At 32.9% G+C, this 144,179-nt stretch overlaps 5 protein-coding genes and 2 long non-coding RNA genes across 7 annotated transcripts in view; 4 read left to right on the forward strand and 3 right to left on the reverse strand.

The window, feature by feature from the left end:
* The first annotated feature begins 6,087 nt into the window (after positions 1–6,087).
* Positions 6,088–24,799, forward strand: LOC136979902 (fatty-acid amide hydrolase 2-like). The gene is made up of 7 exons (XM_067275932.1): positions 6,088–6,360; positions 15,941–16,160; positions 21,015–21,224; positions 21,300–21,419; positions 22,485–22,639; positions 23,280–23,375; positions 23,980–24,799. Exons 1-7 carry the CDS (start codon positions 6,172–6,174, stop codon positions 24,565–24,567), a joined length of 1,578 nt encoding a protein of 525 aa, XP_067132033.1. The 5' UTR covers positions 6,088–6,171; the 3' UTR covers positions 24,568–24,799.
* Positions 24,800–34,307: 9,508 nt separating this feature from the next.
* On the reverse strand, positions 34,308–38,303 carry LOC136979937 (uncharacterized). Its single transcript, XR_010881463.1, has 3 exons — positions 38,241–38,303; positions 37,359–37,398; positions 34,308–34,506 (listed from the first exon to the last, which is right to left on the reverse strand). It is a non-coding gene; the product is annotated as an uncharacterized lncRNA (long non-coding RNA).
* Positions 38,304–39,404: 1,101 nt separating this feature from the next.
* LOC136979858 (fatty-acid amide hydrolase 2-like) lies at positions 39,405–94,980 on the reverse strand. The gene is made up of 13 exons (XM_067275879.1): positions 94,779–94,980; positions 94,479–94,698; positions 88,727–88,936; positions 85,068–85,187; positions 84,810–84,964; positions 84,608–84,730; positions 69,643–69,846; positions 57,419–57,638; positions 56,183–56,392; positions 55,995–56,114; positions 51,914–52,068; positions 43,919–44,017; positions 39,405–40,208 (listed from the first exon to the last, which is right to left on the reverse strand). Exons 1-13 carry the CDS (start codon positions 94,968–94,970, stop codon positions 39,621–39,623), a joined length of 2,616 nt encoding a protein of 871 aa, XP_067131980.1. The 5' UTR covers positions 94,971–94,980; the 3' UTR covers positions 39,405–39,620.
* Positions 94,981–102,733: 7,753 nt separating this feature from the next.
* On the forward strand, positions 102,734–104,500 carry LOC136979868 (dual specificity protein phosphatase 3-like). Its single transcript, XM_067275888.1, has 3 exons — positions 102,734–102,926; positions 102,995–103,224; positions 104,008–104,500. Exons 1-3 carry the CDS (start codon positions 102,793–102,795, stop codon positions 104,196–104,198), a joined length of 555 nt encoding a protein of 184 aa, XP_067131989.1. The 5' UTR covers positions 102,734–102,792; the 3' UTR covers positions 104,199–104,500.
* A 4,045-nt stretch (positions 104,501–108,545) lies between these two features.
* On the forward strand, positions 108,546–109,847 carry LOC136979859 (uncharacterized). Its single transcript, XM_067275880.1, has one exon. It carries the CDS (start codon positions 108,546–108,548, stop codon positions 109,845–109,847), a length of 1,302 nt encoding a protein of 433 aa, XP_067131981.1.
* Positions 109,848–125,173: 15,326 nt separating this feature from the next.
* LOC136979935 (uncharacterized) lies at positions 125,174–131,521 on the reverse strand. Its single transcript, XR_010881461.1, has 3 exons — positions 131,382–131,521; positions 129,790–130,097; positions 125,174–125,525 (listed from the first exon to the last, which is right to left on the reverse strand). It is a non-coding gene; the product is annotated as an uncharacterized lncRNA (long non-coding RNA).
* LOC136979917 (fatty-acid amide hydrolase 2-B-like) overlaps positions 131,229–144,179 on the forward strand; it is a 15,418-nt gene continuing 2,467 nt past the window's right edge. The window contains exons 1-7 of the mRNA XM_067275960.1: positions 131,229–131,701; positions 131,858–132,393; positions 132,464–132,683; positions 137,087–137,296; positions 143,510–143,629; positions 143,695–143,849; positions 143,929–144,027. Of these exons, the coding sequence (XP_067132061.1) occupies positions 132,202–132,393; positions 132,464–132,683; positions 137,087–137,296; positions 143,510–143,629; positions 143,695–143,849; positions 143,929–144,027 (996 nt within the window). The 5' untranslated portion in view covers positions 131,229–131,701; positions 131,858–132,201. The remainder of the gene's footprint in view (positions 131,702–131,857; positions 132,394–132,463; positions 132,684–137,086; positions 137,297–143,509; positions 143,630–143,694; positions 143,850–143,928; positions 144,028–144,179) is intronic.

The raw sequence follows: 144,179 nt of genomic DNA on the forward strand, positions 1-144,179 counted from the left end.
GAAATTCCATTTAATCGGCGCAAGATGTGTGATTACCAGAGCCCCTTCGGCCGCCAATTTAAAGTCCTTTCATCTTTAAAATTGGTGTTTCCACTTCCCGGGACGAGGACCCAGGGGTTGGATTTGTGGGAAGCGAGTGTTCGGGTTGTTTCATTGTGTCGAATTACACAGAAAGAGGCGCTTGATGTGTTAGTGCGTGAGTGCGAGAATTCGAGTAAAGGTTAGACGGTGTATATCTTCGTGTACAGTGATGTTATGTCCGTGCGTGTGTGTGCATGTGTGTGATCGAAGAACATCTTCGGCATGCCTATAAACAGAAAACAGTAAATTACGATACGAGAATAAGATGTGTTAAAAAATGAAACGAAAGCGTTCTTACCATCGGAGATTTCCGAAAATATTCACTTGTACGATAAATGACCACTTGGTCCGTTCGTGGTAAAGTTGGGGAGGGAGATTCTTCTCCCTCCCAAATGTTCCTACAAAACACAAAGGCTGTGAGAAAACGAGAAGTTTATTCATTTATTACCTAAGGTCAAGATTATTACCTTTATCAGACAGTCTTTCTTCCCGAACAGTGTTATGAGAAGAGCGAAGGACCTGACCTAGCCTAACCTAACCTACCCTAACCGGAAGCTCAATCCTCATAACAGCTGTTTGGGAAGAAAGGTCGGCCGAATGTCGCGTCCGGTGAGTAAAGGTGTCACGTCCGGGTGGTCACAATCGGGTAAAAGAGGTCACGTCAGGGAAAAGGTGTCGAATCCGGTAAGAAAGTCGCACCCGGGTGAAGAAGAGGAAATCGAAGAGGATCACCGCCTAGGCCAAGGGAACCGCAGCCGTCCGCAGCAACAAAACCACAGACAGCACGGTCCTTCAACTTCGGCGGCTCTCTCCTTCGACTCCTCCCTGTTCCGACTTCGGCAAGGCGGTGGCGTCGCCGTCGCGAACGAACGGACAGAACGCGACCAACCAGAAAATGACAGCTCAGACGAGCTGTCACTTTCAACATCCTCCACAGCAAGGTCTGTGGCCGGATGACCCCCGAAGACCTTGGCCAAGTGCACTGGACCCAGGGTGTAGCGTCGCATGATCCCGACTCCGGGAGGATGCCACGCCACGCGCACTTGGGGAAGGTCTTCTTCACCCGCTGCCTCTCGCTCGTCGAGTCCCCGCTCCTCCAACGGCACGGAACGACAGACTCGTTCCGCGTCGTCCGAGGAACCCTCTCCCTCCGGCGCCACCGCCTGCCTCCGCCGGAATCGCCTCCAAAGCCGCACCAACGTCTTCATTCTGTAAAAGGGAAAATTTGCAATTAGTCCAGTGAAAACAAAAACTTAAATTAATGCTTAAATTCTTCCGAGTAAAAGCAAAATGTTCACCGCAGCTGCCTTTTTTAAATCTAAAAGATTCGAATCCGAAGCGCAAACGGTCGACTATCGAACGATGTGCCGAGATGTCTTCTGGGACCGATTCTCCAAATAATATTAAATAAATTCTTACGTCTAGGGTCAATATGGACTAAAACTTACTGAAAAACCTTTAATCTTCTCTGCAAAAGTCCTCAAACCGCAAAAAATAGCACGCAATCCAAGAGCACAACAAAAGCGCGTCCGACCACTACCAGAAACACAATCGAACTGCGATTCGTCATGTGTGACGTATTTCGAACAAACGTTAAAAAACGCGTCAACAATGTTCGAATTTCGTAAAAATTAGAATTAAAAATTTAATTTAAAAAATTTTTTAAAATTAATTAATTAATTTATAATTTTTTTCTTTCTCTTAGAAAACCATCAATGTTCACATAATATTCAGGAAACATCAAAGCTGAGAGATTGTTAACAAGAAAGCTCCAAAGCACAGACTGCTTTAAACATCAATAATTCTTATCTAAGAACTGACTGACCTTAGGAAAGTAAATGAAAAACATTTGCTTCTCTGAAGAGTGTACAGAGTTGCATAAATCGGAATATCATAAGCATAATCTACAAGCTACTATGCACTCTGAATAATTCCACTATCATCTAGCCCAGGGGTGGCAAACTTATGGCACGCAAGCCCAAAGTGGCACGTAATTTATCATATGTTTTCTGTCCTTTTCAATCATCTTTTCTGTTTATCACCTGATCATCCTTTTTTCAATCAGATCTTTTACATTTATTCGAATTAAACGTATTTGTTTAATTTCTTTAAATATCATTATTCGAAGTCTAAGACTTTGGCATGCATTAACATCTTTAAAGCTAAGTATGCTTACAATATGGCACGCAGACTCAAAAAGGTTCGCCATCCATGATCTAGCCCAGTGGTTCTCAAAGTGGGTGCCGCGGCACCTTAGGGTGCCGCAAGTACGCCACAAGGGTGCCGCGAAATTTTTAAATAATTAAATTAAACTTACTTAAAATAATGGAATTAAAGTATTAAATTAAATAAATAATTAAAACAACTATAAAAAATGAATATTGGGTTTTTCTACTAATCTTGTTACGTCACCACTTGTCTCAGTGACTTGGTAATTGGCGACACGAAAATACTACATAAAAAATGAACTAGTTACTAGTCTGTTCTTTGTTCCTGCAGCGAGTAGAAGTGCAATATAAATGCGTTGAATTCAGTAAGTAGTTGTTTTTATTATTGTTAGACAATAATATGTTCAGACAATAATGAAAAAGCATCATATACAAATATTTTTCTTTTTTACAGCAAGAAAAATAATTATTAACTAGTAATTAAATTTTATATTAAAATGTCAAAGTTAATTATGTCGTTCAATATCATGAATAATTTTTTCATTAAAAAAGAAAACATGAAGATTCTAATGATCAAGAAGTGGTTACTGGTAGCAAAGCTAAGGAATCAATTACCACTAGTAAATCATCAAAAATTGAGAGCTCATTTTATCACCAGATACCTTTATAATAACAACTTTTGTTTGAATGTTTTTGTGTTGTTTGGAAATAAACTTACTTACTTTAAAAAACTTTTGTTTTTCAGACTTTTCATCCTTCATATCTATACTAACCGTAAAAAAGCAAAAAAATAATAATATTAATAATAATAATAGGTGGCATGCATTAACATCTTTAAAGCTAAGTATGCTTACAATATGGCACGCAGACTCAAAAAGGTTCACCATCCCTGATCTAGCCTAATACAAGAATGGATTGGTTGGATGGCCGAGGAAGTTAAAGCGTTAGCCTGTCATTCTGGAGACCTAGAATTGAATCCAAGCGATCAAAACTACAGGAATTTTTCAGTGTCATGCCACATTCCTCATCATCTGGCTAATCCATTATCAGTCTGGTCTAACGAGATCTGCTGAGGGGAGCTGGGGATTTTTCCCCAGGTGTAGAGAAAACTTAGGGAGCAATAGTGATTCTTACTCCTATAAAATTAGTCGAGGTTTTATTTTAGTGTTTTAGTCAAAAAGTATTTTGTTAGAGAGAGAGAAAAGATTGTTTAGCTCGTCCTGGGAACATTTACAAATTTAGATGATAATCGAATTGTATATAAATAAATTTGTCAGAAACTAAATGATGTATTAATAATGTAAAACGATACGATTTCAAAATATCAGGATTTCTAAGAAAAATATAACAGGTGTATTTCGATATTATTTAGATCAGTGATTCTCAAAGTGGGGGTCGCGACCCCAAGGGGGTCGTGAAAAATATTTGGGGGGTCGCTGAAAAATTGATGCCAGATCAATTTTTTCAAATATTTTATAAATTTACTATGGATTCATGTTTAGAAATAATAGAAATAAAAAATATATAAAATAATTTTTACTTAAATAAATTGCACATATAAATAATAAAAATAATATAAATATTTAAATACGAGCCTAACCCTCTCCCTCCGGGATGTTTTTTGACACATACTTATTCTTCAGGGGTCCTTTGAAATTTTTAAGTGCAGAAGGGGGTCGCGGTCCAAAAAGTTTGAGAAACACTGATTTAGATAATGCGACATTATATTTAATATTCTACTGTAAAAATATAATTTTACATCGTTATAAAAATATCATAATTCGTTATTCAAAACATACGTAAACAAATGTTTATTTTTAAAAATGTTAATATTAATAAATATACTTAAAAATAATGAAAGAACATTTTACATACGAATTACATGATTAGATTACATACGAAAAGGCTTGAGAATCGCGTTTAAGATTATACGCAAAACAAGCTAAATAATACTAATTTTTGCGCCAATTTTAAATTAATATGTTGATTTATTGTAAGATTGATTGCGTATTTTAGTAATAATAAATTAATCTATATGTATAAATGACGATGTTCGTTTGTTTGTTCGTTCGCTATACGCTTGTAGACCGTTGGACCAATTGCTATGGAACTCGGCAGGTACAGTACGTTTATATACTTCTAACTTGGGCAATGTCGTACATCCCACCCCAAAATATCGACTGAATTTCTGTAAATCAATTAATTTCTATCCACATTCGATTTGCTGATTTACATGTGGCGCCATCTGTTGGCAACATTTAAGAAAATAATAAACTAAATATAATTTTTACAAAAAAGGATATGATTTTAAAGCATTTATATTATATTTACTTAATTATTGGGAAAGTGATATAGCGCGAAATAGACGCGCTATATCATTACTGTGACAGGTAGCATACAGCACTTGCCACTCGGATTTTTTCATTTCTGAACGGTGCTTTCTTAATAAGCGCCCTCCAGTAGCCGAGCGGATAAAACTACAGAACACTGGTAGTTAGTCGGGGGTTCGGCCATGGCCAACGGGCTGGCCACGCGGAGTTTTTCCGGATTTTCTTCACGTTAGTAACACCTAAATAGGGTCCAGCTTCCCATAAAAGTCTTCCCGGGATGCATCCCCTCGGCGTGTCGCGTTGCAGTAACCAAATAAACCAAACTAATTCTAACCTGCGATTATTTATCGTGACGTCGTCACAGTGCCGGGCTTCAATTTTTCGTCACAATGTTCTCAATTCTTTTAATGGTGTCTTGCTCCTGTACATCACACTTTTCCCGTTAGCAATAGAGTCGTACCGGTTATCTAACTCCGTTCAGAGAAAAATTTTGATTCGTAGTAACGTGACTTCCGATTCAAACTGGAAGTTCGTATATAGTTAATCGGGACTACTGTCTGTAAGCTTTCAATATCTGGTCTCGATTTTCATTTATCTAACTCCATACTCGAAATTAAGGAACGACAGACAGAATGAGGACAGTGAAAATTTATAGATCTCTAATAATCAATAATTTTTCTATAAACGTGATATTTGCGAGGACGTTCTTCCCACGTAGTTTATATAATCTGTTGCAAAAATATAAACACTTATATCAAAACAATTATTCTGGCATTGTTACAATGTTGTTTTTATTTAAACAAGTTTTATATCAAGTCTTTCCGACGTTAAGGATAGCAACTTTCATCCCGTGCGAGGCGGGATTCGCATCCCATCCAACACGGATCACTTTCTAAATTTTAATATAGACCAGTACAGTATTAATTAGTAGTCGTAGACCGTCTTCTCTTCCAGGAGGTCAACTACTACTTTTAATCAAATTATTTCAACCCCCTTCCGCGACATTTCCTTCTTCCTATCGGACTCACCGGTATAGTGGCATTCGAATAATAAAATTATATAATACAAAGTTACCGGCGAACACAAAATATGTTATAAGAAGTTTTTCGAGGGAGCCGAGTTTAAATATTTGGTCCATTTTTCGCGAAATTTGATTGGTGAGCAGATTATCATTTGATATTCGGCTGTAAATGGTACAGCAACGCCGGTCTTATCTGCTCGTATTTAATAATTTAACAAGTTTATATATATAAAAAAATAACAACAGGCTATAAATTCTTTATTAATACTGTACACAGGAGGCGGTGCAATCACTGGTTTTGAATTTTACTTCCAAATGTGACAAATGAAATCGATATAATTTTATTTTCATTAAAAAAAAAAATACAATTTAAACAAAGCATGATATTAGTATAATGAATATACAGGCGAGTATTCAATAACGGTTTAAATTTATCTTGTATATGAAATAGTTCTGTAATGTTATCAGCAGTTGCCATGACTACATCAGTCTGTACCGTTCGGCGTGACACTGTACACTCCGCGTAATCGTTGTACTGTGTAGAAGTCTGGGCGAAGAGACGGGAGAGAAAATGAATTCCAGATGGAGGCGTACCGTTATTTACGTGTTATTAAGGCTCATTAGATTATCTCTCGATTTTATATCGAATATTATATTTGGAATTATAAATTATCGAAAGCCGGAGAAGATAAAACCCGTCACCGATCCGATTTTATTAGAAACCGCTCAGTCTCTAGCCGAAAAAATTAGGATGAGAAAGGTTAGTGATGTTTCTGGTATATTTTCCTATCATTTTTGTATATAAAATTGATATATTTTAACGAACTTTTAACAAGTAGAGCTTCGGATAAGTAGGCGTATCGGGCAATTTAACATGGAATAATTACATCAATTTAATAAAGTATTATTTTATTATAAAATATATAAATTAGGTATAATTATAGTTTTCCTGCTAAATTTTCTCTTTGTTTATATTTCTTTTATAAACATCACTTTGACTAGAAAGCCGCGTCATTTAATCCATGTTTTTAAATACAGTTAACCTTAATTATTTATCGTACATCTAAACAATTTTTTATATTACATACTTTCTAATGTTTAAAAAATGATTGTGTAAACTACAGTACATCCAGCAACATCTGGCACATGAAAATGGAATGCAGTATTACATTTTTTTTTATAGAAATAACGTTCCAATTTAATGTTTTAAATAGTGAAAGAAATGAAAGATCATATGATTCATTCTTTTTACATTTATGTGTGGGGAAGAATACCCGGTATATAAATTTACAATAGAAGAATAAGGAAATAAATTAAACTATTTATTACGATAAATTTTCCATTCAAAATTAGAAAGCGTGCAAAAAACTATTTTTTTCATTATCTTCATTGTTTTATGTTTATAACATTAATTAAATTTCGCAGGAAGTTAGGTAAATATCAGAATTTAAGTTTCATTCTGTAAACATGAAACTTTAACGTGTCACAGAAAAGGAAAGTATCACATTTTGTTCTCTAAAATTTTGTTACATAATAAAGTTATTTATTGATAATGATTGGCAAATAGTCTAATAAATATAGACTGATAATTTACATGAAAAGGAAATTCCTGAAAGAATTCTCTTTCAGGAAATAAGATCTCTCATTCTGTGAAAGATAGGCTCTTATAAGAAAAGACATTCTCTGATGTCTTATCAGAAAGATAACACCTTTATCAATGAATTGAAATAATTCTGTAAATAATAAAATGTTTATACCTATTACAAAATGTCGAATAAAAATGTTCTATCGACACTACGCTAGGTTTGTAAACTGTCTTTACACAAGCGGCACATCAACAAAGCTACCAAAAGTGTCGATTAATTCGCAAAAAACAATGCAAAATTTAAAGTGAAGTGTGTCCTAAAACCACGTTTACATCGAACTCTACAATGATAAACTAGTAATGTTTAGATCGTGCGAGATAAATAGGAGCACTGTACTGTATTGTATAGTAACACGAGATTTCGTTGGCACATTTAGTACGTATAAGATATAGGGTGTTTCTGCAGAGCAAAATTAACACGTTTATAATCGTTATATAAGATATATTTGGTAACTTTCCTTTCTTGCAAAGGTTTCTTTGCCTATTTCTTCTAACACAAGGACGACTTTTCAGCAAAATATAAAAAGAATGCAATGATGTCCCGGAGAGAGAAAATCTTTGTCGAAATTCATGTCTGATATCAGAAATGATAAAATTATTAATTGATGGCTTGTTTTTTCTTATAAACATTAACTTCGACTTATCTCTAGCTTTTAGAGATATTGCTATTTTTTAATTGGAGTAGTAAATATTATTTTTGTGTTGGAAAAGTTTTTTTTTATTACTATAGTAAATCCTAGATTTAACGGAAAAATAGAGGCAAACGGCTGTCCGTTAATACCATAAAATCGAATTTTATCAAGGAAAGGACACTTTTTAACTCTTTTCGAATTTAAATATTTATTTAATAAATATTCCACACTGACATAACCAGGGTGGGTCCCAGTAGACCTTGTACCCCTTCGTAATGCAAACGTAAATAAAAATTTAAATACAGGAAAAATAATTTAATTGCGGAGTATTTAATGACTTGTTTTATATTAAAATATTATAAAATACTGGTTATATTTAATGCAGAATTTTCCGTTTACAATTTCGATATTTTATTACATAGTTTAAAAATTTATTTCCAACACAGTTTTGTGAAATTAAAGTTCGCTTAACGACGACTTTCCAGTAATCTATATATATGAAAACGAATGTATGTCTGTGTGTGTGTGTGTGTGTGTGTTTGTCCTTCGTGTGTGTGTGTGTGTGTGTGTTTGTCCTTCATGCATTACCACACAATTTATCCGATTGCCATGAAACTTTGGGAAGTTGTTTAATACATTCCCGCGAAGGTTTGTGGCATATGTGAAAATCACCATTTCCCCCCTTTCAAAAATATATTTATATATGGATTAAGGCTTTTATGTCCAACAGATGGCGCTAACTTCAGACGACCTAAGTTTGCTTTTCTGTGAGGCATTATGCTTTTCTGTGAGAATGGACCTAAGCAGATCATTTTCTACCTATCTATATAAATAAAATACAACGTTTGTTTGTTCCTACAGATTCCTTTGAAATTTTGACACAACGTTGCATTCGAATACGCACGTGTTTTTATATAATATACATGTCGAAATTCTCCCTACGGGGGGAGATGGACGGGATTAAGGCTTACCGTGAAGAACTCGGCTTCTATTTATACTATTTTACATGCGGTTTTTTGCGTTTTTAATTGCGTTTTAATAGGTGACGTCAACAGAATATACACTAAAAAGAGATTTTTTGAAATTCCCCCACGGGGAAGTGTTACACATTTATAATAGATACATTTTGAGCCACAACAACGCGTGGCCGGGTCAGCTAGTCATTTATAAAGTTGATTCCTGATTTTACGATCTGTTAAAATGTTAAAATAATTATAGTAAAAGTATGTTAGAAAATTAGTTGATAATTCCAGGAAATTGTCAATTTTAAAAATTCCTATAAAATATTTAATTTGCAGTGAATTTTAAAAAGTATAGGCCCCCCTATATATTGATATTTATTTCCAAGAAACACTACAACACATTAGCACAAAGTTAAAATTGTGTGCTGTATCAACTGTTGCGATATTTCATTTAAAAATAACTTTTATATTATTAATTATTATAAAAAGTAAATAATGCTTAATTTTGCGGGAAGAGATGAGTTTTTACAAATTGTAAATGCCTATTAAGATTAAAATTTTCATTAACAACTCGTTGCTGGATTTTTTTTTTTTTTTTGTACGGAGAGAGATGTCTTACTCATCACATTAGTCGAAGGCAAGAAGTTATTTGCGTTAAAATATATTAATTTTTAAGAATATTTTCTCACAAGTCATTCATATCTATGTGGGAAGGGATGATTGCCCTTCTCTTGGGTTATCATCCCGCACCACATTTATACAATTTATATTTATTTTAGTATTAAAATGACACGAAGAAAATTGTAATAGTCAAAATATTCAAGCTCGGCTTTTCTTTCTATATTTAAATACGTTGTGCTAAATATTTAAAATTTGTATGAAAAAATACAAAAGTTAACACACTCTCTACAGATATTAAAACCTAATTTAGATAATTATTCAGAAAAACAAAACTTAAAAATTAATAAAAATATAGAAACCGATGGCATATTTCTAATTCTTTTTACCTTTGTCTTTACTTTTTACATTTCTATGTATATATTGTCTTCTTGGACTGGTGAAGTTTCTGATTAGCAATGAGAGGAAATCTTACTCAAAAGTCAAAATAAAATATAGACATTTTGTTTTGACTTTTGACTAAGATTTCCTCTCATTGCTAATCAGATACTTCACCAGTATGATAAGTCCTATTAATAAACAAAGTCCAAGTAGACAATATACACATAGAAATGGGTTATTCCTAATTTCAATTGCACCGATTCTAATAAACTTTATTATATTGGTGAAACAGGCCGATTATAATTCAGTTGTATATTTACATAGTGAAAATCACAATTGCACTACAGACAAAAACTGTTAAAATTATTGCAAAAGAAAAATTGTAGTAAATTGTTGAAAAATATTGTAAAAAATTAATGTATTTTAATTTAAATAATTTTAAGTCCTAGGCTAAAGGCTCGAGTCACGTAACAATTATCAAACTTTATCGTAACCTTGGACAACCTTGAATTTTTGCGGATAACCTCATGATTATTATCAATTAAATTCTACGAATTGGAGATACTACTGAAGATATATACGATTTAAATATCAGAATTGTATTTTGACCCGCATAAAGATTTGATACCAAATGAATACTGTAATTTTAGTTTTAAAATGTCTGAAATAGATCAGTTTTTGAGACTTGTAAACTTCTGTAATTAAAAATACCGGTAAAGTAACGCTATAATCAGAATTGATCAGGAAAGTAGACGTGACATTATTCAATATGCAAATATACACCGTATAATTTGTTTTTTGCAGTAATTTAATAAATTTGCGAGAAAATAACGCATTGGTATTGCGATTTTTTTGTTGTAAACAAAAAGATGTAAATATTATTCATTATTCTTTACACGTAAATCTAGGTGATACGGAGATATTTCAAAAAAACTATTGGCAAATTAATCTTAAAAATGTTGCATACTCAATGAATATAAAATAATACTTGTCAGTCGTGATACAGTAACAATATACTGTATATTTTTTTAAAACTTGAAGGAAATTTAGTTTGAAATATCTGTACAGGAAATCCGAACCCGTGGAAAACAAACGGATATTTATGAAAATCATTTGTGAGAAATTTAACATACTAACATTAATTTAGATAGAAAACAAACATTTAAAATCGAACAGTAATCGAAAATAAATGTTTAATTAGCCTGACTAGTTTTGGCGTTAAATAGGAACTTTATTCGATTTAAAATACAAGTATAATAGTGTGATGTGTTAAATATTTGCATGTTTTCTATTGATATGTTGGCCTATTTTCTACGGAATGAGACTAAATCAAAGTTTATAGTTGCATTCCGTATCAAGATATTGCGAATTAAGATACCGCTTCTCCCCACGGATGTTTTTCTTCGTATGATTTTTTCGAAACTTTTAGAATAAACAAAACAATTATAAATAACGAAAAACTTGAAGCATATTTTAACATTTTGGCGCGAATATCCACCAATTTAAATTTGTTATCGATTTTCAATTATCGTTTATTTCTTATCGATTTTACTAGTGTATAGTTGAGAATCCAATACGTTTACTTTGGCACAAATATTAAAATTTTACATTAAAAGGAAAAAAACTACACGTATAAGAGCTAATGGTGTAATGTGAAAAAAATCTATGGTTACAGTTATACGTTAATTTTAATTAAAAGCAAAAGAATTCAAAAAGACTTTGCTTACTCGTTAAATGTTGCACATCATTTCCCAGTTAAGTAAATGCAAAAAATAATGAAGAATCCAATAAACTATCTGTCAAGTTGCTTTGCATGGTATGAGCATAGTAGAAGGGAAAGCAAACTGTTTTATCGAAATATATTTAAATTACATTTTATAATTTCCTCACAGTATTAAAATTTTATTCCATTTTCATACCCGGATGACAAATACAGTATGTTGTTTACAATCGACAGATGACTCGCACATTTCCACAAGTCTATGCAAAGATGTGTCAGCTAACAAACGGAAGTATGCAAGTCATGCGTTGATTATGGAAATTTTGATTTAAAATTTAATTATTATTATATCGTAGTAAAAAAGAATTAGAATCTATACTTTTTATAGATTGGATATGTCACTGTATAAGATTGATTTAACCGGAAACGTTACGTATATTTTTGTTTTCATTCAGAGTTATCTAAATGAATTATTAAATATGAAATATTAAAAAACAATATGTAAGGATCCTGATTTAAATATAAGAAAGGATGTATATCAGTGTATTGATGGCGCACCCAGAGGAAGGGCCAAGGGACCCTGGCCTCCTCCAAAGAAAAGGGAAAAGTTTTTTCTAATTAAAATTCATTTGTTATTTATATTGTGTCGTGTCTTCTATTTCTACACTACTTATGAATTAGCGGTCACATGAGGTGGGAATTTTATTGAATTAGCATTAAAAGATATATTATTCGCTCAACTCGGCTTTCCCAAGATTAAATCCTGAGTGTGCTATTGCAGTGTATAGCACAGATCTACATTATAGAATCTATAATGTAGATGGTATAAATGCAGACTTTCGTATCACCATTTACGAAAGTCGAGAACAACTTTAAAAATACATAATTTAGTAAATTTTTACCATAAATACACGTCGTTTTGATAGGTATACTGAAAATGACACAGAATTTTTTATTTTCGAAGTACAAACATTTTATGCAAATTTTATACAGAACGTATGCCATTAAACGGTGTTGTTTACAGTGAGTTTATTACACGATATCATCAAAGTGATCCATATACAGAGACAGAACAACTCCTTAGAGTTGTAAAGGAGATTTGTTAAACCCATTTTATACAAATTAACTAAAATTTGCATATAATGTTCACTTCAAAATTCCTGCGTTATTTTGGGTATTTCGATGAAAACTCGTTTATTTAGAGTTCAAATTTACAAAGATATGAACTTTTAGAACTGTGCCCGACTTTTTGATTATCCAGTATATTTGTTATACAATGACGCAATTCTAGTTCCTTTCCCTTTTAGTTATTTGGTTATAATATAACCCAGGAAAGTATTGTAATCGTGTAAAATTTGACCCGCCGGGTATTATGCAAATATCGACGTTTTGACTGGTTGAACCAAAAAGTAATAAAGATCTTGCAACGAGTTGCGTGACTTTCCCGGCTTTTATGAGATTTTAAAAATAACGTTTGTATTATTAATCAAAATAAATAACCAAAATTGTATGTGGCACCATTTGTTACGAGATTTTGTTATAAAAACTTTATATATTTTTAATTATTATAAAATAACAAAATACTTAATTTTGAGGGTAGAGATGAGCTTTATAAAACACTGTAAATGCTAACAACAAGTAAAATTTTCAAGTCTGACCCCTTGCGAGATATCACATCCTAATCTCATTCCCTTGACCTTTCACAACCAAAATTTAATTATTAAATATTGGTGCAGATAATTGGTGATAAAGAATCGAATGTAATTTCATTATGCCATTTTAGTTGTGCAAAACAACTTTATTGAAAAATCATTACAAAATAATTGTATATCATCACTGTTCGCGCGTGTGTGTTGGTATCTATTTCGCTTAATATCTGAAGATAAAGAAACCAAATTTGACACGGTAGCTTGTATATAAGGGGCATTGATGGCCCCTTATATACAAGCTACCGTGCCAAATCCTTGAAACGTTTTACGATCCTGTAGACTGTCCTCTGTTAGAAACCAGTCGCGCGAACAATGTCGGCTGTCTTCATTCCCAACTTGTGCAACTCGACGATGATGATACGTTCATTTTCACGAGACATAACGTTAGCACAACTAATATATATATATATAAGAAAGTGCTCTGATCATATATATATATATATATATATGATTAGAGCACTTTCTTGATCAAAATTGCACGTACAATCCAATAAAATAATAAAAAAATAACAAAAAATGCAATGACAAATGCGAAAAACGAACAAAAATAAAATTGACAGGACTTTTCACGCACCCTGTAATACCAAAGGTATTCCTCAAAATTATTTCCTGGACATTGCTTTCTGGAGCACTTATTCTTATCATATCATATTGATGGCGAGACAGTTTAGCATCCACTAAAGCAACTAGAGCATCTTCACCTGACATTAGCTGTGATTGTTCCAATGATTTTATGTATGCTTTCATATATCTGCTCTCTCGCTTGGACTTCCTGTCGTTATCTCTATCAGAATGTTTCGGGCTTATGCTTGTCCTTTGACTCTTAAGCACATTTGTGTGGTTTATGTTAATAAAGGCATAGGAGTAGACTCTTTTAACGCTTTTGTTTTTAATTGTTTTGTTTCCTCAGAACATAATTCAAATGAAAAACATCTGGGTGACCACGTTTATTCTCTATAAGTCGAAAGAAAGAAATCGATGGTGCAGCCATTTCTTGTTGTTTTTCTGAAATTTTTTATCGATTCTGCTTGCCTTCATCCAACGAGATAATCCAGTAAAATGCGATAGTTTTCTCTTTCAATCATTAAAAGGCTTTTCACGCACATATTGAATTGTTGAAAAATTACTGCTTAAACCAACGAGCTAGAATATACTACATAGAGTGGTTGTGACCGTGGTGACAACAACAAGTACAACTATCGACCGCCATTTTTCTTTAAGTTAAAACATTGAAGTCTGTCGTGTCGGACAGAATTGTCACTTTATTTAGAATCTATTTTTTTCATTTAAATCTAGATTGTTTCATCTCGAATTTAGCTATTTTCTAGATTTTATTTAATTATTATAAAGAAGGTAAGATCAGAGTTTAACTAGTAAGTGTATTAGACTACATAACCCTCAATATAACAATATTTTAATAATCTACGTAGGAGCCAGGTCTTGAAGGTCTTTACTCTAAGCCATATGATTGTTTATTTATCGTGTACCGAAATCAGTCTGATCCGTACCATACTCGGTACGTTGTTGATTTCTTTCGAACACTGTTTTTTTTTCTTTTGAAATTTATGAGTAGTGTTTTTGTGTTTTTATTTTAGTTATAGTTTGTTTGTAAAAATGTTTACAATGAAAAACTCAGTGGAAGCGCCTCTTCCCTTGTATTTTCTAAAATATAAATACGTATTGCGCGATTATTTTCATATTTTAACATACTTTGAATTAATTAAAATTAATATTTTATTATAACCGCATTATTTATTTTTGTCATTTCCAGTATTTGTTTAAAATTTTTACGGAGAAACAGCTTCCCTATTATCGAATATCATGGCACGCCACTGGCGCGCACAATACATTCATACAGATCCACGGAATTTTTTTGCCGTTTTTTATGACTTTTTTGGGTTTAGGGTCTCAAAACATGGTGATTTATTTGCAAAACACTCGGAGGGTTAAATTTGACACGATTCCAACACTTTCCTTTGTTATGTATACCTATACCTAACAGCCGAGTAAATAAAAGGGAAATGTTTGTGTTTTGGCGTCTACTTCCTTTAATGTCTCAGGATAGGGCAATGATTAAAGAACGATATTTGGCACGGTAAGTTTTGTATAAGGAGCATTGGTGCTAATACATTTTGGAATACGGGAGTCGAGGGAATGGGGAGTGTGCAGGACTTAATGAAAATTTTACTCGTTATTGGTATTTACAATATTTTTGAAACCTTATTTCCACCGAGAAAATTGTTTTTAATAATTAATAATATAAAAATTATTCTTTAATAACATCTAGTAATGGATGGCGCACGATACTCAATTTTTCGACTTTGAGCTGGTGTCGTAGTTTTTTTTAAGCTTAAATATGTTTTTAAATGGAGATTTTTGTCACAATTCAACAAAATTACTCCTTTTAAGCTTTAATTATTATATAATTTTATGTTCTAGTATAATGAAAATTATTGGACATCCTAATGATCTCCTCAAGCTCCTGTTCCAGTGCCAGGAAAATTGAGCAAGAGCTCTTGCCAGCTTTTTTTTTTTTTTTTTTTTATGCATAATAATTCAATAAAGACCAAAATAATTTTAAAAACTTTTATATAGATCTATCAATAATCATAAAATTCATAACTTATTAACGTGTTTAATCGATAATAACTCGATGTACTTTGATTTTATTAGTTAAAGTCGGTGGATGTCATAAAAGCGTATATTACGAGGATTCGAGAAGTAAATCCTACTTTAAATATAATTTCGGACGAAAGGTTTAAGGATGCCGTACAAGATGCAGAAAAAGCGGACCAATTCATCGAATCAGGGAAAAATTCTGTGAAAGTATTAGAAGATTTCTATCCCTATTTAGGAGTTCCATTTACTACTAAGGAATCGATTTCAGTTAAAGGTATTTTCTTTTGCTTTTTAGTAAACAAATACATTTATAATTCAAAAAGTCAAACCAAATTAGACTTAAATCGTACTTAGAATATATATATAATAACATAAGAAAAACTGTTCTGCATTTTACAATCCTTCCATTTGAACTTTAAGCAGAAAACAGAGAATGTAATTAGAAATTGAGGTTCAAACGATTTCTTTTAAACGTACAGTACATATTTATATATATTATATAACCGGTATACACTGTATATTTACGTATAATTTGATCCTATTATTTAATTAAGATTAACAATAACAATATTATAGACATAAACTTGATACATTGAACTCTTCTTTGCAGACAACTTCTTATTTTTTATAAAATTCAATCAACAAAAATAATGACAATAATAAAATTTTATGTATTTTTATTTCTTAATTAAGAATATCAGAATTCCGTTTTATATCTCAATATACCTGTATATATGACTACAGGAAAGTCAATGCATGTAATGAAATAGGAAGAGTAACAAGAGTAACTGAGCAATCAGATGTAAAGAAATACGATTCCCACGTCGATGATTTCCCAATGAGGTCATCGTCCAGCAGCAATGTTTTGTAATTTAATACTGTTTAATCGATATATCATACAATATTATAATATTTATTTTGTTTACATTGAATTTAGCGACAATATTTGCCACCCCTGTATTAGTATAGGGCAGATGCAATAGTTTGTTGAGGGTAAAAAATTTGTTTAGCTCTATATTAAGTTTGTTTAATGCAGATGCAGGATAATATGTATAATATGTAATGCATAATACGTAATTTTTAGTTTAAGTAGTCATTATAATTGCAGAAAAATCAAAGTTTAAGACATAATTAGTTAACAAACACCAGACAGCAGATATTTTCCCACTATGGTTATTGTCCATTGCCGTTTAAATGAAGAAATAGGTGTTTAAGTTATTCCGATAATTTGGCATTATGACAAATTATTCGATAATTTAAGTTAATAATTCGATGTTCTAATCGGTATCATAACTGGTGGGTAATTGTGGTATCGGCATTATATTAGAAAAATAGAGATTCTTCTTTATTTCATAAACAAAAGTATTTCTATTGTTTAATTATTTTTACTGTTAAACATTAGTATTCGTGTTGTTATAAGATGAACACGAGTGAATAAGGGAAAACTTGTTCGATAACGTAGGAGAATTCAGGACAATGTTTAGTTTATAATACAAATATTGCGATTTATATTGCGAATTAACACATTAGCTGTAAACTATGTTTAAATGCCCACATAAAAAATAGAAACTCGTAAAATTCGGGATATTTGCGATATTTTAGTAAGACAACGTTCAGGAAAAAGACGTCTTAAACACCCTTGTTAGGTAAGTAATTAAAATAACAATATTTGATATCTCTCTTATTTAATACAGGCAAGACGTTCCACACAATCAACAAAATAGAAATTTTCCCATTTTGTATATTGTGATTACCAATGTTTAGAGATTATTTTTTGTAATTTATGTACAGTAGGTTTAATTTTTAGTGAAGAATTATTGATATATAAATTTAATTCTTTCCAATGTAAATTTAACTTTTAAATGGAGTTTAATATCCTGGAAGTATTAAACAAATAGTTATGCAAGCAACACTTAAACTATTAGTTGATACTTAAATATTGAATAACTGTCTGAAATCAAAACCTAGGGCCGTATTCTGGTCACCATCTCTGGTCTCGTGTCTCTCACAAGCCGGTCGCTGATTGGCTAATCCAAATGATTAGCCAATCAGCGCGAGACCAGACACGGTGGCTAGAATACGGCCCCAAAATGGCGAACAATTATTCTGTAAGGTTTTCGAAACAATACATTATAATTTAGTTGCTCTTTATCGGGTTGTTTAAATAGGTCATTTAAAGATTACCATGTCTATTTTTCTGAATGATAACAATTGGAAATCTGAATTGGTCTGAAATTATCGGCATGATAAATAGGTTTAGAGTTTGAGTATTTATCTTAATTTTTGTTCTCAATTAAGAATGTAGAATTACATTGAAACCGAGTGTAAGGATAGTAAACATTTAGAATATATAAAATAAAATAATGTATTAACTTTATGTTCCGCTAAATGCAAATGCAGAATAATTGAGATAAGACTTTCCTATTAAATGCTTATGTATCAGACGTTCTTGTGAAATCATTCCATATTGTTCTTTATCGTAAAGTGGCGTCCTACCGTTTGAGATAAATGAAAAGTATCTTCAGTTGGTGTTTCCTACGTTTGCTTAAATTTTGTAATAAGTATATGTAGCCCATATATATTTAAAATATTGCAATAATGTTCTATTCTTTGCAATGAATAGATTTGGATTCAGTTGGCAAATTTATTTGAATTTTAAGCAAATCCTTCGGATGACGATTGAAAACTCTTGATACACGATTTTTAACATTCGATGAAATACAAAAAAGTATGACGTCGTGTGACGTCGTTGTTTTTCAAATATAATCTTAAATTTATCTTCAAATAGTTGGAAATTTCGAATAGATAATAACAATTAAAACATATCTTATAATTTTTAAAATATATGTTATATTCTACTTTGTAACGAATACGTAACTGTTCTCTTTTCCATATGTAGACTAATGAACATCGGCTCCATTTTTATTCTAAAAAAGACTAAATTAATCAACGGATCCCTTTAAGAACTAAAAAGAATTATGAAGTTTTTTAGTTCCAATTTAGTTATTACATTCTAAGAAGCAATTTAGGTTTTTATAATTTTTCTTAAAGTATTTTATTATTTAAAAAGTGTCAGTATTAATCTAAAAGGTTGTAAGGTGTAACGTTTCTTATCTATGAACGTTAACTCCGTTACAGTACTTATGTGTTAAAGTGGTAAAGATAATCTAGTCTCATTTTGGGGGCATAAGGGGCTGTCCATAAATTACGTCCGCGTTTTTCTTGAAATTTTTACTTTCCCTCTCCCATTGTCCCAGTTTGTCCTGTTTCCGTAACCCCCCCCTCTTTGAACCTCCAACAAAACTCAATCCCCTCAAAACCTTTATCATTTTATGAATAATAAGATGCATAAATTGTATAAAATTTAATGAAATTAAACGGACGTCCATTGAAGTTCATTCCCTCCCTCCTCTTGTCTGACTTTGTCCGACTTGTCATAACCCTCTCCCTCCCTTTTAGTGTGGACGTTATTTATGTACAGCCCCTGAAAATGGCAAGCATTCGGATGAACGAGTTAATGACATAAACTATCATTAGCATCACGACATGCCTACCTAGACCAACTCTTTAGTCTCGTGTCTGCAAAACACTGATATTCTGTTACCTGATCATTCTATAAATGTAAGCATTCTTTTGTCGAATGAATGCTTTGCGTTTTTACGTAATATAAGTTAGTTTCATTTTACACTTGATAAAATTGTTCCGAACAAATAATCTTATTAAATACAGTATACTTACAATGGCTAAATAAATTCGGTATATATAATCCTAGGATTATAATAATTGAAAGAGGGAGTGCAAAAATTCTTAAGTGATAAGTCATGAATCATTTTATGTTATCAGCGCTAAGAATTTTATGATTATTCTAATAAGAGATTACAATTACAGTATATTTATACTTCTCTTTCAGTTTAATTTCAAGTTTTGCAATTTGGTACAATTATTAATAAGCCTTAACTTCTATATCCTTGGTTCTATCGCGAAATTCCCAAAGGAGTGATACAAAATTTCGAAAAATAATTAAAAATACTAATCGTTTCTCTACTTTTTAATGTTATTTGCATATTTTTATAAGAAAAGCTACAAATATTTAAAGATACTTATTGCTAAGAGCCTCTCTGATTCGTTGGCGTGCCACCAAAATTGTAAGTGTGCCACTCGCTCGAATAGGTCCAGAACCAGTCATCTAGGTTTAAGTAAAATTTTTGAACTTGATTAATTAATCATGTGTAGTCAGGTGTCAGATTACTTCAGAATTAATTAAAAATAAAATATTTAACAAGGACTTTAATCTGGAATGTGAATTAAAAATAACTTTTCTATCAAAAAGCTAAGAGAAAACATAAAACGTCAAATATTTACTATTTAATGACCCAGATAAGTTAACTGTTCTCTTTCACACAGGCACAATATTTGACAAATTGTCATAGTATGTAAGGAAGCGTGTTATCAAATAATTTGCAGTTTAACTGGAGCAAATTCCGATCTCAAATTTCTCTGTAACCTTCGGATCTTTGTTAGTGTTATGGGATAATGCAAAGCGGTTCAAAAGTCTGTTAATATTTCTGCTCTCGGATACATTAGTGAAAATATGAATTGTAAACTGAGGTTAGAACAACGTGTTTTTTCCTCTACAAAATTGATGGTACACGATACAGTTTACGTTATAGTTAAATTTGATTAATTACTTTGAATTTAGTTTTTCCAACGATTAACTGACTTTTCGGCTATCGTATAGGTCAGGGATGACGAACCTTTTTGTGTCTCTGATTCCAGCAAGGAACCAGCCGGACGCACGTTCTAACCTAACCTAACCCATTCTAATAATTTGGTTGCTAATAATTATGGTAATTTATTAGAATAGGTTAGGTTAGGTTAGAACGTGCGTCTCGCTGTTTCCTTGCTGGAATCAGAGACGAGCCGCCATCTTGGCTACCTAAGGTAACATTAACCGTTTTGTGTATTGGTTTATGCGCTAAACAAGCGGTTTTGTGACCAGGAGTAAACGTTTTTCGTCTTTTTATTCTGCATTATGATAATAGTTGTTTTGAAATAACGAGGTTTTTGTAATAGTTTAAAATTGACTTCAAAGAAATTATTCCTGTATTATTATTTTTTTAATTTTTAGGAATGCTGAATACTGCAGGCTTGTACAGCTCTAAGGGTAGAAGAGCATCGAAAGATGCCGACACCATAGCGCTTATGAAAAAAGCTGGAGGAATTCCGCTGGCCGTTACCAACGTGCCCGAGTTAACTATGTGGTGGGATACATTCAATAACGTGTACGGCATATCTAGAAATCCGTACGACCCTAGAAGAACTGTCGGTGGAAGCAGCGGTAAGAATATTCACCGATTTCTAATAAATTCTGTATTACATTTGTGTTAAAGTAATTCGAAACTGTTACGTTTAGGAGGAGAAGGAGCTCTTTTAGGTGCTGGTGGTTCAGTAATTGGCATTGGTTCGGATGTAGGAGGAAGTATTCGTATACCATCGTTTGTGAATGGCATATTTGGTCTTAAGCCAAGCAAAGGTAAGAATAGTTTTTATAGTTTAAAAATACGCATTAAGATTAATTTAAATTGAATTAGAGTGAAACGATCGTTACTTTTTCAGTAATTTTGTAAATAAAAGAATTGACGATATTAGATTCTGAACTGCTTTAAGTTGAAAATTCAGCGTGTTTGTAGGCCTATAAATAGCTCAGAAAGAAAATATAAATTATAAATTTTTTAAAAAAAGTTTTTACAATTGTTGTTTGATAAGAAACGATTATTAAATACTGAAAAGTATTGTGTAATATCTGTTAAGTTCGATATTCAATTTAACAAAATTGTAACACGTATGTTTATGTTACGTATGTTGATGTACAGTCCACAGCTCTGTCACACGTGTCAGGTGTGTTGTGTAACTATAGACTTGAGAATGCGGGGAGAGATCTTCCTGCCTAGAGAAGGAAAAATTGTGCTTTCCTTTTGGTGTGGCCGGACAGTGCTGACCAGAGTGTGTGGCTGTGTGGCTGTGTGGCTGGCAAAGAACCAGTGTTGTGCCTTTATTAATTAATTGTCGGGTACCTGAGTGTTACTCGTTTGTGGAGTGCCAGAGTGTTACTCACTAGTGTTGAAAATAAATTACAAATAGGTTTGTTGTTGTGTTATAAATAATTTGTGTACTGTGTTTAGAACGTGTAAACAGCAACATGTTAAAACATTTTACAATATCTTTTTATAATTCATTGAATATTACTCTAAATTTGAAATATGTGAAATATTTCAAAGCTACTTAGTTTACATATTTATTTTTTGTTATATAAGTTTACGCATGATTGATAATTTTGAAACCGTTAATGAAATAAGGAAAATCTAATGAAAATCACATTATGTTGATAATTATAACTTTCTTCATTTCAATCTGTTGATCCTTAGTAATTCGCAGGAGGATTTTTATCCATCTTCAATGCTTCAGGTTCCTTTGCTGATTAAAATTTAAAATAGCTAAATTTCACATTGTTAATTTATCTGAATTTAATACGTTTTAACCGATTTTATGTTAACAATTTAAATTATAAAATTGAGAACCTTATATTTTCTATTATTAGGTATTGTTTCTAACATAGGACAAGTACCGGACAACGGTCATCTATATGACGAGTTTCTCTCAACGGGACCAATGTGTCGTTACGCTACGGATTTGTTACCTATGTTAAAAGTATTGGCCGACAAAAATGTATCCAAACTTAGACTAGATAGAAAGGTTAGTTACGTTTTTAAAAGGCAATAATCAGATAATTTATCAATCGTAGGCCATTACACCACATACCCGTTTTTATGGTTCGGACTCACTTTTCTAGAAGCTCTTTCCTAGTACTGTAAATGAAGGTTTTACTTCTAAAACGAGTTTTAAGTATATAATACCACACATTTGAAAAAAAAGCATATAATATACTTATTATTTGTTTAAAAAAAATTTTAAAGATAAAAACAAAGTTCTTTGCCAGTAAGGATTGCCCGTTTTATATTAAATTTCGTCTTCATAAAAATCATCTTTTATACAATAGATAATTGACAATTTCGGGAATTTAGTCAGACAATATGGCGACTCAATACGTGCGGTAAACTGATGAGATGCGAGTTGATAGAAACTGTCGATTATACACGAGATATGTATAAATATTGGAGCTGGAATCGAGAAAAATGAACGAAAATTAATCTTTACGTAAGGAATTATAATTATTAAAAAAAAACAATTTTTATAGCAAAGGTTTAATCAATTTTTGTAGCTGATATAGGCCTAATAGGCCTAATTATTTAAATAGATAATTAAATATAGAATAGATAGGAAAAATTATTGAACTAGATTTATAATCCATACACATAAATTTTGTGTTTTTTAGATCGATCTTAGTAAGATAAAAATCTATTATATGGACGAAGCGGGTCACCCGTTCTGCACCCGAGTCACTTCCGAAATGAAACAGGCTCAAATGAAGGTAAAGTAAACCATTCGTATACTGTAACAAAATGTAAATATTTTCCCAAAAATTATTATTTTCTTTGAATTATGTGCCTTATTTCGTAAAAACTACTAGAATAATAATAATAAACATAATTTAACTTTCATCAGAAGTTAGGAATTTACAGTCAAATCTCGATATAGCACTGTTTTAAATAGTATCACCCTTAGGACGCCGAAGAATACGAGTGAATGGATCTTGCCCATAAATCTATAGATTATTAAATATATGATTTTGCATTGCAAACGACATTGTTATTGTGAAATCACACGACTTTCAAACTCGAACTCGCGTGTAGTCTTCATTCTCATTGCTTGAGGTACTGTACTTCAGTTTCGTTTAGTGCCACGCCCGATTCAGTGACACTGTATCGAGTTTTGACTATTTTTTAATTTATAGAAACATTAGTAATGGGTTCATTATCCTCATATAAATTCTTTGAGAATATGTTCATAATGTAGGCAACAAACTCTTAGGAAATTAGGATAAAATATACTTCTTTAAATGACTAACTTGCATAATTTTGTAGTAAATAAATTTACATTACTGTTAATTTTTAAATTTTTATTTTTTAAAATAGGTTATACATTATTTCGAAGAAACTTACAACATTAAAGCTCAAAAACTTTCTTTAAGGCAAATGTATTACTCTGCGGATATATTTTTGGCAAACATGGCGACCGTTCCCGCGAAAAAATTCACAACTCTTATGTCAGGAAACGGCAAGGACGTAAACATTTTCTTCGAACTAATCAAATGGTGCTTGAGAGTATCCAAACACACGCTGCCGTGCCTAATTTACGCCATCGTTGATAAAGTAAACTCCAGTGTGCCTAGAGAAAGGGGTAATCGATTTTTAGCCATGACCGAAGAACTTAAGAAAACATTGGAAGATCTGCTGGGCGAAGACGGGATATTTCTCTATCCTCCCCACCCGGAAGCGGCCATATATGTTCAACAATCAGTTTTCAAGAGTCATAATTTTGTCTACACGGGCATTTTCAACGCTCTCGGTCTTCCGGTAACCTCGTGCCCTTTAGGATTGAATTCTAGAGGGTTGCCATTAGGAGTACAAATTGTCGGAAGTCTCAACAACGATCTTTTGACCGTATCCGTGGCAGAAGAATTAGAAAAAGTTTTCGGTGGATGGAGAAATCCGAATTTGTAGCGTTCGAATTCAAAGAATTATCGCGAAATTTTTACAAATTAAATGAATAGAAAAATTTTCTATTTTGTGACAATTGTTGCTATAAACGAATAAGAAAGAATGAAAGCAATACTAATATTATCATTTGATTCTATTATTTTCAAAATATTTCATATAGAAATGTCAACTCTATAAATATTTTGTACTTTTGTTACATTATTTGCATAATAAAGCAGATATGTTGTATACGTTACTTTATGTTCCGTTTGTAATCTTCAGACTTAAACTTCTAATGTTAGTGAGAGAACTTTATTAAGTTTTTGAAATACATGGCATCCAAGTAGAAAATGCATGCAATTAAAACTTGCATTTGAGAAATACACCGTAATATACCGCCCTAAAAGTTTTTCAGGGATAGCAACATCTTCGTTCGATACTTTTTCATTAGTGTTCATCTTAGGAGCTTGTAATAATTATCACTTCTGTTCTCAATATTATGGTCTACTCAATCGAAAGTAATATCTATCTATATATATAAACGAAGATGTTTGTTTGTTTGCTATAAAATCCTAAGCCGTTCGACCAATTGCTACGAAATTAGGCAGTTACGTTCACTTCTAACTTAGATAATGTCGTACATCCCATCCTAAAATATCGATTGGATTTCTATAAATAAATTAATTTCTACCTACATTCATTTGTTGGCTTTACAGGTAGCGCCATCTATTTCGCAAAATTTAAGAAAATAAACTAAATATAATTTTTACAAAAAGGATATAATCTTAAAACCACATATATATATTACATACATTCACTTAATTACTGTTACAATGACGTAGCGCAAAATAGAAGCGCTATATCATTACTAGGACAGGTAGCATATAGAATTTGCCTGCGAGGAATCGAAAGTGTTAACTTGTGAAAATTCTAACAGTATTTAATTTTCCACATCTAACGACTTTTTTTTCATTTCTGAACGGTACTTTCTTAATTCCAACAAACACCCTCCGGTAACCGAGTGGATAAAACCACCGAACACCAGTAGTTAGTCTTGGATTCGGCCATGGGCCACATTTTCCGGGTTTTCTTCACGTTAGTAACACCTAAATAGGGTCCAGCTTCCCATAAAAGTCTTCCCGGGGTGCACCCCCTCGGCAGATCGCTCACGTGTCGCGCTACCTTAATCAAATAAACCAAACTAATTCTAACCAGCGATTATTTATCGTGACATCATCGCAATGCCGGGCTTCAATTTTTCGTCACAATGTTCTCAATTCTTTTAATGGTGTCTTACTCCTGTACATCATACTTTTACCGTTAGCAATAGAGTCGTATCGGTTATCTAACTCCGTTCAGGGAAATATTTTGAATCGTAGTAACGTGACTTCCGGTCCAAACTGGAAGTTCGTATATAGTTAATCGGGACTACTGTCCGTAAGCTTTCCATATCTGGTCTCGATTTTCATTTATCTAACTCAATTCTCGAGATTAAGGAACGACAGGCAGTGAGGACAGTGAAAATTTATAATAGATCTGAAATTTTTTCAAATTGCAATCCAATAATTTTTCTATAAACGTGATATTTACGAGGACGTACTTCCCACGTAGTTTATACAATCTGTTGCAAAAATATAAACACTTATATCAAAACAATTATTCTGGCATTGTTACAATGTTGTTTTTATTTAAACAAGTTTTATATCAAGTCTTTCGGACGTTAAGGACAGCAACTTTCATCCCGTGCGAGGCGGGATTCGCATCCCATCCAACACGGATCACTTTCTAAATTTTAATATAGACCAGTACAGTATTAATTAGTAGTCGTAGACCGTCTTCTCTTCCAGGAGGTCAACTACTACTTTTAATCAAATTATTTCAACCCCCTTCCGCGACATTTCCTTCTTCCTATCGGACTCACCGGCATAATGGCATTCGAATAATAAAATTATATAATACAAAGTTACCGGCGAGCACAAAATATGTTTTAAGAAGTTTTTCGAGGGAGCCGAGTTTAAATATTTGGTCCATTTTTCGCGAAATTTGATTGGTGAGCAGATTACCAATTGATATTTGCTGTGAATGGCACAGTTTCTTAGAGTTAACATTAGGAAAAATATATCTTAAAAAATTTAAATTTAAAATCAATTGATGTCTAGCTGACCAATGAAATTGTGCTATTTCGTACCATCCGAGTATCGCCATAAACATGACAATGGTAGGCAAAAATAACTATATGGTTTTCGTTTTAAAGTTCATTGTATTATAGTATTTGATTTATATAACTAAAAAGGTTAACTTACGTAAGGGTTTAACACACCAATTTAACACATTTTAAAAATTCTTTATTCTTCTACTGTACACAATTTACAGAATTTTAAAAATGTTTTAGATTGGTCACTCAATGTGATAAACCCTTATGTAAGATAACCTTTGTAAATATAAATCAAATAGTATAATATAATAGAAATTTAAGAAGTACGAAATAATCTAATAATCTTAATCTTTGCTGTTGTTATTTTTTCCGGCACATCTATTAGTTTATTTATATAATAGTGTCAAATGTGGTTCATTTAGACTCAAGGTTGGAATAAAGTTTGGTTAATTTAACGAATAACACAATTGAATATTGACACTCGCCCTTAATTACAATAAACTAGGATATTTTTGGTTTATTTGTATACGGCAACGCAACATGGCGATCTTCCAAGGAGGAAATCCCGAAAAGTCCTCCCGGAGGCCTCCCGAAATATCTTTTATGGGAAACTGGCCCCAATAGAGGGGGTGCACCTGACGTCACACGACTCCGCTCACATATACAGAGACTGTGCAAAGAAGCGTAATATTGGTTGCTTGGATTTGTTGTCGATCTCGATATCTCCATCCAACTCATATTCTTTCAAGTTTAATTTCAATTTATTATGGTTCATTGCGTAGTATTTGGTTGCTATTCCAACCGCGGAGAGCGTAAAGGTCGGTGGTTTTTCCGAATTCCGGCGGTAATTTACCATCAAGATGAAAAAAAAAACCGAAGATCTTTCACAGCAAAGGTGAACGGAATGGATTACCAGAATTAGCAGGCAAAACTTCCGATTCCTCTGTGGCGGATAATAAACGCTTTTGAAATAAATTTTAGGTTAATGTACAGGTACATAATTGGTCTTGTTTTTGGTAATGTTTTTTTTTATATAAATTGAGGTTGCATTGACTTGTATTTGGTATAGCGGAGAGTGGGAAACAGTATGACGCTTTCCTTAATTCACGCTTTAATCCTACTAAACGGTTGTTTCACGACGATTTTTTTTTAATCCTGAGAAAAATAATAGATGAAATAATGCAAATAATGGATTGTTGATAAAATTGGTGAAACAGTGAAATATTACGAACCAATATTTTTGAGATGATTTTTTCGTGGTCATAAAATCCTTTGTTCCCTTCAGAATGAATACACACAATTAACTTTTAATCTAAAATTACAAATAAAACAGGATTTTACTTAATATTTAAACAAACTGAAGTAAAAGGTGCAATAAAAAATAAACCTCTTTCCTTAATATCTTTTTCATAACTGGGCTTGATGTTATAAAGCTAAATTGCAGAGAACAAAAAATTAGTTCAATAGAACAGTAATGTTTATGAAGAAAATGATATGTATTTACATTTTCTCAGACTGTTATGGCATGAAAGAAGATATCAGAATGAATTACAAGGGCTATTGATCAGTGGCGTGCTGTGACATTTGATGATAGGAAAGCTGTGTTTCTGTGAGAAGCCGACTTCCAGGGGCAATCAGTTAATTGAGCGTCAGTGATGATCTTGGTTCCATTCGTATTGTTTGTTCGATAAGCCAGTGAAAACCGTAGATTTCTCTTCATGTATTTTTAATATCACAATCACAGTCTGAATCGCTAGCCACGATATAAGGGCTAAAATTATAAATAAAATAATAAAAACTTACTCAATGAAATAAAATGTGTGGTGGATGTGCTGTACATACTTGGTACAATATATTGTTCAATTGTATTAATATACTTTTAAAGAAAATTATAATTAAATGTAGCTTTGTAAAGAAACGTACATAAATTAACATAAAATTCTTTACTTTTTAAATTTTAAAACAATCCACTTAGTCAAATAGCTCGATACGAGTGGCTAATGATGGAATCAAACACGGTCCAGGTAGGTGTGCAATGTGTGCGTAGCCAAATCCCGAGGGTGCCGGTACCGGTCAATGTCAAATGCCTCTTGTCGCATCACTAGTGTACCTCAAAGAACGCGACAGGGTTGTTGTAAATTTTAAACGTTTCTCACCATAGCTGTAAAAATCTAAATATGTTAAACTTAAATAGTCATTTGTTTTCTAACTAATTCGTTTTAGGACCAGTGTCCACAAAAATTTTCAAAATTTACAACTTTTTAGTCACTCTCATTGAACTGGAAAAATTTCTGTCTTTATTATCTAATATTACGAAGAAATCAGTCCGCACTGTACTCGGCTAGAGATTGGTTCGGTTAAGCTTTTGTTTAAGTAAAATTCTGGCTCTTTCGGCAGGGTTTTATTTATGTCCCCAATTCCCTAATCTCTTAATTATTTAACTACTTCTTAAGTAGAAATAAGTCGAAACCGGTTACTCTGTACCTGAATATTTGTAGTCTTGGGAAAAAGTGGAAAGACAAATTTTTATGACAACGGATACATAAATCGTAAATTTAAGGAAAATAAATTCTAGAACTTTTTTGTACCTTATGCATCTTTCATTAAATTTGGTTATAAATGATGCTGCCAAAGTAATAGTTAATTTTTTTAACATTGTACAAAATTTGTACGATTTCGTATAGATGGGACATACGAAATCGTAATATCACCCGTTTAACATTGAAATCCGTAAGTAATATAAGATGGGAGAGCGGAATAAAAATATCAAATATTTTAATGGATATTTTAAAACTCCTGTCAACTATACAGAACTATCATAAAAACATCGTACCAGTAAATTCTTATCGGTTGGGTTAAGTTATAAATCTACTCGTGATTCACATAATCGGGCGAGGACGGCCAAATATCTAACAGGCAGGCGGCTAACAGCCCAGAACCGGTCCTGGATAAAATTGGAAGCATTATACGTGTGTAGCTTCCACCAGCTAAACCGGGTGAGGTTGGTGCTCTGTAAAGCGCATGCGCGAATGAGTATAATCTGGCTGTTTGGAAGCTGACAATACAGCGCTTCCATTCCGCCACTAATATTCGAATATACAATAGCAATCTTATCGTTTTTTTCACATGTAGTATAGAAATTTGTAATAAAATAAAATATTAATTTTAATTATATGAAAATAATCGCACAATATGTATTTATTTTTTAGAAAATACAAAGGAAGCGGCGTTTCCACCGCTTCCAATGACGGCACGCCACTGTTATTGATGGAAATCCTGTCTTGTAAAGTTGCTTTCTTGTTATAAATTTTGTTGTTTCACTGCTTCCCAATTTTCTCTACTTTAAACACAATAGTAAATATGTATGTGAGCGAAACTTATTATGAAAATATTTTTTATTTAAAGGAAAACCAGCAAAGCTGTATGATTTAGAATGTCCAAATTGGCTCCAACAATAAACATGAGAGAAAGTAGCAGACCAAAGGGAGCAAGACAAGAACGATATGAAACGTGCTATGTAAAGAAGAAAAAGTAGACAGTGCAAAACACTGCATTAGATAGGTTTCTTCCAATGAAGAAGTTTGTGAAGTTTCCTTTATAGAAGAAACTTCACAAACTTTCAGAAAATGTTGTAAATTTAAAAACAGCTTTAGATTTGTGCAATAATGGAGAGAGTTGTATCTATGTCACAAACAAAACTCACTTCCATTATGATACATAATTTCGAGCAGGAATGTGATGAACTACGGAGAGAACTGGCAACATTAAAAGCACAGCCACCATAAATGATTTTTATTCTCTTGAGTCATTTCAAGGAAATGATGAAAAAGCAAGATTTTTTACAGTAGTTGTATATTTCAATGTCCTGGTTGAATTTGACTTATGTTCTGCCGTTGTTCACCATTTAGAACAAAGTGAATTAACAAAGTTTCAGGAATTATTTGTGTGTTTGATGAAATTAAAAATGAACTTATGTCAAAATAATCTTGCCTATAGGTTCCACGTTTCACGATCAGCAGTTTCAATAATTCTGGAAAAATGGACAAATGTTTTGTATGTTCATTTATCTGATTTATTTTACTAACAAGGTAGAAATATTTTACAGCAAACAATGGTTAGTGTATTTAAAAACTATTCTTTATCCTTGAATTTCTTCATTTTGAAAGAATCTGTCCCCTAAATTCTTAATTTGATCGGTTAATCAATTTGATTCTTCCGTTCGACTTGATCGATAAGTGTTGATCCGACTTTGAAACTTTTGCTGGTATCTCAAGCCATGATATTTTCTTTCCTGACTAAAAACTTTCCTTTATGTCTTCATTACGCACAACGCGACAATGTTGCTTTCAAAGGAATGCCACATTTATTTCCAAATTTTGTCATGTCAGAGTCAGAGCTGTTTTTCAAATTTGACATTCTGAACTTTCCTATCCGTTAGTTGGCGTCGACCCGTGACCTGACCTGACGGGGCTGCGATTTGAAAAATTGTAGGCCTATAAATTCGCACTATCATCCGTCCGGCTGTCTTAATCTCGAGAACAGAGTTAGATGAAACCCGAGACCACATATGGAAACTTTAGGGACGAAGGCTCCAATTAACTATATACGAACAACATTATTACCTTTATCAGAAGTAACGTTTTTTTCAATTCAAAACTTCCTCCCCAAAAGCAGTTAATAGATGACCGGCACGACTCTATAGTTAAAGGAAGACTACGATGTACTGTACGTTTCGTCGTATTGATGCAACATCAAAATTGGATAAAGTTAATATTAAAAAAAACCGAGACCTTTATAATACGGCGGAACGAAAATGAAGTCCGAGACAAAAGGAAAACCGACACGGAAGATAAACAGATTGAGCCAGGGAGAAGCCACCATTCTTTCTCCTTGAATTTCTGCCTTTTTAATATACTATATAATATTCGCTTTATATTTCATAATTAGTTTTACGAAAATAACTTATATTGCGTTAATACTATAACGATGTCAATGTACTATTTTTTATAGAAGCACTTTAAATAATAACCGCCAATTAAAAACAAAATTTTAATATTTAAAAATCATAATCAAATACAAACACGGTAAAGGTCAAATGAAATTATTTAAAATTTTGTATAAAATGTCGCAGGATAATTATATAATCAGCCTTTTTGTCGAAATGCGTTTTTATCACAATTAGGCTGATAAATCATAGCCATTTTGTAATAGGGCTGGAACTTGCAGCCCTTCTGTAATAGTTACAATTGATTATGAAATGGCTAACTAACTCTAGTCGTTTTGTAAAAAGACCGACTTCGTCCAGTATTTTCACAGTCATAACTGGTAATTATCACCAAATCAAACAAATTTGTAATTGTTTTGTAAATATAAAAAGCATTTATTGTCAGAGAAATGACAACAATTACAAAACTAGTCATTACAAAGCTTTTTGACAAAAGAAAAAACTTAAATATACTTTACAGTATAATAAAAAGACATTTTTAAAGTAAAATATGGAATATAGTACAGTATATCACCGAGTTACCAACATTCAAAGTCGGGAGTATTTTGCCGGCTGACTCTATCATTTTTTTGCTGCACGTTTAATATTTCTATACGCTATACCACTTTAGACGGAAATATTAAGTTCATTTTGACAACCTACAGCACCATTGGGCTGCAATTTGATAAAATTATAGAACTATAAATTCCCACAATCGGTCGTCGGTCCGTTGCTGTCGGTCGTTCCTTAATATCGAGAACGGTATTAGAAAGATGAAAGTTGAGAACAGCATCGGAAAGCTTAAGGGCAGGAGGACCCGATTAACTTATACGAACTACTGGTTTATACCAGATGTCACGTGATTTCAATCCAAAAATTTCCCCAGAATGGAGTTGCATAGATGTCCGGTATGACTCTGTTGCTATCAGAAAAGGTATGATGTACAAAAAGGCAGTACCCTACTAATTTGAGAGCGAGAGCATATATTTTAAATTACATAAATTAAAAATTGCAGAACGGCATTGTGACGATGGGACAACAATTAGAATTGTTTTGTTTGAGTCCATTTTCATTATCTGCTGGTTGGAAGAACATTTCACCAGCACTATTCTCTGAGGGTCCGCTTATGTCAGGTAGTGAAACGTTTTCTGATGTGACTGTAGTCCCAAACCCTTGTTCTGTTTCAATAGTATCATTTTCAGTATTGCGGATACCCTCTAATTCTTCTTCAAGTTATTTTTTCAAGAACTGCCTTTAGAAGTCCTGTGTTGTTAAGTCGAATTTTGGGATTGCAACCAAAAAAGAGCTCGGATTTCCCGATAATCCGATGTGAAGAACAATTCTTTCGCCATTGTTCGAAGGAGCAGCCAATGTTCCGCTTTGTTGAAGTGTTTTCCTGCATCCAACTACGAAGCATGTTTTCAATTTCTTGGTTGCTTCTTTCTATACTTCCTTGAATCTGTGGATGACGTGGAGGCCAGGCATTCGCATTCTGGCCAGAGCGTTATCAATTCCTGAAATTCACGACCATTGTTACTTTGAAGGATGTGTGAGCTCCAAATTCAAGAAATATTTTACGGAGTTCTAAGGCTATCCCTGCTACTCTTTTAGAGCTTTAAATGAACAAACTTAGTAGCGTTATCTTGATAATTCAAAAGCCATTTGAAATGTCCATCAGCGAATGACTTCAGGTCAATCAAATCAACTCGGCCTCTTACATTAAAATCTTTTGAGACAATCGGTAGACTAACAAAACCTTTACGAAGTTGTGATCTTTAAGCAGACTCTGCACTAGAGAAGCAAATAAGGCTTTCATTCACCGGCTTTGAAATTGAATACTTATTTTTTTAGAGCATAATCATTTTATCCCAGCTTCCATAGTCACAAATCTGAATTTCTAAAAATTTTTCATAGTATTCATCGAAAGGTAGAATAATGTTAATTGGTTCATTTTGATCTTTACGCTTAATTATCAAGTTTTCTTTTCCTCCAACATCCAACGATCATATAAAAGAGGCTCCGGAGATGTACAGAATTTGTCGTGGAAACATCAAAACAAGAAAAAGTTTTATCTTTTTCTTTAATAAAAGACTTTTGTAAATTAAGAACTATAATAAGAATTAATTATAGAAGTCTTAAACAAGAAAAATATAAAATTTTGAAAAGTGCTTATTGAAAATGGCGATTGTCGAAAAAATTAAAAAATTAAGTAAGGTAACCACTTAATAAAAAATATAGCTCGTTAATTTATTAAATACTAGACAAATGACCTTGTTTCTCTTGAGGGAACCGTTAAGGGTACCTCTCTATAGTCGAAGTTGGCTAGATCGGTCAATCCGATCGCATCCACGAACAGGGTCGTCGTGGCGTTGAGTGGTATATTCTTGGGTTGAAGAAGGAGTCTAAATGCCGTTATCACGTGTTTATTTACAGCTAAATACAACTCTATATACAGAAAGTATAACAATGTCGATCATGGTGACAAAGCTCGGAGCACACGAGACGGACGTCTGAACCGAAGCACGTCGAGCCAAAAAGTGGCTAACCACGATCTTGACGTCACGCCGGTTGGGGACGGTGGTCAGGCACAGTGTTGCCGACCGCCGCAATCTCTTTTCTACAGAGAAGTTGGCACCCCTATTTATAATCGAAATTATTTTCGTTCCTGCGAATTTGCGCTTTTCCCAATTTTACTATCTTTGGGTAACTAATTGTACTGGTAATCATACCTATTGTGAGTTCAGCCATTCTCACAATGAGGGCGATTAAATGATGAGGGACAGGATCTGATATATTCGGAATGAAACTTTCTGGGATTTCTCACCTGGATTCAGTGGCGTGCCGTGACATTTGATGACAGGGAAGCTGTGTTTCTGTAAGAAGCCGACTTCCAGGGGCAATCAGTTAATTGCGCGTCAGTGATGGTCTAGGGCAGTGGTTCTTAACCTTTTTATACTCGCTGCCCACCAAATATTTCATAATTTTTTTGTGACCCCCATTTTTTAATAATAATTTATATTTGATAATTTATCTATAATAAATTGATTTTTTTATTATTGCTTTATTTTTTATATAATAAATGTAAATCATAACTTTATTATTTCATTATCTATTTAAATAACATTCAAACTTCACAATTAAACATGAAAACTCATTAATTTTTAACAAAAAATAAAATAAGAAACATGTCGATAAATTGATCCAAAGTCGATGCTAAAACTACCCCAACTTGTTGTAAAGATTTTGCATATCTTTTGCAAAAATATTTAAATTTTCAAAGCCTACTATTTTTCCTAATTATTTTTAAAATTCCAAGCATTAATAGTTTCTTAAAATTGCTTTGGAATAAAAGAAGTAAATACTGCGGTGTAAGTAGCATATTTACATTTATTTCTTCTGTACTAACAAAGTTGTATGTAGGAAGAAATACAAAATAAATAAATAAAAACTAAATAGGAAAACTTTATCTTTCTTATTTCACTTTTCAATACGATATTCGGATTATACATCAATTTTCTTTTTATTATATTCTGAAGGAAATTTTGCATAATTTGGCGGCCCCCGGCAAACTTCTTATGGACCCCAGGGGCCGCGGCCCCCTGTTAAGAATCACTGGTCTAGGGTCCATTCGTATTCATTTGTTCGATAAGCCAGTAAAAACTGTAGACTTCTCTAAATGTATTTTTAATATCACAATTACATTCTGAATCGCTAGCCACGATATAAGGGCTAAAATTAAAAATAAATTATAAAAACTTACTCGGTGAAATAAAATGTGCGATGGATATACATACCTGGTACAATGTATTGTTCGATTGTATTAATATACTTTTAAAGAAAATTATAATTAAAATATAGCTTTGTAAAGAAACGTACATAAAAATAACATAAAATAGTCTTTACTTTTTAAATCTTAAAACAATCCACTTAGTCAAATATCTTGATACGAGTAGCTAATGGATGGAACTAGTGACGGTCCAGGTAGGTGTGTAGTGAGTGTGTGCGTGCCAAATCCCGAGGGTGCCGATACCGGTCAATGTCAAATGCCTCTTTTGTCGCATCACTAGTATATCTCAAAGGACGCCACAGGGCTGTTGTAAATTTTAAACGTTTCTCACCGTAGCTGTAAAAATCTAACTATGTTAAACTTAATAGTCATTCGTTTTCTAACTAATTCGTTTTAATACCAGGTGTACACGAAAATCAGTTTCCCACTGTACTGAGCGAGTGATTGGTTCTGTTAAGCTTTTGTTGAAGCAAAATTCTGGCTCTTTCAACAGGGTTTTATTTATGTCCCCATTCCCTAATCTCTTAATTATTTAGTCACTTCTTAAGTAGAAATAAGTCGAAACCAGTTACTTTGTACCTGAATATCTGTAGTCTTGGGAAAACAGTGGAAAGACAAATTTTTATGACAACGGATATATAAATCGTAAATTTAAGGAAAATAAATTCTAGAGCTTTTTTTGTACCATTGTATGTACTGTACGTCTCATTCATTAAATTTGGTTGTAAATGATGCTGCCAAAGTAACAGTTAATTTTTAACACTGTACTAGAATTGTACACGTTTTTTCTGCATCCCCTTACAGATGGGACATACTAAATCGTAATATCACCGGTTTAACATCGAAATCCGTAAGTAATATAAGATGGGAGAGCGGAATAAACGCAGAATAAATATATCAAATATTTTAATGGAGTTTTTTTAAACTCCTGTCAACTATACAGAACTATCATAAAAACGTGCCAGTAAACTCCTATCGGTTGGGTTGTTATAAATCTAGTCTAGGGTGGGCAACCCTTTTTATAACATGGGCCAGAATAAATTTTACGTTTTTTTCCGCGCCGTAGTAGTTAATTGACGCCTTCTTGTGACTCGTAATTTTTTTAGTCTGCAAATATGAAATAAATAAATAAAAAGTTAATTACTACATTTATTTCTCTTATCGTTTTCGAAAATTACAAAGAATTGGAAAAATAACTATTAATTAGTTATTTTTCCAATTTAATAATCTATTAAAGATCTCGCGGGCCGGATAGAAACTTTTCGCCAGCCGTAGCTGGCCCGTGGGTCGCCCGCCGTTGATCTAGTCTGCTCGTGATTCACATAATCGGGCGAGGGTGGCCGAATATCTAGCAGGCGGCTAACAGCCCACAACCGCTCCGGGATATAAAGTCGCGTACTCTTTACGCGTGTGTCGCTTCTACCAGCTAAACCGTGACGTTTGTGCTATGTAAAGCGCATGCGCCAATGCCTATAATCTGGCTGCTTGGAAGTTGACAGGCAGGCGGATAACAGCCCACAACCGCTCCGGGATATAAAGCTGTACTCTTTACGAGTGTGTCGCTTCTACCAGCTAAACCGGGTGAGGTTGGTGCACTGTAAACCGCATGTGCTAATGCCTATATAATCTGGCTGATTGGAGACTGACCCGGTTTTGACATTCCTTCCGCCACCGAATTATTCGAATATACAATAGCAATCTTATCGTTTTTTTTCACATGTAGTATAGAAATTTGTAAAAGATACATAATGCAGTTATAATAAAATATTAATTTTAATTAATTCAAAGTACGTTAAAATATGAAAATTTATATTTTATAAAATTCAAGGGAAGGTCATTGGAAGGTGGAATCGGCGCTTCCATCGCTTCCAATGACGGCATGCCACTGCCTGGATTCGATCCTGGTACCTTAGAGCAGTAGGCTGACACCTGAGGCTGTACGCCATGTGTTTGTATATAGTTTATATTTTATTATTATTTTTAATTTCACTTCCTCACGCTTTTATCCCCTTTCTTTTCTTTACCTATTGTTTTTCCTCTTTGGAATGTCTCTCCGAAATTCCTTTCCTTATATGGTCATCGTATATCCCCTAAAACAAAGGGTGCGCGACCCCTGAGGAGTCGAGTACGAAACCAGAGGGCAGGAGGGTCTTGAATGAGAGAACAAAGGATTCGGACTCAAGAAAGGAGTGGAGTGAGACGAGCTTCTGGTGCGTTCTGGCAGCGTGCAGAAGAGAAAGAGTAGCGTTTCATAGACGGACTAAAGAATTCGTTGTGATCGATCCATTGATGAATTAACTGTGAATTTTGGCAAGCGAATGAACTGAAAGGAAGAATAGAATCCCCTCTACATATTTTGTGTAAGACTCTCGCCAAGGACGTTATAAAAGAGACCGATTTTTCGAAGACCTCAAAGACCAACGCTGGGTACCCCTTTCCTAATTTCTTACCTGTCCTTTATTCTCCTCCTTTAGTTTAATATTAGTTTTAATTTTCATTTTTTTATTCGTGTTTGTAATAGTATAACATTAGCGTAAGATTAGTTTTAATTATTTTCCCTTTGTCGCGAGCTATATATGAGTCGGGGAAATTTTGTGCAATATTGTTCGTTCATACGATTATTTCCATCTGTCGGGACGGAAAATATACTGGCATCCTAAAAGAACCTGTAGCTAATAATTTTTACCTAAATTAAAATTTTCCTTTTTCATTTTTATTTTGGTTTCACGTGTATTTCTTTTTAACAAAGAAAATAACTCATTTTCACACACCTTATGTGCCATAGTAATCCGGCTATCTTATCATAATCGTAATAAACGGAAGGAAAGCGACAAATGATTTATTGTGACATCGTCATAATAACAGGCTGCAATATTTCATCACAACGTTCTCATTTTTAGTAGTGTCCTGCCCCTGCATATACTGTAAATCATATTTTTCCTTTTAGCAATAGTGTCATGTCGGTCATTCTATCTTTTTTTTTTTTTTTTTTTTTTTTTTTTTTTAACTCTAGAGGGCCTCTTTTAGTAGGCCCATTATGGGTTCGGCCAGGCCCACAATGGGGCGACCGGGTGGTGAGGGACGGGGCCCGACATATCCGAACGGACCACCCCCCGAAAAATTCCTGGGGATTATTCGACCCGTTCGGATTCGATCCCGGGTCCCCCAGAGCGGTAGGCTGCCACCTTTACCGCTCGGCCATCCGGCCGTCTCGGTCATCTATCTAACTCCATTTAGAGGAATTTTTGAATTGAAACAGCCTGATTTTTGGTGCAAACCGGAAGTTCGTGTATCGGGGCCTCCTGTCCATATCTGAACCCGACTTTCATCTAACTCCCTTCTCGAGATTAAGGGCAGTCAGACAACCAAATGGACGCCAGTGAAAACTTATAGGCTTAGAATTTTTGAAAATTGCAGTCCAAAATGTTTCCAAGTTTGTACGTTTTCTTTTTGTTCAACTTTTTTTTTCAAGTTGGTAATTTTTGCACACTGTTTGGAATTGTTTATACTGAAAGTTGCAACCCTATCACTATACAAAATGAAGTACAGTAGAGCATCGATTATCCGACTTAATTGGGGACTGGGGGTATTGGTCGGATAACCGAAAAATATGAAAAAAATACATTATTAGTATAGTGTATTAGGCCTGGTTTAAATACCAGCCTCCCTTTCATGGTCGAGCCAGTGCTGCCAGCTAAAACATGCAAAAATTTAACAAAAATAATATTAAAGTAGCCAAGACATAACCAAATATTGTAGCGCCACATCACTAGCGGACATTTGAATTTACCGACTAGAACGTGGTCAATCGGGGTCGGATAATCGATGCTCTACTGTATTTAACTTTTTCATCATATGCCAGAAACTACAATCCTCTAGCCCAACAATGACTCAATTAGGTGCAGGGTGATTTTTATGAGGTTTTGAGGAAAAAAGTAAGGCATGTCATATATTGTGTTTTCATTTATTTCGTTAATTTAAATATTAATTTACATTTATTTATTAAATAATAAAAGACATAAGTTGGTAGCAATTTTTAATGTGCTAATTTATGTGTGTAATATGTGAAAACGACTTTTATATTGTTTTTTATGCTATCATCCAGTAAATAGCATTACTGATTTGGTCATCTTCAATTTAATCTTAGTCCTCTATTGCAAATTCGGATTTTTCCAACCTCCGAAAGCTTTCTCTAATTCTACAGCAACGGATATTGTTAAATGATCTTTATTAAGACCTCCGACAACTTGTATGCCTAAAGGCAAACCTTCAGAACTTAAACCCAAAGGGCATTGAGTTACTGGCAATCCCAGAATATTAAAAATAGCAGTATAACCAGGATTATGACATTTAAATATTGATTGGTTGTGAAATATTGCAGTTTCAGGTTGAGAAGGATATAAAAATATTCCGTCGTCAGCAAGAATGCTTTCGAATTCTTTTTTTAATTCGTTTGCCATACGAATACATTTATTTTCTTTTCTAACTTTGTTGCGATTTCGTTTTTCAAATATAGCAAACAATATGCATGGTAGAGTAAAATCAGACATTCCTATACACCATTTTAATAATTCTAAAATTGGATTGACTTCTCCTTTCTTCTGTACCATAATTGAAGCAAAAGATGGAGCTGGAATACTTGCCATATTCTGACTCCAAATTGCTAAGGACAATTTCATCTTTCTTATATTTACTTTGATTGGTTTAATATTGTATTTTTCTTCAAAATACTTCAAAACCTGAAATTAAAATATAATTAATAATGGATAAATTCAACGAAAATATTATATTATTAACATATTCCATTAACAGAACAGTGTTCTATAACATGGGACCTTTTTTGCAAAAACAGCATATGTCAAACAAAATACACACTGTTGGGAAAATTGAAAAAATCTATTTCTATTAAATTGCATTACACATGGACATCTTTTGCTCCCATTTACCAAAACAGTGAGATATTCTGAAGGTTTTAGTATATTGCAAAAATATTGCCTTTGACAGGATCCAAGAAAAATTAAATTTTTGATAACTGACATAATAACTGTGGGAGCAAAGTTTCTTTTTGCATGAAAAAGTTTACACTTGTCAGAGTCACTTCTGAGTCCTCACAGCCACTGCTGTTGTTGTACTCTTCAATGTCCCCATATTATTTATCACCTGCAACACTTCACAGATACGTAAGGCAGAGTAAGACGTTCTATAAAAGAACGTCTTACTCTGCCTTCTGTAGGAAAGCTGATGGCTTCAGGCAGTCCAGAAGTTTCATGTCCAGTATAGGTATTGGATCTTTGTAGGCTTGTGGCAGTCAACTCATTGATCCTGGAACTTCTAATCAGAATATTTTAGTATAACTCAGAATGTGTCACAAATTTGAACAGCCTCTTCATTTTCAGTGACTTTTAATCCTTGCTGATTTGAGATTCAACGTTTACTCAATAAGTGGGTGATGCTTACACACCTGCAATCGAGAGTCATGACACGCTTTCCTATTTCCTTCCTTTTGAGAGACTTTTCTCTCAAAAGGAAGGAAATAGGAACCTTTCTCTCCTTTCTCAAATAATGTCTTCTTTCTTTTTCTTTCTTGGCTGCAAATACCCATCAATACCTGACATCTTCAAATGATGTTGAAGTTACTGCAATCCAGGATACCTTTCAATGTAGTTGGCCATCTGTTAAGTCAACCTTTTTCATAAAAACATCAGATGTCTTTGACATCTATTGTTTTTATGAGTAAATCTTGACATTACCTGCTGACATGTGTTGTTTTTGTAAAACCTCAAAACCTTTCATGTAGAATATCTTTGTTGGCATTTGCTGTTGTTGCATATTTCATGGGCAAGTCACCCACCATTAGAGTTGTCAGATGCAATGAAAAGCCCATTTTTTCCAATTTTGACATATGTTATTTTTCAAAAACAAAGGTCCCACATATAGCCATCTCAAAGCCTGATAATTATATTAAAGTCAATTAATTGCTGAATTAAATTATTTGGCTTTAATGTAATTATAGTAGTGGTAATGAAGCCTGATTTAGTCTGGCAATTGTTTGGCTTTAACAGTGTTTTATAAGTCATACATCATGTAAGAATAATTGAATAATTGTGGATGTATTGTATGCTAAATGCAAAAAATTCTTCTGAGAGAGTAAGTTTTCACATTAAATGCTATATTTTCAATATTCTTAGTATTTATGTATCTTAAATTGTGTCCTTTCTTATTATTGCAAGAAATTGTAAATCAGAGGAATATATTTTTACTTCATAAATTTGTAATAAGTTTTAAATTTATTTTACATCAGTAAAATTAAAGCAACTGAAGAGGTGCAAAAAATGCTCAAAATGCATATCCCTATATTAAAGAATATATCTTGTTTAGTTTGGCTTCCAAAAAACAAAAAACTAACTTACTACACGTTTCATTAAATATTATTAAGACAATTGTTTATAAATAATTTTTGTATACACACACATATATATATATATTTCTACAAGAAATACAAGAGCAAAAGTTTAGCAATACAAGAAATATACAAGATCATTCACATACACAATAAACCCTCAACTTAATGAATAATTGTGGTGTCTGCTATTACCAAAAGTCCATTAAATCTAATCTGTTTTAAAGACGTATCAACAATGAACTTAAAATGTGCAACATATGTTAAAATGTTATTATGATAATATACATTTAGTAATTTATGCCCATTGTTTCAACCATTTAGTATGCTCTTCTCATGAATAAAAAAATTTTTCCTATAGGATAGAAATTTTTTGTCTTAAATCAAGAGTTTACTGAATTTGTAAACAAAAATATTATTATAGTATATTTGACAATATTTTGTCAGTTTCATTTTGAGGTCCTCTTTGTTCCAGGCACTGTGCTCATGTACCTGTTGGAAAGAGTCTGTATTGGTAAATTGCATTTTCTATTGTAATTGTTAATGGATAACTTTTTAGAAAAAAATGTTAAAATTTGCCATTGTAGTAGTTTTTAGGCTGTGAATTTTTCAAGTAACTGAAAAAAAATTACTGCAAACTATCATCAGGACCATTTTAAATAATTTTGGTGCCTGAAGCAGTTGTTGCTCTGTCTCATCTGTCCATTTGGTCCTTACAGTGCCGTATGGATAGATGAGATACATATAATTTTGTTTTTTTCATTACCTTCTCTTTTTCAAATTTCCAAAATTTTAATCTCATAATCAGTATAGATTTATAAATATCAATAGGTTCTTAATGTTTATATTTAACTGATTCATGTTTCTAATTCTTTTTATGCAAAACTTACATACATACATACATGTGAAAGAAAATGCTGTACTCAAAGGTGTAGCCTTAAAAGATAAAAAAAGATGGGTGAAGGAAGGAACAAGAGTAATTTGAAGAAAAGTTAGAAAGGTGGGTTGGTTGGAGATTTGAACAAAACTTACAGTAAAAAATTACAAAATAAAATAGAATCTGAACAAATTTTTGAAATTGTTATCAAAATGTGTCAATTTATAGGTGTTTACACTGACAGAATTTGAAACACAGATATTTATTAGATGATATATAACATTATCTTGAGAGAATTTTTATGTTTATATTTGCATATATTTCTGTTGAATTTGTAAATGTGATGAACAACAGTAAAATAAAGCTTAAGTTTCATTTTAAAAACTAATCCTTTTAGATTAATATAAATTTTTTTTAAATACTGTAATTTATTTTTGATTATATGAAAATAAACAACAGTCATATTCAGTCCCGTTTATTAAATGTAATAAGCAGAGGGGAATAAATTTTTTTTTGTGTGTGTATTTATGATAAAATTGAATATAGTTTGAGATAAATCAACCCATTTTTATTGATGATTTTTGGCCATATTAATCTTCTTTGAATCTTTAGAAAGATTTTCTAACTTCTGAATTGTAAAAATAATGTTAAATATAGAACTGATTTCTGAGAAAGAATAAATGTTTCAAGAATAATTGTTTAATGAAATGTAATTTCTTAAATAATTACAATGTGAAATCTAAGCAATATATACAATCGTTAGTAAAAGAATGGTGCAAATTACAATAAAAACCATATTTTCATATGGTTTATGAATTTACTGGTATTTAGTTTACTCATTATTTAACATTATTATCCAATTGTCAACATATAAGTTGTGAATCATAGATTATATCTCACAACTCAGTATAAAATATTATTTTAAACTTTACTTTTACCCAAAAATGTATTTATGTACCTGTACTTCACACATAAATTTGACATAAAATAGTTTTCTATAGATTTTAAAGCATTACACACACAGGTTATCAGTTTCTAAGAGTTTTAAAATTCAAAAAGTATATTTACTAGATGAGACAAATATGTGAGAATAAAATGCTATAGTACATATTATGATACTGATTATTGAATATTGTATGTAGCAAGGTACAAAATACAAATTTGGAACTTACCTGTTTTTGGGCATTTACTAATTCTGAATTAACTGGTGAGCTCAATGGATTTCCACCATCATTTTCCATATAGTAAATCTTTAACTTGCTAATATTTACCTAAAATGTATTAGATAGCTTGATTTTAATTATTTGAGAATTAATGATTTTAAATGTTTTATTTATTTAAGTTAAATACATTATGGATTATATAATTTTAAATTTATAGTGGAGTATCTTATCAAATTTTTTTCTGTTAAACTAACATTAATCCATATCAACACTTGCCTTGATATGGACTAATATTACAAACAAATTTTTAATAATTAACAACAAGTATTACACATGTTTACCTAAAGGTGCCAGTTATGGAAATAAGTTAGACTATGACAGCCTTTAGTCAGGCAAGTGGGGAGGTCTATTCTTTCATGAAATTATAAGTAGAAAGTGGTTCTGGGAAATAATAAAATATCTTTCAATATCTGGTAAACACAATCCCATTGTCTACAGATGGACAAGTTTGCCATAGCCTCTGAAATTTTGAATACATTCAGTAGTGATATTCGAAATATTTAACAAAGGGTTCGCTAGCAGAAAATTTTTCCCTGACAGTCACCGACAAACAAAATGGAAGTTTTGGCTAGAAATAAATACAATACCTTTTCTTGCAATATATCTAATAATCAGTGGCGTATTTGGAACGTAACGAGCCCTGGGCGAAGACCAGGTAACAATAGTATATTAGTGCTGTCGACCTTTTTTTTTCAGGCAGAGAAATTTTTCACCCCGAATCGCACTACTCATAGTAGACAGATGTCATCATCTCTCGTAATACAATATCCTTTTTATTTCGCTGTCCATAGCCCGACACGTCTTCCACAGCCATCTTGTATTATCTCACGTGCGTGAGATTGTGGGATCTCTCTTATGACTGGATCTAGTTTCAAGAACTCTCTTGAATTGATCGTGATTAAACCTCATTTCAGTCGAGATTGAAACGGTTGAGAGAGATCGCACCAAGGCATAGTCCCCGACTTTGCTCACAATCTAGATTGAAATGCTCGGTGCAAACGGGGTATAAGGCTCTAGTTTAGTAGTGTTACAGAGTATAATACGTATATTTTAATATATTTAAAAAAAAAAAAAAACAAAACCACTGAGAAATGTTCCGTGTGTTTAACAAGGTTCAGAAAACTGAAAATTTTAACAACAGGTTCGGCCGAACCTGTGTGAACCCGCTGAATATCACCACTGAATACATTCATAAAAAATTTCAGAACTGCTATGACCTTGGCCATATGTCACAATAGATGAACAACTTCCTTCAAAAGCAAAATGTCGCTTTATCCAATTTTTGGCTAATAAGCCTGATAAGTTTGGCCTACAGTTTTGAATGGCTTTTGAAGTGGACTCCAAATGGCTTTCCTTATCTCAGAAAGAAGCAAGACAGGCTTCTGATCAGTAACTCAGAAAATAGGTGGTGTGTCTAATGAAACCACATGGAAGCAGGAAAAAATGCAATGGTAGATAACTTTTTACAACTGCAAAATTAGCTTATATTCTCATAAAGAAGAAGACGAGCTTGGTTGGCATTGTAAATAATGCTCAAAAGAAAGTGCCATTCAAATGAGACCCTAAACAAGCTCATCTTTACAACATAACACTTCTCAGAAATGCAGATTCATTGCAAATATGACAGTCTATCAAAAAAAAGGAATAAAATCACAATTGTTTTTTCAATATTACATGCCATCAATATTACAATTGAAGACAATACTATAAAGTAAATGCCAGAGACAATCTTGTTTTATAGTAGCATGAAACATAAGTGTCACACATTGTTGACCAAATATCAAGGAAGTATACAGTAAAAGATGCATTGCAGCTGTACCTGTCCATGTTTTTTTTATAATTTATTAATTTAGCAATCATCAATTAGTCATGATTGTTTTCAAGGAGATAACTGCTTATTGAATTTTCATGGCAACTTTATTTTAGAGCTGGCAGAAAACCTTCAAGTGATACATTAGCAATGAAAGTGTTCTAGCAGCAAGAACATTGAAATCAACTTGCTGGAGTCAATTGACACAAATGCCAAGTTCAAAAGTTTACTAAATGTAATTGCACAAGTAAGACATCCAAAAATTACAAAATACAAAAACTCCATTTGTGGACAGTGTATAACCAAACATATTTAGGCCGCGACTCCACTAGCACAAAAACGGCCGTAAAAGCTTTTAATCACGTGACCTATTTGTGTTTGTGCTCGGATTGCGGTGGAGGTCTGGCTAGCAAAGCTTTTTACGGCGACAGTACTATTACGGTTGTATACGTGATATATCGATATAAAGACAATGATTATATTCTACGAGTTTTTCTGTACGATAATTACAAATGTAGTAAAAGTAATATCTTTACTTTCATATATTGACTTTTATTATTGTATTATTAAGATAATATACAGCACTTATAAGCTTAGCTTTTTTATTATATACTCCTCTAAATTGAAGGATTTTCCTTTGGCCGTTCATATCGTGTGTTTTAGGCATCCATTATTATAATCGGGATATCTCTTGTCGTAGATACATGAATACTTTTCGGATGTTTTCGATAAATCTTTCCAGATCTTCTAGAGTAGCCACGAGAGAACACACACAAAAGCTCGTTTTCCGCCATTTTCGCACCGTGTCACGGTGACCTAGATTTCAGTGACTTCTAATTGGTGGATGGTACCGTTTTATGGGCGTATTCGCTTTGAAAGTTGAACACTGCTCAACTCACTTTTACATTGGTTTTACGACCTGCTCAGGCGTAAAATATCTTGGTCACGTGATTAAAAGCTTGGTTAATGTTACCTTAGGATCCAAAATGGCGGCCAGGGAAATTTTTCCCTACTTCGGTGACTGCGACGGGGAAAAAATTTTTCCCTCCATTCAAGATGGCCGCGGTTCCGGCCACCATCTTGAATTTCTCTGCAGACTCTGCGGATTTTTTCACCGAAATAAACAATAAAAAAACAACAAAAAGAGGAGTTTTTTACTCACTTTTCGATTGTTCGATATTCTGAGTATGATCTCCTGTTTGGGGGTCAACGAAATTTTTTGAATTGTTGACAGTTCTATGTTCCACCACTACTCCTTCTATGTTGTCAATATGCATATATCCTTTCCATTCGTCCGTTATTATTGTACTGCCAGAATTCACATATTTATAAACGATCCAATTCACAGTGTTTTCTGATCTGTCGTTCACCTGACATATGAAGCAATTATCTTCATCGCAATGAATGCAAACGGACTCGGTCGGCTGTATGCCTAATTTTACAGCAAAATTCGATGCGTTATTGATACGGGGAGGCAAACCTAGCTCTGAAAAGTCGTCTTCCGTCAACTTGTAGAAATCACGGGAAGTGCATCTCGACCAAAATTCATCGTTGCAACTCAAATCGGCAAAACTAGTCATTATCGAACAATTGGCAATAAACTAAACGAGGGGAGGTAAGGATAGGGAAAAACACGCTTTTTCCTTAATTTCTGATTACTTGGTTCTCTAACTTTTAGGATTAAATTGTTATAAAGGAAATAACAGTACTTACTAATACTGGAGGAAATAATAATAATAAATATTCAACGATAGCAATTTGTGTGCAAATGAAATATCGTTACGAAAAAAAAACACAGCAATTAATCCAATACGCAATTCGTCGCAACACAGCAGTAAACAATTCAAACTGGAAACTAGTCGATTTGCATAAAATTGCCCAGAAATGAACAGAAATCACGTCACAGATCATGCATTTGCATATTCGTTCGTAACACACCTACGAATTTCCCGCCGATTTTACTCTAGCACGACGTCACGAAAAGGCTCCCTCTACCGTCGCAAGTTTACATACTACCGTCTCTGTTTCGAGGTTACAGGATACTTGGTAACGTCGAACGCAGGGTAGAAACCGAACGGGGAAAAATTTTCCACGTCGTCGACGTCGCGACTCTAGGGAAAAAATTTTTTCCCCGTCGCAGTCACTGAAGTAGGGAAAAATTTCCCTGGCCGCCATTTTGGATCCTAAGGTAACATTAACCAAAAGCTTTTACAGCGAGGGGTTTTACGGCCCTTTTTACAGCTAGTGGAGTTGCGGCCTTACTGTATTTTGTGTAATGTGTAGTTTTTAAATGGAAACTGCATGGTTACAACTATAATCTAAATAATTCTTCTTTGTTATACAAAGAAAGGATTAATAAAGCTTGTATTGTTCAATCAATTATGCTATGCCACTTACTTGAAATTAATTTGCAATGTACTGTACAACTGACACTTTTTAAAATAAATTGGCCATTTCTATACTGGTCATATTGACTGGCAATGGCACTTTTTAAGTAAAATAATTTTTTGGCATTTCTAGTATTAAAACCTTACCTTTATTTATTATTTAATTATATAATGAATAAAAATATTCTTTATACTTTTTGTTATATATTTTGAATCATTTTTAATTTTAGTATGAATAAAAACAAAAAATAGGTTTCTACTTCCACAACTATTGACCATTCAGGTAAGGACCAGCATTAGATCAAAACAAATTTGTGATTTCTCCTACATCAGACTGTCATATTGACTTTAAAATATTTTTAAAAAATGACAGGATAGTTTAAATATAAACTTTATCCTGTCACTTTTTAAAACATTTTTAAGTTAACATGAATAAAACCAGAACTATTATTTATCTGTGTTTGTCCATGTTCCAACTTATTAGATAACTAGCAGGTAGGCCCGGCGTTGCTTGGGCAAAAGTAACAGTAGCGAAGATTAAAATTATTACATTATAGTCAACCTTACCCATTTTCACAGAATGCAAGAATTGGGATCCCCTGTTTCCAGACTAATTAGAGAATTTTTAGATGGGTCTAAAAATATGTTCAATTTCCTGCAAAACCGAAAAAAACTGCATCTGCGTCTTGCACGTCAGTTTCTCTTAACAATTCCATTGTTACGTAACACTTCCATTGTTGATGGAAGTGTTAAGACTTAATCCTGTCCCTCTCCCCGTGGGGAGGACTTTTGAAAAACCCCTTCTTAGTGTGCGTTCTCGTGACGTACCCTAACTGTGTACCAAATTTCAACTTTCAACTCCTTATGGTTTGGGCTCTGCACTGATTATTATTATGTTGGGTTAAGTGAGATATACTCGGTTAACACCGGTAGCTGCGTACTATGCCGGACCAAAGTCAAGGCATAGTAACCAAAACAGAAATTAAAGAAGTGTATCAGTGTGTGTGTCTGTATTCAGGAATTTTCTCACAATATGACATGTATTCAATATAGTGGCCTTCTGTAGTGTGATGTATGTGTTTCTATTCAATTGTAATGTGTCCAGGCTTTTGTGTAGTGTGTGTGGTATGACACCTGTAGAGGAGAGAACAACAGGTACAGGTACAATAAGCACCCTATCCATCCTCCACAGATGCCTTATTTCCTGGGCGAGTTCTGTGTACTTGCTAATTTTTTCAGTGCATGCGTTTTGTATATTGTGAGTGTTTGGAATGGATATGACTATAATGTATGTGATTTTATTGTGTTTGTCAATGAGTGTGATGTCTGGTCTGTTGTTGTAAATTGTTTTATCTGTGATTATGGCTCTGTCGTAGTACATTTTGTGCATGTTGTTTTCCAATACTGTCTGTGAAATGTATTTGTAGTATGGTTCGTGGATGTCTACTAATTCGTGTTTCTTTGCAAGCTCTTGGTGTATTATATTTGCTACTTGATTATGTCTGTGTAAATAATCTGTTTGTGCCAAGAGCTTACAACCAGAGGTGATGTGTTGTATAGTTTCTGGCATGATGTGACATTTTCTACATGTGTCATTTGTGAGTGTTGCATCTTTGAGTATGTGTTTTCTGTAGTTTCTTAGTATTTATGACCTGATCCTGTATGGCGATCATGAATCCTTCCGTCTCCCCAAAGAGGCATCCCCAAGCTAACCAGCTGTTTGATGCAGTTTTGTCAACAAAATCCTGGGCCAGATCATAAGGATGCCTGCCATGGAGTGCCTTTCGAGCCCACAATTGCTTAATGGTGTCTATGCTTTTTATATGTTGCATTGTGTCCATATGATGTGAGTGTAAGTTTAATGGTGTGTTATTTGAGTCTGCTAGAGTTACTGCTTTATGTAATTGTGATGTTTCTTGTTTTTTATAGAAAAACTCTCGCAGTGACTGTATTTGTTTGTAGTGAAGGTTAACTAATGTCAATCAGGCTACGTCCGCCATCTTTATGTGGAAGGGTTAAAAAGATTTGGTTTGTTTGTATAGAAGTGTTACTAACCCTGAGATGTAGTGTTGTTCTCCAGTGCTGCATAGTGTTTTGGAAGAATGTAATGAGTGATGGATGTATTTTGTACATGTGTAGAATATGTAGCAGCCAACTGTGTTGAACACTGTCGAATGCTTTTCTGTAGTCTATATATGCCATGTGTATGTTTCTGTGTTGTTTGTGTGCTTGCCGTAGAATGACTGAATCTATGAGTAACTGTTCTTTGCATCCCCTGTGATTTCTATGGCAACCTTTTTGTTGTTCCGTTAGAATGTCATGTTCTTCAATACGTTTGTATATTTTGTTTGCGATACAGGATGTCAATAGATTTGTAGAGTGTTGGAAGACATGTAATTGGTCTGTATTGTGTGGGGTCTGTGGTGGTGTTGTTTTTAGGTTTCATGTAGGTGATGCCCTGAGTAAAAAAATTTGGCATGTCTTGTGGATTGATGATGATGTGTGTTAGGTGTTTAGCTAGTTCCTGGTGCAGTGATGTAAACTTTTTGTACCAGAAATTGTGAATGTTGTCTACACCAGGTGTCTTCCAGTTGTGTGTTCTGTTAACAGTGTATTGGAAATCATGTATGTTTATTTCGACACAGGGCATAGTTGGTATGTTGTGCAAGTTTCTGTTCTCCTCCTCGATCCAGCCTGCATCAGCATTGTGCGTGACAGCACTGGACCAAAGAGAAGACCAATTTTTCCTACTTCTTTTGATGTGTTGATTTTTGGTATTCGTGGTCGTTGTGTGGGATCTGTACCTGTATATTTAGTGAGTGTTTCCTGAAATATAAGTGAGAGCGTATTAACTAAATCCATGTCTATGTTATCAGTGATGGATGAGGAAGTGTCTATAGTATCATTAGTGGTAATTGTTGTATGTGTGTTATTATCAATGCTTGTTGCTGGATTATCCTGACAGGTTACATGAACTTCATTAATGTTAGATGTTTCTGTCTGTTGATGTATTTGATCAGCAACCTGTTGTTTGATAAGTTCAAGTGTTGTTTGTGAGATAAGGTTGTTGTGTATAATTGTTCTTTTTTGATCAACAACCCTTTGTTTGGTAACAGTGAGGTGAGGATATTGTTGTGTAAATTTATGGTGTAGTTGTTGTCTGTATGCTGTCATGTTTGTTTCGAGTTTTGTGATGGTGTAATAATTATGGATGATAAACTCGTTCATTTCTACTGTCCATTTCATCCGTTGGCGCAGTTTCCAGTCTTTGTGGTCTGTGAATGCATTGCCACAGAAACACCAAGGCTGGGTTGGTTCCTCTTATTATTATTATTATTATTATTAACTTGTCTCGATTATATATATATATATATATATATATATATATTAGCTAATTAATTAATTAGTTAGATAATTAGAAAATAGATTAGATAATTAAGTTTGAAATATTTCATCTTGTTAAAGAACCCTTAATATTCAGTATTTGATACAGTATTTTCATAAATACAGTATCAAAATCCCAATTGAGTTAAACAGTTCAATAAATTTGCATTAACCAGTTTGATTTGACATGTAAATCCCTATGCTGGACAATCAGGGAAAGAAAATAACTTTGAATAAATATGAGTTTAAGTTATCCTGGTTTGAGTTAACCAGGTTCCTCTGTATTAAATTTTATACAATTTAATTATTTAATATTTTATATTACATTCTTATCATGTATAGCATTTATAAAAAATTACAAACCTTTTCTTCTAATGTAAGTTTTGTGCTATTTTTTCCAGACAAAACTTTCAACATTGGTAATAAATCATTGGCATAGCGACACATTGGTCCAACTGAAAGGAAATCGTCAAACAAGCCATCTTTCTTAGGAATCATTCCCTCTGTGGAAATAATACCTGTTCAAAAAATTATTAGCAATTAGTTTTATCAATTTTAGAAAATAAAATGTACATTAATATTAATTTGCTAAGTATAGATTTTATATTAATAAGTTATCTGATGCAGGACTGACCTTAAGCTAGTTAAACTGACTGAGCCCAATATAGCTTTATGCTAGGTTTATAACTTCTGTGAAAGAAGGAAACTTTCATTCTAAAGAGAGTGTTGTCCTCTCTTGTAAAAATTAAACTTTAGAGTTAACATTTTGTATAGTGTTAATTAAGAAACAAACACCACTGAGAAATTTCTTAGCAGTGTTTATTTCTTAATTATTCTAATTGGGGCTTACTTTTACTAACATAGAACTGTATGATATAATTTATTTATGTTTTCAATGTAATGTTTTGAACATAAAGTAAAGAATAATTTCTAACAAAACATCATAATCTAGAAATATCTCTAAAACTATAAATGCAATATCAAGTATATTTATTTATTTTTATTTATATCAATATATATTATTCACATTAAAGACAACATTCTTAAAATATAAATAGATTATAGATAGATATGGATGGATAGATTGTTTATAATTTATGCATATATACTTTGTACATAATTATAGTTTTATTCTTATATTTATAGTTCTAATTTTTGTTGTAAATTTAACTACAAATGTTTTATTTTTCTTAATATTGAATCATTGGGCTGCAATTTAAAAAATTGTAGACCTATAAATTTCCAGTTGTCTGTCCATCGTTCCTTAATCTCAAAAATGGAGTTAAATAGATGAAACCGAAACTAGATATGGAAAGATTAGAGGTAGGAGGCTCCGATTAACTGTATATGGACTTTCAATGCAAACCAGAAGTCTCATTATTTCAAATCAAAAATTTTCCTCTGTAAGAAGTTAGACAGATGCTGGCAGGACTTTGTTGCTAACAGGAAAAGTATGATGTACAGGGGCAAGACACTACTAATTTGATATGGAGAGCATATATTTCAAATTAAATAAATTAAAAAAATGATTATAAGTGTGAGAATTCGACCAATTATGAGAGCATTTTAAGTAATAATTAAATATTTAAAGTAATATTTTAATTTTTAAAAATAAAAAGTCTAAAACGTTAATAATAGATATAATGTTAAAAATAAAAAAATAGATAATGTATTTATTAAAATTCCTGAAACAAATGTTCAGTTGTTCCACAAAAAGCTAAGCATTGTCAGGCCAAGAGTCTAACTATCGACATAACTCTTTTTACAACTCCTTTCCAATATTCAATTTCTATATCCATAATTCGTTGATATTCAGAGTCAATAGTTTTTTTTTTCCTGTTTTAATCAAATGTCCAATTCTTTCCATGCTCTAAAAGCATTTCTGTGATTTACAGACATTTCGTGCATTGTGAGGGCTCTTGGAAGATTTCCCCAGTCAGAATAGCCTTTTTTGGGCCAGTCAATAATAGCAGACAAATTATCAAATAAAATACAACAATAGTAAAAAAAATTGTACACAAATAATTGTGACAGAATAAATAAACCAACTTCTCTCAACAACTTCACCATTGCTCAGCACTTTCAAATAATGCGAGGACAAAAATCTACATCTTTCTTTATTAAATGGAAACTCAAATTCTTTAAGGATTATCTTAAATAACTCGGCTTTGCAGAAAATCAAACATATTTTCAGACCATGTAAAAATTCTCTAATCTTGGAAGAAGGAGACCTAATTCTGCACCTGGTGAAAACGGGTAAGATTGGCTATAATCTATTATAATAATCTTAATCTTCACTATTGTTTCTTTTTGTTTGAGCAATGCCAGGTTCATCTGCTAGTAAATAGATAACGAATATCTGTCAAATTGACAGCTAGCAGCCGTTTTGACTTTAACTTGTCATTGTATTGTGTCCACTTCAACGTATATGTATTTAGTAAAAATAGAGCAAAATATAACAAATGCAAAAGTAAGCAAATACAAATATTTCCTAAGCAACTCTCTCTATTACACAAAGAATGTAAAAGTAGTCCAATATTACCTAAATAACTCTTTATCTATCACAAACAAGCATACGTTCCACACCTGATATATATCCAGTCCATGAAAATGCTGCTTTTTAATTCAAGTCCCTATTGTCACAACATAATCCTTTTCAATGATAATAAAAACAATTGCTGTAAAAAAAACAATAATTCTCTCACCTGATCTACAAAAACTGAACTAGTTTAAATGCAAAAATATTATACTGATACAGATATATATCTGATTTACTGATTTAAATGCAGCACAACCACTTGCTACTTCTGGAGACAAACTAACATTAAAATCAAATATTGTCAATAATTTAAGCTCCAAGCAGAACTGTAACATGTTACATGTGCAATTGCCTTTTATGATAATTTCCGCCTCAGTTTTTAGGAGTGGTCACGTGGTATATTACAAACAAACACAATAGCTTTGTGCTGTCACGTTTAGGGATCAAATCACTAATGTTTTAAGCATCAAACATTATGACTTGCACTTGGCACTTCAAACATTATGGTTTGCACATAAATTCAACTTAAAAATACAACCACTTACAATGCCACTATCAATACAATGGTTTTTTTTTTGCAGCAGAAAATCTTGTGTTTAGAATTCATTTCTTCAATAAAACTTATTTAGAGAAAAATGGCATCTACAATGTTACAAAATTGCATGCTGCATATATGATCAAATTCAACTTAAAATTTTAATTTTAGAATGAAATAATAATTCCCAACAACTGACTATTTTATTATTTAATACTGGATTTAATACAGACTTAATAACAGCATAAAAGAGCTGACAAAATGTCACAATCAAAAGCAGTACAGAAGTACTATGAAATTTATATTGAATACAAGACTAAATTTAGCTGAGTATAAATTACGCATTGAAAGAAAAGTCTTATTACAAGAAGAAAAATGTCAAAACCTTTAATATGTCTGGACTTGTAAGGCATTTCATATTACAGCATCTGATGAAATATACTACTTACAAAGAAAAATAAAATAAAAAAAAGGAAAGCTACATCTTTACTTGTCCCCAAAGACAAAGTCTGATAAAACTCAGACATCAGTGATTAGGCTACGTTAAAAGAAAAAGGTAGGAGATATCAATGATGAGAGATCAAACATTATCCATTATAAAATCAAGGATATGATAGCTACTGATAATCAGCCTTATTATTTTGTTGGGCATGTAAACATATTAAATCATATCAGAATTTCAATCAGTGTAATCAATCTGTGTTTGAAAAGATGGAAAACAATTCCTCATATGTGGATTCTATTCAATCCAAAAATTATCAGATGTATGTAGCCCCAAATCTCAGAAGACAACACATTTAGACAAAGTGAGTATTCACAGTCTACTGAAGTCATGTCATTAAAAAGAAAGTGCAAAAGTACATTTCATATCTGATCATTCAACACACTGAAATTCAGTTGACTTAATGGTGGCAAAATAAGAAAAGGAAACATTTCCTTATCTTACCAATGAGACTTGTCATTTTTTAGCAACTCCAACGAGAAGTACAGTTTTAATGAATGTGTGAAAAAACAATATTTTAAAATTTTCTTTTCATTCTTTTTTATGTTTCATATTTCTTTCCATCCTTCTCTCTCTCTCTCTTTCTCAATTAAAATGAGATTAGTTGATCAAATAGTTTGTTTTTGAAAACATATTTGTCCAAATATCAAATACAGGTATTTAGTATTTGGCCAAAAACCAGATATTTACTTTGCAGCTAAATAATCCTGAATACAGAATAATGCAGAATATTCAGTCCAACACTACTGTTTTTATAATCAAGCATAATAAATACAAACAAATGTAAAGGTATGTTTTAATAATCAAAAAGTATCTGTTTTCAAAGAAAATATGAATGGATTTTTAGTGTAAAAATGCTCTTACTTACGCTTGCTTGTTTTATGACCAAATACACCAGTAAAGAATGCTGGAAGTCTAATACTACCACCTATATCTGATCCAATTCCAATTAATGAACCTCCACCAGCTAACAGAGCAGCTTCACCTCCTTTGTTAAAAATTTTTTATATCATTATAAATCATTTTTTAATATGAAAATGAATAATAAAATCTTACCACTACTACCCCCAACGATTCTTCTAGTATCATAAGGATTCAAAGTTCGTCCGTATATTTTATTATTAGTTTCCCACCACATACATAATTCTGGAAGATTAGTAACAGCTAATGGAATGCCTCCTGCATTTCTCATTAATGCTACTGCTTCAGCATCTTCTGAAGCTCTTGTTCCTTTACTTGAGTATAAACCAGCAGTATTTAACATATCTGTAAGAATAGACATAGTATATAAAAGTTAAATTTATGAAATAGTGTCTCTTACATAAAAATTACAATCATCATCTTTATAATTGGTTTATTACACATCTATAAAAAACCATAAATACATAGTTATAAACAAACATATGCACTATTTTATTTTTGTTGAATTATGAATAGTGAAAACCTTTTAACTAACTTCCATTTAGTTGATTTTATTAAATTAATCAATTATTTTTCACCTATAAATTCTGGAAAATATAGCTGAACAATCTGCTTAATGCTACCATATTATTTCCAAAAAATAAATTATTGCAAAATATTACATTTTATTATCCCAACAATTAAAAATTATAAACTTGTCTTGTTGCTTATGCAGCTATAGTAAAACTTCTGTATTCACATTATTGTCATTTTTAAAAAAATGACTTGCTAATTCCTTCCTCAGGAGGTCAGAATATATTAATCACAAGATTCCAAATTCAGACTGTATGGCAAATTAAAAAAAATTTGATCTGGGCATCCCAGATATTCATGATTATGTTTCTGAACTTCTCACATCATCACCCCACACCTTGCTGCAATAGACAATTGTCTGCTTACAAATCACTCATTTCTCAATAAATTTTGCTTGTATTCTTGCCAGATGCTTAAAAAAATTGAATCATACTTATGTGTTCCTCTAGCATGGAAAGTGACAGAACACCTGCCATTTTCAAATGTCTATATTTCTACCACATTTCACTAGAAAGCATTGGAAACTGCTGAGGCAACACAGAGGAACTACCCTCTCAAATATATGTTTTGAAGTTGTGATTATTTTTCAAGAAAACATGCAATTGACAAAGACTTTTTGATTTCTCTTTGTATATAAAACTTATATTTGAAATACAGTACATTAAAGGAGATGATATTTCCTTATTAATTTTTATTTTGTTAAAAATTTTTAAATATATATTAAGCATTTAAATATATCTGAATGTTGCATTTCATTCTATTTTATTGTGGAAAATATTGAAAATAAATTAGAATTACCTTTAACACCAATATTTTCCTTAATAGTAAATGGGATTCCCAAGAAAGGATATCTTTTTTCTAATTCTTCTTCTGAATATTTATGTGATGTAATAAGATTATCTACACTTTGTGCATCTTTCAGGGCATCTTCAAACCTGTCTTCTGAAACTGCATTAATAATGGTTTGGATTTCCTTGATTCTTGAAATATATGCCTGCACAACATCTATACATTTAATCTAAAAAAGAATTTTATCTTAATCATATGAGTGAAGAATGAGAAATTGTTTTAAATCAATTTTCTGAATACTGAAATAAAAAATAATCAAATGTCCATAATAGTATATTTATAAATTTTTTCTATTAATGATATCTATGATTTGCTTCATTGAACAAAATACTATAGGCTAAATGATCATTTTATCAAAAAAAAAAAAAAAAAAGTACCAGTTGTTACACTAATTTCTTTACACTTCAATATAGTAAAGTAATTTTCAGCATATAGGAAATCCTTGTTAATTTGAACTTGAATAGTTTGAAAGCCCATTAGTGTGCAACTGTACTATTTGTCCTGGTCATAAATATAGAAATTTACATGTTAAGTAATTCAGTTAGTTCAAAATAAAGCTATTTTGAAATATGAAGTAAAAATTTTGTCCGAACTGTGAAAGCATACATATGTTAACTCATTTGTTTAGATTGAGTTAATCTAATCTGGTCAATATGATTTTGCTTGTAAAGTAACACATTTTCAGGAGTCACCTTACCCATAAACTACCCTTTACTCTCTTATCTCATAAAATATAGTGTGATATTCTGGCCCCCCTTTTTTATTGTTGTTTCACTATCGTTCTCCCTGCCACACCAGTAAATCGTAAGGAAAAAGAGAGATAGTTTACAGCAACAAACGAGTCGATGAATATTACGTGGTTTTGAGTAAGCGTGCAGGTGTCTGCAGACACATGCCACGTGCAGCAAAAGGAGGTGACAAAGGGTCAGGCATTGATGTCCTTTTTGCGTCTGTTATTACGTAGTTGAAGCTATCGGAGATCGAATTTATCGTTTTTGTCTATGACATTTGACCCGAAGAGAGAATTTCGGCCGTCGATTATAGACTGTCTGTCGATTAAAACGATGTTAATGTAAACAACCGAGAGTCAGTTGGCGAAATTAAGAAATTATTGTCAAACTTTACGATAATTAATAGGAAAGAACTGTCAAATTCACAGGAATTTATGTCATAATATTTCACCTTCAAGACACCAACGTCAACAATTCGACCAAAGAATATGTCTGTAACAATCCGTGACGGCTGGATATGGACCCGGCACAGCTGACAGGTGTCCATATTAATCTTCAACTATTTGACAGTTCTTGCCCTTCGAAATTAGTATAAAAAGGGCGCACACCCAATTGCCCGGGTGGCGTCTAAGCAACTGACAAGAACTGGTCAACCCCATCTACTCCATCCAGCCATCACCCCAAGCGAAGACAAGCGACGAGGTAAATTTAGCTTTAGTTACTTAAGACCTCTCTCTCTCCCCCTCAATTGACCGCGAGTTAACTTTATATATTCGGAAATTGAAAGGGGATTCGATCTCTGGAATGTCGCGGACGCAGACACCCCTCTTCCAACGTTTTGCCTTGTATCACTCGTCTATGTCCCACTTAGTTAATGTTATTATTAAATTTATTGATTAATTATGCGAGAGTGATTACTCATGTATCGCCGACGCCTCATCGACTTATCCACGACCTCCCACTCGATTTTTGCCCTCCTAAATTGCCATCCACTGACCACGTGAGCGGGAATCACCTCCCCGTTGTCGGATAACGGGTTAGACCTCATTGTGTAACCCCCGATTCTCACAATAGCTGGGTTTTGAGACTGCAAGATTGGGCTATTGGTAGCAGATTTAGATATCTGTAGGACTCTGGGCTATTACATTTGGGTGACTTACTACTTTTTGGGCCACTTTAAAAAATAATTTCGGCTACATTTTGAGAAATTCTTCTTTACTTTTTGTAAAACCGGTTAATGTTACCCTAGGTTCCGAGATGGCGACGGGGGAAATTTTTCCCTACGTTGGAGCACAGCCTACAATAAGAAACAGCCTAGTCAAATGGGGGAAATCCCATTGAAGAGTTGTGTCCAAACGAAAATATTTTCTCCCGCTAGATGGAGCCACACAACGGACCATAACAACACACACTGATTAAGTTATCCTAGCTACATGCTGTCATATGTTCGTAAAATAAAACAGTAATTCAAACAGGATATAGCAAATTATTGATTTTTTTTAATTAAGATTTTGCCCGGATTTCTGCAGAACAATCTAAAACAATAGACATGTTATCAATAATTATCTAGACGGTTAAATGCGATAATAATTAATGGGCTAGATGTACTGTACCTATTCTGGTCATATTAAAACAATTTTCAACTTTAAAAAATATTTTTATATCCTTACAATTTTTTAAAGCAATGAAACAGTAAAAATAATGCAAAAAACATGTTCTCTTTTACTTTATTACAATAATTTTTATTAATTTTAACATTTTATAAACGAAATTTAAATTTTTTAAAATATACAAAAATCACAAGTTTTCAACAGGCCTGTACCAGTTGTGGCCACCCCATGTTTATAGAGGTGCCACTTTTATTATTTTTCTTGATAAAGCTTTATTATTTGACGTTTTGGGTCTATGATTCTCCCGAATATAAGTGTCGTTCACAGTTCTTATGTAGTTGGAAATGTAGGGTCTGATGAATTTTCTTAGAATTACATTACACAGTATATTTTGGTGTCCATCTTTACCACACATAAAAAATGGATTTTTCTCCATCCAAGGAAGAATAATCTTACATAAATTATGCATCACAGCTGGTTGCTGAATTAAAAATGGTAAGCCTGCATGAATAGCCTTCTCCAGTTGCTGCAAAAACCCAATAAATTCTACTTTTGGATATAAGAGCCCGCCTAGATCATTTAAATTTATTATGCCCATGATAGGTGCAGGGGATTTCACTGATGCAAGTATGTCCAAACAGTCGGAACATTCAATTTTCTCTTCGGTGATATGTACTAAGTATCCAGCAATGTATGCCATTGTAGCAGATTGAATGTTTGGCTTTATAATATTGGAAGGTCTAATCTCTAGCTGTTTCAGTTGTGGCTCAATATGCTTAGTAACTTCCTTGATAGTATAGTTCTTATCCATGCATGCCTTTAAAAATAATAAATTATTATTATAATGATTACTTTATTAGGTATATTAAATTAAATTAAATTAGGTCTATTAAAGTAATTTATTAATCAAAATATAATACCTGATTTACAATAATGGACATGTCTTCATTAGGAGACATCCATTCCTCACAATCTAAGCTTTCTGCATTGCTTTCAAGGGATGCACTAATTAGTCCTGTTTTAAGAATTGTATGCAGTCCTTGCATTATGCTGCAGGCGTTTGTCTGGTCATTGAATCCAGACATGGACTGCAGTCCACTAAAAAGGTTCTCTATATCATCTAAATTGAATTTTCTGGTTAATATAAAATCAAAACCATTCTCCAACAAATACCTGATACACAGAACAGTGGATCTGGTTGTGAGACAAGCAGCTTCATAAGTTTGCTTACTGATAAATTGAACATTGGGACTGTCACAGCTATCTTTCCAGGACTGTAAATATCCCAAAAACTCACCATCCAACCAATTGAGCCTTTCATCATTAGCAGAAACAAACTGCATCACTGTTGCATTTCTGGAATGAATGTGGTTTGATTTCATATGTGGCAACCTTGTATTTATTATAAGTACTAACGTATGGTGTTGAGTTTGCTGATATTGTGAATAGCAAACCATTTTTGCATCATTTCCAAATACTCAATTGTGCCCTCGGCCTCAACAAAGTTCAAGTTCCCAAACCTGTGTCCGTGCTTCTGTAAAAACTTCAGTGCAGCAATTACATTTTGGCTGCATATGTCCACTGCACGCTTAACCTTCATCTTATCAAAATTTGTTGGATAGACATGTTTAAAAGTTAAGCATCTTACTGGTTTAATAACATGATCTCTCTGTAGGTGAAACAAGTTTCGGAGAAATACACCACTAATATGTTTTCCATGATTCACCATTACCCTACTTGGAGAAAGAAGCAATGACCAGAAATTTTTTAATATATGACATGGATCATATGATAGGAATATTGAACGATTATTATCCATTGGATGTGGAATCTTTGGAATTGGAGGGTTAACAGCACTAAGTAATTCAAATAACTTAACATTTTTACTATGGCCATCAGCAACTATCCTGAGTACTTTTAGACCTGCTGTCTCCACTGAATGAATCACATCTAAAGTTAAAGTATAAAGTTCCTGACCTTTTAAATCATTGATAAAAAAATATGCAACAGGAATTCGAAAATTTTTTGATAATCCTGAAAACACAAAACACAGGAGACTATTTGCTGTGACATGTTCAAGTCCAAGTTGTTTTTCCAGGCCATTCATTTTTACTGTTCCCACTACTTCGTCTGCTTGCTTGTTATACTGTTGATTAGGTTTAATGGTCATTTCATCCAAAATAAGTGAACCTAATTTTTCCACTTGTGACAACTTTTTTGCCTCCTGAGTTAATCGTTGCTTAATTAGGGAACCCACACTAACCCCAGAAACAGAGCCTATATATCTTTTCAATGTTGATTTTGATGGTAATGATAAAAGTGGAGTTTTCCTAGCAAATGTATATGCCCTAGAAGACTTTTTGCTCCATAAGACACAGTATTTTACTGTGTTGTCACTCCAACGAGGCTTTTGTTTATTGTAAACAACCAGCTGTAACAACCATCAATATTCTCTTTTTCAATCCTGGTTTATAATCTGATTCTAGAAAGTGCTTACTGCAGACAACTGACCAGTCACTTGGCTTCCAAAGTTTGGAACTGTTTTCATCTGTAAATTTTAAAAAGAGTTAGCTTATACAGTAAATCTATTAGTTATACCATCTATAAATAATTTGTATGCATAAATAGATAAATTGTACAAAAATTTAAAATGCAATTGCAATATAGCCTAATCTCATTGAAGTTAGGGGTTGTGCAAAAACCGTACTTGTCCTCATTAAGGGGGAGTATATGTATTTAATTTTATTTGTATTTTAAAAAGCTGAAATTAAATGCTTTTCAAATACACCCATGTAGTTTTCAGCAATGTCTTTCTACCGTTTTTGAAATATCCGAGAAATTTGATAAAAGGAAGTAATATATAAATTTTCGAGGGTTGAAATTTTCCATGTGCTTTTTTAGGGAGGTTTTATAAAAGCCACAAAAGATCATAATGGGAAGGGGAAGCAAGATTTGGGAAATATGGGGACACGTGGTTTTTGCACGAACCCTTACAGCATATAATAAAATAATTGCAAAAGTGTAGCATCAATGGCAAGTAGCATAGATGTTATAAAATTATTCGTTTTTCCTACATTATTTAATTATGGAGTATTAAATAAATCTTACCTTTTCTACTGACAGCTTTTATCCATTTTAAACGTAAACTCTCTTCCGCTGGATATTCGTGAAAACTTGTTCCATCTTTTTTTGATTTATTTGATGTACAAAACGGCACAGAGCAATGAACCATTTTAAATCAAACTTTATAAAAATTTACCAATATCTTGATGTAAAATATTTTCAAAATTTTAATTTTTTAAATATATTATAACCACGTCTTTACAACAGAATTAGCATTGATCACTTGATCGAATAGTCCGGTCATCAGCGCTCCTAGTGAGGACTATGTGCAAACCGCCTCAGGAATCGACACACGTGTTCAGAGCAAATGACTAGGCTGTTTCTTATTGTAGGCTGTGATCGAACTCAGGGTTGAAACCTAACGGGGAAAAATTCTCAACGGCGTCGACGTCACGACTCTAGGGAAAAAATTTTTCCCCGCCGCAGTCGCCAAGATGGAGAAAAATTCCCAGCGCCGCCATCTCGGAACCTAAGGTAACATTAACCGTAAAACCAATCTGGTGACCTGTGAGGTTCTCACAGACACATGCTGTTTACCCACAGTTTATTTACATTGTTATTATTAATTATCAGTTACAGAGCATTTGCCATATTGTACAGAAATATGTAAATCTCTGATAATTCAAAACTTGATAATTTGAAGTTGAGATTATTTTGTCCTTTGAATTTCAAACTAATGAGGATTTCTTCTATATAAATCCAATATTTAAGAAATCTTTTCCCATAGGATCCCATAAATATCTTTTCTAAAAAGATAATTGACCCCCAAGATAATTGACACATTGATTTTGCAAGGTAGTAGAATACCTTTATTAAACCAGGCACAGATTCAGGGGGATGATGGGACAATCACCCCCAAGATTCCAATATTCCAATAACCCAAAAACTCAGCATTTAGACATTAAAACTTAAAACTGTCAAACCCATCTATAGCTTGCTTGTATTGGATGGATTAGATTGTGCCCAGTGTGCTGCTTCTTGAATTTTTCATTATCCAATACAAATAGATAAATCCGAAGCATCGGTTAATCTCCTGAGCATGCTGAGTCATGTAGGATGCATTTATATATTATATACACTTTTAGTCTATTGGGCTATTTGGATATATATGCTTTGGTTTATATTATTAAAAATGCCCCGACTGTTGGAGCACCGACCTTTTTTTTTTATCTCCCCCCATGACAGATGTCTAGATCTGCAGCTGTATTAAACTAAACTATAATTAATTAACTTAAATAATTATGAATCATCAATTATCTATAATAAGAGTCACAAATTTCTATGTGAAATAAGTTTTCAACAATAAAATTCTTAGTTGAAATTTTTTGACCACTACAAAATATGTTTATAGCATTTTTTTAATCAATGATACTATATTGGCATGCAATAAACTGTAGCAATATAAAATAGTTTATAAAAATTAACTTTAAAACTTTAGAAAAGCAACAATACTGTTTCAATATAAAAAATTATATCATTTACCTCAACACAGATTTAAAATAAGTTTAATATATTATATTGTGGCAGTATGCCATATTAATGTATATATTAGATATAAGTTTAGTTTTAAGTTTTCTTTCATCTTCCTTTTGTTTTCTCGAATTTTCTATTAACATTCCTTTCTGTGGGTGGGACAACCCTTTCTACAAATCGCATTAACAATGGGAAGTGAAGTCCCTGAGGCTACTAGAACAATAAGAAGGTTCATTCTTGGGTCGGACTCTCGGCAAAGGTAGACATGCAAAAGTTATACTCCTGCTCGTCATCTGGAAAGACAAAGGGAGACAAAGGTGGCCTACAAAAAGAGAAAGGACCTCGTTAACATAAAGAGAGAGAGACAGAATGTCTCTTGTACAAAGGAGAATCTTCAAAGAGATCCAAAAAAGATCAGTGAGAAACAATTTAGAGTGGTTCCCCACCAGAAGAGCATCAATACCAAACAGAGAACCCAGGTATTCCTTATAACCTCCTCTATCATGTTAAAACTTCTTGCTATTCTTCCTTTCCTTTTTAGTTTGTAATTTAGTGTAAGTTAGTTGTAAGATTACAAGTCTGTCTTTTCTTAATTGTCACGAGTGCATTCTTTTGTTCTGTATTCGCTTGATTCCTCACCCCAGTTTGGGATATTGTATAACATTAAGAGTTGGAATCTGAAAGAATCCTGTATATTGCTAATCACATGAGACAAAAATATATAATTGTTGTTAATTTTTTTATGTACTGCCTCTCGTGGACTATTGTACACTCACGTGACTATCACAATATATAAACTTCAATCATTAAAAATGATAAATTTAGAAATATGTTAAAATGAAACATATTAGTAATTGTATATTTCATATTTTGATTATAAATTTGATTAAATTTGTTGTAAGAAATAAATTTGAATCCTCACTGCTACTTAATAAATATTATATTCTGCTAGCTATGTAAATTAATCTTTAAAGTATAAGTGCCAATTATTTTGATAACATGTAAGTAACAGGAAATACACCTATTTTTATATTAAAAACAATATAAATAATAAAATAATTGCTGCTAACTACAAATAAATTATTATTTGAATTATATAATAACAGTTTCATTTGATAAATAAGTTAAAAAATTCAAAATTCAAATCAATTCAAACTCACAATTGACAATATTGTAATTTAAAAAAATTTATTTAAAAGACACTAACTTCATTTACTATAAATTTTGATTTTCTCAACCATCTTAAATACATAAAAAAAAACAGTTACAAATAGAAAAAACTGTTATATTCCATTCAAACTTATATTCTATGCTGATGATCATTGAAAATTAGGTTGAAAACATTCCTGATTTTTATTGACAGTTTTAATTATAGTAATGTTTTTCTCTGTTAGATATAAGTATCAAAATTTGTAATTTCAATCATCCTTTAAATAAGAAGTAAAATCCCATATGTTTGAATGTACAGGCAGTTCTCAAGTTAAAGACAGACTTATGAATGAAACTTGTTTGTAAGTTATTTTCAACTTACAAACAAGTTCAGGCAAGTCTGAATATTGGGCTGCAATTTGAAAAAATTGTAAACCTATAAATTCCGACTGTCATCCGTCTGGCTGCCTGACCTTTCTTAATCTCAAGAACAATATTAGATAGATGAAAGTCGAGAACAGCTCCGAGAAGCTTAAGGACAGAAGTCTCCGATTAACTAAATATAAACTTCTGGTATAGACTGGAAATCATGTGATTTCAATTCAAAAATTTTCTCTGGAATGGAGTTACATAGATGACTGGCATGACTGTTGTTATCAGGAAAAGTATGATGTACAGGGTCAAGACAGTACTAATTTGAGTCATATATTTTAAATTAAATAAATAAAAATTGCAACTTGGCATTGTGTCATCACAATAATTTTTGCTCATTTATATATGGTTTGTATTTATAGTTAATGAAATGTAAACCACTTCCAAATATACTAAAACATTTTAAACACAATGTGGAATTAACAGCACAGTAATCCATGACAAACTGAACAGAACTTAATTCAAAGAACCATGGTAATTATGGAATGTTTACAAGTGTCACAAAGTAGTTGCATGGTTCATTTTTGCAAATCATTGTATTTAACTCAAATTTTTTAAATTATACGCTTTAAGCAGCTCATTCTTACATAAATACACTCACAACAGCCGTAAATGAATTCTTACATTCCTCAAAAGTGAAATTGCAACACCACAAAGGATGGGCACAGCTACACAGAAATTTCAGGAAAGGTAGAGGTAACTGAGAAATGCAAATGATTAAGATTAAGATCATGTGGTACCCAGTTTTGGGCTATAAAGACCAACAGAATTTATTCAAATCAATTACAATGTGAAATTTAAAGTTTTGAAACAGTTTAAAATATTTACTGTTGAAATTCTCCAGTCTATAAAAAGTCCTAGTCAGAAGAATACTTTCAACTTGCATATGTTGAATTAGTGGAAAATTCAACAAAATTCATTTAAAATAATTTAACAGATCAGAAATAAAATATAAGCTTGAAATACTGTAAATAAGTTAGAAAATAAATCAAAACACATTAACCCTTCAGTGGGCTTGTCTTTTAAAGTTTCATAAGGAGGAGTATTGTGGCTGTTACACCACATAAATATTAAAGGATATGAAGTAGGCTAATATTATGTAACTGTTTTTTAAAATATGAATAAAATAAAGGAGAGAATTAATATCAAAACTTTTTATTGAATAAATGCAGTTATAATGCATCTAGATATATAAAAATAGGTCACTTCACTTCCATCTGTTGCTCACCTTTACACTTGGCACATATAGTCATCATATGATTGTCTTTCTTGCAGACATTTTTACCACATTCTTGACAGATAAATTTTGTTCTATTATTCTTGTCTTCTACAAAAAATTCCATCTATCTAATCAGCTGATTATTTGGAGTCACTGTCCTGATTATCTTCTATAATCTCCCACTCTTCTGATTCAGTTTCAGTGTCATAATTAATTTCTTCTGGCTCTTCTCTTTTTTCCTATCAATTTTCTCATGGCTTGTTCTAAAGTATCATCCAACTCGTTCTGGATCAATATTGTTTAAAAGCTAGAAACATCACAAAAATCTAGGCATTCCAAAAGTTGTTCAGTATATTTTCAAACTAATAGAAGCTTAAGAATTTATTGAAACCTAAGACATCATTAAATAAAGATATTTATGCAGTGAATATGCAAAAAATAAGCTTCTCTTTCAAAAACATTTCAAATAAATAAAAATTAAATGCAAAGTATATTTACATCACAAGATGCATAGCAGCAAATACCCCGTAGATACAATATCACCCATTTCAAATCTCAAAAACTACTAAATGGTTAGAAACACAATAACCATTTACCACGTAGGTGGTGACATACTATAAATAGGAAATACTGAAGTCCATTTCTGCTCCACCTATGTACAGTACAATGTCTTAAACAAAACATTATCAAAGTTATGCTGCAATTTGCTGTGGGTTACCCTCTGAAAGACTAAAATTAGTAAAAAACAAAAATACCAAAATTAGGCAATAATCCCAAATTATGCAATTTTATATACTTTGAAACAACTGCTGATCTTTTATTTGATACTTCTATGTTATACCCATCATGCTGCCCAGCCAAATAAAAATTCAGTTTAAAAAAAATCTGAATCACAATTATCAGTTACCTGAGTTAGCTTAAAAATGTAATATCAACATGATAATTACCTTCACTACATTCTTTACACATTAACTTCTAACAAGATCTCTAAGAAAAAGAATTATAGAACACAAAAAAGTTATACAATAATGAAAATGTAATATAATCTATCTTTAAATTACTCATTGGCAATAACTGCAATAGGATTCAGACAATACAAAAATATTGCATTTATCATAATGTTTATTCTTGACAGAATCCACTTTAAATTAAACTGTACGATTTCTGTAAGGCTGCAGTACCCCAATATAAAGTCTTTCATCTTTTTAGATATCTAAAGTTTATAGAAATTGCTTATAATTTGATTTTGTAAACAAACTGAATTATCTTTAAACTTTCAACTGGATTTTGTTAACAAAATAATTATTACATCTTAAAGTCTAGCAAAATTTATTGACAATACAGACTAATGTTTTTGGATATGTTCAATGTTCTTCTTCAGGTCTTTATAGATCACATTCTAGAACCCAAAGTCCTCAAATGTCCATTATCAGATCTTCAGATCCTAGAATTTGATTTATAATGACCCAAAGAACATAGAATACATCCAAAAGTACTAGTGTATTATGAATAAATTTTGCTGGATTTTAAATTAATAAGATGTAAAAATCGAATTATTTGTTAACGACTTTTAAATAAAATCATTTAATTATATTTTAAAATGCTTATTATATAATCTTTTTTATAACATATTGTTTAACAGAATTTAAATATGATCAGATTAGATCATATTTAAATTAGATCATGCTACATTTTTATATGCAATTCTTCTTTCATTCTATTTAAAGGTAACTGAAATGCTTATATAAAACATATCAATATCAAATAAAACCTATCAATATTTTGCAAACAACAACTTTAAAATCATTTATCTATAACAGTATAAGCTAAATAATTATTAATACTGACCGTAAAGCTTAATTTTATTATATGAATGCATTTTTATGCTTTTATAGATTTGATTTACACGTATAAATCATACAGCTTTAGCGTAATCTAAAATAGCCCACAAGCCAATTGGATTTTTTATTTCTAATTAATAATTATTTATTTATCATGTAAACACTCATCACAACACACATTTGTGTGTTGTGACAAATGTTTACATGATGTTGATATACAGTGGTTTGAATTGTAATTACGCAATAAACGAACAGTTTCCTCATAAAAGATTTTAGCCGAACTTATATCTTTGTACTCATAATTTTTACAACTTGAAATTTATCAAAAATAATCATTTTTACTGAAATACAATATATAATTTATATTAGAAATATTGTTAGATAATAAATAATTACAAATTTTCAATATCAGTCATGTGATCATATGTACAGTACACTACATTATGATAATTTAATATAATTTTAGCAACAAATCAATAAAAATATGTCTGAGATTAAATTTTTTTTATCTAATTCTTCAGGCCAGTTTCTAAGTATCTATGCTCTGTATCTGTATACAATTAATATCTAAAAGTAAGATGTATTTAATAGTTACCTGCTGCTTAATTATCTTCTTGACAAGTGTAGAAGCCGGTTCCAATAAAATAGGATCGGAAACGGGACGTATTCTTTCAGGTTTTCCAGAATAAATAATTGAAAATATTAAATGTGTAACGAAATCCAATATAATTCTACCCGCTTTCAATACATAATATTTAGCAGACATGATTTCCTGTAACGCAAGGAAGATTAAGTTCATTCACCTAAATAACTTCTAAGACATATTCTAGACGAGTTTTAATATTAAATTTTAAACTTAGACGAAAAAACATTAATAAGATCTCACCGATAAATCTGAATCTATGCTTACTTCGTAAAGGACAAAGTCTAGCAGACGACAGACGCCCGTCAAAAGATTTTTTGACTACAAGTCGCCCTCTAGGATCAAAGACATTTTTTTCTTTTCTTTTTTTTTAAATTTAAGGAAAATAAAAGCTAAAAATAAATATTACATTATTGTAATTATATACCTGATTATTTTAAATTGAGGAAAATGAAAATTTATGATTATGTTTTATTTTCATTTACAATATATTATCGAATAATTATTACCTTGAATTTCCTATTCGTGATCTGACTATTATAGAATTATAGGATATTTCGAAATAATTTCCGATATTAATTAATCAATAAATGTTTTACTGACATTTTAGATGTTATCTTACATTCTTTAACTGTTTAAAATATTTTTTTTTTTATTTGACATGTCCGAAATGTATTAATATTTGTAATATGTTTTTCACGAGTACAGACGTTCGGTGTTTGATTGTTGCCGGGCCGGAATTAATAAGAATTGTTCCACACCGAATGTCAAACAGTTCCGGTTAGAACTACTAATCTAAATTTGAGCTTGAACTAAATGAAGATATTCCAAGAGTTTTTAGCAATAATGAAATTAAATTTTAAATTTATAAAGATATTTTTAAAAATTTATACTGTATTAAATTAAATCAATATTATGACCATACAAATAATTTTGGGTCTTTGCATCTTTGTGATACTGTGTTCTTGGCGTCGGATCTTCAAAGAAAAGGTCGGCGTCAATTGTATTGTATGTATTTTTTAATGTCATTTGTCGATTTTAAATTGTTACCATCTGTCTCTGATTGGACAATTAAAAAGGATAATTCTGCAAAGACCCAAAATTATTTGTATGGTCATATTATTGATTTAATTTAATTAACAAAATTAATCCTTAGAACTTTGTTAATAATTTATACTGTATTTTTATTAGAGTTCGTAATTATAGTTTTTATTGGTATCTAGGTAGCCCAATAGTTCAATTAATGTTAACTGGCTTAAAATTAAAAAAGAAACTTTAAGCAGACAAATTTGTGTAACAAAAATTAAATTACTAAAACAAGTTAAATTTGATGAACTTTTGTGCGAAACAACACAAACAATTTTTATAGTTATGTCGCCGAAGAAAAAGAGTTCCGGTTATTAATAAAAATTATAATTAACGGTTTAAAAAATGCAGGCAAAATTAATGCAAAAAAAAAAAAAAAAATTATTTAAAAACTTAAAATCTAAAACTAAGGCCGAGACACTACTAGCGTAAAAGCATGCGTAATCACGTGACCATATTTTAGGACGGAGCAGGTACAGTACGTTCTCTCATGGCTACTTTTTTTTTATTATAAATAAGTGCACCACTCCTATGGGAGTATAACACTAAGGGTCGAGGTTACTAACGTAACCGTATCCGTATTCGTAAATGTTTGCTACACTGGATATCTATAGCAATAGTTATAAACTACCGTATGGCCTATTTTTTATAACTCTTAAAATTTTATATTATTTCAAAAGTAGCATTATCGTCAAAAGTTACGTTTCAATCAATTTGTTACTTTTGCTTGATCTGGCATCGTCGACTACCATTACGATTATTGTTCTGCCATTTTTTGAACGTCAAGCTGCTTTTACTACGATGGAGAATACTGGAGAGTATTTAGGTGATGCTTTATTAATTCAAGTTATTCAAGAATTTCCTTTCCTATGTAATAAAAGCGATATAGACTTTAAGGATATTCAAAACAAAAATAACTCGTGGACGACCGTGGCGGAGACTGTGCAAATGACAAGCATGTATTCACCAAAATGTATGATATATAGAGAAGATATGCACGTGCAGTTATTTGAAAATATACTATCTTTCAGTTCCTGAAGCCCGGGCTAGATGAAAGCTACTTAGAGAACGTTTTGGGAAAGAAGACACAAAATATACTCCGTCTGGGAGGGGAAAAACATCGCAGCCAGTATGGCCTTTTTTTCAATCGATGATGTTTTTAAAGAATATAGTAAAACATCGCAAGCACGCTGTAGTTGGCTATATTTTGAAGCGTTTATGACTGTTTCTCAACGTTTAGACGTCTGAAAAAGTTATATAGGCCTCAATTTTTTAAACCTGTGTAGGTATTACCAACATTTGGGACATACTGTTCCATGTCTTCTGCAGACTACGTGTTCCATCATTGCGGACTAGATGTGGTCCACAGACCACAGATTGAGAAACACTGCTTTATGATATTGCACAGTATTCTTGAATAGTTTTATTGGCTTTCAGGACTCAATGTATATACGTTACCGGCAAAACCCGATTTTACACCAAACTAGTTTGGCGTAAGCGTGTTAGGCCAAACTGGTTTAGAATTATTATTTAAGTACATTAATAGTTAAATATATTAATGGTTAATTTAAGTTCATCATAAAACAGAAATAAGTTTATTTTTAATTTTAGTTTGATTTTAAAAGTTATTTTTATTATTTCGTTTGAATTTTTGAAAATATTTTCGAAAGTTATCAATAATTACCTTTAGAAGTGCATGGCTTAATAAAAACATACAAATTGATAAGTACTGATTAGCTTATTTTTATTTTATAGTTTTGTACAAGTGTTGTGTCACTTCTAATCAATACTGTTTTTGGTTAATGTTACCCGTAGGTATCGAAGATGGCGGCTCGTCTCCGATTCCAGCGATCAGAAGACAGGGAACAGTGGGGACGCACGTTCTAACCTAACCTAACCTATTCTTATAATTTGGTTGCTAATAATTATGGTAATTTATTAGAATAGGTTAGGTTAGGTTAGAACGCGCGTCCCCACTGTTCCCTGTCTTCTGATCGCTGGAATCGGAGACGAGCCGCCACCTTCGATATCTAGGGTAACATCAACCCCGTTTTTTATAATTAAATAGACTATGTTTGAATAAATATTGTTCATCTAATTGATTGCCTTTTAATTTTATTTTAACTATTAATATATTTAACCATTAATATACTTGAATAATAATTCTAAACTAGTTCGGCCTGACACGCTTACGCCAAACTAGTTTTTTCTAGGCCAAACTAGTTTGGCGTAAAATCGGGTTTTGCCGGTAACATATATAAGTATATAATCGTAAATAAATAAAAAATAAAAATTTTATTATGATAAAATTGTCTTTGTGAAGTTTTGTGTATTGTTTAAGTTAATGCACACGTAACTAAAATCTGAAAAAAATACCCATAGTAAAATTTTTTGCGCTTATTCAACATATAGAGTGATTCGGGGTAAGATGATAAGCGGGGGATGATGCCTAACTTTTGTTATTTTCAAACGATGACGTCAGATATTGTAATGTGTTTGTATGATAAATTGTTGGGCTAATATTGAGCGCGGAAAGCCGCAGTTGGCTACCGTTACCACATATTCTACATCTGAGAAGAATAAAAGCAAGATAAAAACGAAGTTTTTGTTGTGAAATGTTTCTAGAGTCATTTTAAAACTAAAAGTTAAAATAGAATTTATTAAAAATTGCGAAAAACAATTAATGTGTGATATAGTTAAGGCTTTAAAGTTTCCATTGTCAGCTACCGCCGATCCCGATCGGACATGCTAGAACACGACTCCACTAGGCATCTTACCCCGATAAATGGGAAAGATGCCACATTTTTCTTGGGGTAACATGCCTATTTTTTGAGTTAATTGAATTCCAATATGCCTATTTTTAATAAATTTGTTTATTCTCGTTTTATTGCAGGATATGCATAGAAATTATATAAGGACTTCTCAAAAAGGTTTTTGGACTGAAAAAAACTTTCAGCTAGCTATAGAACACGTTAGAACAGGAGGAAACTTAACAATACTTATTTATACTGTGCTGTACTATAAAGTACTTTGTACTACATATGCAATCAGGCCGGATGGCCGAGCGGTCAGGGTTAGCAACCTGCCGCCCTGGGGGACCCGGGATCGAATCCGGACGGGTCGAAAAATCCCCAGGAATTTTTCGGGGGGTGGTCCGTCAGGATATGTCGGTCCCCGTCCCTCACCACCCGGCCGCCCCATTGTGGGCCTGGCCGAACCCATAATGGGCTTGCTATAAGAGGCCCTCTTAGTGGCCCACTGAGTTACAAAAAAAAAAAAAAAAAACATATGCAATCAATTAAATTTGGTTAAGATATTCGAAAATTAATATAATGCTATTATATTTGTTATCTTACCTTAATGGCATTTGGCATCTCACCTGGATACTTGGGGTGAGATGCCTAAAATGCCAGTCAGTGAAAAAGTCGTCATTGCAAACACAATGAATACAGTAAAGCATTGATTATCCGACTTAATTGGGGACGGGTTGGTCGGATAACCAAAAAGTATGAAAAAATACATTATTAGTATAGTGTATTAGGCCTAGTTTAAATACTAGCCTCCCTTTCATGGTCGAGCCAGTGCTGCCAGCTAAAACATGCAAAAATTTAACAAAAATAATATTAAAGTAGCCAAAACATAACTAAATATTGTAGCGATGCTCTACTGTAATTATTTTTCATATACTCCAAAGTTTTATTTGAAAAACATACTCAAGAATATGATATTATCGTTAGAGACCTCCAAAACCCAAATTATCACTAGAATTTCCTTCATAAGCAAAATGTTAGGTATCTTTCCCCGAATCACTATGTAGGTGTTTTTGGCGCATCTAAGCCGTTTCACAGATATTACAGCTAAAAATGGCATTTCGCCTATGCGAACTACCATAGACAGTGGTGCTTCTGTCATTGTCGGCCAGGCCCACAATGACAGAACTTGTTAGCCCATAATAGACATGTTAAAAGAGGTTCTCTTAGTGCCCACAGGGCGGAAAGTTTTAAAAAAAATTCGTGGCACCATGGGATTTTGCTACTTTTAGAGTATCTGATCTGGAAACTCTGATCGATCGAAGGATTTACAAGAGTATAGAGGACAAACTGGCGGCCATTTTATTTTACATATATAAATAATAAGTTTTAAATAATTAAAATTCATTATCTAAGTTATAACCAAATTTATAGTTAAGTACTTTTTTTTGTACCATTTTCCGCCCAGTGGGCACTAAGAGGGCCTCTTATAGCAAGCCCATTATGGGTTCGGCCAGGCCCACAATGGGGCGGCCGGGTGGTGAGGGACGGGGACCGACATATCCGGACGGACCACCCCCGAAAAATTCCTGGGGATTTCTCGACCCGTCCGGATTCGATCCCGGGTTGGTAGGCTGCTAACCTTGACCGCTTGGCCATCCGGCCGCTTATAGTTAAGTACTGTACTACTATACCTTTGACCCGTTAGGTCGCCTAGTACTCGGAAGTTATAGAGAATGCCAGATATTTTCAATATTGCACCGAAATTAATTAACCCATTGGACGATAGTCGGCAACTTTAATAGAAAACGGCGTGCAGAATGGCGTAATCGGCAGAAAACGGGCGATAATCCGTAAACAGATTTTAACGAAACTTGTTTTATTTTAAAACATATTGAAAAAATACAAATAACAAAGACATATACAAATAAAAATGTTCTTGTAGTCTTCCTTGTCGTCCTTTTCACAATCACAGGAAACATAATTCATACAAGCGGAGTCGACCTTTCCTTATAAGCTACAAGGAAGGTTACAATAATATTTTTATTTGCGCAAGTCTTTATTATTTGTATTTTTTACAATATGTTTTAAAATATATTTCGTCCTGGATTTTTTAGAATTGTTTTATTTTGTTTCTATTCTCGTTTGGGATATAGGATTCTTAAAAATGTGGCAGTATTTTGCGCCATTTTTTCTGCATTTAATTACAACCAACCAAACAATCTCGGAATTTTAGAAGTATATAGATAGATAGACATTATAATTACTCTACTAATCTTGGCCACTGTATGATAAATAGTTCTTTTATAATCGATTTTTAACCCGTTTGTATCCGGCTTAATTTATTAATTATTAATTTTAATGTAATTAAACATAAAAACAAAAAAACGAAAGAAATGTGTTAATTTTGAAGAAAAAGCTTCAAAGTACAATTTCCTTTGTCTCGCCTTTCCGTGAAATCTGACACCGATAAGTCATTGTGTTTACAGCTGGATGACCTTGAGAACAGCTGGTGTACTCTCGCGGGACATTCTCATGAAAGTCTCACGAGAAGAAGAGTAAAAAGTAGGGTGAATACTAGATGGCGGTATATTTCTAAATATTTTTTTAAAATTACGATTTTAATTGAAATTTCTGACCCCCCGACTTAATTAAACGTATATATAATAAAATATATTAATTAAAAAAATTAAAAAACTATTGGATGTTGTTTTTGACATCAGAAAATAGCTTTAAATAACTTTACCGAAGTAAAATTGGCGCACTAGAACTTTAGAACGATGAATGAAATTCCATTAAAAAATCCCATAAAAAAACAATTAAGCGTTAATCGCGCGTCATTAAAGGTTAATTAAAATCGCAATAAAATTTTTTCGCGCAGGTAAAAATTTTTCAAAAAATTTTAAGACTTAAAAAACATTCGAAACTTTCAAAAAAATTGTTTTTTTTCCCAGGGCCCAAAAGCTCGTTTTATTTGTAACGTGCTCGAACTGAGAAAAAAAATTATGTAAAGTGGGTGATCGGTTAACGAACAAATCGGATAACGATCACTTCCGCGAAAGATTTTTATGTTCGGATAACGAACACCTCACAGAACAAACAAGAAGCGACCTAAAATAATGAATACCGATTGGTCTTCCCTTGTCTTCTGGCAACAATTCAAAACTTTTCGGAGCGCGGGAGACGTCGACATCGACGCTCAACCCGGTATATACTGATCGGATAGTATTCCGCCAGACTTTGAAACTCTCCCTCGTAATTCCAGCCTTTTATTTTTCTGACAGAAACAATTTTTTTATAGTATTCGCGAGACTGTCGGGCGGGCACTCGTTAAGTTTTGCGTCGATTTTTATTTTCGAAAGGTGAGAGTATAATAGCAAAGGTAGAGAGTGAGCAAATGTCTGATGTTGCTGGGCAATATAGCTTGAACAAGTCTATAGTAGGCCGCAGTTCAATCTTATCTAAGAAAGATACAGTATAATCAAGACGATTCAAGCAGCTAAAGGAGTAACAGAAATCACATCTGAGAAATAAAGAACATTGAAGAGCTCATAATGGAACCTGAAACTGATCTGACGACAGAAGAACTCCAAGAACTCTTGATGAAGAACACCAAGAAACTCTGCAAGATATGTTTTTTTTTTTTTTTTTCTGAAAAAGAGGATTAATGCCGATACTCGCTATTAAACATCTTTTGAAGAAGTGAGAAATGTCAGAACGACGGTCTTAGAACGGCATCCAAACCAGGTTGAAGTTAATAGGCTTGGGAATCTCTACAATTACAATGCTATTAATTACTTCCGAAAAATCCTGAAAGAGAGAGAGAAGCAATCGGCATTAGATACTTTAACCTCCACAAACAGAAAAAACATGACTAATAAAAATGCAAGACTGTGTATATAGACTATGTATTATTATTATGTTGGGTTAAGTGAGATATACTCGGTTAACACCAGTGGCTGTGTACTATGCCGGACCAAAGTCAAGGCATAGTAACCAAAACAGAAATTAAAGAAGTGTATCAGTGTGTGTGTCTGTATTCAGGAATTTTCTCACAATATGACATGTATTCAATATAGTGGCCTTCTGTAGTATGATGTATGTGTTTCTATTCAATTGTAATGTGTCCAGGCTTTTGTGTAGTGTGTGTGGTATGACACCTGTAGAGGAGAGAACAACAGGTACAATGAGCACCCTATCCATCCCTACAGATGCCTTATTTCCTGGGCGAGTTCTGTGTACTTGCTAATTTTTTCAGTGCATGCGTTTTGTATATTGTGAGTGTTTGGAATGGATATGTCTATAATGGATGTGATTTTATTGTGTTTGTCAATGAGTGTGATGTCTGGTCTGTTGTGGTAAATTGTTTTATCTGTGATTATGGCTCTGTCGTAGTACATTTTGTGCGTGTTGTTTTCCAATACTGTCTGTGGAATGTATTTGTAGTATGGTACGTGGATGTCTACTAATTTGTGTTTCTCTAAATCCTAAATACTTATAGAACTCGCCCTCTTCCATGGATTCAATAACGTCTCCATTTCCAAGTGCAAAATCTTCTTTCTTCAGGATTCCTTTTTCTATGTGAAGTGTTTTGCATTTATCTAGGCCAAATTCCATTTGTATGTCCTTGGTGTATGAATGTGTGATTTGTAGGAGTTGATGAAGTTGTTTTTATGTGGATGCATAAAGTTTTATGTCATCCATGTACATGAGATGTGACAGTGTAAACTGTGTTGTTTTTTCATGTCTGATATTGTAACCATATTGCGTGTTGTTTAACATGTTGGATAATGGGCTCAGGGCTAAGCAGAACCAGAGAGGACTCAAGGAATCTCCTTGAAAAATTCCTCGCCTAATAAAAATTTGGTTTGTTTGTATGGAAGTGTTACTAACCCTGAGATGTAAGGCCGGATGGCCGAGCGGTCAAGGTGGCAGCCTACCGCTCTGGGGGACCCGGGTTCGAATCCGAACGGGTCGAACCCCCACCTCCCCAGGAGGTGGTCCGTTCGGATATGTCGGGCCCCATCCCTCACCACCCGGTCGCCCCATTGTGGGCCTGGCCGAACCCATAATGGGCCTACTAAAAGAGGCCCTCTTAGTGCCTACAGGGCGGAAAGAGTTAAAAAAAAACCCTGAGATGTAGTGTTGTTCTCCAGTGCTGCATAGTGTTTTGAAAGAATGCAATGAGTGATGGATGTATTTTGTACATGTGTAGAATATGTAGCAGCCAACTGTGTGAAACACTGTCGAATGCTTTTCTGTAGTCTATATATGCCATGTGTATGTTTCTGTGTTGTTTGTGTGCTTACCGTAGAATGACTGAATCTAAGAGTAACTGTTCTTTGCATCCCCTGTGATTTCTACGGCAACCTTTTTGTTGTTCCGTAAGAATGTCGTGTTCTTCGATATGTTTGTATATTTTGTTTGCAATACAGGATGTCAATAATTTGTAGAGTGTTGGAAGACATGTAATTGGTCTGTATTGTGTGGGGTCTGTGGTATTGTTGTTTTTAGGTTTCATGTAGGTGATGCCCTGAGTAAGAAAATTTGGCATGTCTTGTGGATTGATGATGATGTGTGTTAGGTGTTTAGCTAGTTCCTGGTGCAGTGATGTAAACTTTTTGTACCAGAAATTGTGAATGTTATCTACACCAGGTGTCTTCCAGTTGTGTGTTCTGTTAACAGTGTATTGGAAATCACATATGCTTATTTCAACACAGGGCATAGTTGGTATGTTGTGTAAGTTTTTGTTCTCCTCCTCGATCCAGCCTGCTTCAGCATTGTGCGTGACAGCACTGGACCAAAGAGAAGACCAATATGTTGTGAGTTCTTCTTCTGTTGTTGTGCCACTGTGCTGTGTATCAGTGTTTGCTTTGTTATTAATTTGTCTGTAAAAGAGTTTTTCATTGTTTGTAAATAATTTATTTTGTTGTTTTCGTAGTGTACATGTTTTGTATCGTTTGAGTCTACGTGCTTTGGCAGCAAGTTTTTGTTTTAGTGTATCAATGTATTCTGTAATGTGTGTGTTGTGACGTTCATGTTTTGTGTGTGTTTTTATTTTCTTGAAAATGTTTTTGAGCTGTTTCCTTAATTTAGGTGTTATGTTGTTTTTAGTGTATTGTGTCAGCCTGCCTAATTGCTGTCTAATGTCATTTATTTGTGTTTCTATTCTTCTCTGCCGGGCAGGTTTGTGATAGAATTGTGTTTTCTGTGTATTTGTCTGTGATTGTACTTTCAGTCCATGTTGTGTCACTACTGTGACTGCCCCAGCATAAACTAATGTATGAATGTCTGAGAGTGTAGAAATTGAATGAATGTAGTGTGGTAGTAAGTGAGTGTTTACATAATTTAGTGTTTTTCCTACTTCCTTCGACGTGTTGATTTTTGGTATTCGTGGTCGTTGTGTGGGATCTGTGCCTATAGGGAGGAAGGGGGTTGAGACAAGTCGGACAAAGTCAAACAAAAGGCAAGAGAGAGCTTCAGTGGACGTTCTCCTCTTCCTTTGTCCGACTTGTTTCAACCATTACATTAAACTTTACGAAACATTAAATTTTATACAGTTTATTATATCTATTTCTAAAATTCTTATATATTTCGTTTCTACTTATGGTATCTATCATTCGCAAAGCGATAAAGGTTTGTTGGACGTCGAAGAGGGGAGGGGATTACGGAAACTTGGACAGACTGGGAAGGCGAGTAAAAATTTCAAGAAAAATGCGAACATAATTTATGGACAGCCCCATAGTGTTCGAGCATATCCTAACTCTATGTGAATTGATAATAGCAGCTATTGTCTGTAAGGACAAGTAAAATGCTCGAGCAGTGTTCTCGTGTTTAATTAAAGATGTGTTTAAACGACTATAACTGGTCCAGGCAATTTATAATAGGCCTATACAGACTGTATTTCAACCGATGTTCTACTAGTAAAAAATTTCACTACAAAATACCGGATATTGGTCGCTAGAATGCACTAAACGTTGAACATTTCCATTTTGAACTTTAACCAAAAATACATTGCAGTCGATATATGTCCAAAGCAGAATTATAATTACTTCAACAATTAAAAATTGTACATGAAATTTTTACATTTAAATATGATATTACTATTTTTATGTCCCTTTTGACTATTTAACTTTTTCTTGTCACATTTTTTCACCCAGTTTTAGATACCCCTTTGCCGATGTTACGTTTGATCTGTAAAACAAAGCTATTGTACTGTACATTAATTAATTCATAACTTATTTCCTGCCAAGCAAGGCTAATTTTAAAAATCCGACAACGAGTTATTTAATTTCCAGACAGCATTGAAAACGGCGTGTGGCACCGTTTGTTATGGTATTCTATTAAAAAAAAACTTTTTATTGATATACAATTACAGGAAATCCTCGTTAATTCAAACTCGGATAGTTCGAAATCCCGTTAGTTCGTAACCGTACTTTTGTACCGGTCGGGGATACAGAGATTTAGGAAGGAATTCGGTTAGTTCAAAATACGGTTGCTTCGTAATTCGAAGTGAAAATTCTGTCCGAACTGTGTGTGGTATGCGTACGTTAAGAATAATTTGAACTACATTTCGAAGAATTCTGCTTTACTTTTTATAAAAACTATCTGGCGACCTGTGAGGTCCTCACCGGACAAGTGCTGTTTACCTGCAGTTTATTTATATTATTATAATTAATATTTATTAACTAGTTAAGTAACGCTACATCAGCGTGTAGTCGGAACGAAGCTGCTCGCACCTTTATTTTCTAGATTATGAGGAGAAAAGAAACAAAAAATCATTCGTTCTCAACAATATGTATGATTTCTATTGAATCATTTAAAGGTACAAATATAAGGTCAGAATAAGCCATAAATTAATTGCTATGCCAATGTCTCATGAAATTCGTCTATCACTATAGGCCTTGGACTTACAGATTGACTCGTTGCGATCTTTATTGTAACTCTTTAAAAATACTGTGTCAGTTATTTTTTCACTGTATTCAATGTAACATAGATAAGACCGATAGCTGTTTCTTTTTTCCCTATATCTATTTTGATTTTTGGAAGAGTTAATCCCTGTGATTTATGTATAGTCATCGAGTATGCTAAGGTAAGAGGAAACTGTCTACGAGATGGCAATATACTGCCATCGTTCGAAGTGCGTGTTATGGGGATTATTGAAAACAGATTATCATAGATGAAAAATCCCTGATAGCTATCGAATTCCACTAAAATAAACAGAGGAAGAGCTGGAGGGCGAGCATTAGGAACATATATAATGTAGCGTATAGTTCCTAGTGAACCATTTACGAGACCTCCTTGCACCCATAAGTTGACTCTCAGAATGATTCTGGCATTAACTGAGAGATTCAAAAACTTGGAAGGACCGAGAGATCAAGAGCTTGAGTCATCTTTGGACGAAGGCAGGGCAATATTTGGAGTGTTTTCAGATGATATATAACAGGCATGGGCAAGTGCGGCTCTTTTTGAGTTACATGCGGCTCTTGCTGAAAGTGCTATCCTTTCCGGCCTTACCATACTATCCACCACGATAGTACAGAACTGCGGCTCCCATGCATTTTGCAAAACCTACATTTCGGCTCCCACTGAACTCTTGCTTGCCCCCCCTGCTATATAAGCAAAAGGGCATCCAGTTGACTGCAAGTAGTCTTCATTGCTTTGTTTAACTTGCTCGTTTGTTGGATATAGCTCTACTGCCGTTTGGAACTGATCAAGTTCATCTCTGGATAAATAGGCTCGATTTCTTGTCGTCAGAATGTTCAGATCTGTATCAGAGAAATCACCCGAAGCTAGATGTTGTAAGACATCCGTGAAGGAACTATCTGCGCTATTTTGTCTATGAGAATTACTAAGTTCAATGAACTTCTCAAAAGAATCAAATGCGAATCTACCTTGTTGGGACATTACATCGTAAAAAACACTCGAGTAGAGAGGAGTATCTTTAACAGGAGGAAGCTGACGAAAATCACCAAACAAATAGATAAAGAATCCACCAAAAGGCTCATCTTTCTCGGGGTTTATCTCTCTCAATCTTCTCTCGATCATGTAAAAAATTCTTGCACCAATCATTGACATTTCATCGATGATGATGAATTTGAACGACTTCATCTCAATTTGGAATCTCTGCGCAGCTTCTCCATTTAGAGATCGAAATTTCGTACTAACGATCAGGGCCGGATTTACATAAGGGCATTTGGGGCCTGTGCCCAGGGCCCCCACAAAATAGGGGCCCCCACAAAACTAAAAAAAAAATTATGTTTAAACATAATTTTTTTTCTATTACCGCGACAGCCTAGTGTGGTCTAATCATGAGGGCAACAGGCAGAGAAAACCAAACCCGGGAAAAACCTATGAAACATCAGAAAATTTCAAGAAAAAATTTCACATAGGTATTTTTCAGTTAAATTAAAATAATTAGTTTTACACAATAAAATATATGTATGTTTACAATAACCTTATTTTAAAATGAAATTTACAACTTCCTAGTTCAAATCTAATTGAAAGTACAGTATTTTGTGTAAATTTTCTAAATCATCAAATTTGCCTACTCTTAAAGGGGGGCCCCACCGAATTTGTGCCCAGGGCCCCTGGATTGGTAAATCCGGCCCTGCTAACGATAGGAAGACGAAGGAGAGAATGGATCGTAAAGCCATCAATATTGATCGCTGCTGCTCCACGTTTTAAAAAGAAAACTTGTTTAAACTTATTATTCTATAAAGATTCTTTATATTTGTTGTGAGTCCAGTTAGCGATAACATTTAGCTTTCAAAATTACCGTTTTAATGCTTGTCATATTTTCCGACCACCAGATGGCGCTTCTACACGTGCGTGCAGGAAGAGACTAACACTTGACTTCATGCATTCCTTGTCAACAAAATAACTCTAGAATGAGTTGTCCGATCTTGATGAAATTTTCCACGACGACTCATCATCACTGAAGGATGAACTGATTAAAATTTCAACTCTCAAAAATGATCCATACTGAAGAAAAACACCTATCTCCAGTTCTACAAAAACGAATCATTTTTGAAAGTTGAAATTTTAATCAGTTCATCCTTCAGTGATGATGAGTCGTCGTAGAAAATTTCATCAAGATCGGACAACTCATTCCAGAGTTATTCTGCGGACAAAAAATGCACGAAGTCAAGTATTAGTCGTCACTACGTTCCGACAATTAACGAAAATAGCGTTCAGTATAAGTAATTCCGTTTGCTTGATAAATTTCTTCAGTTATGTGGCATTTGGCACACTGTACAGAAATATGTAAATCTCGAATAATTCAAAGTAGCGAATATTTCGTCCTCTGAATTTCGAACTAACGAGGATTTCCTGTAATTATTATAAAATGGTAAAAGGCTTAATTTTGAAGGTAGAGATAAGTTTTATTAAAAATTGTAAATGATAATAACGAGTAAAATCTGGATCAAGTCCGACCACACTCGAAATGTGACAAGTGAACCCCCTTCTATCTTTCCGCTTCCTCGACCTTTAACCACCAAAATTTGATAGCATCAATCCCCCTAATACGCAAACTACTCTGTAAAATTTCAGAAATTTTCGACAAGAGGCACAGGAGTTATTTAAGCTTCAAAGTAGTGAATATAATCGTGCTCCTCTACACACACACACACACACACAGAAAAAAAAACCTGAAATTTATTTGCATTTTTCGACGTTTCAAGGTCTCGAGCCCAAAAAAAGTAAAAATCTTGGAGGTCATTTTTTGACCGATCGCCATACTTTTCCTTTGTTATACATAACAGCCAGGAAAATAAAAATAGGCCAATAGAAAATAAAATGAAATTCAATAATTTACCACGAAAGAAGCCTTATGACACTGTATTAAGTAATTCATAAAGTTAATATTATGTATAAAGATATCCTTATCTTAAATCTGTGTAAAAAGTTATAACAAGATGATTATTATATTATGAATATGCAATAATATAGCTTATTATCATATTGACACTTTACTTGATACAACTTTAAAAATTATTTAGTGGGCTAAATCAGAAAAATGAATTTCTATGTACGAATATGTTATTTATATTTGTACATAAAAATTACTGTTAGTTATAGATTTGAATAGTTTTTTTAACCTTATTTAACGCATTCTTCATTTCTTCAGACATCGGAGTACATAACGGATTTTTACCACCGTCAGATTTCATATAATATATTCTTATTTTCCTTAGATCTACCTTTTAAAAATAAAATCAAATTTAATAAAAGTAAATTCAAATAAGTTCTGTAAATGTAATTACTTTAAAAAAACCCAACTTTTTCGTCAAGCTTCAGTCGCGATGCATTATTTCCTGCCATAACTTTCATCATTAATGATAAATCTGCAGAATATCGAGTCATAGGCCCAACGACGCAAAAATCTTCGTTATCGTGTAAAAACTGTGGAAATATCCCTTTGATTGACACAATACCTAAAGAGCGTAATGGAAGTTTACATGGCAATGTTTGCATTTTAATTCAAAATACATATCAAAGATAATAAATAATTATACAGAAAAATCGATCGCTTCTTACGTTTGCTTGGTTTATGAGCAAAAATTCCGTTGAAGAGAGCAGGAATTCTAATGCTACCACCGAGATCAGAACCAATTCCGATCACAGATCCTCCAGCTCCTAAGAGACCACCTTCACCTCCTAAACAGACAGTTATAATCTCTATATTATATATGTATATATTAAAAGCAAAATGTTCCATCATAGGCCATCGATTTTTAAATTGTTTATGCTTTTAACCTATTGCAGAAATTTCAATCTATGGGCCATACAATGTCATATAATGTAGCCCATAGATTGATAAAATTTGATATTAACTCTTGAAACTAATGGATTTGATAGAAAATTTAAAGGATCTTGATGTAATGTGTAATCATTTTATATGACAAATGTATAATAGGCCTATTGAGAACAATTTTAATATTTATCTAAATCCATTTAAAACTAGGAGAAATTATATTAAGCAAATTTTGAATACATTTGTTTTTGTAGTTACCTTTTATATTTAACTACAATGATGATAAAAATTAACCTCTGATTAGTTGATCTAGAAAATAAATGGAAAATGCATTTGAGTCTATATTTTGCTAAAATAATTATTAATGCCTCTACTTTCAATTTTAAAATATTAAAAAGTTGAAGCATAATTAGTTTTTCATCAATTACTATTATATTACGAAAACTACTTTGGGAGGTTAATGTGGCCAATGTGGCCACATTCCCCTGCAATAAAAAAAGTTATAAATGGCGTTGTTTTTCATCATGTGGCTTGCTGTAAGAAGTAATCAACAAACCATAGAAAAGGTTTGCTGATTATTTCTGTATTTTTGGATGTTTCGAGTATTATACGAATTAATTATTATATTTATTATGTTAAAATAATGTTGTCATATTTTTAGAAATAATGCCAAGGCGTTACATGCCTAAAAAGTGGGACAATGCGATACGGTGTGTTCATAGTAAACAAACAAGCTGTAGTTGAAGCTGTCAAATCTAATTGAATTTCACGACGAGAAGCTAGTTCTTACATCAACATTGCAAGTACAACTTTATAAAATAAAATTAATCAGTTTTCAGCGCAGAAGAGGGGAAAAAAATATTAGTTAACATCTTATTACGGCATCAGAATTTGAATTTCCTATTACAACAATTGAATTACGTCATATCATAAAGAATTATTTTGACCATAAAGGAGCAAAAATTCATCGGCTTATCTGGATATGATTTTATAAAAAGATTTTTACAATGCAATAAGGAGCAAGCTATACGAACATCTGCTAATATCACAACAGGGAGAGAGGTACAATTTTTACTGAAACTATAGAAGAATTTTACAAGAATTTGGCGCACACATTGTATGGTATTGGACCAGATTGCATTATTAACATGGATGATCTAATAAGAGTTTAAAATTTCCAGGAAAAATATTGAAAGTAGACTCTAAAGGTGCCGTAGTTACCACGATGATAATCAGCAATTCTTAACTGTAGCATAAAATACACCTTTCAAAGTCGGGACATATTAACCCTGTCATATAGGTGAATGTGGCACCCACATACTTTTTTAAGAAAATAAATTTAATGATTTAAAAAATCTAGCAACGAGAGTTGCGTAACTTTTCCGGCTGTTATGAGTTTTTATTTAAAAAATCTTCTATATTATTAGGCAAAAAATAAAACAAACGCTGTCAAAGAAACCAAACGAAAAAATTTACGCAACACTTTTGAAGAGTTTTTTAAGCAGAGGAATAATATTTATGAAAAGTTGTTTCCGCAGCCACATAAGAAGAATTAGTGACCCTACTTGGGGGTCTCAATTCTATATTTAGAAGAATCGTTGTTCTACACTACCCTGTGTTAGTATAACGAGTGAAAAATGATAACGGATGCGATAAAATAATCATATTTAACAATTTATTTTACCATTTTTGTACACCTTGCACTAAAGAACTCCATCAATGTTGTCAAAACTACTACATTTCGATTAAAATTTCGGCTTTCGATGTGTTTTGGGCAAATGTCAGCTTTTTTGGGTCTGATGTCAGCTCTTTTCAAAATCATGGGTTGAGCGCTTTGTAATCTATAAAAACTCTGCAGTAGTCTAGCTAACAGCTCAAGAAAGATATTTTGAAAACAAATCTCTCCTTAAATAAAGGAACATACAAGAAATTCTGAAATAAATATAATAAAATTTAATGATATAAAACGGACGACCATTCATGGCAGAATTAGTCGTTAGGTTGGTTCATCTTATTATGCTATAGGAGAGATTGATAAAACGATACGTCTTTTACTCCTTAATTTGTAATCAAGAATTTTTAATAAATATAAATATTTAATAGAAAATAATAATGCTGCTGTAACTAACTAAATTAACCACACGCGTTCGATCCATTTTTAAGACAAAATGAAGCCAAACGGATTACAGCATGTGTATTCATGAACAATTTTTTCACCCCTTAAAGACAGAAAAATGACGCAACTCAAGGAACAACTCTATCGCATCGACTATAAATAACAAGTATCAATTAAGAAAATGTATGCGTTATCTACGAAATGCACGAAGATATGAGGAAAGATATGTCAGTAAAAGATTTTATTTTCTGTTTTAGTAAAAATAAAGTTAATTTTATGGTGGTTGGAATAATTACCAGCCTCTAAGTATTTTCTCTGGGCCCGGGAAAAATTTCTCAGTTCTCCCTCTCGACAGCCCTGGATACAAAATGCATATTTATTAATATACGTTTAAAATATTTAAATAAATAAACAGAATACAGAGAGAGAAAGTAGAAAAACAAGTTTGAGTATATACGGAGTAGAGGATCCAAGTGTAGCAAGTCCTTTTGTGCATAAAACCCTACTTAATTTTGGAAATTTTTATGTTAAACAATTTATATGAAAGTAATATAACAGTTTTTGATAAATGTTTTAACAATGTTTTACTTATTTTATTTACATATTTTTATGGCTATCGCAAAGAGATGAGACCACATTTATGACTTATTCGGGCTTCATTTCATCTCCAGGTCCTATTTATCGGGAAAGTTTTTTGGGATAATAATGTTTTTAATGTAGATATTAAATGTATATTTGTTAATCTCGCCCTGTACAGCAGACCCAACGTATTGTACAGTACTTCTATATAATAAGCTTTCATCTTTGAGACAAGAACTCGCCAACTTATTGACTAAAAATTCTCCAAAGTAAGAATTTATATGGAACAATAACATTTTTAATCACCGACTTCGATATATTTTATTAAGCTTAATTATACGTGGTTATACGTAGTTAAAACTTATTTCCAAACAGCCGCATGTTATTAACTATATTACAATTATAATTATTGTTTCGCAATATATTGTTCGGTTAAATGTCTTTTAGGCCACTCTGTATTTTAACCAAGAATCCACCAACTTTTTAATTGAAAATTTAAATTTCCTTCATAATTTTAAACGTAATAAAATAATTTGTTACGAAATAATTTCTAAGATCACTGAATGCTTTCTTTTATAACAACTCCTAGTAATATTTAGAACATTAAATATATTAGAAGTATTTTTTATTTTGTGTAGAAATTTGTAAAATAATTTAGAGAAATCTTTATTTAAAAAAAACTATAATATTTCACAATTGAATTTAATTAAATATTTTATAGTAACAATAGAAATTACTTGTACTCACCACTACTTCCACCGACACTCCTTTTAACGTTATAAGGGTTTTTAGAAAGACCGTATACTTTATTGTACGATTCCCAAGATGAGCACATTTCCGGTACATTCGTAGTAACTAAAGGTATTGCACCGGCTTTTCTCAACAATTTTACAGCATCGCAGTCTTCGGAGGCTAAGTTATCGCTTTTCCAAACTAATCCACATGTTACTCGCATACCTAATTAATTTAGTTTATAATGGAATTACTATTCATTTTGTTATTATTCAATTTATAATTTTTTAAACGAAAAATCTCCGAGAAAAGAATTAATCTACGAATGTCCCCAGGGGAGGACTGGCCATGTGGAAAATGTGAAAAATTCCATATGGGCCGTAAACAATTTGGGCCGTTTTTCTAAATATGTATGTACAGTACAGTACATAATATACTGTTTTGTTCGATTTTATTTTTAAAAATTTCATTTATTTATTTTTTTTGTTAGGTAAGATAAATTTCAATTTTTAGGTGTAATATAGATAGGCCTATATGTGTAGGCCTTTATCGTTTTACCCGGCCCTACCCGAGTCCGAAGTTAAATTAGTCCAGCCGACCCGAATCCAACACTACATTGGTCCGACTCGGCCCAAAAATACAAAGCATCCTAGGAAAAAAATAATCAAAACAGACAAAATTAGTCATTTGTTTACGTTGCTAGAAACTATTCACCACTTCTATTAATCTTAATGCTAAACTTTGAAAGCACGAGTTATTAGTTTTCCACCCGGCCACCAAAACGCTGATTGTAGTCATAACAGATTTAATGGCCAATTATATCATTTCCTTTATTTTAGGTAAGTAAAAATGTTATTCAATAATAATTTCTCTATATTCCAAACGATTTAATTAAGAATAATATATTTTTTAGATTCAGCTAACTAATTTTTAGTTTGCCATTCACTTACGATGGCGTTGATTGTAGATGGGCAACCTGCGGCGTCGCACAAAATATTACAAAACAATATATAAAATAAAAATTTAAAATACTGACATCTAGTCGTTCGTTTGTAATCGTACTAAATACCAAGAGCCCGCTTCGTATATATATTCGATGCAACTACAGTTGGCCCTTGGGTAGGTTCACTTTTGCGTCTTTAAGGGACGACAGAATTGCGTACAAGTGCACATATACTTTCGAAGACTGTTCATACGCGCTTGACCCCTTTTCAAGACTAAATGCAGCCCGAGGGAGTATATGCACATTGGTAAACAATTCTATCATCTTTTAATTAAAGACGCAAAAATAAACCAATTCAAGGGCCAACCCTAATTGCAAGACTATCTGGTAATTTAACCCGACTTCACTGCACACTTGATATAGAGCTGTAAAGTTTTACCAACGCTTTACTTTTTTGGTTTTTTGCAAATTTTTACTATTAATCTACTGTGGTTTATCCAAATTATAGAAAAAGGTATGTTAAATATTTGAAATTTTACGGAAATAGAATTTTTAATGTAGAATTTCGAATTTTAAATATTCAAGTTAGAATTTCTGTTTAATAATAATGTTACTATTAAATTTCCTAGATTGAAATTAAAAATGTTTGAACTAGAAAATTATTAATATTTTAAAAACAATCCAGTCTTAGAATTGGACAGTAATAAATACAAAAACCACTCATGAGAACGTTTCAACTTTGCGTTACTTTCAATGCTGGACTGACTTTGAGGTTCGCACGTGGTTTTGTACAATAAAAGCTCGATGACATATATCTATGTTACATTCGCATCAATTCCAGTATACCTATGTTAATTTATTTATATGTTACAGTAAAAACCCGTTTTTAGTGAAAACGCGTTTTAACTAGTTGAAACTAGTTTTTACTGGATGTCATTGTTAAAACTAGAATTTACTGCTAGCCAAAAATGAATTTGAGTTAAAACTAGTTTTAACTAGACAAAACGGGTTTTAACAAAATGGCTTAGTAAAAACTGTTTCGACCAAGGTCATTCAGCTAACACGTTCCTATAGTGTATGATGAATTTCGTATCGCTTTAATGATAAAGTTATCATTAAATGTATTATCTTAAAATCCAATCAACTAAGAAATAATATAATTTCATCCTTTAACTAATTAAAACAAAGTAATTTGTTAGAAGATTGTCAAAAATTAAATTAACCAACAGATTTGGTTAAAAATTCTCGTATCAGACGAAAATTATTACTACCCTACTATTTTAACCTAAAAATCATGGCATTCAGGTTAAATTACGTGATGATTATTTACTCGTAAAACGACAAAAAATTATTTATTGCTTCATACAAACACAACTAGTCTATGCGGGTGATTTTTTAGAATTTTCTCTTTAAAAATTTAGATCAATCGGTTTTACCACTCAAATAAAAAAAAACCAATCAGCCAAAACCAAAATTCCGATAAAACTCAACTAAAAATAATTAACTGGAATTGTCAAGGTCTAACTAAGAAAATTGCTACTAATGATTTTATTTATCTTCTAAATAATACAGACATCTTAGGAATTACGGAAACCTGGATGACTTCTATACCGGATTAATTAGTTAATTAATTAATTAATAACAATGAAAATTACTATATCATAACCACTTCAGCTGAAAAACCAGTAGACCCTGGACGTGCTTTTGGTGGACTCAGTTTATTAATTAATTAAAAAACATTGGAGAAATTAAATCAATTAAAAAAAAATAATTATTATATAATAGTGATATTACAAATAATTAATTTAGCTTGATCTTTTTGAAAAATAATTTAATAATAGTTATGTTGGTCTACGTTCCTCCCGAACACCCTCAGATTCTACATGATTTTTTTAAACAATATGAACAATTGAAACATATATCACCATTTATTATTGTAATTGGAGATCTGAATGCTCGTATAGCACAGAAAATGGATTTAGAATATAAAGGGCCGAATACACAGATTTATAACATATGTAAATCTAAAGATAAAAGATACAATAATATGGGATACAGTTACTTAAATATACTTCTCAATTCCAATTATATATACTAAATGGTAGAATTAATACCGATTATCCATCAGAATGTACATGACATGTCTAAACAATAATGGATATTCGAAAATTGATTTAATAATATGCACAGAATTATTAGTGAATCAATGTTTGAATATGCGTGTTCTAGATACCGATTTGTCTGATCACTTTCCGGTAAGAATTTCTTTTGGAATAGCCGAAAATCAACCTAGCAATTACGAATCGTCAAATTACTCAATAACTAGATATGATTATCAACGCTTTCAAGACCAAATTAGTGAAATGATCAAATATTTGTTCAATACTTCCCCTTTAGAGGGCATTGAAAAATATATCCAAATAGAAAATCTAATTAAAATATTTATTAAAACAAGAACGATAAAAAATAAAAAATACATAGGTTCAAAAAACCTTGGTATGACCTCGACTGCTACAAATTAAAATTACAGAAGAATAAAGCACTACAACAATTTAGGAAATTTAACTCGATGGTAACTTTTAATCAATATCGACAGTTGAAAACTACATACTTTAACCTGTTAAAAACAAAAAAATTAAATTATTTTAACAAATTACAACATCGATTAGCTGAAAATAGCAATAATGAACTGTTTTGGACGACAGTACAACAGTTGCGGAAGAAAAATCTTGATCAACCTATACATATGGAATTTTCGACATGGATGAATTATTTCAATAGATTTACAGTGATAGAAACTCCTCCAACAAATGAATTGCCAAATTTAACAAACGAATTTCTGGATCCATTAATTTTATATGATGAACTTGAAACTTCAATTCGAAAATTAAAGCATAAATCATTTCCAGGTTTGGATCTAATTACTACAAAACTTACAAAATTGCTACCGCCGTCGGGTAAACAAACTCTTTTAGGTTTATTTAATATTTTTTATAATTCTTCGGTATATCCAAAATCCTGGAATGTTGCAAAAATACTTGTTTCATAAAAAAGGTAATAGAATTGATCCTGCAAACTACCGACCAATTGCGCTTGCACCGACTTTACGGAAGTGTTTTACATCTATTTTAGCTACACGATTTCAAGTTTGGATCACGAATCATAAATTAAATTCGCAATTGCAATTTGCTTTTACAAAATCTAAAGGAACAGAATCGATCATTTTTGTACTAATATTGTTTGCAATAATCAAACATATCCGGAGATAAACCTAAGTCGTGGAATTTTACAAGGAGAACCGCTCTCACCATATCTATTCAATTTTTATATTAACGAAATAGATAATCTCTTTACAACTGATACAGAAGGTATCTTTATATAGGTCTATGGTCGAATTTTTCATTACATCCTTTATGCTGATGATTTGGTGTTGCTGGCTCCGACACGTATAACATTGCAACGTAAGATTATTAAAATTAATTATTTAAATTCCATCTATCTAACAATTAATGTAACAAAATCTAAAATAATTATCTTTAGAAACAACATTAAAATATGTAAACTTGAGAAATTACTTCATTTAAATGGCCTACCTCTTGAAGTAGTTAACAACATAAAATATTTAGGAATTGTTTTCAACTGGAATGGCAGTTTCAACCAGCATTTGGATTATTTAAATACTAAAATTAATCAGCTAATCAATAATGCTATTTACTTATGCTCAAATTTAAAAATCTCAGATTTAAAGCTTCACGTGAAAATATTCCATACGTTAATATTACCAGCAATTTTTTAATGCAAGTCCGATATGGGAACTCGATCTATTTCACGATTTAGAGAAATTTCATATTATCTATCTGCGTACATTATTCAAGTTAGAACGTACAGTACCAGGGTATGCCATTTGATCAGAATCAAATAGCCTACAATTGCTTCATTTTTTCCTAAAACGACTATTTAGATTTTTCTATCGTTTACTACATACCGTTGATGATAGTGTGAAATTTTTATTTAATATTATGAGATCATAAATCAACGATTCAACTATTACAAATACATGGTTCTTTAGATTCAATAAAATTCTTCAATTATATGGAATATCTAATCTATTATTTGATAACTCGGAGGAAAACTGTATTTTCCTCCGAGTGGATACTCTTGGATAATTGGATACTCTTTAATGATGGAATCAGTCATATCGCAATCAATTACTAAAGATCAAAATCATATACTTAATTCAACCTATCATCTTTGGTACCAGACTACCTTAAATATTCCTACAGATTCGAATATTTTAACTAGAAATATAAATTTAAGTATTAAACGCATATTATTACAAATTTGACTCGACAAATATTCTATCATTGTCAATAATACCTATATTGACTTTACAAGAGATTGTTACTAGTGTAAATCTATTTCATATCCTCAATGAATGCTCGATGTTAGAGGAGTTTCGTCGAAAATACCAAATTAAAGAATTAATTTATAGAAATCAAGAATCAAACTTCAGATCTAAATTTGATAATCTAACATTAAAATATATGTATAAAATTAATAATTTTTCAACTATATTACCATAGAATTAACGAACAATCTTTTTAATTTCACGGATTAATTTGACAATATGTTAACCTTTCCAAAGGTATGAAATTGTATTCAATATGATTTTAAATATACGTATAATAATATTATTTTTTCCTAACCCCCTGTAATAATAATAATAAATCGGTTTATTGTATTAAGGGGACCTTATTAGGTCCCCTTAATACATTAACCGATTTATTATTATTATTATTATATTACAGTACTGTACATGCTTACCTTTAACAGCTAATGTTTCCTTAGAAGAAAAGGGAATACCTAAAAGGGGAAAACGCTGTTCTAATGCTTCTTCTGTGTATATTTGAGAAGCTATTAACTCATCCACCTTTCTCCCTTCTTCTAACGCTTGTTCGAATCGGTTTTCTACAACAACATTTAATATTGGTTGAATTTCCTTGATTCTAGAAATATACGCTTCAATTACCGCCACACTTTTCAACTGTTAAAAAGCATTACATCGTTTATGTATCATTCACACATAAAACTGATCATTTATAACAACTACGAATGCATCAATACCTGCTTTTTTCGTATCTTCTCTGCTAAAGAAATAGCACTTTCCAGTAAAATTTGATTTTTAACGCATTCTATTTTACGTGTTTCCCTACAGTAACTGATACGGAATAATAAACTTGTTGCACAGTCCAGAGATATCCTGAATCCTAATAAGATTCGGCGCCATAACGTAATGAGGAAAGATTTAACAGACATTTTTAACAGACAGAAACTAGTTACATTATAGAACAACTGACCTATACTTCAATGCTACCAGTTGGAAGACTCAAAGTCGGTCGTTGCATTGCAACATCTGTTCTAATATGCGATATATTTTTATATTATGTATATACTTTCTATATAATTAAATTTTTATTTAAAATATTTGTAAATATCCTACCTAAAAGTGTTAAAATTATTTATAATTTCGTCCTAATAAAACTATTTAATGACTTTTTTTAGATTCCTGCAGGAAAAATATAATATTTATTATCTTAAAAATTATATTACCAAGATAAATAATTTATTTTAATGGACATATAAAATATATAAGAAACAGAAGATGATCGCAAATGAAAATTTAAATCTTAAAATATTTATATAGTTTGTATTAAAAGAGAAATAAAATTATTTTTAAGATATCTTTGACAAGATTATTACAGTCAAACCGGTTTCTGTTAACTTTTTATGTTTAGAGGAATAAATAGCACAAAGTTCAACCATTGGGCAATATATTTTTTTATAATAATCATTTGTTTAATGTCTCCTATTATTTAGATTAATGAATTCATTAGTAAAAATAATGTAAATCTTTTAATTCTTTTCCTAGTAAATTATTTGCATGAATTCAGATTCAATGTTCAACAATTTAAGTGTTTTTTATTTTTTTATTTTTGTACATATTACATTCATTAAACACAAACATCTTTCAGCTCCTGCGCTGCAAATAGCTAAGGCAGTGATTCTCAACCACTGTGCCGCGAGATTTTTGAAGTGTGCCGCCACTGCGAATACCTATACATAAGCGACGTGAGACAAGTAGTTCAATCGGTTCTACCTTCCTAGGGCACGAAAAAAAGATCTAGACTTTAAAATCTGGATCACGAAATGAGATTATCGTTATCGTTTTTACGTCCAAATATAAATGAAGTTATCAAAAAACACCAAGCTCAAATTTCGCATTAGATGTAATTTGTAATTTATCATTAAATAAACATTTCGTTTACTTTGTAATGCAATCTCATTTTATATTTCATTGAAATTTATTATAGTATGCTATTTTTACAAAATATATTTTAGGTACTGTACATCCGTCAATTAACTAAGTAAAATTCTTTTAAGTTTATTTTATTTTTAGTTGCCGCAAATTTTTAAATTGTTAAAAGTGTACCGTGACGAAAAAAAGGTCGTGAATCACTGGGCTAAGGCATTACTTACTTTTCTAACTTTTCCTATTGTTTCAGGAACTGATGCAATTTTTCCCTCTGTATTGCCATCTCCAAAATCTCTGAAATCATTTATATTTATTTGAATTTCAAAACTTCATTTAATCAATCTAATTTGCTTTCATTTTTCATACACGGTGAATTTAATTCTATGTAGAGTCCAAATTAATTCGCCTAATAAATCAAGCTAATAACAAGTTAGTTAAACCAATCGACAGTCAGTTGTTAATTACATCGTTAATGATTGAATGAATTCGAAAGACATCCAATTACATAACACTAGTTATTTGGGGCCGTCCATAAATTACGTTAAGGGCGATTTTGGCCATTATAGACCCCCACCCACCCCTGTGTAAGAAACCGTAATATTTTCTTTGATCCCCCTTCCCTTCCCTATCTTACGTAATATTTAGGCATAATTTTATAGAAAGATTTTACAAAAATAAATTTTTTAATGAAACCCTAAAAACCTTAGGTCCAAAATATATAATTATTATTTAGTTAATTAATATGTACTATTATTTATAAAAGACTATGTGAACAAATTTAAAAACATAAAAATTTGATAAATTCGAATAAACAATTTATTTTAAGAACTTTATTTTTTAATTATTAACAATCTTTTTATTATTATCATTAATCAACATCATAATATTCATTTTTATATTAATTTTAATTTTCACAAAAGGACGCAAAAAACTTTGACAGATCGACGTGTAAACAGAAACTTCATATAAAATAAAACAAGAGAGAATAGAAACCACATTCCGTTGCCATATTGATTACATCTTGGCTAAGGCCAAGAAAATAAACTACATGCTGATAAAATGTGCAAAGTGCACCGGGGGACTAAATCATAAAGCTTATAAAACTCTATATAATGGGGCAATACAACCAATGCTACTTTATGCGGCCTGTAGCTGGAGTCATGTAACTAGTAAAAATTCAGTAGCAAGTAAATTATTCTCTCTTCAAAGACAGTTTGCCATCAGAATTTCAAAGTGCTACTAATGCCTCTCTGATTCTAGCAGAGCTCCTTTCTTTGCCACTATGTATTGTAGAAAAGGTTCTAAACTACTACATCAGAACTAAAAACATCAAAGGCTCAACAACGGGCTCTACTCCTATCTACGGCTGTTCATATGCTACCACATTGCAATTACCCTACTATCTCTGATCATCGCCCTGTAAACAAGGTTATCCTCAGGGTATTGTACATTTGGTGTCATCTGCTTCCTCCATGGATAACCATGCAGACATTAATATCTACACAGATGGGTCCAAAAGTCCCCTTCGTGTCTGCTCAAGTATCTGTATCTTCCTCCAAACTGATATATTTTGCCCAAAAAATGTAGAAGGTAGATACCCCCACATATCAAGCTGAAGAAGATGCTGTCTACCAAGCTGTTCAGTGGGCCACTTCACTACCAAACGAAACTCTGTCTATCAACATTTACAGTGATTCTCAGTCTGTTCTAAAAGCTCTATTAAATCCCAATTGCAATAGCAATAAAATCACATATATCCAGCATCATATTAAAAATCTTGTAAATAAGATAACCTTTATGTTAGTTCGTGGCCATACTGACATACTAAGAAATGAAAAAGCCGACTTTGAGGTTAAGTCAGCTGCAAAGGACACTGACTTAGACTACACTCACATCCCTCTCTCACGCAGCAGCCTTAAAAATTATATTTATGACAACGCTATGCAAAAATGGAATCAACAAGAGTTGAGCAGTAAAACTGATAGAATAACAAGACTTTATTTTCTTAGTGCTGAATGCAGGTTCTCATCACCACTTAGAGGTTTAACGTTTGCTACTGCTCAACTACTTACTGAGCATGTATAACCGGACAGAAACTGCCTCTTGCTTTTGATCTACAGAAAACCTAGACACTGCGACCATATGATCTATTATTGTCCAATTTACGATCAAGATAGACTTATTCTGAAATTAGAAATCTTTACGCTTGGTTTCAGGTGGCCATATCCACTCGATAAGCTTGTTCAGAAGCCACTGTTTGATGGTTTTTACAATTATGTTTAAAAAATATGGAATATAAGACTATTTATAATTTATAATTTCTAGTTTTACATTTCAGTTTTCACTTAAAACCGAATACTAATTTTATGTTTACTTTGTATCATGTATTTTGGTTTATGTATTCTTAGTGTTATACACCCATAGGAGTGGCGCACTTATTCAAATAAAAAAAGAGAGAGAGAGACAACTACACGGCCTTTTTCTCATGATAAAAAATGTGTCTGCTAGCGTTATTATTCTATCACGTCCAGGGCCGGATTAACACACTTTGGGGCCCTAGACATTTTCTTCTTACCGGGCCCCCTCCGTCTCCCACAAGAAATAGAGCACAATATATATATATATATTTAACAATAAATAAAACGAAATTAAATAATGTGAAAAACTAAAACAAATCTTAAATTTTTATTAATAAAAAATATTATTCTTATCGCTATAAAAAAAAATTCTAAATTATCGGAAGAATTACTCTCAATAAGAAGAAACATAAGAACTCATTTTCTTTAGATTTTACAATTCACAATATCCATATAAAAAGCAATATATTTTTGTTTATTTGTTTATTATATACAGTTATCCAACAGAAAAGTAAACTATCTTATTTACAAATCTTTTCAAAATAGACAGTTTGACCGGGCCCTTCTAAAAACCGGACCCTAGACATTTGTCTCATTTGTCTATTCGATAATCCGGCCCTGATCACGTCACACTTGATGACGTTAGTACAACGAGCGTTCTTAATAGAAACCGCCAAATTCAAAACACCATCACTCAACAAGATCAAAAAATAAATATAAAAATATTACGTAAGACGAGATCTATTACCCCTCTACCCCTGAGTAAGAAATCGTAAGAAATCCTTGACCCCCCACCCAGCCCAAAATACCTTATGTAATTTCTGGACGGCCCCTTTCTTAGAATAAATTCCTATAAATGACGATAGTTTTGAGGAATATGACTAGATCATTCTTAAGATATTTCGCTAGTTCGGCCTACATATCGAGTATTATGTTTTTCTATGGCTCCTGCCATTTTAGAAGCTCCTTTCGACGCTTCATTACGCCAGGATCGAAACGTGTTTTTATCAGGAATGAGATCTCTGTAATTCTGGTTATTGTAGAGATGAAGAAATAAACCATTTACTGCTGTGGGAAATTTGAAAGATTAGGTAGAGAGTTTAATAGAAACGGCAGCTGTCTGTGAAGCATATACCTTATATACTACTATATAACAGGGGTGGACAGGCAAGAGTTCAGTGGTAGCCGCAATGTAGGTTTTGCAAAATGCATGGGAGCCGCAATTCTATATTGTCGTGGCAGAGAGTATGGTAAGGCGCGCGATTTTATTATATAATATAAATATAATATAAAACAAATATTAAATATTTTTAATAAACATATTTTCACAAAATTATAAAAATAAAAAAAACAGAAATTAACACTTTCAGCAAGAGCTGCATGTAACTCAAAAAGAGCCGCATTTGCCCATGCCTGGTATATAAGTTCGCTTTATGATTACTTTAACACAGTTTTGATGGGAAAACTCTATTGCGCATTTGACAATAAGACTAGTTTTTTATTTCTAAGACTGGAAGGTATTTTCTTAGGCAATCATGACATTTATTAGAATGTGTACTCAGATGCTATATCCTGATTCTATATCCTACACATCCTAATGATCGACATTGGGAACATTAAGATGTGTACAAATTGTACACTATATCCTGGATCCTGCATTCTGGATAACAAAAGTAAATTAAGGCCTTTTTTAATCTGTTACTATTCATGACATTTAATATACCATTAATTTAAAGTAAAACGTATTAACGACATTCTTTAATATTGAACAATCGACCGTAGATTTTCAAAATTAAGGCAAGTTTTTCGCTAGCATGATCAAATTGGGAGGTTGCAAGGGGAAAGGTTAGAATAAACAAAATTAACATATTTTATTATTTTCGATTGTAAATAGGAATTAACTTTGAGTGTTTAATGTAGTGGCAAACATTCTAAAATAGACGAAGAATGACAGGAGGTGTATTTAGAGAATGTTAAAGGTAATATACGTTCCATTAAGGCAAAAATATATAATTTTTTTGGTTAATACCGTATGAATTATAATCACATACTTTTATAATATTGAGATAAAAATAAATCAAGTTATTTATATACAAATGAGTATTTTTTCCAGATGCAAAAATATCATTATAAAGTGTCTCGCAGTCCCGAAATCACTTCTAAATTCTCTGTGTAAAAGTAGAAAAATGAACTTGATAATAGAGTTAATTTCACATTTCTTTCATTTCTGTCTTTCCTTAATCTGGAAAACCGTTTTAGATAGGTGAAAGTCGAGAACAGACAGGAAAGGCTTAGGGGCAGGAGGTCCCGATTAATATATGAACTTCTGGATATGATACTGGGATGAACTTCTGGATACTCCCGATATATGAACTTCTGGTCTGAATCGAAAATTACGTGAATTCAATTCAAAATTTTTCCCTGAAAGAAATTACTGCGTATAGATGATGGCATTACTATTGCTAACAGGAAAAATATGATGTACAGGGGCAAGACACTACTAATTTGAAGTAAAGAGCAAGTGAAGAAGATTTAAATTTAATTAATTAAAAATATGATTAAAAATTTTAGCCTGGCATAGTGACGATGTCATAATAAATAATTGCTCGTGTTTATACATATTTTGCATGTAAAAAAAAATAGTATTTATACACATATAACATACATTTTTACACGCGAAATTGCATTTATTTTATAAAACAAAATTTGTTTAGTTATCAACTGTTCGAAGTTGTGAAATCATTTCTAGTCAGAAGACCGCATCTCATTTCACATGGCTTTCATAAGGCAGTATATTGTATTGCAGGTTGAGTAAGTGTATACATTAAACATACATAGGTCTACATTGCATTTATATAGATGTCTTCACTGGAAAAAGAACACAAAAAATGGGGATACTATAGATTATCGCCTATGGAATTTCGGGACGTTGAGTATATATCTGAACTGAGGGGACGGAGACGAGTTCAACGATACCCTACTTTTGGACCGGAGACAAAAAATAAGAAAGTTATCATACTTTTTAATGCTTTCATGCAGACGGCACCATAGTTGCTAGTGCTGCCATCTCGCGGTAAAGTCTGCAAACAAATTTAGAAAAGCACTCCGAAAGGCAAGAAATTGCACCAACAATCGAATGTCACTTTCTTTTCTTTCTTTTGTTCAAGAACTACCGTGAATCAATAACTAGTGACGTTAAATAATCGGCGACCTGCCGGCGGCTCCCCTCCCGGGGGAGTCGTCGGGAGCACGAACAGTTGAACGCCAGTTCCTTTTTTTCCTTTTGTTCAAGCATCGCGACTCCAAATCGCGATAGCGAGACTGAGGAGCCGTAGCCCCCGAGGGCGACCAAATTTGTTGTTAATCTAGTTAATCAATAAATGTTTTATTTGTTAAGACCTGTCTTCTGTGAATTTAAGGACACGTGTCTACTTACTGATGCACCTCCCCACTCGTTTTTGCACTTCTAGCCATCCAATCGACAAAGAGATCGAGCGCGAGAGTGTGCAAAAAGGACTTAATTCCAACTGTAGACGATCAGTGTGCTCGTGGATTAACATCTGCCTGTGTTGAAGTTATATATGGCCGACTTGCCGGACTGCCTGTTAAACACGTGATAGGCTTAGCGGAGAGAGCGACGCGACTCCCGATCATCGCGCGATCGCCGAAAAAAGTATGATAACTTTCTTACTTTTTGCCTCCGGCCCAAAAGTAGGGTACCGTTGAACTCGTCTCGGTCCTCTAAGTTCAAATATATACTCAAAGTCCCAAAATTCCATACGTGGTAATCTATAGTATACCTAAAAAATATTTTATTAACTCAAAATTCATGATATAAAAGTTAACTTTTTAACAATAATTTTTCATTAATAAACATCATAAACATTGCTTTTACAATTTACAACAGATTTGTAATTTTAGAAAATTTTTTAATAAGATATTTATTAATGTAATTAATTCTAAGCTATACATTTAAAGAATTTAAGCTATAAAAAGTCGAATACGTTTAATATATTATTTAGGTTATCAATGTAATTGGAGAAACAAATTACAGAATCATAATGTAGACATTCTAAAGTATAAAAAAGTCCTCAATTAATTCACTAAATAAAGATTTTATTATTATATTTTAAGGATTTAATAAGGATTGTGTTGGCATATTTGATGACAAAGAAGAAAAAGACCGCTCAAGAAGCAATTAGATTAATCAGAAACAGAACAGAAAGAATTTTTTTATTATATAAGAATCTTTTATAATATTTTAATTACGTGATTTAGCCTATTAGAAGAAAATATCTAATTAAAGATTTTAATTATAGTTATGATAAAATGTACATTTGTAAATGCGAAAGTTTTAAAAGGAAATTAACTCGTTTCACTCATCCAGTTGTTAAGTAGGTCAAATCTCGTCGCGTAGAGTGATTATTTTTAGAAAGCACGATGCGTAGATTTCCGTGTTATTCTTATTATGGCTGATAGCAAATTGAGTCCTATTTGCTCTCCATCGGAATTAATTTCTATACTAAAATTTCCCACTGGACGATACGAATTCCCAGAAGATCCTTATAATGAGGTATATGAGAACATTCTACTTGGAAATGGGTACGTATGCATATTGATTTTATATATCATTTTATTATATTTTTATTTAATTTAATGTTCTTTTCTAGCGAAACTGCTTTCAACAGACCGCTATTAAGAAGATTAAACGTTACTCACGTTGTAAATGCCGCATGCGGTACCGACCCCGAGTTAAATCTGATCGATACTAGTGCAGAATTTTATAAAGATGTCAATATAGATTTTTATGGAATATATGCTTTGGACATGTCGAGTTTTCCTCTACATCAGTTTTTTAATCCGGTTGCCGAATACATCCACGATGCTTTACAGTCTGGTGGTAAAATAATCAAACTATATTATATGTAAAATGTTTAAAATACTCGACACTCTTCTCTTTTCTTCTAGCCTGAACCTCTCAATAGGTACTTTTCTAATATTGAGTTATAGACCCGACCATGGTGGTCTAGATGTATACTTATTAAGTCAAAATTTATGGTAGGGTTGCTAAATTTTTTTCTTTTATTTTGAGGTCTTTGTTCAGTCTCGCATAAAAGAATAAATCATCGTGAGGCCAGATTTATAAATAAGGAACAAACTAAAAAACTCATGTAAACCTATAAATAAGTCTGGTATTAGTAAGACTGCTTACACGAATCTGCAATTAATTTAATCTGTTAAAAATAGGTTTACATTATCTAATAATGCAAAGAGGACAAGGATGTAACGAATCTGTTTTAGCTAGCACTATTAGTTGCAGTCTATCTGTTAAAAAAGTACAGTTTATTGATGAAAGCAAAAGTATATTATATATACTACATATAGGGAAACTGCTGACTAAGCTGGGGCTATTACATTTTTAGGAGGCTTAGTTACCTCACATTCCCCGTAGCTACGTCACTATCATTGTTCGACCCAAAAGATCCTAACAGCTGACGATTCTATTATCTTTTTAAAGTAATATAGAAAAATAATGTAAGCGATGGAGCTTTCTGTTTAAGCAATCAAGGCCCGCGAGTGGGCTAAAAGTTTGGACGCGCCTAGCAAAACAATTTTTATAAATTTTTGAAAAGATAAATATAGAACTTATTCTCTTTGTAATAAAGTTTTCATTTTTGTTTAGGTAGAGTTTTTGTCCACTGTCGACAAGGCATCAGTCGCTCAGCCACTTTAGTATTGGCATATTTAATGATAAAGAAGAATATGACAGCTCAAGAAGCTACTAGATTAGTCAGAAGCAGAAGAGAAATAACACCGAACGAAGGTTTTTTGTATCAAATCTGCGATTTGAATGAAAGGCTACATTCGAAATAAAATCAACAGATGCTCGGAAACATTAGTTATATAATATTATTATTAAAAATAATCGTAATATAATAGAGTTTACTGTTTCGAATTTCAAATACTGTCGTCTTTATTCTCGTCCCTAATTTATGATTAATGTCGTGTCAATAAGATTTAACATTTAGAAAAAAAGATAATAAAGCATTCACATAAAACATGTTTTTTAAATGGTAAAATGATCTTAAATGACCAGAATTTATATTGAAAAATTACATAAAATAATATTTAATGCATTTTTAAACAATTTTTATTGTATTTTTTTAATATTTATAAATATTTTAGGGCTTTCTTATCAATAAAAGTATACAAAGAAAAAACATGAAAATATATTTTTAACCGCGTATCGAGAGAACATTTAATTTATATGACTATCAATCACACCGGTTTTATGTAGGCTGAGCAGTATGTAAAACTGAATTTTGGGATTTCAAACAAATACTTCTGCTGAATGGTCCTGCTGTCATTCCCTCTATTTAGCTTCTTGCCTATTATGCCTACTCGTACTGAAGTTATAAGAAAATTTTGAAACTAATTGAACTGCTACTTGAAAAAATTCCCAATGTCTGTTCTTCTTTAATCTCATGAAAGAAGATAGATGAATGTCGACACAAAATATGGGAATCTTAGGGCCAGGAAGTCCCGATTAACTATATACGAACTTATTGTCTAGACCGAAATTCACGTGATTTCAATAAAAATAATTTTCCCAAAAGGGAGTTACATAGATGACCGGCATGATTCTGTTGTTGTCAGGAAAAGTATGATGTACAGGGGCAAGCCACTACTAATTTAACCACCCAAACATCCGGCCGTCACCTAGTTATACTAGGTGTTGAAAGTTTAACAAGTAGCGACACTTCCATATAAACAGTTTGTTATTGTTCTTTAGATACTTCCACGTAAATTGTTTTTAGTTGGTCTGCAACAGGAGCGGATCTAAGTTTTCGGGGCCTAGGACTTATTGAAGTCCAATGGGACCCGAGTTTTTGTTAGATTAAGAATTCTTAAATTGGAGTTTAAAATTGCAACTTGGTGACTTGACTAATTACGTTACATTGATCACAATAAAACATAATAATATAAATTATCATTATTATTATTATTATTAACTATATTTACTATACGATAAGTATTCACTGTTAATGAAAAAGTATTAAAAATTTATGATAATAATTTAATTTTTGCGGGCCCTTGACACTTGGAGGCCCAGGGCTTAAACCCTATTAGTCCCTACCTAAATCCGCCCCTGGATAAAGCAACATAATTTCCAAAGAAAGAGAGCCTTCCGAGAGAACTTTTATTTATGCCTTATTATGCACAGTGAGTTATATATTTCTAGGTCAAAAATAAATTAGAAATAAGAAATTTTCCTCGAACCTGGGACAAGGGTGACTACTACATATCAGAACCATATGGAAAGTTTGCAGGCTGTCCATCATCCTTCAAAACTTTTGAAATTTTTAATTATTTTGTTTAACTTTAAAAATTATTTATTTCAAATTTCTAAAATAAATTTTATTAGATTAGTAAAATAATTAAATTTATAATCAAGGACAATCTCCTTGATTTAAGATTTTATTACCAACTTCATAGTTTTCTATATATACACAAGCCGCTCTACAGAACCTGCTATCGAAATACGCGATTAGAATAATTGTGTTGTATCTGTCAAAAAAATGATCCCCAGATTTTTACATTTTTAGACCGAGGGGAGTTTGAAACATCGAGAAATGCAAACAAGTCGGGTTTTTTTTTCTGCATGTGTGAATGTCAAATTTCTTCGTGTGGGAGGAAACACGATTTTTACATCTCACTTTTAATAACTTCTATGCCTTTTGTCGAAAATTTCGGAAATACTGCAGGGAGGTTTGTGTATTAACGGGATATACTTTTAGAAATTTTCAGGAAAATCGGACCATTGATTTGGAAGATATTAAGAGAATGAGGGTCATATCTCAAAAAGCATCCATGTTATGAAATTTTTTTACTCGTACAAATTTTCAATTTACCAAACAATAAATCCATTTTTTTCAAAAATTTTTATTAAAATTAATAATAAAAAAGTTATTTTTTAAAAACACAATCTCATAACAGATGGCGCGAAACACAATTTTAAATTTTGTCATGTGTTTCTTAAACAAATATTTTTTGCCGGGAAAATTACGCAACTCGTTGCTGGATTTTTCAAGGAATTATTCCAACATTTTGTAATTTAAAAAAGTAATCGTTAAAATTAAATTAGAATAATTATTTAATGAGATGTTCATGAAGATAAATTGGAGATGTTGATCTTGTTCCACGATTTTCTGCTTGATCGAAGTATTTCTGGAAAATATAAAAGTTATTTTAACTTATATTCATGAGAAGCTAGAAAACGTTCGAGATCTACAGGTTGGGTGTAAAGTAGCTAGGCATTAAAGACTTACTGTAATTTTTTTAATAATGTAGCAATCTTAATAAAAGTTATGTGTTTATGTACATCAATTAATGAAATATTATAATTTCTTATAGTTGATGTGGACGGAATGACCGAACTCTTGTTTGTTCAGGGCGAGTGCAGATTTCTGCTTGCAATAAAATGTGGAAATCCGTGATTGCTGTGCACAGATGGTGGTGTACGATAAGAGACGTCTTGTCTATGTTCGGTTTCAAAAGCACGGAGAAGCTAATGTCTAAAGGTTCGATTGCGGACATCATTCACATCACGATCCCAGGTCGTTTAAGGAAGTTGGTGGATGGCTTTGGTGCCCACATTGGATTTTAATATATGTATCCGTGTTTCCATTTAATAAGGTATCGATATATTTGAAATAATTTTTATAATCTTTTCTTTAGAAATATTGAAATTAGAGCGATTTCTGAATGCCTGGTTACTTTCTATCCACTTTGTAGAATAAAACTAATGTATCGTACTTAAATTTTGCAGAAGTAAATTTTATCAACTGATACTCACATCGACAGTAGGATACAATTTCGGGTCGTCAAAACTTGCTGTATATTTCGCCGAGGCAAAACACTTGATAAATTGTCCATATTTCTGTAATTACAAGTATAAATACAGTTAATTTATAAAGTAAATAATTGTTCTGGAAAACTTATAAACTTGAACATATTACTTGTGGCGATGTTTGTCTGATTTTACATATGAAGTCATTTATTTCTGCCATTGTTTGGAAAAATTTCACTTGCTGTGCACAATTTTTATACAAATCCAATATCTAAGTATTAAATGATTAGAATAAATTAATATTAAGAAAATACATTTTAAAAAAAATTGCACTTAAGAGCACTTACGAACTGTTCTCTGTTTTCAATCAAGCAAAAACGAACGTTGTCTTTACCTTCCTCGTTGAGAGTTAATTAAAATACGACGTTTTGAGTTAATCATATACGCTCTTATATTTTAATGTAAGAAATAATAATATTAAATATAATATTACTTAGGAACATGAGAGGAGCAAACTGGGTATTTGCCCTCCCTGGGATCAAGTAAAAGTGACTGAAATATGTAAGCTACACTCTCAACCATGGACACTTTGATGCACTACTGTATTAAATATTTGGGGAAACCCCGAAAAAATTAAATAAAAATTTATTGAGATAATTATCTATCTCTAAGCTTTGCTCCCCTGGAAAATTTTCTGCTGGTATCTATGCTTAAAAAGAAAGTAAAATATGAAAACAGTGGTAAAGTATTAATCGGGTGTTATCGAAACATACCACAATATCGCTGAAAGTCCTTTAAAAGAGCTCTGTAAAGATCGGCAGGTCTAACAGAAGTGTCTTGCCAACAAATAATTGGTGAAAAAGCGAAAACAAATATGAATAACACCAGCATAAGCTTCATGTTCTTCGATGGTTTCCTTTCGTCTATTGTGTTTGTGCAGTGTCGGCTCATTTATATATTCTCCGTAATACGTGTATGATTTTAGAAATTTGTGATTTGTTATCGGAAAAATTAAAATTTTCAGCCATCCAGAAGGAAATTATAAATATACAGTTCTATTTTTAAACTCGTTGATCAATAAAGATTTCGATAGCGAAATATCAAATCAAACGATCCATTTCGAATTATTAATTAAACTTTGGAAAATTTATTAACATGAATACGTCAACAGTATGAATCAGTTTATAGGATTTAATTTTGAAATAAATCAGTTTTTTGGGTTATTTTTTACCGATCGCCATATTTTCCCTGTTAGAAGGAAAATATGGCGATCGGTAAAAAAAATGATCCTCTAGATATTTACATTTTTGGACTCAGAGAAGCCTGAAACGTCGAGAAATGCAAAAAATTTGGGGTTTTTCCCTGTATGTATGGATGTTAACCTGCCGAAGCTCATCTTCTGCCTAACCAATGGCACCACGCCTAAGAAGACTCTGAACAAAATTGATCGACTCACCAAGCGCTATGTTAAAAGATGGCTCAATCTTCCCCAGCGCGCCAGCGCAGAGATTGTCTATTTTCCTTACAAACAGGGTGGTGCAAATGTCACCCCCTCCAGCCAACTCGCTGACATTGCACAAATATGTCACGCCTCTTATCTGTTTAACTCTAGGGACGATAACATCACAGACATTGCAATGGGCACCCTAAACTGCGTCGTTGCCAAGAGAACAGGAAGAACACCCAGCCCAGAGGACATCTGCCAGTACCTGGATGGTTCGATGGAGGGTGACGTCGGCTCCAAGTCCTACGACATTACCTCGATGTGGACACGCCTCAGGATGGCGACCAGACGCCTGAAAACCCGCCTCAACATCAATTGGGTAATAGGACCTGGTAACCTTCCCACTATCGCTGTTGGAGACAGCATCATCAACGTTAAGGGCTGCCAAGGCACACTATGTGCCCTCCTAAAAGAACACCACCTTCGAAACCTCCTGCTAAAACCTGACCAAGGGAAGGCATTCAAGGTAACAGCTACAAGCGAGGTAAGTAATTACTTCCTCAACAACGGGCGCTTTACCCGCTTTTCAGATTGGCGCTTTATCCACCGCGCCAGACTGAGTGTGGTGGCTCTGCGAGGCCAAAAGCGTTTCGGCACCGACTCCAAGACATGTCGACGATGTGGCTTTGCGATGGAAACACTTTCGCACGTACTTTGCCACTGCCCGCCCAACTACAGACTCATCACCCGCCGCCACGACGCAATTCTCAATAGGATTGTAGCTGCCTTCCGCCCTAATGACGCTACAGTGCTCGTCAACCGCCGTGTGCCGGGATTCTCCGAGAACTGCCGCCCGGATCTAGTAGTAATCCACGAGCCGTCGAAGACCGCGACGATCGTGGACGTAACTACACCGTTCGAGAACACCCAGCAGGCTTTCGCGGCGGCAAGAGAAGAAAAGGAACGGAAGTACCAGAACCTTGTGCAACACTTCCGTAGCAAAGGTTACAACACACATCTTAGCGCATTCATCGTGGGTGCCCTGGGAGGGTACGACCATCTCAACGAGGCTACTCTTCAACGCTTGGGTATCGGTCGCAAATATTCCACCTTGATGAAAAAACTCATGGTAAGCGACGCTATCTGTTGGAGTAATGACATTTATCGACAGCATCTAGGCGACTACAACCGTAGTGCAGCAACAGCTTCAGCCCCACAGTATCAGTAGCCAGCATATAGACATTTGCTCTCAGCCTTGTTCTCCTCCAAGGTATTTGTATTATGTTTTGGCAGGCAGTCATGTGCCCATGTCACGCGTCCTTTGGTTATAACTGTTAACCGTCTGGTTGGCGATTCCAAGCCCATGTCGCGACTACTTGTATATCATGTTATTTTAGTTTTCTGGCTAATTTTGCCACTTATTTGCCTAAGTTCCGCCTGTAATATATTTTGTTTCTTAATAAAGGCTTTTGAAATGAGAATACATGCTAGAGGATGACTTGCTCATGAGAATGCGTTGGTTGTAATTTTAGTGTCAATAAAGCTGAACTGCACTAGCTGAATAATAAACAAGACATACTAAAAAGTCGCATTGAATTTGCTCTTACAGACTTCAATATGGTTAACCAGTCAAATGTTCTTTAACTCTGCGAGGAGCATTAACCATTGTCTCAACAAGAATCCATTATGTGTTATTGTAAATCAGCAATGAGCAACCTTTTCTGGATGCCGGGCGTAAAGTAACTTGTAAGCTACCGGTAAACCATATACACTTTTTCTTAGGGATTTGGAGGTTTTAAGTCCGTCATCGCCGCTATTACAGAATAAGGAACATTAGGTATTAAAATAATATATGCCAATGATATGCAAAGTAGTAATATGTAGTTTATTTTCATCTTTTCACTGGTCAAGTTCAGTCTGAATTTTCCTCGTTACGATTATCAGCTTAATTAGGATTGCAAAACGGCACGAGACAGAAAACAGAAAAATAAAATTACTTGCCACACCACTGAGTTTCTCATAATTTCTGTAAATGCTATTGCAGCAATAAAACAACCGTTTTAAATCGTTCACAACACGTTGCGATTGTTTTAAAATCGCTTCTAATGCCTTACGGGTAACAGAGAAAATCAAGAAGCGAAAAAGTACGGTTAAACTTCAATTCAGCGCCACAATTTGTTCTCTTATACAATTGACACAAATTCGGCGTCTTCAATGTAAAATCATACAGTTATGGTAATTCACACGTATCTAGCAGTCTAAGGCCCGTTTACGAGTAGTCACTAGCGCTTTACGAGAATGGCGCTACTTAAAAAGGCGCTGTATTGAAGTATCTGGTTGTTTAGGAAAAGTAGACGCCTTATGTGTTTTTTCACTCAATGAGTGACTTTAGTACTTTGGTGTAAAATATCCGCAAAAATAACCCTCCTCCCGATAATTTGCTAAAGAATTCAGAAACAACTTTTTATTTTCTTAAAGTAACTCCAGATGGCAGTATTCTGTCGTCATTCGTTGCGAATGAAAAATACTATGCTGCCATCTATTTACTAATACTTCTACTATTTCTTAACGAGATCGTTTTTGACATGTATATGTTGAGCTCATGTATCAGTTGACTCCTGTATAATAACTATATAGATAGAAATTAATCAACCATGGTGTTTTGCAAACACTTCAAAATATTTCAAGCTAATTTCTATTTAAAAAATGAATGAAAAAAAAGAGTTCTTCTCAAATACTTTACAAAAATAATCAGATTATGATTTTTAACTGAATTCATATTTCGGATAGTTGGTTGGATAATTCTCGCGAGGTCCAGAATGGGATCCAATTCGAACTCGAAAAATTTTTTACAGTTTGAATCAAAGAAAGGATTGACAGCGATTGAATGGAAAGTAGGCCATGAGAAGATACAAGCAGTCCCAGTTATGAGAGTAGAGAAAAACGAAGTGAGAAAAATAAATCACGGAGTCGGCCAAGGAGGACCTGGGTGCCTAGTCTCCAAAGCCGACCCAAGAGTTTTTGGCGCCCCCTTTTAATACTAGATGATTTGTGCATTGAATAACCTGCAGACCAGATGTATTATTTGTACAGTACAGTACAAATAATACATCTAAAAGAAAAATTTCAATTATTTTAGTAAGTTAAAGGTTATTTTTGCGTCATAGGCGATGCTTAGTGCACCTTAAGTTCGTGTTGGCCGCTCCAATCTCGTGTTATGAGTAGCAGTATGAACACACCAAATAGTAATAACTCGTTCAGTGAGACTATTCTCATTGAATGGTCTCACTGAACGAGTTATTACTACGTGCCACTCCCAACACGTTAGAACTGGGAGCCTATAAATATAGGGCACGTAATCAAAATCCACTAAAGTTTAGCCAAATACAAGCTTTTTTTTCCTATCATAAGCTCGATCGAAAACAAAAACTAGCGATTAAAACTAGCGATTGCCTATGGCATCCATAAAGTTATATTTTTTCTAAAATTGCACCAAACAAACATAGATTTAAAAAAAGTACACCTTTTTGGCACTTTTTGCTGATTGGTTCGTGTTCGTAAATAATCGTATTATATACGAATCAATGAAATGCCGCGATAATTTAAACCAGCGTAAATTTTCTCTGCGTAAATTTTGAGCTATTTTTTAGGCTTCGAGCAGACCGCGTTATATCGAATCAGCGTTAAGCGAGGCAGCGTTAAGCGGAGTCATACTGTATATGACCCTCCTCTATATTCCCACCCACTAGACCTTTAACCATCAAATTTTAGTAGCATCAATGCCCCTAATACACAAACTTCCTGAAAAATTTCAGAAATTTTCAACAAAAGACACAGCAGTTAAGTGGGTAAACGTGCTCTCTCCCCAAACACATTAAATGTATTTAAGGCGTCCAGTTTCTGCCACGGTGCAAGGCGTGATTCATGGAGTTTACAGATCTTGTCCATGACAGAGTCAGTTGTCGCAGACTCCGTGTCACACCTGGAAAAACCTGTGGGAACGCCGAGATGCCTGTATGCGTCGTCATTGTTGAGCCTAGGGAGTGCTGTCTGCTTAATGGAAAAAGAGTTAGTACCAGTAGTGTGGGACTTACCCAGAACAGACAAGGTGCCGCACTTTGCGTGGTTGAAACTGATACCGGCCCAATCGGCCCGTGAAGAGATGGAGTCCAGTTGGTCTTGTAGGTCGCTTTCACTGTTACTGACCAAGGCTATATCGTCCGCGTAGGCAAGGACGTCAATGGTGTGACCATGGAGGCAGTAGCCTTTGCCCAAGGATTGGAGGCGGCGTAGCGCAGGCTCCATTGTCAGAACAAAAAGCAGAGGGCTAATGGGCAGCCCTGGCGGACTCCCGAGAGCATTGCGATGGGATCAGTGTATCCAGTACTGGTTCTAACCCTGGTGGTGGTCCACTCGTAGAGTTGTTGGATGGTGGAGATTGTGTCTTGGTGGAGGCTGTGCCAGGCCAAGGATTTCCAAATGATGTCATGTGGGATATTGCCGAAGGCGTTGGCTATGTCCAACCAAGCCACGAAGCATTCCCTCCTCTCTCTCCTAGCATCCTGGATGATGGACTTCAGCAGAAAGTTGTGTTCAGCGCAGTCTTGGTAGTGGAGGAAACCCTTTTGGGACGGCGAGAGGCGATCATTGGCAACACACCACTTGAGGAGCCTGTCTGCCAGACACGCGGTGTAGAGCTTGCCTAGGGTGTTGGATAGGCAGATGGGTTGCCAATTATGAAGATTTGATGTATCACCCTTCTTGTGGATAAGCACTGTAGATGACTTCCTCCAGCTGGTGGGGATGTGCCCGGTCCTCTGCACGGCATTGAAGACTGCCGCCAAAATAACCCCTGTTGGATCGACGCGTCGCCAGTGGTGGTACCTTACCTTGTCAGGTTCTGGAGCAGTATTACGTCCTTTGGCCATTCGGGTGGCGACTTCATCTGCCGAGAAGGGGATGTTCAGCGGGTCGTTTGTCGCTGGGGGTGGATCTTGCACTGCCGGAACCTGGGAGGTGGTGACAGGGAAGTGTCGTTCGTTGATAGCACGGAAGTGGCTGTATGTCTTGTCAGACTCCACCTGGCAGAAGCGTGAATCGCCGCCAATTATACGATCGAAGGCCCGTCTTCGGTTGGTTCTATAAAGCCGCTGGATCACGCTGGCTTCTGGATGGTGGTTCCCTTGAATACTAGAGGAAGAACGCTGGTTGGTATGCGGCTCGCGAATGTCGCAGATGTTGTAGGTGAGTTGAAGCAGGTCAGCTAAGATGCTTTCCAACATATCTTCATCGACGGCCGGATGGCCGAGCGGTCAAGGTGGCAGCCTACCGCTCTGGGGGACCCGGGATCGAATCCGAACGGGTCGAATAATCCCCAGGAATTTTTCGGGGGGTGATTCGTTCGGATATGTCGGGCCCCGTCCCTCACCACCCGGTCGCCCCATTGTGGGCTGGCCGAACCCATAATGGGCCTACTAAAAGAGGCCCTCTTAGTGACCACAGGGCGGAAAGAGTTAAAAAAAAAAAAAAAAACATATCTTCATCCAGAGCCGCATCAAAGCGGCTAGCCCAGGCCAGGGCCCACTGTGGGGGCTCGTTGGTGGAGGTAGAACCGGCTGGAGCAATGGGCGATGGTGGCGCTAAAGACGTGATGTCCTGTGGAGCATGTCTATTATCTGAAGGATATGGTTGATCCATGGACGGAGACACCAGTTCAAGAGGATGTGGCGGGCCTGGAGGATCCTGTAAAGGAATAAGAGTTGCGCTGTTGGACACACCTAATGAAGGGGTAGTTGATGAAGTAGGTCGTGCAGTCCAGGCAGGTTGGCTCATAGGCGGTCGGGCATCCTCTGAGGTTTGCTTCTTAGGATGACGTTGGCTGCGACGTGGTTTAGTAACAGCTGGAATCGTTGCAGGCGGGTCTTCGCATAGAACTTGCGTAGGACGTTCGGCTGTTGCATGGTCGCTGTTGCTTGGAGGGGATGTCGACACTGGCGAGGAAGTTCCCTGCTCCTGGCTACCCTCGACGATAGCGTGTAGAGACCTTGTCGTTCTTCTGGGGTGAACGGGAGTTGGTCTGCTAGATGGAGATGGAGTGAAAGAGTCTGAAAAAGAAGAAGCAGAGCAGCTAGCAGGCGACAAAGCAGTGTCCGATTGCAAAGGTGTCTGGCTAGAGGTAGGTTGACTATCAAGCAGCAAACGTGCCGGCCTTGTGGACCTCCGTGGGCGAGAAGAGGCTGGAACATCAGGAGAAGGTGACCCAAGGGTGTGGTCCTCACTCGAGTAGAAGCATTCTGGGAAGCCTGGCGGATTCGCTTCTTCGTCCTGTATCTTCTCCTGGGCCTGAAAGGAATATTGGTCTTTTTCCGGTCGGCCGGGACTGGAGCCGGGGGCGTGTGTGCCTCGATGCAACTACGGCAGGAGTCTGCCCGTCGTTGGTGAGCTTTCATGGTTTTGAGCTTATCTAGAGTGATCCCACATGCCCGGCATTCAAAGATTAGGTTGGACGCTAGTTCACGCTTCAAATGCTTAACCAATCCTGCATGGTCATTAACACGAGCAATCTAAATGCTATGCTATTACTTTAAATTGTCCATAATGCGTTACAATTGTTTAATAATCTCCTATAACTATGTTGTGGGTAACCGAAAAGAATTATGTAACGAGAAAATATAGTATTTAACCGGAATAAAATATAGTATACGTATAGTATAGTATAGTATACTGAATAACCGGAATAAAATATTATATTTTATTCCGGTTATTCAGTCGTATGCGTTGTGAATGGTTTATTTTACACAATGAATATATTAGCCTATATTCTATTTTTAAAAATCTAGAAACGAGTTGCATTACTTTATTAGAAAAAAGTTAAAATTGTGTTTGGAGCTATCTGTTACGAGATTTTATTTTAAAAACTTTTTATATTATTAATTACTATATAATGGCAAAAGGCTTTGTTTTGAAGGTACAGACGAGCATAATTTAAAAAAAAAAAAAATTATAAATGCCAATAACGAGCAGAATTTTAAGTATGACCTCACTGGAAATGTGACACACAACGACCCGTCTATCTTCCCACCCCGTCGATCTTTAACCACCAAGATTTAATAGCACTAATCCTCTTAATACACAAACCTCCCTGCCTATCAGAAATTTTCGATAACAGGTACAGGAGCTATTAAGCTTCAAAATGGGTGAACAAAACCGTGACACAGAGATACACACACACGCAGTCACATACTCACTCTGACATACAGGAAAGAAACCCAACTTGTTGCATTTTTCGACGTTTCAAGGTCTCCTGAGTCTAAAAATTGAAATCACTTCCCTCTCAATTTTCAGAGAGGAAGGAAATAATAATAATAACAAAACAAATCTGATCAAATATGATAAAATAATTGTTTATAAATAATTTTTGTGTACACAAAACATATGCAAGATCGTTTACATGTATTTATAAACGAAACTATCAATACTACTTTTTATTTTGTCATTTCAATTTCGAGGGCTCCTTCTTCCTGCCTAGTTACGCCACTGCAAATGAAAACAATAAACGGATTCTATTGTATCGCTTTCCTACCGGATACTGTAGGAATAGATCCAACGCAGGAACTTCTTGTTACCAACGATACGAATACAAGTCTAACTTCAAGTCACCCACTAGCGTGCAACACTGTCAGACCAAAACGATAGACTTTTCTACAAGGGGAAAAGGTTTTCCTAAGATATTTCTTCTCCCGACCAGAGCCGTAACTAGGCAGGTGCAACAGGTGCACCTGCACAGGGCCCACTTGGAAAGGGGGCCCAAACTGCTGTTCACAATTATATTTCTAAATTTTAAATTTTTCCGCCTTTCTACAGCGCGGTTTGGCGATTACATTTTGCCTTACTTAGACCCTAAATGTCTGTTCACCAGTGTTCCCAACCGTGGCGACTTTTAGAGGGACGTAGTGACGTTGCGGCAACCGCAGACAAATCAGCCAAAAGTAGCGACTTTTGAAATCTTTTTTATTTATTTTTTGAGAAATTTAAATTTATGTTTAGTTTTCAAATTTACAAATTTTTCTCTATAGCGCTCTCTGGCAACGACTAATATTATTACGATATACAAAACCGTATTTTTAGATTTTTCTAGTGTCCAGAGCTAGAAATCTGTAAAGGTAACATTTTGTAACAAAAGTAAATCTGCCCGGAGATTTTTTAATTGCTAAATTGATATAATTAATGAATTTGCTGAAATGGAAGCCAGAAAATTTCAATTAAAATAAATATTATTATTTTCCCAAACCAAATAAATTAAGGGGCCTAAATTCAAATTCTTGCACAGAGCACAGGAATGGCTAGTTACGGCTCTGCTCCCGACAGTACATATATCTATCTACTCAGGAAGATTTAGAAATTCGAAAAAAAAAAAAAAACTTGGTAAGTATTTAAATTTTATTAAAGACACTATAGCCAAATTAGGTCTTTTCCAAGTGTCAGAGAAATCAAAGAATAAAAATATTAAAACACATTAAAACAGAGACAACGTTTTTATTTATTTTGTTATTTAAGTTACAGTTCATTTTACAATTGAATTATGAAAGTGAAAATCTTTATAAATAAACTATAAGACCAACCTTTCTTCGTTTTTGGGCAGAATCACTTTTTTTCCTCTTCCTACCGTCTTGCCATTGTATTTCTCCGTTTTCCTTTAGAATATGCAAAATCTGTGGTTAATTTTAAACTGTTATTGATGATATTTTGAATATAACTTTAACATTATTAAGATATTTACTAAAATAGTCCTTCAATTGCCAAGAGTTCATTATCTATCAAGTCCGTAAAGCAGTACTCATATGTTTTGACGCAATAATAGCATTTTTTAAAATTTATACTACCGGTATATTTTATTTTATACTTAATTTTACATTTTTATGTTTGAAATAATTATTTTATTTTATCACATTTCTCTACTGTTTATATAGAATATAAGAAAATAACTTGCATAATATAAATTGATACTTCCTATTTTAGCTACAATAGTTCATTAACTTTTAAATCCTGTATTCCGCGCTTTTGAAATCTATAAAAATCATGTTCTAATTTTCCGAAATCTATTTTAATGTTTGCTAAAATATGATTGCTGAATAAACGAATAATATATAGGGCAGTGTTTATGGTCAGCGCTTTTGGGCGTATTATAATTATTAATTTAATTTTTTTCGGAGTGGTGCCAAAGGCCGGTTGAAACTTCCAATTTCTCGTGGTTTGATACAGATTGTAGGTTGAGTATTGCTAGAAGAAAACAGGCGTTGAACAGGATGAGACGAGCGAAGATTGGAAATAGTGTAGCTGTGAATAATTTTGTTAAAGAACGTATTGTGACTCTCAATTTATGTAGAGCTAAGAAAAAGCTTTTTCTACGGAGGATTAATAAAAATTTGGCGTCTGGTACAGTAAACGTTAATTTTTTTTTGTTAAAAGGAAATATAGGGAGCTTTCAGATCTTGATTGGGTAGCTTATTTTTCAAGGAAATTTCACTCTAGAAAATACTTACCGGGTATTTCTGTATATAACTGGTGTGTGAATTGACAGGATGACGTGTTGGATACGGAGTTGACAGAACAGGAAGTCAAAAAGGTTTTAGTTACTATGAAAAACGGTACTGTTCCAGGTATTGATGGTATACCAGTGGATCTATATAAGTACTTCCCAGGCTTGATTAGATATATGGTAGATTTATTTAATAATGTTTACCAATCAGGAATGATCATTTGGATTGGCGTATATGTAAGACTATTCCTATATTTAAAAAGGATTTACCTGATAATTATAATTTCTTCACTACCGGCAATTTCTAAAGTTTTTGTTTTGTAAAATTTTATGTAAGCGATTGGTAATTTGGTTGAATAAGTTTGAAGTACTCTCTGATTTCCAGGTTGGTTTCCGGTCTGGTTTCTCAACATTGGACAATATTTTTGTTTTATATGCTTTAATTCAAAAGTCTTTACAGAAGAAACGGGGTAAACTTTACGCTGTTTTTCGTTGACTTGACATCGGCATTCGATTCTTTAGGTAGAGACCTTTTGTGGAGACAGCTTTTGAAGATTAGTTTGAGTTATAAATTTGTAAATTTCTTGATTCAGTTATATACTAATACAGAGGCATGTGTGTCCAGTAAAGGGGGTACGTCTGATCTTTTTTCACGTTAAAAGGAGTGAAATAGAATTGTGTATTGAGCCCAATATTATTCAATTTATATCTAAATCTACTTGTAAGTAAATTTAGCGACTCCGAATTAGTGGGCATTGATCTTCTGAGAACGGAGGTGAAAATCTTGACATACGTAGATGATTTGGTTGTTATGGCAGATTCGCCTACAGGTCAGCAGAGAATGATTTTTGGGAGTTAAAACTTTCTGTTAATATTAATAGATCTAAAATAATGGTATTCTGAAATGGAGGAAAACATTCTAAAAATGAAAATTTTTTTATACAAAATTGTAAAATAGAAATAGTTGATTAAGTATTTCGGGATATTTTTCCAGTCTAATAGGCGTTTTTTAAAGTATTTAAAGTATATTCATAGTAAAGTGAATATTTGGAGTTCCAAAGGGTCTCTCTTTATTTTAATATAATAAAAAATATTTTAAGATAGTTAAGCAAATAGTCGGTTAGTAAACTTACCGACTCCGCTAAATTATTATTAATCTCTCAAAGAGTAGTAGTGTGGGGAGATCGAATTGTATCCTTGTTGCAAAATTTTGGCTATGGAAATGATCTTATAATGTTAAATGAAACGATGTGTCCAATATTTTAATGAGATTGGCGAATAATTATTTAAATAAGTTTAAAGATAGAGCTGTTAACCATAAATATAATGAGTGGTATTTGGATATTTTTAATGAATGGGGGTCGGTAGCCGATTTGAATACAGAAAGACCATTTTGCATTATACAATCAGTGTTATATGTGCGATGTAATATATTTAGAAGAATGATAACTCCGTGTTTGGATTATTGTGAATTCTGTTGCACTCGTGTTAATTTTGATGCTGTTTATTAGTAACTAAATGTAAGGCTCTGATCACTAATCTTCACCAAAACACTTTTGGTGAAGATTACAGTCCGTTTCAAAATTATAAACACACCCAACATTTTTCAATAACAAAAACATTAAGTATAATAATGTGTTTATTATATTAGTATGTTGTTTACGACATCAATTTAAACATTTTCTGAAATTTTTGGAGCAATCTGAGAATTACAAAAAAAAAAAATTATCAGTTTTTCAATTTTTGAGTGTTTCAAAAGTATAAACACAGGTGCATAAAATTGGTATAATAATTCTTTATTACTTATTAGTTTAATTATTTGTCACCAGAGGCGAGTATCGTTCATTATTAAAAATGTGGCGTCAATTTTAAACGGTTTTTTGTGATTTAAAACAATTCCTCGTGAAAAAACACTAACAGAGTTGGAAATACGTTAAATTTACCAACTAAAAGTATCAGGACAATCTCTACAATCTCTAAGACAAATTTCTGCAGCTATAAATCGATCTACACGTGCTGTGAGAAATGTGTTAATTCAGGGTGAAAAATGTGGTAGAAATAAGCGATGTGGAAAGCCTAAACTCTTTACACCTAGAAACGAAAGAAAGGTTTTTCATCTACTGACGGTCAACAAGTTGTCTGTCAGAGAAGCAGCATCAACATTGCCAATTGCAGTTTCACCAGCAACTGTATGGAGATGTATGCATAATCATAAAAATGCCAAATTTACAAAAATGGCTGCTAAACCGAAATTAACACAATTGCACAAAACAGCTAGATTAAAGTGGGCCAAAGACAAGATGACATGGAAAAAGGAGTGGAAACAAATAGTCTTTTCAGATGAAAAAAAGTGGAATTTGGATGGACCTGACAGTTACAGTCACTATTAGCATGATTTGAGGAAGAACGAAGAAGTCAGAATGAGCAGATAGCAAGGAGGATCTGTGATGGTTTGGGCAGGATTTGGATGGGGAAATAAAACAGATACTGTATTTATAGAAGGTAGAATGAATTCAGAAAAGTATCAAGAACTGTTGTATCAAAATTTAATAACTTTTGAATCACTTATTGGGGGAGAAAACTGGCAATTCCAACGGAATAATCTGACATTTATACATCAAAGTTAACTAAAAATTGATTTGCTGAAAAAAACATTAATGTAATTGATTGGCCATCATGGAGCCCTGATATGAACTCGATAGACAATATTTGGGCATTGTGAGTTGTCTTGGTAATGGCCAAAACAGACAATACAATACTGTAAATGAATTGAAATTAGTTATCATGGATTGTTGGGAAAATATTAAACAAGAACAACTTCAAAAACTAGTAAAATGTATGTCTGATAGAGTATTTGAACTAATTAAACCAAATGGTGGACCTACAAAATATTTAAACATCACAAATCGTTTTTTCGTGCACGTGTGTTTATACTTTTTAAACAATCAAAAATTGAAAATCTGTGATAATTTTTTTATTTTTTTATATTTTTTTTGTAATTGTCAGATTGCTCTAAAAATTTCAGAAAATGTTTAAATTGATGTTGTAAACAACATACTAATATAATAAACACATTATTATACTTAATGTTTTTGTTATTGAAAAATGTTGGGTGTGTTTATAATTTTGAAACGGACTGTATTTATCGGTTCAATCATATAAGCAATTGTTAGAAGATTATAATAAATATCATTGTATTTATAGTTTTATTATTAAGATAAATGGCTAAAGGAATCTATTGATAATTTGTTTAGTCTAAGATAATTTTTCAGTTTAACCACCAGGAGGTGTGAATGTAGTATATTAGTGGATGATTTAATACTTGATAGTTGGCAGCGTCTATAGTCGGCGCTTTTGGGCGTATTATAATTAATAATTTAATTTTTTTCAGGTAATTGTTTAATTTTTTTTCTATATTATTTTATAGAATTTTTTTGTTTTCGTCGACTATTCGCTGCCATTTTTGTGTATATTTTTATTTCTTTTGTGGATATAATTATTATTGTTGTCGGTGTTGTTTGTTATTGGTATTAATATTGTGTTACTCGTTTTTTTTTCTTTTAACAGGCTAATTATTACGCGCTGTACTGTTAATAATAATGTATTTTGTACATTATTATTAACAATTGATAGTGATAATTGATACTGATGATTGTAAATTTTTTTCCTGTTGTAATATGCCCGTACATACAGGGTTTCCCTTGTACTATTAAATAATAATAGTACAATTATAATATATAATAAATAATTATAATTATAATAATTATTATTATATAAAACTTTGCGGAGCTGAAAGGAATTTCCTGCTGAAAAGTTTTCTTCTCCAGAAGATTTCAACGCTTCGACCATTAAAACAATACTTTTTCTTCAAATGTGATGAATGTTGTTATGCATTTTACAAGAATGTGTCACCGTAATTGAGATATAAAAATTGTTTCTTCTCTTCATTCTTATGCCTGACCTTATAATGAGTTGGCTCATTCTGAATGGGTGAAAAATAGACATTGAGTTCTCAAATTGACAAATCATCACGGATTTGAAGTACATTTCTATAGAAGATGATATTGGGAGACTTCTAAAATAATCATATAAAATAACAATTTATTTGATTTTTTGAAATTAAGCAAACTACGCCCCTTTAGAAAAAGCTCGATTAACAAATTAAACTTTTTTCTAAAGGAGCTCAGTTTGTTCATTTGTGAAAATAAAAATTAATGTTATTGCTTGGACAATGATGCTTCGAAAATTCGAAGCATCAGTATTTATGTATTCATTTTATATACAGTGTGTTCCGAAGTGGAAGCACTTTTACCTTTTACAGCGTGTTCTAGAGACCTAGGGAATTAAGAAATTTCTTATAAATATAGCCCTTCAAACGCATTGTTTCAGCGTAGAAGAGTTTAAGGTTCAAGCTAGATATCTCTTAAAATGCTGCTCTTCATCACTGCTAAGCGCTGCGGAATAGCTTCAATCTCTCAGTCCTTTGGCTTCTTGCCTTCAGAATCTTACATTTAAATGGCCGGATGACTGAGCGGTCAATGTAGAATCCCACCTCTCTGGGAAACTCTCAGAAGTTTTCCGGGGGGAAGTCCGTCCGGGTATGTCCTCACCACACGGCCACACCATTGTGGACCTGGACGAATTCATAATAGGCTTGCTAAAAGAAGACCTTAGTCTCTCCAAGACGGAAAGAGTTAATTTTAACCCTTCGTCACGTGCCTAGTGCCGATTCGGCAAATATTTCATAATATTTTTGTGACCCCCATTTTTTTTAATAATAATTTATATTTGTTAAATTATCTATAATAAATTGATTTTTTATTATTGCTTTATTTTTTATATAATAAATGTAAATCATAACTTTAATATTTCATTATCTATTTAAATAACATTCAAACTTCACAATTAAACATGAAAACTCATTAATTTTTAACAGAAAATAAAATAAGAAACATGTCGATAAATCGATCCAAAGTCGATGCTAAAACTAAACTTGTCGTAAAGATTTTGCATATCTTTTGCAAAAATATTTAAATTTTCAAAGCCTACTATTTTTCCTAATTATTTTTAAAATTTCAAGCATTAATAGTTTCTTAGAATTACTTTGGAATAAAAGAAGTAAATACTGGGGTGTACTGTACGTAGCATATTTGCATTTATTTCTTCTGTACTAACAAAGTTGTATGTAGAAAGAAATAAAAAATTAAAAAAAACTAAATAGGAAAACTTTATCTTTCTTATTTCACTTTTCAATACGATATTTGGTTATACATCAATTTTCTTTTTATTATATTCTGAAGGAAATTTTGCATAATTTGGCGGCCCAAACTTCTTACGGGCCCCCAGGGGGCCGCGGCCCCCTGTTAAGAATCACTGCTTTATAGCACAGAAACTGAAGGGCAGCGGGATTAAGGCTTTCCGCAACGCTTCTCAGTGCTACAGAGCACATCTGAAGGCGTTACTAGTCTGAATTTTAACACCTAGCGCTGAAACAATACGTTTGAAGAACTATGTTTATAAGACATTTTTGAATCTTGTAGCCCTGTAGAGCACGCGATGAAAATATCGCTACTTCCTCGCGGAACATCCCGTATAAATACCATTTTATACATTACAACCAATAAACAATTACAAATAATTAAATATTAATTCTCTAACTTTCTGTTTGAGTTGCAACAGTCATTATTTTTCTAACTCTTTCTAACTGCCTTAGAAAAAGTTAAAACAGTGATCACTGTTGCAGTATGCTGTTGTTTAATGACTGTTGCAGTATGCGAATAGCATACTGCAACAGTGATCACTGTTGCAGTATGCTGTTGATTAATGACTGTTGCAGTATGCATTCGCATACTGCAACAGTCATTAAATTATTAAGTAATTATGAATCTTATAATATAATCGAGATGGATTGATAATAATAATAAGTACAGAGCCCAAGTGGTTAGGAGTTGAAAGTTGAAATTTGGTACCCGGTTAGGGTACAACATGAAAATGCACACTAAGAAGGAATTTTTGGAAATTCCACCAGTGAAAGAAGAGGAAGAGAGGGTTAGTTTTAGTCAGTATAAAGTGTAAATAATAAAGAAGGAAAATAAATAGTGGCACATATAGTATACATTTTGGCAATTAATAAATATTTTAATCATTTCCACCCTTCGAGTAACCCCAAAATAATAAATTCAGAATTCCAACGAATATTTGAATTCGTTCCAAATTAGAAATATGATGTTCCAAACAAGTTTTCTTAGATTTTAGAATTTAAAATGAATCATTTTATTCAGGTAAAGTTATCATCAAGTAAGTTAATTCCCCATTATAATGAAAAATTTTCTGATTTTTTTTTATATTATTGGTTATTTCATTTTTTTAATTTTTTAGGTTACTTAAATAAAAACTCCTTTTAAATACTAAAGATTTATTCAGTTAAAATTCAATAATGATTTTAATCATTTTTTTCTATTAGATATCCGATAAATAGAATAGTGAAAACGAAATTTCTCATAAATTTGACCCTAATCTATATATATAATCGAGATGGGTTGATAATAATAATGATGATGATGATGATAAGTGCAGAGACGAAACAGTTATGAGTTGAAAGTTGAAATTTGGTACACAGTTTGGGTACATTATGAGAATGTACACTAAGAAGGGATTTTCCGAAATTCCCCCCTCCCGCGGGGAAAAGGAAAAAGTTAAGGATTATCCCGACGAACTCGGCTTTCACTGTATAGGAGAATGTGGTATTGTGAAACCCTATTTACATTATAGTGAATTGTAAACAAGGTATCACAGCTACGCCCACATTTTTTGTGCGAAAAGTAGTGGTAACTATTAAACTAAATGTTACTAATTGGATTTTTCGTTAGCATAACTATAAGTATGGTTTTTGAAGGCTTCTGTAAAAAAGTCAAAAAGTAGTTTTTGGGAAGCCGGGTGGTAATATGGAACCCCATTGTATGTTTTAAAATAATGCTTTAGTGTATTCAAAAACAAATATAAAAGTACAAAGAAAGTTAATTAATTACAAAATCATTTATTCCAATGTATTTTATCGAAAAAATGCTTTAATAATAAAAAATATGACCTCCATCAACAATGTACTGTATATTCCACTAGCTCTTTTTCGATATTCTCAGGAAGAATTGGCTTTCTAACAAGTGTCTTTTTCACAAATTGCTCCGGACGAACGTCTGCTTGCAAAAAGGGAGTTCACAAAGTAGTTTTTGGAACATCAAAAAATTTTGCAGCTTTCTTCAGCTCCATTTTCTTGTCCCTTACCATACTCACTGCCTCTGCCATTTTTTCGTGGCTCCATGTTTGTCTCTTCGGGTTTTTCTTTGGCTTATTCAGCTAAGCTCTAAGCATCTGAAAATTTTAAAAAATAATAATAATTCGAAAAAATCAGTTTAAAAGAACACTTATCTATCCAGAACAGTTTTTTTTAACCAAAATAACTTCAAAATTTAACTAGATCTACTTATTTATAGTTTCAGGTATCTTTTTCTAATTTTTTCATTCGTCTATCACATACTTTTACAAAAATTATTCCACAGTTTGAATTTGTGGGTAATATGTAACCCCAGAGGAGTCGGGTTCCGTATTAAAAGCACCAATGGGATCCGTATTTCATGCATCGCCATCTTGGATTAACTTAATTTCGTCGACATCAAACTTTAAAAACGTGAACATCAGACATATTAACATGTACTCCTAGGGCTACATGCACCAGGGAACCTACAACTATATGATTTATATTTTAGAAGTAATTAAATTCACTTACCATTCTAAAGTTTGGAATTGTGAAAAACACAAACGTCCTGTTTAATTGAGTGCAACCGCATAATTGAAGTGGGAGGCATTCTCCCCTTGATATGGATGTCTGCCTAGTGCAGTTCAGCCACAATTTGCTAGAGTTCGCATCTATTATCAGTCTGAAATGAAGGGGTTCCATAATACCTGTGAGTTCGATAATACCACCTTCTTCTCTACTATTTTAGATGTGGTGTTTATTTTATTTTTATTTTTATTTTTTGTGCATTTTTGCGAGAAATCTAACATATTTTTAGATCCACGTAAAAATTCTCTAATTAACCTCGGAAGATGTTTAACCTAATTCTTGAACCCGGTGAAAATGGGTAATCTAATAATTTTAATCTTCGCTATCGTTACTTTTTTCTGGAGCAAACGCCGAGCTCATCTGCTAGTTACTTAATAATTTAAATAAAGTCAAATGCTATCTCCCATATTTGGAAGAAACAGTCATACGGTAACGACGAATAGTTCGCAGAATTTCATTCCAAATAATAAGAAATTTCATCTGTTCATTTTCATACTGGTCAGTGTAAAAATTGGAATATTATAATATATTCTATAATTATTTTAATTATAAATTATATTTAGTTGAAAGTTTTGCTCCGTCTTTGCGGAATATCTGACTTTACTCACGAACACACTTATCAATAAAGGCGATATAGTATTATAATAAATGTATATTAATTTGTTTGTTTTCGTCAGTTAAAATGAATTTCAATAAATATTTTCTAATCAAATATCAAAAAACATCTGAAAAAATGAAAATACTACTTAAATATCAGATAGTAAGAGCGCTCATCAGTTGTCTAGTGGATAAAACCATTGTTAGAATGGTTTTATCGTTCCTCATCAGCTGGCTGGCCGCGTAGAGTTTTCCGGGTTTTCTTGCCTAACACCTAAATAGGAGTCACTATTCCCCATAGAAACTCTTCCCGAGAGACATCCCCTCTTTGGCAGATCGCCCGTGTGTTGCGTTGTCTAATTGCATCAAATTCAGCTGACAAGTAAGCTTACAAGAACAAATTTGTACGTCACTAATACTACTACTACTATAAAAGTTTAGAAGGCCGTACCTATGGCTTAGCCTTAGAAGAGAAGTGAGAAGAGGAAGAGGGGGGGGGAAGATGGGGCAAGGATGATAGAAAAGTGTGAAGAGAGGGCCGACGTCACTAATACTATTAAAAAAAGTCTACCTAGACTGCCTCGACATCTTTCCCATCGAGGAGAGGCGAACGTATTCATTCAGTCCAAAACGTGAACGGCGGACGGACGAGCGCCGCCATCTGGCAATTCTACACGGTCAATAATGGCGTTTGCTACTTCTAAAATGGCGAGTAGACGATCGGCTTAAACTTCTTCATTTTTTTGTGTTTGGGGTTAAAATTATGACGTATTTTATTAAAATAATGATTATTTAAGCATTTACGAATAATAATGTAAAAAACAGACGATTTTAATCCAGAAATTATTTAATTATTCAATTTTTTAGCAAGTGATGTGAAGTGCCTATAGAATTTACATATTTGTCTTCATAATAGCTTATCTTAAGGTAGGTTTGTTCTTCCACGGCATCTTCTACCATCAACAGCGTAATACGTTTGTAAATTTTCTAAAAATTAATTTTCCGAGCTGCTTTCGAATTTACATAAGCCACTACTTCCTCGACAAAAGTACGAAGGTAGTCCAATCGTACGGTAGGAGAGAAAACGCTAATTAAAAATAATTATTTAGTGTTATTAAACATCCTATAAATACTTTTAAACAGTTTAATTTGTTTATTTACCTTTGCTGGTAACCCTCGATGTTAAATGTATCCGCCATTTTTTCAACAAATTTCCCGTGAGTCAATGGCGACGTTCACTGAGTCACGTGATGTTGTGAACGAGCGCCGCAAGGTCTTTTACTTGGACTTAAAACGTCAAACGTGTACTTCTGCTTGCCGTACAAGTTTAACGTTTGTACTTGCGCCTCGATCTCTCAAATAATATATTTTTTTTTGTGACTCCTCTCACCCTTAAATTGTACACGTAATTAATGAACAATTCTTTATTGATATAAGATAATAATTTATTATTTTGTGAACATTGATAGAACTTTCGATGACAAGAATCGATAATATTGATAAAGTATTTATTATAAATAAAGTAAAATAATAACAGAATTTTGCAATAATATTTTACTTTTAAATAAAAAAATCTATGGATATAGAATCAAATGAGTTGGGCTATTGTTAGTTTTAATAAACGCTAAATATTGTTTTAACTTGATCAGTTTTAGTTTTATTATTAAAGAACGTAGCAGCCTTTCTCGCACTCTCTCGCTTCACATACACATATAAACAAAATACTACAATAAATTATATGTTCAATACACATTATTAATCAAACCTGTACAACATGCTTGATACCAACCATTGTAAGCTGGATGGCCTGAAAAATCGTCGGCCTGCACTGAGAACCGAATGCAATTTCTGCTTGAAATTTACAAATATTCATGGGTTGTTTGACTCGTATATATGTAGGGAAATTTTTCATCATAGGCTGGTCTTATATCGAGTATAGAAAAAGCCTTCTAAATGTTTGGAGGTTGGAAAGAATTAATAAAAAGTCGTTGTAAAATACAGGCCAAATACCAAATAACGTTTAGAACATAGATGTTTCTTTTTGATAATTGGGTTGCAATTTGAAAAAAAATGTAGACCTAAATTCCCACTGTCTTTCCTTAATCTCGTGAATAGAATTAGATAGATGGAAGACGAAACCAGATATGAAACCTTAGGGCTTTAGGGGAAGACGGCCCCGATTAACTATATACGAACTTCCAATACAAATAGGAAGTCGTTATTTTAATTTAAAAATTTTCCCCTGAAAGGTGGATAGATGACCGGCACGACTGAATCGTTAAAGGAAAGTATGATGTACATGGGCAAGACACTACTAATTTGAGGAGGAGAGCATACATTTTAAATGAAATAAATTAAAAATATGATTAAAAATTGCAGCCCGGCATCGTGACGATATTACAATAAATAATTGCTCGTTGAATGTTAATGTTCTTGAATAATTCTCTACGCTGTATGTTTTATGAAGAAATTAGAAGCATGGCAAAGATGACAATGGTAATCGTAATCTCTCTCCGTTTAATATTGATTATTACTGAATTTAAATACACAAATATGTACAGTACATCTTGTAATTATAGAACGAATATGATCTATAATGAGTTACCTGCATTAGGGAACAGTATTAATAAATTATTATAATGCAGAGGTTTTAACGCATATTATTTTTATTTTTATTTTAATATTTCTCAATTTCTCGGATCGAATTATCTTCCTGATAATCGCACGTTTAAGAGAAAACAAAAATGTCAAACGTATGCTAATTATAATAATACAATCTCCTTGAAATTGGGAAACAACGAAACTATAAAAAAGTGGCAGTATGTAAAAAAAAAATTTATATTTTTAAAAAAGCCAGGTAATATGCATTATATTAATAATGTGAAGAGTATTTTTAGATTTCATTGTTTATAAGTATACTAACGTTAACAATAGACTCATTTTATTCGTTTTAGTCACTCAAAAACCCATTTTACTTGACATAGTTTTCCAATGAATACTCTCAAATAAAGCAACGTAACGTAAAAGACCCAAAATAACTTTGATTAAATGAAATAATGGCTTATCATTTCATAAAATTTATATTACAATAAGGTTCTTGTTTCGTTTGATTGCCAACTTTTAATTTATTTTTATTATTATTATTTTTTATTTTGGCGGTTCCGGATGATCGAAGCATTAAAGGAATCAGCCTACCTTTCTGAAGGGTGTAGATTTGAGTTTTCCTGGTTTTCTCCGCATGTCTATCACCTAAATAGGTGACAGCTTTTCATAAAAATCTTGCCGGGAGGCACTCCTTATTTGGCGTGTTGGTGCCTTATAACATCAACCCAATTTAATCCTAGATTTGACTGAGAATAGGATTGGATTAATGGAATACTTTCTATGGAAAGCTACTCCTATTTAGGTGGTAGATACGTAAGAAAAACCAAGAAAATTTCATGTAGTCAGGCGCGAACCCTCGACTGACGATAGCTTTATCCACTCGGGCACTGGTGGGTACGCTAGGGCAGAAAATGTTTTTAAATAGAGAAAATATGATAAAATCGCGGTTTAATTCAACAGTGCATGCTGTTAAAGCATGCGCAATTACATACATATATGTAGTATTTCCCCCCGGGCACCGAAACTCACGCTATCTTCTTCCGGTCTATATAGTAATTGCTAACTTGTATGTGATTTATTGTCAAAAATCTAATCTCAATTAACAATTCTTTCAAATAAAATTTTATTTATTGAACAATTATGGATACTTGACAAAAGAAAATCTGTGAACTTCGCGACCGTTAGATTCTATTTTATTTTGTCAATTGTTCAAATTTGTTTATTCTTTGCGATATTAAAATATGCATGCATGAGAATTAAGATAAGATTTTTATCGAAGTACATATTCCATCAGGAAGAATTGCAATGCAATGAACATCATAAGAAAAGAGAAAATAAGAAAGTTCAAAGCGGAAACGTTAATGAAATAAGTAGGTTAATGACTTTTTCGATATTTTTACATTAAAGTTATTTTTAATTTATAGGTCATTACCAATAAGAAAAATTAAAATTATATTTATTTTCCTTAATCTCTCTTTAAATTTCTTATCAACGCATTTGGGAATTAATAAACGGATAATGAATTCCCTTGTTGATAATTAACTCGTCGATTGTAGCTTACAGCCGAATCTCAATATAACGTTCTCCCTGTATAACGCCACCTCGTGAAGCTCCAACAAATACTCATCTCCGTAAATATTAAATCGAAAACTCTTCAGTAACTGTGACTTTTGCATTATATACGAAAGTGTGATCGCTAAATCACGTGGTATTTCAAACACTCAAGCTCAAAATTATGCGCATGCATACCTCGTTCTTTCGTATCAATCGATTCAACGGTAGTGCTAAATAGAGATTTAAAAAATCGAATTTATAACATAAAAAATCTCCCGAAATCAGTATTATTATCGATAATTATTCTATTTATTCATTCGTAATCGGTTCGAAGCTTCGTCATTGGAAATCTGTCATAAAGAAAATATCAATCATGTGATAAAATATTTCCTCACGTGAATATATTTATCAGTAAAACCATTACATAGAAAGGGGGGTAGAAGGAAAGATATCCAGACAAGTTTGGCGTCAATCCAAATATCGATTGACACTCTCCAAAGCTGGCAGAGATAATCGATGAAATTTTTTAAACAGCGTAGTTTATATTCGTTACGAATAGTCTTATTTTTATATTTAAATTAATCTATTTATACGAATATATGAAGGATAGAAACCGGTTAAGATATTACCTCCACTTTCACATCCGGAAAACTTCCTCTTTCTGTTTGTCTGTTCTAATTCGAAACAGGCTGGGATTAAATTGTTTATTCTTTCTTCAAATATTAATATGTTACTACTGTAACAAATTATATACAGAAATTTTCTTATCTTCTACCTACGAAAGTGAACGTAAGTTTTCCTTTATTAACTAAATATAGACACGATTGATTAAAGCACAACCTACATCTATAGTTATATGAATGAAATGAATAGAATAAAAATAATGTTATAATGAATTAAACAGTGTCTTAAACTAGAAAATATTCTATTCTCCTGTCTAAACTGTCAAGTAAGTAACTGCTTTTTTTTTTAGTTTTTTATTTTATAATAAGAAATCTGGTACAGATTTATATTTTGGGTCTATATTTTTATATAAAGTAAATCTAAATAATGTTTTTTTAAAAAATAAAAAGGTGCTAATTATGTGTTACTGCGTCTTATTTAGTGTTACGTTAACGACTAAGTGACAGAAAAATGAGTTGCTACGTAGAAGATAAGCGTGCAACCGTTCGAAAGTTCAATAGAAGATAAAACAGGGGCGAAGAACAAAGAACGTATCAAATTTATATAAATATCGATTCAGTAACACATTGAAATTTGACAGGAACGATTTAGAGTTCGCTTCTTACATTAACTAGGGGGAAAAAAAACTCACGTGTTAAATTAGGCCAAGTGTTCAAGGTTATGACGTCGAGATAGAAACTTATAAGTCACGTGTAAAAATATCGTAAATAAAGTACTCGATAAAGAAAGGATTGTAGACACTTCGTTTCGGTTCACTCGTTCACTATGGAGTTGGTAACCACTTTCACTCCAATTGTAATGTTTATATTAAGGATTATTAGGACTATTTTAGATTATTTCACAAATATTATCTTCGGATTAATTTATTTACGGAATACGGAAAGAATCGAATGCGTGAAGAATCCGTTATTATTGGAAAGCGCATCTTCGTTAGCTGAAAAAATCCGAAAGAAAAAGGTAGAACGATATTCCTTACGATTGTGTTATGGAATGTAGACTAGTGTTTAACTCAGTTACCTTTTTTTAGGTGAAAAGCGTCGATGTTGTAAATGCTTATATAGCTAGAATCAAAGAAATTCAACCGATATTAAATGTTATTGTTGAAAGTAGATTTGAAAATGCTTTAGAAGATGCGAGAAAAGTGGACCAAATGTTGGCTTCTCGAGAGTTTTCTGAAGAAGAATTACAAAGGAGGTTTCCGTTTTTGGGAGTTCCTTTCTCTTGTAAAGAGTCTCTTGCAGTTAAAGGTAAAGCAGACATATACACAAATTTCTTTCTTTAATTTTAATAATAATAATAAGTTTAGTTTTAAGGACTTTATCTTTAATTCTTAACTGACTCCATTAATTACATATACAGTTTAAGGGAAGAGGTGTCACAAAAAGTAAATTGTACACGTTGAGGAGAAAAGGGGTCGAGACATTGTCTACTTGGAACGTTTAGTAGTATTAGTATTTATTCTTGCAAGATTACTTATTAGTCATGTAAATAAACTATTAGTTAGAAAATATTTACAAAACTTTTTAGTAATTTCTTCAATATCAGAGGGGTTCGTGAACTCTTTAATTACGTGTACAATAACACGTGATTAAAGAGGAAAGGTTGTCAAACGTACTATACATTATTGCACACAACAGGGAGGAGGGAAATCAAAAGTGGCTTAAAAATGTACACGTAATTAAAGAATACCCTTACGATTATCCATTAATTACGTGAATTAGGGTTAAAGAATATAGTACCAAGTATGAGGTTCTGTTTTCAATCATTTAGTGAATTACATTTAATTTTTTCAACGTAATTCATTTTCATTTTTAGCATTATTTCTTGTTTAATAACTGTGTCACTTTTGATACTTTTATCTTAATTATAAAAGGTCAAAATATTTAACTTAGTTCAGTTTCAATTCTACAGACATTGCTTTAAATATATTTGTTTTCATTTGGCTTATAATGTTATAAAATGTGCTAGAAACTATGTTAAAAACTAAGAAATAGGATAAAATATTGTGCTGATCGAATATTATGCACATTAAATACAATAAATTATTTGTAATCAAATCTTTTGAAGTAATACAAAGCCCGAAGCTCAACTAAATTTGGAAGACGAGATGAGCTTGAGAATTAAATTCTATGAAGAATGCCTCCCAAATTTCGTTGAAAGGATTGAAGAAAAGTGCAGCTTCACGGTAAATGAATGGCTATAGACATCATTACTCGAAAAAATCCAGCAACGAGTTGCTTAACTTTCCTGGCAACATTTAAAAATTTGGTGACGCCATTTATTACGATGTTTTTAATCATTATAAAATGAAAAGAAATAATTTTAAGGATAGGGATGGGTTTTATTTAAAAACTAAAATGTAAATACTAATAACGAGGAGAATAATCATTAAGTTCGATCCTACTCGAGTTACACACGATTCCCTTTATCTCACCGTCCCATCCACCTTTTATCACCAAAATTTAATAGCATCAATCCCCCTAATACACAAACCTCCTTGCAAAATTTAAGAAATTTTCGACAAAAGGTACAAGAGTTATTAAGCTTCAAAGAGGATGAACAAAATCGTACCCAATACACAGAAAAATTTCCTGAAATTTTTTTGCATTTCTCGACGTTTCAAGGTCTCCTGAGTCCAAACACGTAAAAATCTGAAAGGATCATTTTTTGACCGATTGCGATACTTTCCTCTGTTATCCAGGGTGGTTATAATTAAGGTTGCGCTATTCAGACCTGTCTAGAGCTCGTTCTCGTGGACGTATTTTGATGAAACTTGGTATATATTTTATATGGACCATGGGGAAAAGGAAAATGAAAAATAAATATTTAGTTCGAATTTTTACCACTAGGTGCAAAAATGGCGCATGAAAAACAAGAAACACAAAATGGAAACATGCAAAAGGTTTTTATTCACAATATCTGTTCAATGTGCAATCCATTTGCATCAATTACATGTTCAAAACGCCTTACAATGCAACCCTTTGCATCAGTCACGTGTTCAAAACGCCTTACAGCATTGTAAGGCGTTTTGAACATGTAATTGATGCAAATGGATTGCACATTGAACAGATATTGTGAATAAAAACCTTTTGCATGTTTCCATTTTGTGTTTCTTGTTTTTCATGCGCCATTTTTGCACCTAGTGGTAAAAATTCGAACTAAATATTTCTTTTTCATTTTCCTTTTTTCCGTGGTCCATATAAAATACATACCAAGTTTCATCAAAGTACGTTCACGAGAACGGGCTCTAGAGAGGTTTGAGTAGAGAAACTTTAATTATAACTACCCTGTATATAACAGCCGGGAATGTAAAACTTATGAAAAATCTAATGACTCTATCAATCAATAGAGTTCAATACAACCGATCACCGAGAAAGTGAAAATATATAAGACATTCAATAGGAAAAACTGTTGTGTTATATATTTCAACATTTTCAAGAAGAATTTTGTGATGATTCATATCTTCCTTTTGTAATCCTCCCAATCAGTTTGCATCTCTAATCAATGCTTACGATCAGAAATAATAGATCTGTCTTGACAACAGAAATTCGTGTTTATTTGCCCTCTATCACTATCAAAATCTAGATATCACACAATATCATTCAAATACTTAAAAGCTGTTTCCTGGGCATATAATTTTATACCTAAATTTTAAATTGTTAAAGATTTTTGGATTTAAAAGTCTCCATATTGTAAGAGACTCGTCTTACACAATCACTTATAAATCACACAATAGGATATATTTATGCATTTAACTGAATGCAAGTGCGAGTACTTTTCGCCCATTCCTGACGAAAACATATTAATATTTTTGATTACGACACGCGAATATACAATGATGTTTTCTCAGTCAAAACTAAAATTTTAAAAAATGTCACTCTTTATGTACTTAAAAACACTTTTACGTGAATATAGGATGTAATGAAAGCATATAAATTATATTATAAACTATTCGAAAACATATACAATATTGTATTTTTATATTTTCAATGTACATCAGTGGTAGGAAATAATGTTCTATCTCAGATAAAGAATTATCAGATACAGAAAACGATAATACAAAACATAAATAATAATGATCTTGTTTGATACATTAAATGATCTTAAAATGCAAAGTCCATAGACTAAAGTGCAAGTTGATGAGGTAATTGTGGTTTAATAATTTTCTCAAAATAAATTATAAATATATGTCGTTGACTAATTTCGCTTAGCAACACCTTTATAAAAAAACTAATCCACATAAATTTGTACAAAAAGTTCCAGTAATTAAATTATTAAGACTGATGTATATTGTAATAGCTTAGTATTATAGATTTCCGCTTTTATAACGTAATTAAAACATGAAAATTCGTCGTAAAGCGAGTCATTCTATTTCTAATAAATTCAGTGTCTTTAATCGACATTGTTTTTAAAAACGAAATTCAAACTTAATGTAATATGGTTGCTGTTTATTCAATTTCTATATATAACGTCCCTTTAATCCAAAAGAAACTTGTTTGGTAGACGGTCTCACAGCATTTCTGGTTAGAAAAATATAATTTTCTAACCAGAAATGCTGTGAGACCGTCTACCAAACAAACTTTTTTTGGATTAAAGGGACGTTATATATAGAAATTTAAACTGCATACAAAATGACCAAAAAAATACACTCATTCGAAAAAAATGGTTCGCTTCAAGAAGAAAGCATTGAAATCGAATGAAACTTTATTACTGTCAACGTATTGGGAATAAGTGATTACAATATCATAACAGTGAGACAATTTCCTGTGAAACAATAATACAGTTTAAACAAATCTTTAGTATCTTGTAGGACCTCTTCTTGCCTGGATTCATGCTGTCGGGCATACAGACATACAAGCACCATATGCTATAGATTTGTCACATATGATGCTTATATCACATCTTATATGCATAAGATTTGTCACAGATGTTGCAATTGCCTCTCCAGACCCTCACACATGTAGATGGCCGAAGTTGGCATTCCATCTGGTCCCGCCTACCAGTGGCCCGGTGTATTCCATCATTGAACACTAATAGTCGATCGTGGGTTCGCGTCTCAACAATGGGCTTGATCACGCGGAGTTTTGTGGATTTTCTTCATCTAACACCTTTTGCATTTCCGTATCCTATCAAAGTAACCCATTTATTTCTACAAATGCTCGTTAGGCGACAGATCTGAAAACTGGCTAAGCAAAGGAACTGTGGCAACGTGACAGAGATATTCCTGGAAAAACGTTCGAAGATCTCCAAATAATAAGTTCACTGAAAATTTTGAACACAATGAGCCTCTGTGAATCTTTTTTTAGGATACTGGAGTAACGATTTTATGGCATTCCTGTTATATTACTTTGTTTGGAATCGGACCACAACTGTAATCTTAACATGCCGAATTTTGTCTTAATCGGGCAATTATATCTGGGTGCGTAACTTATTTTGTCAATGAATGTACTGTACATTCATGCTACAGTCAGACATACAATCATAATTAATTCAAGTAGTAAAAACAGGATTGTAGGGTCGTAAAGCGAGTCTCTTTTATACTTATTTTATACAAGAAAATTACTCAGAATAATATATTATCGCGTAAAAATTTTTAGAAATCGTAAAATTTTTAAGATATGAAATTTGAAAATTCATTTTTAATTGTCAGGTATGCACCACACTGCTGGATTGTATTCGAATAAAGATAATAGAGCTTCAGAGAATTCCGAAGTAGTCGCACTACTGAAGAAAGCTGGTGCCATACCATTAGTCACTACTAATGTTTGCGAGCTGTGTTTAACTTGGGAAACATCAAACAAAATATATGGCCGGACACGTAATCCTTATAATGTCAAAAGGATCGCCGGAGGAAGTACAGGCAAGTTTAAGCTTAGATAAACATACTATAAACATGATAATCTTCTTTTGAATATAATTTAGAGATAGAACTAAAACAAAATATGTTTTGATTTGATTAGAAGGATTATTTTTTTCTGACACTAAAGTGCAAAGACCACAATGTCAAGTCGAAAGGTAGAAAACGATCAGAGATAAATAAATCTAAATAAATTATAATCTGAAGTGAAAATTTTATTCTATATTTAGTTTTATTATTTGATTCATTACCTGATAAAATAGTATTTATTTGTTTTGTTTTGTTTTGTTAATGGTTACTTACATTTGAAGTTATTTTTACATAGAACAGATGATCGTGATTAAAATATCCTTATTCAATGCTGTATAGAGAGATGTTTAGCAGTCGAAATGCAGCCAAATTGATGCGGTGACATTTCAGAACATGCGGAAAACATTTCTGTAAAAAAAAAGTAGTATTTTTACAAAACGGTCTTTCGAAAAAAATCTAATTTTTGGTTGTGAAAACACACTTTCACACTTTCCAAAGCGCCAAAAGTGCCGTTTAGACACTATTTTTTAAATATTTTTGTATGGAAATGTTTTTCGCATGTTCTGAAATTTTACTATACTGGATTTATTTGCATTTGGATTGGTAAATATCTCTCTGAATAGAGTTGAATGAAGACATTTTAATTACGATCATGATCACCCGATAAATAAATACTCTATATAAACTTTAGAATTTAGATTATCCCACGATTCGTACATAAAAATATTTTGTGAATTTTTATTATTAAACATTTTATTCATATTTTAGACTATAAAATTTTATGTAATTTTTACAAAATATATTATTCATAGATAAAATGATTCGTTGAAAAAAAGTTGACCTATTTGTGTAAATGATATCACTCTTGATTTCGTTGGAAGGAGTCACTTCTTTTGACGAAATCGAGTTTATTAAATTACTTTCAGCTTTGCATATAGATAAAAATTAATTTTCAATTTATTTAATTATTCTAATAAATGAAACGTGATAAATACTTAATGATAATCTTAAATGACTTCAATATAGAATTTTGAAACATAAATTACTGCATTATATTTAAAAAAATTCATAAATTTCAATTTAGATTCCTATCTGATGTTATTTTATATTTAAGGAAATATTTTAGACGTGTTTATAATATTTAAATTATTAAAAATTTCGTAAACATTCTTTTAAGTGGAATATGATGGAATAAGGCAGTGCAATACATGGGCGATCTGCCAAGGAGATGACTCCCGAAAAGACTCCCAAGGGAGTCTTCTCGAGAGTCACCTTCTTTTCTATGGGAAGACTCCACTTTCTCACAGAGGAAGCAGATCACTCCTCTTTGGAAAAGTGGCCTTTATTTAGGTGTGGCACGTGAAAAACACGTGAAGAAAATCCAAAAAATTAACTTCACATGGATAGCCCGTTGGTGAGACCCGAACCCACGGCCAGTGTTCAGTGGTTTTATCTACTCAGATACTGATAAGCCTTTCAAGTGGCATATTTTGACAGAAATTTCCCCGATAGAATGCCAATAGAGATTTATATAATTTCTTTTAAATTTTATAACTAAACAAATAAAGTATATCTACAAATTTTAATGTAACCATTTCTATAATTTTATAGAATTCTTATGAAATATCACATAATAATTATCCATTTTATAATATTTTATTTCTAGAATTTTTATGTTTATTATTATTATAATATGTTAACAAATACAATAGTTTAAGAAGTAAACAAAAATAATCAATCCCGTTAAGGTAAAGTACACGCGATAACGAGTGTTTTCATGTTTAAACATTTAAGATAAACGTCTTTAGTTTGCTTAATTATCTGACTTTACAACGACCGAAAATATTTATCTTAATGATTAAATATATGAACGTCTTTTATCGTGCTTACTCTGTCAACACAAACGACGATATATTTTACAAAACTGACAAGTGAACATCAAACAAACTGATGTTTTTGAAGCTTAAAAAACACTATGTTACGTGCAATATATTTTATAAAATAGGCTATAAACTTTTAAAATTATTTCATTTAATTCCGGATGTGTCGCTTAATGACGTCCTGGGTTAAAATTACTTTTTGGAAATCATCGTCATCATCATAAGCAGTAACTGCGTGTTGACTTTTAACTTCAGACAGTTGATCTTCCCCTCTATTCACTCGGATTATAATGCGTTGTTCTGTATGGAATTCTATTAGGAGGCATTCCCATTGCATGTTGATATCAGTTGATCTTGTAGATGTTTCATATTTAATTGTTGGCGGATTTCTTTATTTTTTTCAGATCAAGTATAACGAATTTAAGTCATTTCTAGAAATATAAATTCCTTTAATTACGTAACTCAGATATTGGTGAATGGATATGGAGGTATAAGTTACGTAATTTTTGGATCGGGTATATGCGACGGCGTAACGGATCATTACTGGGAGTGGAATGATGATTGAAAACTAAAAATGGCATTACTTAGTTTATGGACGATCATCAAAACATAAAAATATAATTTTTAAACTTTTCTTAATTAATAAAATGAATGAAAAAATTTTGTGATTTTGTAAAATATGATTTTGTAAATGACAACTAATAAATTTTTTCTCAATCATTTTCAATAACAAATCATTAAACATATATTTAATGATAAAAGTATTTGAAATGTATAATTTTTATCTTTTCCTTCATTGTTAAAATTATTATTAAATCAACCGTCAGTTGTTTTGATGAAACATTCGTACGTATTTATCTATAACACTTTCCTTATATCTGACTCATATTCCAAATGATATCAGAAAGATAATTAATTACGTAAGATGTTATTGATGATTATTATTTTATATTTACTTATAGACTAATAAATTGTTTAATTTTGTTGACGTTGAACTAATAAATGGTTTGATGCAATCGTTTTACATAAATATATTGAAGAATGAATTAAGAAATTTATCAATATGTACGTAATAACTAACCTATTTAGGTTTAAACCAGTGGCGTAGCGAGGGGGATGCGAGGGGGTGTATCGTGCACCGGGCGCCACTCGCAGAGGGGCGCCCAAATGGTCTCCAAGACAAACTATATGTGTTTCTGGAGGGGAGAGGGGCGCCAATAAAGTGTCGGGCGCCAGTTATGCCCGGGCTCCAATTATGTTCGCTATGCCACTGGTTTAAACACAAACTTTTAGGTTCCAGATAGAGGAAATGCAGAGTGATACCCCTACAAAACTATCTGGCACAGTTCATTTTCATGCTCATCATGAATTCGACCAGGCCGAATTCATGATGAGCATGAAAATGTGGATAGTGGAGACTGAGTACGATATATTCAGTACTACTTATATAAAAGATAGCTGAACAATCTGCGCTCGAACCGGATCTTTCGCAGCAGAAGATTGGTGCCTGGATTTTATCCAGCCATTCATTGTTACCATTAATCTAATAAATATTTCTGTGGGGTATTGTTTAGATGAATAAAGAAATAATTGTAGAAATCGATACGGAATGGTGTAGAGTATAGGATAAGGCAACGCAACAGACGAGCGATCTGCCAAGGATGGAGTACCTCCCGGAAGGACTTTCAATAGGAGATTTAGATGTTTAACATGTCAATAAAAACAGAAAAACTCCACCCGGCCAGCCCTTTGATGAGGCGGGAACCCGCGAACCAACTACTTGTATTTAGCAGTTCTATCCACACAGCCATTCTCATCAATTATGGCGCACTCTCGATTTCCTTTTATAAATTATTTTATTCGGAAACTTTATAATTTAAATTATCTGAATTCTGCGCGGCATTAAATTTTATGCTAAATTTACAAAAACGCAATTGTTGGATAAAATGCAATGGAGAAGATCGGTATCAAGATGATCATCTGAAACTCAATTGTACATCTTTTCAATTTATTTTCAGATAAAGTTAACATCAATTAAAGCCAAGCGATTTCCGGATTATATCGGGCTATATCATTACTACTATTATTAATTAAATGTGAAGTACTGTAATTTGGCATTAGTGTCAGACATTAGGCGCCATTTCTTGCTAAATTTAATAATTACAATTAAATTAATATTTTAGCAAGAGATGGCGCCTAACGCCTGCCTCCAATGTCAAATTACTTAGCATTTAATTAATAATAGTAGTAGTAATGCTGGATTATAGTAACTTATAATCCGGCATTCGTTTGGCTTTAATATACGGTATAACTATCGGGTTTAAGATGTTTATATTTGTTAACATCAATTTTAAGCAATAATAATTTTTTTGAACTATTTAGTTAGCCTATGGCTCGGATTACGATTGAATTTATAAATAGTGGTGTCTCGTACTTCGAATTTAATTCGTTTCAGAAGGCCGTTCGAACTTCGAATCGTTCGAAGTCCTAACAATTTTCCCCATTAGAAATAATAGAAAGTGAATTAATTCGTTCCCGGACCAATATCCATTTCGATAAACTTAAACAGCAAATACACATAACATAAAGTAAAAGTAACGCAACTAAATGCCCTAAATAATAAATTAAAACATGAAAACAATAAGAGAAATACGTAAACACTATAATAAAATAATAATTACATTTAGGCCTACTATATCAGTGAAGAGTGGTGTTGTCCCGTTAAGATGACGAATTAGACAGTGTGCACCATTGTTATTAGTAAGGTAGCAAGAATCTTAAACATGATACGTGGAGTGCCCTTAAACAAAGGAGTGCTTTTAAACATGATACATGCGTGGCGGATCTGATGTCCAGATCCACCACACATGTACTAACTTTCATACCTTACCTATGAACAATGGCATCCAAGAAAAGTAACGCAAAAGATGTTACGCTCAAGAATTTTTCTCGAATTTAGCATTCGAATTATGGAACGTTCGAAGTTAGATTCGTTCGAAGTACGAATGATAGTTGGTCGGTGGGTTCGGGCATGATCAGTGGGCAAGTCGAGTGGAATTTTCCGGGTTTTTTTCTCTTAAATAGGGACCAATTTTCCATTTGAAGTCCTCCCGGGAGGCACTTTCTTTGGCAGATCGTCCATGTATTGCGTTACCTCATCTCATTAATGAATTGAAATTATTAATGTACTAGCAGATAGGCCCGGCGTTGCTCGGGCAAAAGTAATGATAGCGAAGATTAAGATTATTACGTTATAGTCACAGAAGAAAAAGAGTAATTTCATCAACAAACTAAGTATTTCTAATGAAAGGTCGAATTTGAAAATCGAATATTGTAATATTGTTCGATTTTCACGACGTGTTCTGATTATATCGTTCGATTTTCATCGAATGTTCTAAAGAAGAAAAGTCGAGAAAAACCGAATCAGTCTGTTTAAATTTGAAAATCAAATATGTTCTAACATATTACTCTTTTTTTTTTTTTTTTTCCTCCAGCGCCAGTGAATCTTGCACGTCGCTTTCTCTTGTTCTCCATTGTTACTTAACACTTCTATTGATGCTTAACACTTCCATTGTTGATGAAAGTGTTAAGCCTTAATCCTATCCCTCTCCCCGTGGGGAGAAATTTCGAAAAATCCCTTCTTAGTGTGCGTTTTCGTGACGTACCCTAACTGTGTACCAAATTTCAACTTTCAACTCTTAACCGTTTGGGCTCTTAACATTTCCATTGTTACGTAACATTTCCATTGTTAAAACTTCCATTGTTGACACTTCCATTATTACTTCACACTTCCATTGTTGCTTCACACTTCCATTGTTACTTAACACTTCCATTGTTGATGGAAGTGTTAAGACTTAATGTTGTCCCCCGTGGGGAGGAATTTCGAAAAATCCTTTCTTAGTGTGCGTTCTCGTAACATACCTTAACTGCGTACCAAATTTCAACTTTCAACTCCTAACCGTTTAGGCACGTCTCGATAATGTATATAGAAGCTTTAATCCTGCCCCTCTCCCCCGTGGAGAAGAATTTCGAAAAATCCCTTCTTAGTGTGCGTTTTCGTGACGTACCCTAACTGTGTACCAAATTTCAACTTTCAACTCCTAACCGTTTGGGCTCTGCGCTGATTATTATTATTATTATTATTATTATTATTAACTCGTCTCGATTATATATATAGATTCTGAGCAGATAGTAGAAATTTTTAGTTTAATTTACAGATGAAAAAGATTTATCATGGAAAAGTTGAATCGAATTTACGAAATTAACAAAGTAATTTGAAAGATTATTTAATTTTATTTGCTTTTAGGAGGTGAAGGTGGCCTTCTGGGTGCTGGAGGATCGATAATTGGAGTTGGTTCTGATCTGGCCGGTAGTATTAGAATACCCGCATTTTTTAATGGTGTCTTTGGTCATAAACCAAGCAGAGGTAAGTGAAACATAATTTGAATATACTGTAATTTCTTTTCATTAGTCATACAACTATTCGTTTAGATATTGTTTCGAATGTCGGACATTTACCAAAAATGGGACTGCAGTATTCGGATTTTCTTGTTTCGGGACCTCTTTGTCGTTACGCTACAGACTTGTTGCCGATGATGAAAATTTTAACAGGAGATAAAGCGTCGCAACTGAATCTAAATAAAAAAGTTGGTTTTTAATATAAAAATTTAAAATATAAATTAAATATATTTCTTGTGAAATCATATTATTTAATTTATTTAACAGGTGGATTTCAGTAAAATAAAGATATATTATATGGAAGATGATGGAGGTAATCCATTGTGCACTCCTGTTTCTAAAGAATTAAAGACGGCACAGAAGAAGGTATTTATCTCTTTTTATAAATAAATAATTTTCCAAAAATTTTCTTTCGTTCAAGAAAAATACTGGATAGTATAATAGAATATTTTAGGAATTAAAATGTAATTTGAAGTTAATTGTATGTTCAAAGCATTAATATTTAGAAATTTCATTGA

This window comes from Centruroides vittatus, unplaced genomic scaffold (assembly GCF_030686945.1).
Source record: "Centruroides vittatus isolate TY-2023 unplaced genomic scaffold, ASM3068694v2 contig_651, whole genome shotgun sequence".
NCBI lineage: Eukaryota > Metazoa > Arthropoda > Arachnida > Scorpiones > Buthidae > Centruroides > Centruroides vittatus.

Coding starts and splice junctions, on each gene's coding strand:
- LOC136979902 (XM_067275932.1), top strand. CDS start 6,172: ATGAATTCCAGATGGAGGCGTACCGTTATTTACGTGTTATTAAGGCTC. Junction 6,361..15,940: donor AAAAAATTAGGATGAGAAAG/GTTAGTGATGTT, acceptor TGATTTTATTAG/TTAAAGTCGGTGGATGTCAT. Junction 23,376..23,979: donor TGAAACAGGCTCAAATGAAG/GTAAAGTAAACC, acceptor TTTTTAAAATAG/GTTATACATTATTTCGAAGA.
- LOC136979858 (XM_067275879.1), bottom strand. CDS start 94,970: ATGTCTGTTAAATCTTTCCTCATTACGTTATGGCGCCGAATCTTATTA. Junction 94,699..94,778: donor AGAAGATACGAAAAAAGCAG/GTATTGATGCAT, acceptor GCTTTTTAACAG/TTGAAAAGTGTGGCGGTAAT. Junction 40,209..43,918: donor TAGTAAATGCCCAAAAACAG/GTAAGTTCCAAA, acceptor TTTTAATTTCAG/GTTTTGAAGTATTTTGAAGA.
- LOC136979868 (XM_067275888.1), top strand. CDS start 102,793: ATGGCTGATAGCAAATTGAGTCCTATTTGCTCTCCATCGGAATTAATT. Junction 102,927..102,994: donor AACATTCTACTTGGAAATGG/GTACGTATGCAT, acceptor GTTCTTTTCTAG/CGAAACTGCTTTCAACAGAC. Junction 103,225..104,007: donor CGATGCTTTACAGTCTGGTG/GTAAAATAATCA, acceptor ATTTTTGTTTAG/GTAGAGTTTTTGTCCACTGT.
- LOC136979859 (XM_067275880.1), top strand. CDS start 108,546: ATGGATGTTAACCTGCCGAAGCTCATCTTCTGCCTAACCAATGGCACC.